This window comes from Populus nigra, chromosome 4, assembly GCF_951802175.1.
Source record: "Populus nigra chromosome 4, ddPopNigr1.1, whole genome shotgun sequence".
In the NCBI taxonomy this organism is placed as follows: Eukaryota; Viridiplantae; Streptophyta; class Magnoliopsida; order Malpighiales; family Salicaceae; genus Populus; species Populus nigra.
In genome coordinates, this window is record NC_084855.1 from 6,815,808 (window position 1) to 6,916,829 (window position 101,022).

General features: G+C 33.4%; 6 protein-coding genes and 1 pseudogene across 19 annotated transcripts; 4 read left to right on the forward strand and 3 right to left on the reverse strand.

The window, feature by feature from the left end:
- The first annotated feature begins 10,982 nt into the window (after positions 1 to 10,982).
- LOC133691463 (uncharacterized) lies at positions 10,983 to 18,925 on the forward strand. Of its 3 annotated transcripts, none has more exons than XM_062111978.1 (5): positions 10,983 to 11,424; positions 11,525 to 12,114; positions 12,500 to 12,583; positions 12,807 to 12,951; positions 18,798 to 18,925. In XM_062111978.1, exons 1-5 carry the CDS (start codon positions 11,158 to 11,160, stop codon positions 18,819 to 18,821), a joined length of 1,110 nt encoding a protein of 369 aa, XP_061967962.1. In that variant the 5' UTR covers positions 10,983 to 11,157; the 3' UTR covers positions 18,822 to 18,925. The 3 variants fall into 3 exon arrangements, with proteins under 3 accessions (XP_061967962.1, XP_061967961.1, XP_061967960.1); XM_062111977.1 differs by lacking the exon at positions 18,798 to 18,925 and adding an exon at positions 13,885 to 14,325; XM_062111976.1 differs by lacking the exon at positions 18,798 to 18,925 and having other exon boundaries at positions 12,807 to 13,220.
- On the reverse strand, positions 15,323 to 20,647 carry LOC133691462 (probable beta-D-xylosidase 7; annotated as a pseudogene).
- A 1,557-nt stretch (positions 20,648 to 22,204) lies between these two features.
- LOC133692547 (probable beta-D-xylosidase 7) lies at positions 22,205 to 26,894 on the reverse strand. Its single transcript, XM_062113587.1, has 6 exons — positions 26,331 to 26,894; positions 25,914 to 26,213; positions 25,229 to 25,398; positions 25,007 to 25,104; positions 23,259 to 24,023; positions 22,205 to 23,019 (listed from the first exon to the last, which is right to left on the reverse strand). Exons 1-6 carry the CDS (start codon positions 26,823 to 26,825, stop codon positions 22,430 to 22,432), a joined length of 2,418 nt encoding a protein of 805 aa, XP_061969571.1. The 5' UTR covers positions 26,826 to 26,894; the 3' UTR covers positions 22,205 to 22,429.
- Positions 26,895 to 38,179: 11,285 nt separating this feature from the next.
- On the forward strand, positions 38,180 to 42,825 carry LOC133692201 (uncharacterized WD repeat-containing protein C2A9.03-like). 9 transcript variants are annotated; one of them, XM_062112961.1, is made up of 10 exons: positions 38,180 to 38,515; positions 38,614 to 38,705; positions 38,805 to 38,949; positions 39,024 to 39,191; positions 39,394 to 39,480; positions 41,356 to 41,490; positions 41,582 to 41,692; positions 41,794 to 41,885; positions 41,972 to 42,077; positions 42,180 to 42,825. In XM_062112961.1, the coding sequence occupies exons 2-10, from the start codon at positions 38,632 to 38,634 to the stop codon at positions 42,678 to 42,680; spliced, it is 1,419 nt and encodes a 472-aa protein (XP_061968945.1). In that variant the 5' UTR covers positions 38,180 to 38,515; positions 38,614 to 38,631; the 3' UTR covers positions 42,681 to 42,825. The 9 variants fall into 9 exon arrangements, with proteins under 9 accessions (XP_061968945.1, XP_061968946.1, XP_061968947.1 ...); XM_062112962.1 differs by having other exon boundaries at positions 38,180 to 38,388; XM_062112963.1 differs by lacking the exon at positions 38,614 to 38,705 and having other exon boundaries at positions 38,181 to 38,515.
- A 9,581-nt stretch (positions 42,826 to 52,406) lies between these two features.
- LOC133692081 (ethylene-responsive transcription factor RAP2-13-like) lies at positions 52,407 to 54,348 on the forward strand. The gene has a single exon (XM_062112763.1). It carries the CDS (start codon positions 53,006 to 53,008, stop codon positions 54,038 to 54,040), a length of 1,035 nt encoding a protein of 344 aa, XP_061968747.1. The 5' UTR covers positions 52,407 to 53,005; the 3' UTR covers positions 54,041 to 54,348.
- A 4,435-nt stretch (positions 54,349 to 58,783) lies between these two features.
- Positions 58,784 to 63,741, reverse strand: LOC133691632 (uncharacterized). 3 transcript variants are annotated; one of them, XM_062112221.1, is made up of 13 exons: positions 63,114 to 63,741; positions 62,839 to 62,912; positions 62,648 to 62,731; positions 62,460 to 62,540; positions 61,653 to 61,733; positions 61,105 to 61,197; positions 60,295 to 60,474; positions 60,070 to 60,137; positions 59,902 to 59,938; positions 59,711 to 59,782; positions 59,535 to 59,627; positions 59,340 to 59,406; positions 58,784 to 59,052 (listed from the first exon to the last, which is right to left on the reverse strand). In XM_062112221.1, the coding sequence occupies exons 1-13, from the start codon at positions 63,253 to 63,255 to the stop codon at positions 58,961 to 58,963; spliced, it is 1,164 nt and encodes a 387-aa protein (XP_061968205.1). In that variant the 5' UTR covers positions 63,256 to 63,741; the 3' UTR covers positions 58,784 to 58,960. The 3 variants fall into 3 exon arrangements, with proteins under 3 accessions (XP_061968205.1, XP_061968203.1, XP_061968204.1); XM_062112219.1 differs by lacking the exon at positions 59,535 to 59,627 and having other exon boundaries at positions 59,711 to 59,764; positions 59,889 to 59,938; XM_062112220.1 differs by lacking the exons at positions 59,535 to 59,627; positions 62,648 to 62,731 and having other exon boundaries at positions 59,711 to 59,764; positions 59,889 to 59,938.
- A 30,714-nt stretch (positions 63,742 to 94,455) lies between these two features.
- Positions 94,456 to 97,064, forward strand: LOC133692689 (probable trehalose-phosphate phosphatase J). 2 transcript variants are annotated; one of them, XM_062113794.1, is made up of 12 exons: positions 94,456 to 94,580; positions 94,696 to 94,993; positions 95,122 to 95,262; positions 95,378 to 95,449; positions 95,568 to 95,663; positions 95,761 to 95,811; positions 95,908 to 96,009; positions 96,110 to 96,187; positions 96,307 to 96,376; positions 96,469 to 96,539; positions 96,658 to 96,750; positions 96,862 to 97,064. In XM_062113794.1, exons 2-12 carry the CDS (start codon positions 94,718 to 94,720, stop codon positions 96,928 to 96,930), a joined length of 1,119 nt encoding a protein of 372 aa, XP_061969778.1. In that variant the 5' UTR covers positions 94,456 to 94,580; positions 94,696 to 94,717; the 3' UTR covers positions 96,931 to 97,064. The 2 variants fall into 2 exon arrangements, with proteins under 2 accessions (XP_061969778.1, XP_061969779.1); XM_062113795.1 differs by having other exon boundaries at positions 94,458 to 94,580; positions 94,757 to 94,993.
- Positions 97,065 to 101,022: the final 3,958 nt, after the last annotated feature.

Here is a 101,022-nt window from a genome sequence, read left to right on the forward strand (position 1 = left end):
GCGTTCTGCTACTCCATTCTGTTGTGGTGTTTTGCGAACAGTAAAATGTCGTTTGATCCCTTCATTCTGACAAACTTCAAAGAAAGGATCTGAAGTGTACTCACCACCATTATCTGATCGAAGAGTCTTAACTCTCCTTCCAGTTTGAGTCTCCACCATTTTCTTCCATTTCAGAAAGATATCAAGGACCTCATCCTTGTGTTTCATCATGTACACCCATACTCGTCTTGAGAAATCATCAATAAAATTAACAAACCAACGATTACCTCTAATAGATTCATTCTTTGAAGGTCCCCATACGTCTGTGTGAACATAATCTAGGATCCCTTTTGTGTTGTGTACCGCAGTGCCAAACTTGACCCTTGTCTGTTTTCCAAGAACACAATGCTCGCAGAACCCATGCTTCCCAGTCTTTGCGCCTTTTAATAGACCTTGCTTGACTAATCCTTGCAAAGCCTTTTCACCAGCATGCCCTAAACGCATGTGCCAAAGTCTGGAATTATCTGCTTCATCAGCTTCTATGCTTTTGGAGACAGCTGCTGTACCAGTAACTGTAGATCCATCCAGGAAATATAAGTTTCCTTTCCTCGTGCCTCTTAAGACAACTAATGCACCACGGATTGCTCTCAGAACTCCACCATGCATGATAATCTTATAACCACTGGATTCTAGGACTCCAAGTGAGAAGAGATTTTTCTTCAAACCAGGTACATACCGTACATCTGTTAGTGTCTTGACTACCCCATTATGCATCTTCAGATGGATAGTCCCAATCCCTTTGATCTCACTAACATCATCATTACCCATCAACACAACTCCTCCATCGAACTCCTCGAGTCTCGAGAATAAGTGCTTGTTAGGGCACATGTGATAGGAACATGCAGAATCAAGAATCCATTCACCACAATGGTTTTCTGGTGATGAGACCATGAATGCAGAGTCTCGTTCATCCTCATCTCGTGCAACGTTCACAGTTGGTTCATCTTTTTCCTTGTTGCCCTTAATTGGACAATCTTTCTTCCAGTGCCCTTTTTTATGACAAAAGGCACACTCATCTTTTGCAAGATATCGTCTGTTTGATGATTCTCCTCTGGATTTTGAGCGAGATCTCCCTCGCCCTCGAAATCTTCTGGGGTTTGTTCTGCCTCTAACTGTCAATGCTTCTGACGTTGACTCCTTGTGAACAATCTGGTCCTTCTTCCGGTACTCATTGTTCACCAAAGCATTGGACACATCAATGAATTTAATCTTTTCTTTACCATACAGTAAAGTGGTGACAAGATGTTCATATGTGTCAGGCAGTGAATTTAATAACAATAGAGCTTTATCTTCATCATCAATTTCCACATCTAAATTCTTCAAATCAGCTATCATTTTATTGAAATCATTCAGATGCTCATTCATAGAAGTACCTTTCTTGTGCTGAAAACGGAAGATCCTTTTCTTCAAGTAGAGACGATTCTCTATACTCTTCTTCATAAACTTGTCCTCCAGTGCTTGCCATAATTCCTTTGCAGAGTTTTGTTCTGAAAAGGCGTACTTCTGATCCTTTACAAGACAAAGTCGGATGGAACTGCAAGCCAACCGATTTATCCTTTCCCAGCTTTTATCATCCAGATCCTCTGGTTTATCTTCTAGAGTGAAATCTAAATTCATTTGGACAAGCATATCCATGACTTCACATTTCCACATGCCAAAATTACCTTTCCCATCAAACTTCTCCACCTCAAATTTGGTATTCGATACCGGGATGTATTGTGGAGGTATACTAGCATTCCCCACTGATTTTTCTTCTGGAATATCAGCCATTATGACGTCTTTGGATTACAAATGGAATCCCGAACTTGTTAAAACACACACTTTTATGCTCAAAAGTGCCAAAACAGTAACTTCGGTATGCTGTTTAACAAAACGGACACCACGGTTGCGTCCGGAATGGTTGAAAATGCTAGGAACCAACTTGACTCGGCCAAAAACGGGTCAAAAAATCACTGAGTTGGCCAAAAAACCAATCTGACCGAGTTGACTCAGGAAAGGAATATTTTGTCTCTGATAAAGAATATTCTGTCACAGGAATATTCTCTTACTGTTAACGGAATATTCTTATTCTGTCAAGAGAATATTCTGTCACTGTTGGATGACGTGGCCGATGACGTGGCCGATGACGTGGCGATGTGGACCTCTGTTGATGACGTGGATGCTGACTCAGCGCCTACGTGTCAGATGACGTGGCTGTCTTCTCAGGCGAGAATTCCGGCACTGACTGGTTTTTCCGGCAGTTTTCCGGCGAAACTTCGGCGAGCTCTACAGGGCTCGTTTCAACTCCGATTTCGACGATCTTTATATCGCCGGACTCGTGTCGACGAGAGGAATCTCCGCAGCTGGTCAAAAGCAAGATCCGAGAACTTTGAAAATTCTGCAACTTTGAACAGAGAGCTGAAAAACGTGTTTTTTCAGTGTTTAAGCTTCCCTAATGCTCTGATACCAATTTGTTGTGCATACTGGACCGAAAGCAAACACAAATAAAACACAAACAAGCAAATTTACGTGGTTCCCCAAAACCGGGTACGTCCACGGAGGCAGCAGATTGTATATTAATGGAGGAATGATACAAACACTCAACTCAACCCAGTACAATCCCACAAAACCCAGTGTTTCACTCTTCACTCGGTGTTTCTCTCAAATCTACACTTGCACTCTCTCTCAAAGTTGCACTGTCTTCTTCTCTCTGCACTTCACTACACACACTGCACTCTCTTGCACTCTCTTTATAGGTGAATGGAGAAGCATTGGCAGCAACCCATGTGCAGAACCAACTACTACAATGACAAAAGTCATGGTGGTTGGAGAAAGGTTGACAAAAAATGTTGACAATTGCTACACTATTGTGATAGTCAAGTCTCTTATGCAGATTAATTTGCTAATATACTAACTAAAGATCTGTTCACTTTTTTATTTCAGTGTCACTGTTCCAATCTTATGCTTGGCTCCTCAAAGCCTGCGATTGAGGATGTATGTTAAGATATTAAATGCTCTAGTCTTGTTATATGTCAAGAGATTAGAGAATAAAATAGTTAGAATGTTGTTAATATTGTTAGACATTTAAGAAAGTCCTGTAAATGGTTAGATTAGTTTTGAAAAAAAAGTTGATGTTTTTATTATCTAAATAATATATCTGGTAGGCATCTTACAATTCAATACATGCTGGTCCAGGTAAAGCTGGATTGACCGGGGAGTATTTGGAAAATATAATAACAATTATTTTGTAAAATAATTTTTATAAAACACTGTTTATTTACACAGCGTTTCCAAGAGGTCTCTTACGATGAAAAAAGTCTCAACCACAAAGAAGGGCTGGTGAGCACTAGATAAAATTTAAGCTGTTGGCATGACTAAATACCATAATATTGTTTGGTGATGGCGCGGCATGGTTGGTGGGCATTTATAAAAAGATTTTTTAAACACAATAATAAAACATGCAACGAGAGAAAACGAATAAACAACTAGTAAAAGGGTCTTGGCGGGGATTGGAGGCCCCAGTTTAGCAGGCCCTGAACCTTCTCAACCTAACTCGGAAGAGTTGACTCGGTCAGTAATTGCAGTTTGAAAAGTCAATACCCATAATTCCTTCGCCTCTATGTGGTGTGCTCCGATAGGTCAAGCTAACCCAAAGACTTTCCGATTGTCTTAAAGGTCAATGTGACGTGGAGAATGATCGTCCGTTAAACTTCGAATAACAAGTATCCAAAAGGGAGAGCAAATTTATATTCAATTCAACTCGACAGCGGTCATTTCTTATTTATTTATTTTTATTTAGTCAAACTGCATTGTTAGGTGAAATAGTGTTTTTCTTTTTCTTTTTCTTATTTGTTATTTCTTGCTTTCCTCCCTTCCTTTCATCACCGTGTGTCGTTGTTTCTAGCTGGAATGTCTCATTGAGAATCCATGAGGGTATAATTCTGGTTTTTAAGTTCCAATCGTGGATGTTGTACCTATAACTCTTAGAAACTTCTACTCCAAATTATTTTGTAATCAAAATAAGTGAAGCGTCCTGATATATTTATTTAATCCATGTCGCATTGTAATACATGTTTTTAATAGATTTATAACAATTAATAATAATTGTTTCATGAAAACTTAATTGAAATTAGTGTTGTATTATTAAAAATTTTAAACGGATATGAACATAATTAAATCATATTTATGATTTTTTTTAGTTTTCAATCTCAAAAAATATAAATATATTATTTTTTATATTTTTTAACTTGCTTTAACAATCGTAAATATTTTTTTTAAAAAAACAATTCCAATTACAAACACAGTGAAATAAATAAAAAATTATTAATAAAAAAATTATTTTCATGAATAAAATCTCAAAACATTAATTATATTTTTTAGGTTTAAAGACAATACCAATAAATTTTCCTATACCTATATATATCTTTCTATAAACATGCTGCAACTTAACCTCCCCAGTCCTAGCTAACAATTCTGGAGCTCTTAAAATCAAAAAAAAGTTAGCATCAACCTTGACAGTTTATTAGCATCAACCAATAAAGAGTGTGATTTCAAGATAAGCCGACGGAATCCAAGTGATGTAACTGAATCTTTAAAAATATTCGGTAATATAATAGTGTTGTTTTTTTAAAAGTATTTTTTATTAAAATAATATATTAAAAAATATTTTTTATATTATCATATTAAAAAAATACCTTTAAATTTTGTTAAAACTACTGTATCTAAAAAGCCCACACGGGTCGCAATGTAATGTATTCCGAGTGCACGTGTGTCCTTGTGGATTAAGGTAACGTTTGGGAATGCGGTTCAGTCCGCGTTCCTAAAAAATTAAATTTTTTTTTTAAAAAAATTTAATATAATTTATATGTTTTGGATCGTTTTGATATACTGATATCAAAAATAATTTTTAAAAAATAAAAAAATATTATTAACATGTATTTTAACACTAAAAATTATTTAAAAATTACCCGCAACCACACTGCGAAACAATCTCTAAATCTGTGAAAAGAGTTCTTTATCCAAATACGACACTCCAGAGAGGAGAGAAAACCCGCTCTCTTTGTTTTTTTTTTTTTTTGCCTACATGCATAAGGGAGTCCCTGGAGGATAGGTTGGGGTTGAACATCCTAGGGTAGCCCAGTCAATCCTTCATAAACTACAAGGATTAACTGCGCATATATTAAATACATGCATGGTCCAGAGACACGTGGCACCCACCAAACGACGTTAAGGTTTAGCGTCACCTTGATCCACCAATCCTTGGAGCTAATATCTTTTAATGACGATTTACCATCGTAATTGACAGGAAGACTGCCATTTTACCCTCGACTCCGTTAAATTATCAAAACTCATGGCTACATTAACAGTTGTGAGTTTTAAGATCAAAGTTTTTGAACTTCATCTTCTTTATCTCTTGTATTCATTCTTAATTAGTGCATTCCAGCTATACCACTCCGACCACAAATATCTTTTTAAATTTTAATGGCGATAGAGAATGAGTTTCAATCTATTTTTTTAATTAAAATTTAATTATTTTTTTACTTTAAATTAATTTATTAATGTTTTCGAATTGTTTTAAAATACTCGTGTCAAAAAAAAATTTTAAAAAATAAAAAATATATTATTTTAATTATTTTTTAAGAAAAAATACTTTAAAATACAATTATTATTACATTTCTAAATACCCTATTATTTTTTATAATTCCATTTATCAGCCAGAAAATTAAATTTCACAGCCCAGGCTTTTATTAATTTTCAATCCCAATGCACCACGTTTTATTTTACATATTTGAGAAATAAATATATGGGTTTTTCTTATGTTTAAGTACACTATCACTAGCTAGGGTCTATCAAATGTTGACATGGCCACTATTTAATGACACGTGACAAGAGCGGGGCTTTATTTAAAAATATTTTTTAAAATAAAAACCAACTATAAAAATTGAAATAGAAATAGTCCACCGACCCATAATTAATAATAATTGTAACCGGGAGAGAGAAGGAAGAACAATCCATTATAAACCCTGAGCTTTTCTTCAGGAGCAATTGAGAGAGAGAGAGCGAGAGTAAAAATATGGCGAGGCAAAAAGGGATAATCCGAATGTCTAGTTAGAAGAGCAAAAAATGAGGCGTTTTGGACAAAACATGTTAGCGTCTTTAAAATGAATCCTGTACCATTTGTATAAATTTGTTGTTTGATCTTCTTCTTTTCACGATAAAGTGCAGTAATTTTATGTTATTTATTCAAGTTCGGTTTATCTTTATTTTTTGTTCAAAGTAGTGTACGTACAACGTTTCATACTTTCATGTATGAAAAATACATTAAAAATAATGTAAACATTACAATAATAGATTTAATTATAAGAAAAAGGTGGGAACTCTTTTTAGGTTATCTTACTAATAGTTAAATATGAATTTTGTTTTAGATGAGAATATATTTACACGAGCCCAGATATTTTTATCATATAAAATCTTAATTTAATTTGATTTAATGAAAATAAATATTATTCATATCTGAAAGTTTTAACCATGTGATATCTTAACTTGATTTGATTTGATAAAGAACTTGATTTGATTTAATGAAGGCTATTCACATAAATTTAAAAGCTTTAACCGTATAAGTTCTTAATTTAATTTAATTTAATATATAACTTGACTTAATAAAAATAAAGATTATTCACACAAGCATGATATAATTTCATTTTACTTGATAAAAAAAAATGATTTTGATCTTCTATTTTCTATATTTGATTTGATGATCATTTGCTTTTTATAGAATTTTTAAATATTTGTGTTTGATACGCATGGTGTCCTTCTTTTATTTTTATTATTATTGATTTAATGATTTTGTTGTTTATTATAGATATACTAAGTGCAATTTACCTTTATCTAAATAATATTTTAGAAAAATTAATATAAAAATTACTTAAAATACTCTTAGTTAGAAGGATATTAAAATAAGAACCGTGGAATGTATTATTTGAGTTGAATTCTTAATTTAACTATGATCTAAATCCAATAAAATTAATTTATTCAATCATAAATATCTTTGGATTATGGAGTCAGACTTGTTGAGATCTTATCGTCAACAAAGGCCTCCTCAATATTAATACACTTTTATAATTTTGTTGCAATAAATAAATTTATCTTGAAATTATGGCTTCTAGCTTAGAATTGAGATGCTATCCAAAGAGAAGTTTGTTATTTCCAAATAGAAGTTTGCATCCCGGTATAACAATACTTTTATTTATACCCATCAATGGCCATAAATAGTGTAGAAAATTTGGAGAGATCATGCCATAGCTAGCTTTAAAAATAATGAGGTATAAATCCCACCATTTTTTTTACCCATAGCTCCACCATTTTTCTTTCTTCTCTTTCTTAGCGATTAATTCACGGGACCAACTCTTTTCTGTTACAGGTTGGAAAGGGGATTTTTTTAGGCTAGGACAATCAACTCAATTCCGATAACAAACCAAAGACCTTGGATTTCTTATACATGTGAATTTCAGCCTCATTTACTTACTGAAAAGTAGGTTTTTTTTTAAAGTGAATTCCAAGAAAAGTAAATTTTAGAAAAATATTTTCTGATGTTTGATAGTGTAATAAAAAATAAGTTGGAAAATACTTTACAGTGTTTGGTTATGTTATGGAAAATGAACTGAAAAATAACTTATTAAAAATAAATTTTATAAATTTATTAAAATAATGAGAAAATTTTTTTATAAATTAAAAAGTTGAATGAGAATGAAATTGAAAAAAAAATATAATTTCATAAATTATCTCATATAAAATAAATAATAATCAAAATAATAGAGATCAAATAAAAAATAAAAAAATTAAAAGATCAAGAAATTGAAATAATAATAATTAACATTTCATAAATTATTTCAAATAAAATAAGTAACAATCAAAAAAATAAGGACCAAATTTGATAGATAAAAAATTTCAATAAAAAAATGACAAGGAAAAAGCAAATAGCAATTATAAAAATAAGGACCAAAGTTAATATAAAAATTAAATTTTAAGAGATGAAATTAAAAAATAAATATTCAAAATAAAATATATATAGCAATCAAAAGTTTGATGATCAAATTTGATATAATAAGCAAATAATAATATTTCTAAATTTTTCACAACTTTCGAAAAGTGTTTTCCGCCCAAATTTTCTAGGAAAACATTTTCTTGAAAACCAAGCCAAATTTTTCTTTGATTGGAAAGTGTTTTTCATTGACCAACTTTCCTAATGACAAACAAACACATGAAAGTTTGGAAAGTGTTTTTCCAGAAACCACTTTCCGGAAAATAAATACAGCTAAAAGGAAAACACTTTCCTGAAAACCAAGTTAAATTTTTCTTTAACGGGAAAGTATTTTCTGTTGACCGGAAAGTGTTTTTTGTTGACCACTTTTTTTAATGATAAACAAATACAAAAAAATTTAAAAAATAATTTTTTAAAAATTACTTTTCAAAAAACAAACATGTTATTCAGGTAAGTTTACTTTCATGGTTACCATAATTTATAGATGAAAAAACTCTTTCAGTCACCAAAGTAACAGCAATGGGTAGACTTTCAGCTAGTGGTTTTGCGACTGTCATAATATCTATGAAGACCTCACAAGCTCCATGGGCTCAGAGATATCAAGTTCTGCCTAAACCACATTGCACCTCATCAAACACGTAGAGTGCCCAGAGAATGTCCAATGGCCATTGCATCCTCATTGACGTTGATCTTTTGTGGAACAATCTCCAACTTCTTGCGGCAATATATCAACCAGGAAGAAAATGACTTGTTTATTTCAAAAAGTTCAACGTCCTCAAGTTCTAAACCAGCAGCCTTCGCTGCAGCTGGCATTACAACAACCAGGCTTCCACCCATGATGGCAGGATCCGCACCAACAATAGCATACGTCCTGAATACACCAAAAATGGGTGATCCCTTGCGCACAACAACACTTCATTTCATGAGCAACACAACCCCAGCGTCATCACTGATTTGGCTAGAATTCCCAGCAGTGCTGATCCCATCTTTCTTAAACACGAGCTTTAATTTTCCCAGACCTGCTATTGGCGGCGGTGGATGGGGGAGATGGTGATGTCATGACTGCTTCAGTTGGAAGATTTGGGCTTGCGTTGTTTTTTCTAGATTGTCAGTGGGTATTGTTTTTTCGTTGAAGATGGGGACAACGGTCTTGGCGTAGCTGTGGGTATGGTGGAGCTGGTTTGTCTGGTTTTGCTGGTAGTGGCTGGGTTATTTGTGGGTAAAAGGATGTTTGGGTTTGTTTCGGGAAAGATTCAACTTGGTTTTGATCGAGATTGCAAGCTGAAATTTGAGCTAGGATAAGCTATTATTGTGTCTGGTTAATTGGGACTGTCATGGCTTGATTTTGAGCAGATTTGGAGCAGTATTGTTTGGTATTGTGTTTTTGAGTTTTTTTTTTTTTTTTAGTTTAAAATTAATTTTTTAAATATTTTTGTATTATTTTAATGTAAAAAATAAAATTTAAAAAATAATTTTTTTTAATATGTCTCAAAATAAAACATAACTTGGAAATTAATATCTAACACACATATTCTAAACAAGCCCTAAGTCAAAGGACAGGCTGTGATTGATGTGAGGAGCGGTAGTTAGATGCTTGGTGAATTCTGGTAGTAAATGGAAAAGGATTGTATGTGGGGAATTTTTATTTCACTCTCTTGTTCTCTTGTCCTACTTTCTCTTTAAACAATTTTTTTTTTTTTGTCTCCAAACTCTCTCAATTTTATTTTTTTTGCATGAATCTTACTTTTAGATTTATGTATTTTATAAGACTTAAGAATTTGGCAATATCCTGAGACACTTCATGACCATTGAGAACTTGGGGATTTAAGTGAACATTTCCGATGGGACACTTGAAGACTTGAAAATTACATGGTGATCATCCTTGGTGACATAAGATTTAGTTAACTTAAAATTTTCAAGGAAATCTCTCATAAACTTAAAATTTTGATGAATCATTTTGGAGGATCCTTATAGAGTTGAATTTGGTGAATACTTTTAGATTATTCTTGAAAATTTGAAACTTCAATGAATTATTTTGAAAGATTTTTAAAATCTTGAAGATTTGAGTATATTTAAATAGATATATAATTTTTCAGTATTGCCCTGAACGTTTTTTTTTTATTTTAAGAAAAGGCTTCTACTCCTAAAGAAAAGTTTAAAATTGTCATTAAACATTCATGTCTGTTTAATGGATGAATTAATGGTATTAATGATTTTAGTAAAAAAAAATATATTTATTTTCAAGGAATTGATGTGATATACTATCATAGTGGCCAGACAGGATCGCTTATACTTGTAGTATATAAGCGCATGACATTTTATTATGGTGATAAAAAAATAACTTTACTTTTAAAATTAGATACGAAGATCATCAGTGAGTATATAATTATAAAACCAATTAAATTTTAAAATTTTTGTAAGCCATGTATGTTTTAATATTATTAATTTATTTAAAAACTAAATGATAAATTTACTGTTTCAATCTTGCTATTAATTTTTGGAAGTCTCAATGGCATGCTGAGTGTGAGATTGGAGAGCCAACTCATTTGTTGTACCAAAATGTCAAGAAAAAGTATGAAAATGAGACGTCCAACATGCTTACCAGCAAGGCCACAATAATTTGACATGCCCGCGTAAAATGGATATTGAGTATATTTAAGAGAATAATTTGTAAATTCTTTTTCCCCCCTCAAATTTTATATTTGTTTCTTCGCCTCTCGTCATATTCCCTGCACAGAAACGACCTGATCTGATAATCATTACTCGTAATAAGGATAGCGTAATTATCCCCGCCAAAGTTTAGTAGATTGGATATTAACATTGCAGGCCCGGGCCCAAAATCAAATGTCTAGGGCTGTGAATCCGTCCGCAGATAATAAAACCCGCGCATAGCCCATTTTAAAAGAGAAGGCTGAAACCTGACGAAGTTGACGGTAACGGAGAGCACTGAATGTGAAATCCACAGAAGTCAAAAGTCTAATCCCAATCTCTAACAATTGCAGTGGCTATGAAATAAAACAGTAAAAAATCAACAGCAATGGCTTCGAACGGAAACCCTAAATTTCAGCTCCCCGTGTTACTCTCCCAACAAAACAACAATGGTCCTATTATTTCCATGGAAACCACTCCTATCTCTCCTACTATTCCTCTCCCTATTCTTTTACGAACACTGGATTTCAATCCCTTCTTGCAACATCGTACCCAACACAGATCTCAACCAACAGGAACACGACGTCGTTGAAGAGGAAAACGACAACGATGAGGTTTTGAAAGTCATGTTGGTCGCGAATTTATTGCTCTTAGGATCTGACACTAGCTTTTTTAACCTCTATTTTAGAGATTATTACATGTCCAAGGTTTTCAAGGTAACAACAATTCATCTCTCTCTCTCTCTCTCTTTTAAACTTTAATCTCGATGTTTAATTAGAAGAATAAATCGACTCTAATCTTTTCTATGGGTAGCAGAAATCTTTTTATTCTTTAAAGCCTGACATGCTGCTGGTAATGGGGGATGTTTCGGCGAGGGGGTCGACATTGACGAGGGGTAAATGGGTATCAGTGTTGCATCAGTTTCATGGAATGTTAGGGCCATTTATTGAACTTCCATTTCATGTTGTTCTTGGTGATATGGATGTTGGAGGGTGTAGTGGGCTCGACTCAAATTCAGTTTATTGGATAGCTAGGAGTTTTCCGGGGCTAGATTCATCTGGCTGTGGTGCGTTTGATATTGACAATGTTAGTTTTGTTTCCCTTAACGCGGTTGCATTGCTTTGTGGTAATAATAAGTTGAGGTTTAGTGTTGAGAAGGCTGTAGAGATGGAAAGAATAGGTTCATGGATGGATTCGGAGAAAGAAATGGGTGATTGTGGAGAATTTACGAAAACGTCTGATAGTTTCGGGCGGAGAAAGGATTTAGTGTCATCTGGATTAGGTCCTGTCCTCTTACTTCATTTTCCATTGCATCGAGCGGAAAATGGTGGTTGTAAGGAAGGGAATATTGTTAGAAAAGCTCCTATGCCCTTACGTCAGGGCTTGAATGCATTAGAGAGTAGCAGGTGGGTGCAATTCTTGCATATGCTGATATCAATGGATTTTTATTCTTCGCATGTTTTCACTGCTGATAGTGATAGGATCCTGTCATGTAAACAGTGATGTTTTGCACACTTTTTTCATGTCATATAATCATTATTAGTTTATGCACTCATCACTTTAAGTTAAACGTGGAGGTACAAGTGTGATGTTGAACTCCCTGTGTTATTGTTGAGCGATAGCCAAGATATGGAGTCATATGTTTTCTAAAGTTTTGCAATGCTTAGTTGTCTTCCGATGGGAGTTTATAGTCCTTTCTACGTGCCTTTTATTTTGTCTTATGAATTTGCTTGCTTGAACTTACGTGATTGGGAGTTCTGTTTCTTAAAGTTTCCTTAACGTTTCCTTTAGGGGATATACTGGTGCTCCCTATGAGTTATGGCATACAATCCCTCCAAATGCTACGCAATACATATTTCAGGCTCTTAAACCAAGGTATTTTTACAAATCTTTATGCCGATCATATACTAGTTGCATTTATTGTGGAAAAGAGAATATTGGCTGATAATGTGTTTCACATACTCATCTCGAGTTTAAAGGACAGATGAAGCAGATATACTAGTATTGTTGATGCTCAATGCATTCTGGTATTTTCCCAGAGTGCATCAAACAGTGACTTCTTAAGATGATTACCTGTGGCCTTTGCCCTTGTTTGCAGGATTGTTTTCAGTGCGCATACACATGAATTTTGTGATCACACACACTCAGATGGGACACGCGAGATAACTGTCCCTTCAATGACATGGAAAGCAAGGGATGACCCCGGGTTTGTTTTTGCCACATTCAGAAGTGGTGGGAATACTGTAAGTGTCAGCTACTGTTCCCTTGCTAGGGAATCTCATGTACTAATAGCATACACTTTGATTTTGTTTCTGCTAATCACATTATGGCTTGTGGCAAATAAACCTTACAACATGTCTTAGATAGTGATGGGGAAATCCCTCTTCTATACATTTTTGTTGCATTCTTCAAAATTATGACCTTTCTCTTTTCACACTGCTAATCATGAAACAATCATTTCTTTAGAATCAGTGAAAACAGAGATACAGGGGCAGGCCAATTGTCTGGGAAATTCTCATCTAGCATCACTATTTTCCATTTCAGTTATTATTTTTTTTGCAATGCCACTATTCATCACTAGGTATTTTGGACAAATATACCTAAATTTTGATGGCAATAAATTCTCCACTGTTAAAAAAAACCCGTATCCCCTTGCAGCTTTTCCTTCAGTCCTAGTTGTCAATTTATTTGTGTGCTCCTACGTCTCTTTAAAGGCAGCAAATAAAAGTTGTGATATAATGATATTGTTCAAATAGTGATATACATATACATGATGTGTGCCTCCCAATCCTCATAGGATAAGGAAGCTTGAGCAATTCTAATATTCTAAGAATCGTGTACCATGTCGGCATGCTAAACTTCTAGAGAGAAAGGATCGACTGCATTTCTTTATGCTCCAATAAATTCTCCTTAATTCTTTTTTTTTTTTAAAAATAATTCAATTAGTCATGTGCACCAATCACATAAAATTTAATATGTACATGATAAAATTCAACTTAAAGCAATTCGGTTTTGGTTTTCACGTAAGTTTTAACACTCGAAAACTTATTCTGCTGTCTATATATAATGATACATGATGTTAGTCTAGAGACAAGTTATTCTGCTCTTTGGCTTATAGGCAGTGTAGTTTTGCAAAAAGCGTTCGTTTTTTTTGTGATGGGTCAGATGAATCACAGAGAGTATGGAGGCTGTGGTTCAGATGACGAAGGACACGAGTAAGGATGCTGTAGATGACTATGAGATGAATCTGTCGACGCAACATTATGAGACGCAACTTTTGTTTTTTCATTCTGTGAGTTTGTTGATAAGAAATGAATAGATGGCATAAGTTGTATATTCTTTTTAAAGCGAGTTTTATAGGAATAAGGTCCAGTGACGATGCTGGTATTCAGTCCGAGAACAACTTCCCCAGGACGTGTGATGCTGGAAAAGTAAGATTTGAGGAGAAGTAGAGAGGGGAAAGGAGGAAGAAAAGAAGTAGCTTGGAAGTATGAGCTGAAAAGGAGGAGAAAGGGAGAGGAAGAAAAGTATAACTTTGCAACTTTTATTAATTCTTCAAAACTATAGTAATGTAAAAAATTACATATAAATAATAAAATTCTAATCATAACCAACAATTGAGTGTATAGCCCACTACATAAAAAAGTTCAACAAAATAATATAAGTTGAAATCCAATAATAAAATCAAATAAAATTCAATAATATATGCTTAGATCACCTTAATCTCTGAACTAAAAAGTGATAAGGGGTAGGGGTGTGCAAAAACTTGAACTAATTGAACTGGTAAAAAAGAAAATTAACTGAACCGAGAAAAAATTAAATTAACTAATTAGAAAATCTAAAAAAATTTTCTGATTAAGTTTTGATTTCAAATGTCTTAAAAAAAAAGAGGTATAAGCATTCCATTTTCTTTAAACCAACCCCCCTTTCTCTTTGCCTCTCACCTCTTCCAAGTCCCAACCCTAAATTAAACCCAAAAGTAGCCATCCACAAGCTTTCTCTCGTCTCTCGTCTCTCGTCTCTCGTCTCCTCCATCTCTCTCTCTCTCTCTCTCTCTCAAATATGTTTTGTTTGGTTGCTGAGAAAACGAATTAAAGTGAGATGATTATGCCAGAGTACAAAGAAGTGTACTAGATAGGTTATCAAAGAAGTGTCCTCCTGAAAGCTTTGAGATTCATGAAGGCAAATTTTGGTTATGGCAGAAATTTTACTGCAGAACTAAATGTTTATATTGAGGATCTGTGACGTTTGATAATTTTTAGGAAAAATAGGAATATCTGCGCTATGCATTACTTTCTGAGCTGTTATGGTGCCTGAATAAAAAGATGAATCCTTTAAATCCACGCACGGTCGCCAGGTTTCCTTCATGCAGTGATTCCTTGTTCAATGACGGCCTAAATATCTCCCATGCACCTTCGACTCAGCCAGCTTTAAAGCATATGAATAAACAGAAATAACCAAAAATCAGTCTTTTTTTTTTCTTTCTACCTGGACAACAAAATTTGGGAAAATATGGAAGTGAAGAAACCTATTCTGAGATCTTCTATTTGTGCATTAACGCCTCTGTATCCCAATTACCAAACACGTTCCATGGCAGTCATACCATAAAGTGTGTTTTATGAAAAGATCGTTCCAATGTGATATTATTCATTCCAGGCATTTAAAAGGGGATATCCATTGTTGGGAGCCAACATGCGCTAACAAAAATCTAGCACATAACTGCAATCCCTTGTGTTTGAAGAATCATTACCGAGTACTAAAATATTATAGTGATCGGGTATTCCTTATCTCCAATAAGCAAGAACTGAGATCCTTCTTCCATCACCATCATACCACGATCGTCAGGACTGCTAAGGTGCTCGCAAGGGCTCAGCTCATATTGAATTTCAGCATTCTCCCCTGCATTTAAATTCACAGTTTGGAATCCAACCAACTTTTTGACTGGCCTTTCATTTCCAGGATTTGCTTGCCTCGCAAAAAGCAATACTGGATGCTTACCTGCCATCTCTCCATGGTTTTTAACTCTGACAGTAACTGTAAACTTAGTTTTTTCGCAGAGTTCTTTACCAATATCTGAAATTAGCTTGTGTCTTATAGTATTTGAGTTCTTAGTTGTTTGATTACTTGAAGCTCTCAAGTAGAGCTTGTTTTGTGTATCAGAAGCAAGCTCATAAGAATAGTTTGAGTAGCTGAGACCATAGCGAATTCAAAAACCTTTTTCCCGTTGTAGAACCTATAAGTACGGCCAGGATAGCCTGAAGATAGTTGAGGACGCATTCTCATGTCTGTCATTGGTACTTTGGTGAAATCTTGTGGATACCAAGTCATTGGCAATCTCCCTCCTGCATGGCAACAAGATGAACACCATTCAATTGAAAATAGTTCAGCAGTCAAGTATTCATCCCTTCTTTCCTGTGCCATTACCGGATCAAATTAATCTGCGCACACACTTAATAATTCACCTGGGTTATGGTCGCCAAATATAATTTGTGCCAGTGCAGTTCCTCCAGCTTCACCTGGATAGCCAGCCCATATAATGCTTCCAATGTTCTGATCATATTTGGCGAAAGATACATCTACTGGACCTCCACAAAAAAGCACCAGAACAACTGGTTTTTTTGCAGCTTTTGCTACAGCAGTTATAAGCTCCCGCTGCTTCCCTGGGAGCACCAGGTCCACACGATCTTGTTCCTCCTTCTCTTGAGTTTGATCTAGTCCCATAACCAATATCACTTGATCTGCCCCCTTCGCGATTTTTACTGCTTGATTTATTGAAGCTGAAGAGCATGCAACCCTACTGCAACCTGGGTGATACCTAGTGTACTTGATATAGTTCTGCAATCCTTGCAGTGGTGTAACAGTTTTACAGGGTGGACCAAAATAGTTTCCAAGGAGTTTCGTTGAATTATTAGCATTGGGGCCTATAACTGCAAGGGACTTGGTTTCCAATTTTGAAAGCGGGAGAAGCTTATCAGGATTCTTTAGCAGGACTATGCCATCTTGAGCTGCTTTTAGGGCTAGGGCCTGATGCTCTTGGGAACAGACTTGTTCTGGAGCAATGTTGCCATAAGGCTGTTTAGTGGGATTGCCATTGAATAGTCCTAATCTCATCCTTATAGAGAAAAGGTTGTGAAGGGCTCTGTCTATTTCAGATTCCGGCAATTTTTTCTTTTTGACAGCTGATTTGGTGTAGTTCTTCAAGTAATCACCACAGTTAACATCCATCCCTGAAATATTTTTTTGTTTGTCTAAGAAATTAGAAGACAGGCAAGTAAAAACCACAACTTTTTATGGACTCCATATGTTTTTTCTCTTGAAATTAGAAAGTTGAAACTGGTTCCTTAACTAGCTGCTGTGGCTGTTTGGTAGTGACACATGCAAGCCTATATCATTGCTACTGTGCATTGAGACCTGTTCCTTGATGTCTTGATCATTTCACTGTTTCAGGAAAAATGCAAAACCTTTGCACTTTATTTATAGCTTTGCCTAAAGGGAACGCTATTTAGTGGTACAATTGTCCAAGGGATTCTTTCCTTGGGACTTTTTTTTTTATTATTATTTTTACTGTTATATCTAAAATCAAACACACTGGACCAGATATGCACATAAGGTGGATCTTTCCACTTGTGGGCCACACGATTCTTTTGTTCATTGAATATCTACACTATTTTTGCTTATTTGATATGTTCATTTAACTTGCAAACAAGTACAGGCTCTAGTATGGCCATGGAAAAGGAGAGAATCACAATACCGGCTTTAAGCACATCTGCAACGGCATCTTCTGGTGATTTAGCGTATCCCTGATCATCGTGAATTATGGCGACTGCATCACAATCTGATGTGATGTACCTGATTATTTTTCCAAGAACAAAACACCAATGATCATTTTTCTTAAAAGAGAGAAAAAAATCCATCTTTTCAACATTTATCTCCTTACCCGTAGAAGCCCCACTGTCCTCTGGCCTTTTTAGACAATAGATTGTAATCTGCACAATTTGGGACCCCATTAACACGATTATAAGCACACATTATCCCACTAGCTTTTCCTTCTTGTATGCAGCTCTGGAATGGAGGCTGGTACGTATCCGCTAAATCCTGCAACGTGACCTAAACCCAGAAAAAGGTGCTGGCATGTAAATGAAACGGCAGAGAATTTCATTTTAACATGAATATCTTAAATATAGATTTGATTAATTTTAAGAAAGGAAAATAAACCACTGTACAAAAGTAGAAACAACTTCCTTAACTTAAGCAATATATAATTCCGTGCTTCTTTAACTTCTATATTCTCTCCTTGACTGGTCAAAGATTTTTTGATAAGCCTATATTTTTGAATGGTCAAAGATTTTCTGTCGCTTAATGATCACTTTAGCCAGATATCCTTGAATTATTCATCTAGTTGTCAGTTGAAGTTAAAACACATGACATAGCCACAGATTAAAGATCATATATATATATATATATATATATATATATATATATATATATATATATATATATATATATATATAATGCAGTATCCAACAGCTTGATTCGTCACCAATCTGTGTTTTTTTTCCTGATTAAAAACTATTTAAACACATCAGGCAGCTGGACCAATTTGGGATCTTCCAATTTCTTTTTAAACATCGCACAGTGAAAGGAAAGAAGACAATCATGACCATTGTGTATCACTTACTTGAGCATCAAAGACGAACCTATTCATGCCTTTCCATTTATCCAAGTCATAAGCAGTAAAATGCTTGCAACAAGCTGAAGCTTGAAGTTGCTCACCAAGGGTTCCTCCTCCAAAAGAGTCCCCTTGAACTCCTCTCACATATGACACGGCATACTTTCCAGCGACCAAAGGATCTTCTCCAGGTGTCTCTTGCCCTCTTCCCCATCTTGGGTCTCTAAATATGTTGATGTTTGGTGCCCAAAATGTCATGCCTGTAGCTTGTCCAGCGTTGTATATCCCTCTTGCTTCTTTTCCAATCACCTTCAAGAATCCATTCACAAATCAATAACGATTACTTTTGGATGTAGAGCTTCGTTTTCTTTTCTTTTCTACATATCCAAGTGACAAGGAGCTATATATCTTTTGCTACAGGAACTGAATCGGAAAAAATGTTAATGTAGAAACACAGGTATTGAGAGTCTAGCAGATGAAGCTACTTACTTGACCAATGCGATACCAAAGATGAGCATCAAATGAAGCAGCAGTCAGAATAACCTGAGGGAAGCTTGTGGCAAACCGAATGGTCCCGTTGAAACGGATGCCTTGGCGCACCGTGGTTTGAAGGGCGACACCATGTAATGCTTCAGACCATAGTTTTGAAACCCGACCCGGTCATTGACCCGGTCAAGTGATCGGGTCACGGGCAAAAAAAAAAACCTATAAAAAAAACACATAACTAGTTACAATGCAACACTTACATAAACCAAATTTAAATTATAAACCAACAACATAAATTTAATTCAATATCCAAAACACAAACAAAATATAAATTCTAAAATATTTAAAACAAAACATCCAACCACATAAATTCTAAATAAACAACACATTTACTTTTGTTGAATGAACACATTAAGTTCTTCTGTGTCCATAGAAGCAAAATATTTTAAACAGAAGTGCAGCTATGACAAACCCAACAGACTTAGGTGTGATGGTCATGTCTAATTAATTTTTTTATAAATATTTTTAATTTTTTATTAAAAAAACATTTAAACTATTTTTGAAATATTCTAAACAGAAATTCTAATTAATGTTTTTTATTTTTTTAAAAAAAATTAAATTATCTTTAAAGTATTCTAAAAAGAAATTTTAATTAATTTTTTATAAGAAAAACATTTAAAATTTCCTTGAAGTATCCTAAACATAAATTATAATTATTTTAAAAAACTATGGGTATGTGCCTCTGTATTTGCTAAATTTGAAAGTGGTCCAACTGAAATGCCTGCCTATGTTTACTTTTGGAGGTGGAGCTTATGATAGGATGTTTTCACACAGTGAAAGTGGCTGATTTCACTGTCTTGTTTTAAAAGAAAGGAAATCATGACGACCTCAGCTCCTCGGTGGTCGAAGGAAGAGAAGAGGCAGAGGCAGAGGCAGAGGCAGAAAGAAAAACGCTGCATTTCAGAAGGAGATTCAAAGACGACCTCAGCTTCTCAGCAATCAATAGGCAGAATCCGCAGGGACGTCCTCTGCTCGTCAGCTGGGCAGCTGGGTTTCACACTGTCTTCAGCGTTTTAGCATTTTAGAATGGGTAAATTAGGTTTGTCAATTGTAAATGATTTTGCTTCGTTCTTCATCACACTGTCTTCAGCGTTTTAGCATTTTAGAATGATAAAAACGACGTCGTTTAATGACTTGCAATAAAAAAAAAATTGACCGGGTCTCACCCGGGTTTGACCGGGTCGACCGGGTCGACCCTCCGGGTCGACCGGGTTTCGTTGGGTCAATTCCCAAGCGGGTTTTTGCCTTCACCCGGACCGGTCCCAGACCCGGGTCGGCCGGGTCCCGGGTCGACCCGCCGGGCCGGTCCGGGTCTTAAAACACTGCTTCAGACCACCATTCATAGGCAGGGATGCCAAGCCTCGGGATTGCTGGGGCTGTGTCAACAAGTTGGGATATTTTTTCATCTAATGTTAGTCTAGAGACAAGGTCTTCAACTCTTTGGCTTATGGGTAGTCTAGTTTGGCAAAAAGGGTACAACTTTGTTGATGGGTCAGATGAGTCACATGAGTACGGTGGTTGTGTTGACTCAACATATAAGTGGAGTGAAGTAGTGTGGATGGCGATGAGGATGAGGATTCTGAGACACAAGTTTTGGAGTCTCATTCTGTGAGTCTGTTGAGGAGAGCTGAACAGAGGGAATGGAGATATTTATTTTTGAACAGAGGGAATGGGAACAAGGGCAGTGATAAGGCCAGTTTTTTTTTTGTTTTTTCCAAGAGAGCACATTGAGGGGTCAAATGAAGAAAATGGGTAGCAAAACGACAGAAAAACTCAATTGTAAAGATTTTACCTTGAGATGCACTAACTGTGTTAGTTCGAGAATTATTTTTTTGCTGTACTGTTTTGCGAAAAATACTCGTGATAACGCTGATACTGAGCACGCTGATACTGAGCATCTGTGAGGTATGACAATTTCTATGAAAAATAAAAAATTATATCTGCTCTAATGAGTTGTTTGGGTCCCTGGATAGTGGCTGGAGACAAATCCTTCACGTGCCCCTCTGCATAGTGGGCACTCGGCAGGTTTGCCTTGAAGGCTTCACTAGACAATGAGGGCCTAAACCTTTCCCACCTTCAACCAGGCCAACTAGATATCAGTAGCAGAAACAAAACGATGCAGGTGCAAATAAGCACGTAGAAATAGCCATGAACTAGATAGGGCCCGCGCTAAGCTGCGCCAACCCAATATTTTTTTTTTTATCGTGAAAAAAAATGTTGAGGGACATAAGTATTTCTAAAAAAAAAACAGTTTATTAAATTAATTGTATTTGATAAGCATGACTAATTTAAATAATACAAACAAAAAATATATATAATAATGGTACATAAACTGATAAAAAAAAATTAACAACATAAAAAATGCTAAAAAATCTCAACTTGAGGTTATCTAGGTTAACATGTTAAATTATTGACATTGTTATTATAACAGTAACCTCTTTAAAAATAAACTAAACAAAACTATGAAACTTAAGTTAACCCTGCGAGGATGTGATTATTAATATATGATTGAGATAACCCCGTAGAAAAGAGAGAGAAAATAAAAAAATTAATTTTCAAAAAATCAAATATTGAATGAAGAAATTAAAAAAAAATCAATTTAAAAAAAAAACTAAAATTAACCCTTGTTAAATTTCAAAACTCATGTCCTTGGTCATGAGCCCAAGACTATCTTAATAGAAGGCAAAAAAAATAACAAAACAAATTTCAAATCATTAAAATGCTAAGGAGTGAAATTGAAAAAAAAAAAACAATCCAAAAAATGATCCAAAACAAAAGAAATATCAATTAAAAAAATAAATATTAAATTTGATATAAAAATAATTTAAAATAGAATGACGAGGGATGAAATTAAAAATAAAATTCAACTACAAAAATAATTAAAAATAAACAAACAACAATTAAAAAATAATAATCAATTTTGATATAAAAAATTAAATAAAACTAAATAATAAGAGGTGAAATTGAAGAAAAAAAACAATTAAAAAAATACAAAATAAAAAAAAATTCAATTAAAAAAATAAAAAAAATAAAAAGAAAATTAAATAACACCTTTATATTTTAGCAAGAAAAAAAAAAGAGGTAAAAAAAATCATTTTATCGTGCACACATGCAACATCTTTTTTAAATGAAAAAATAATATGTTTCTATATATGAATTCTTCATGCATTTTAAGTTTTTTTTTTTAAATTCGTGGAAGTTTTGGCCTAGACTTGGAAAATTTGAGAAAATATTCGAACAAAGGAACCCAAGGTCTTCAATTTGGTCGTGAGAGCTTCGACTTTACCAATTCAGTCATACCATAAAGTAGAAACAAGAAAAGAGAGTGAAAATTCACATACAATTGATGACTATGAAATAGGTAGTAACATTTATCGATATACACCTGAAATATATTATTTTTCTGGGTGCGTGCCTTACCCCTTTCTCTGGGTTCACTGACATGGTACCGCCACCATCAAACTAGTAAATACTGGCTTTTCAGTTTTGAGAACCCATTCTCCATATCAAATTACAACGGAAATTGGGTACTCGTCACCATCTACAACCAAGAAATGTCTTCCTTCTTCCATCACCATCAGGCCATCTTCATTAGCTCTACTAAGGTGTTCACAAGGGCTCACTTCAAATTCAATTTCAGCTTTTTCCCCTGCACCTAATACCACACTTTGGAATCCAATCAGCTGTTTCCTTGGCCTACCATTTCCATGTTTTTCCTGCCTCGCAAATAGTAAAACTGGATGCTTGCCTGCCATCTCTCCATGGTTCTTCACTCCAATTCTTGCACGGCATTTGTTTTGCTCACAGAACTCCGTGCCCAACTCAGAAATCAATGTGGAACGAACTGAGTCGAAGTCGTTGATTATATGCATTGTTGACGACTGATTTAAGTAGAGTGTGTTTTGGGAGACAGCTGTTAGTTCATAAGAATATTTTGAGTAGCTGATGCCATAACCAAACTCAAAAACACTTCGGCCTTTGTAGAACCTGTATGTACGGCCAGGATAGCCTGAAGAAGCTTCAGGTCGCATCCCCATGTCTGTCATTGGAACTTTCACAAATTCTTGTGGATACCAAGTCATTGGTAATCTCCCTCCTACATAGCATCATGCATTCACTGTTAGTACCATAAGATGTCGAAAAATAAAGTAAAACTTTCCACCAGCGTGTTTCTCGGAAAAAACCTACCGACCCAAAAAGAAACCGCCTCTTTCTAGGTCTAGTGCCAAAGTACCATAAGATGTCGAGAATAAAATAAAACTTTCCATCACTCATTATTTGCTGACAAATAAAGAAGCACAGCCTTTCCTTTTGAAACATAGATCATAACTTTACCTGGATTATGATCACCAAACATGATTTCTGCAAGGGCAATGGCACCACCTTCACCAGGATAACCAGCCCACAAAATGCTTCCAATGTTTTTATCATTCTTGGCAAAAGAAATGTCAACAGGACCTCCAGAAAAAAGCACTAGAACAACTGGATTTTTGGCTGCTTTTGCAACAGCGATGATGAGTTCCTGTTGCTTCCCTGGAAGCAACAAATCAGTGCGATCAAGCTCTTCCCTCTCCTGAGTTTGGTCCAGACCCATCATCAATACTACATGATCTGCTCCTTTTGCTACATCCACTGCCCTGTCGACTAAAGCTGAAGAGCATTGAACTGTATCACAAGCCGGGTGATAAACAGTTTGTTTAATGTAGCTCTGCAATGCTTGCAGCGGGGTCACAAATCTGCATGGAGGGCCTGCATAGTTTCCAATAAGCATTTGCCCAGAATTGGCATTAGGGCCAATAACAGCCAGAGACTTGGTTTTGGATTTCGAAAGAGGGAGGAGTCTTGCAGAGTTCTTTAAAAGGACAATGCCATTACGGGCAGCTTCAAGAGCTAGTATCTGGTGTTCTTGGGAGCAAACTTGGTCAGGACCAATGTTTCCAAAAAGCTGGCCTTCAGGATGTCCATTGAAAAGGCCTAGCCTCATCCTTACAGAAAAGAGGTTATGAAGGGCCCTGTCGATATCGGATTCAGACAGTTTTTTCTGTTCCACTGCCACTTTGGCGTGTTTCAGCAAGTATGATCCACAGTTGACATCCATGCCTGTACATGCATGTTAGACAAAGTTTAAACACAAAACACAAAATAAAAGGCTACTTTGGTTTACCTGCTAAAGTCCATCTGATTGAAATTAAACTAAAATTCTTATTGAATGCTAAAAAAGTTAACTATGATCAACATTATTAAACTGATCAAACAGCATCTCTGTTCTACTAAGGATCAAGGATGTAATATAAAGAAAATGTTACTGAAAACTATATAAACCCAGTTGCTGGGGCTTCTCCTAGCCTAATAGCTAAAGCTTTTAGGCTGAGTGGTTCTTTGACACTAGGAATATCCTGGTCCATTATTCCACAGATATGTAGAATCCACTCATTGGTCTGTAACATATATGTAAGTGGGAACTTTACTAATTTGAGAATGTCGAATCGCTTTTCCAACTCATCCTATTGACCCATTTTTATAGAACAACTATATTGTTAAAGTAGACACTGTGATAAAGGAGTATCATGAGTCTAGGAGTCATTTTAAGCTTTTACTATTTAGAAGCTCTCAGTCATACAAGTAACATTGTGTTTGGAAAAATAAGTGTCACCTAATCAAAGGGATTGCAATACAATACATGAAGTAATTGCTTTCTTGTTCTCTAAAACTTAATTTGCAGTGATTGTAGTCAATTATCTAATTGCAGATTGAAGACTACATGCCGCATGTGAATTCTATCTTTTTCACATACAGCCAGAAGAGAGAAAAGAAGCGAGAGAATAGTTAGCATCCAAAACACCTAAGAAAAGTTAACAAGGGCACAATGACAAGAGTGATGGGCGAATGTCGATAAACATTGACTTCGGTGCGCACCTATGGGCTCCCTTTTACTGGTGGACCCATAAGATTTAACGGGTCGAGAATCGAATAATTCTTTCCTAGCATGAGTTAATGCAACCAATATCACAAACCTAAGCCGAAAACACAAGCACATGCTACTTTGTGACATAGGCAAGGAGATCAAGAAGTAGGTCCTATACCAGCTTTAAGCACATCAACCACAGCATCTTCGGGTGATTTAGCATATCCTTGATCATCATGGATGATGGAAACAGCATCACAGTCTGATGTGATATACCTGATTATTAAAACATTTTGGTAATGAACAAAACAATAATTGACACCAATGAACACTTCAAATGGAGTAGCGTACCATTCACAAGGATATGCACTGCAAATGTATGAAATGCTTTAATACATACCCACGAAAACCCCATTGCGCTCTAGCAGTTTTGGACAGGAGATTGGAGTCGGCACAGCTAGGGACTCCGTTAACTTTATTGTAAGCACACATTATCCCACTGGCTCTCCCCTGTTCAACACAACTTTTGAATGGTGGTTGATACGTGTCTGCTAAATCTTGCATGGTCACCTGATTTAAAAACAAACAAAAAATAATCACGATTCACCAACTAGTACACTACAGTGATAGCCAGAAAGTCTTAAGGTGACTTCACTAAGAAAAGAATCAAAGAATGATTTTTTTTTTTTTTCCTTCAGACATTTTCGCTCAAAACTGATGCAAACCTAGAACCAAGAAATAACCTACAGCGGTAAAAAAAAAAAAAAAATTGGCTCAGATTATATATTGGAGAAAGGGCTTAGAATAAATTACAACAGATTGAAATTGTAATTTTATGTTCTGGCATTTGCTAATTTCCAAAACCTGAAGTATGTCGGCAAAGCAAATGACCAGATTAACATAATTGCAAAACCCAATAAAGGATATCATCCGCCAATCTAATCTTTTGAATCAAACAAAAGTTATTATAGAGCACTTGAAACAAGGAAGTATCTTTTATTTCAGTTCCAAAAGGGCACAAAATAAAAAAGGAAAGCCAGAACATAAAAAATTGGGTGAAGGCCATTTGAGCAAGACATACTTACGCGAGCATCAAACACGAAGCGATTCATGCCTTTCCAATTATCCAAATCATAAGCAGTGAAATGCTTGCAACAAGCTGAGGCTTGAAGATGCCCTTTAATCTTTCCTCCTTCAAAGGAATCCCCTTGAACCCCTTTCACATATGATGCTGCATATAACCCTGTCACCAATGGATCCTCCCCGGGTGTCTCTTGTCCTCTCCCCCATCTCGGGTCCCTAAAAATGTTAATATTTGGTGCCCAGAATGTCATACCTGTAGCTTGCCCTGCGTTGTACAGTGCTCTAGCCTCTTTTCCAATCGCCTTCGCACATTCAAAGAAAAAATAACACAATCAAAGTCAAAATATATAGAACTTGTGTACTAATATTTTCGCAAGTAGTCATTAAGAAAGATTAAGGTTTTGTTAGAGTGGTCTTACCTGACCAATGCGATACCATTGGTAGGCATCAAAAGAAGCAGCAGTGAGGATGACTTGAGGGAAACTAGTGGCGCCTTTAATATTATCGTTGAAATGAATGCCAGGCCCTGCATTGGAAACGCCATGTAATGCCTCGGACCACCACTCATAACCCGGGATACCGAGTCTTGGAATTGGTGGAGCTGAGTTGACGAGTTGAGAAATCTTTTCATCCAGCGTAAGCCTAGAGACCAGGTCCCTGGCTCTTTGGCTGATGGGCAATGTGGTTTCACAAAAAGGGAAGGCCTTTGTTGATGGGTTTGACGAGTCGCACGAGAATGGTGGCTGAGTTGAATCAACTCGGAGGACAGATAAAGTGAAGAAGGTAAAGGTGAAGAAACAGAGTTTTTTCGGTCTCATGGTGGGAATATGTAGACGAAACTGTGAAGCGGAAGTGAGAATACAAAGTAAAGCTGAAGTTGCAAAAGCCACTGAACTGCTGTCTGCTGTGACCATTTATGTTTTCTTTCTTTCTTTTTATCTAATGGCCATGGTCATGTCTCAAGTGTGATAACAATGGTTCTGGACCAGGTAAAGAAAGTTAACAGAGTCTTGATGGGTAAAATTTATTCAGATTTAATGAGCTGGAGCCCACCATTAGCCCTTTTCGACTCCTGATTCCTGAATTGCCCAAATACTGTATAATTGTGGTTGATTAAAATTTGAAAGAGAGACAATGAATAACCATCTATCCTATAAAGGTCACAGGTGGCTCGCTAGACGTTACGAGTCATGATAGTATTTTAAAAAAAAATCAATAAAAATCTAGGATTGATATCACTAATTTAATAATATAATATAATTATAAAAAAATCAATGAATAATTAAAAAGAAAATTGCTTGTGAGTATAATAAAAAATATCCTCTGAATATTTTTAAAATATTTTAATAATTTTATTGATGATAAAATAAAAATTAAATAAAAACATAATAAATTTATTTAAAAAGAATTAAAGTTCAATTACCAACAAATCAAACTCTAAAGGATAAATTCAAAAGATAAATAAATTTTAAAATGGACAAAAAAAGTCAACTCGATTCAACATGTAAAATTTATAACTTGATGATGAAAGCGAGATAACCTTATACAAGAGAAATTGAATAAAACAATAGAGATCGACTCTCAAGCAAATTAAATAACAAAAAAATCAATTAAAAATATATAAATAAAAACTTAAGTCAAATAGGGTTAATTCTACTAACTCGCGACTCAAACATTAGATCGGGATAACTCAATGGAAAGAAAAGTGAAAAAAAACCACAAAGCTCGTGATTTAATAAGTTAATGTCGAATAATAAAAATAAAAAAAACATATTTAGAAAAAAAAAACCTATAAAACAAACCAAAGTCATATCGAGCTTGTCTTTAAAACTTATAACTCAGGTTATGAGATTGAGATTACCCCATGTAAAAAAACACAAAAAAAAAATCACGAAATAAAATTCTTCATCATTTAAGTATCAATGGATGAAATAGGGAAAAAAATCAATAAAATGAATTAAAAAATAAAATGAATAGCAACCAAAAGAATAAGTGTCAAGTATGGTATATAAATAAATAAAATAAAATAATGAGGGGTGGAATTGAAAAATAAAATAAACTATGAAAATAAAAAAATAAGAATCAAGTTGGATACACAAGTTAAATGAAATCAAATGATGAGGCAAACTTGAAAAACAAATTCAATTTCAAAAAACATTAAAAACAAAACAAATAACAATAAAAAAAATAAAAAACAAAATTGATATAAATATAAACTGACATAAAACATTCAATTTTTTAAAGGGTATGCACGAAACACAAGGCAATGATAGAGAAAAAATGCAGGAAAAGAAAAATAGTTTGTTGCAGCCACATCGTTGATCTTCCGTCAACACGCGCCCTACCACCTGGAAAAGCTCAATACATCACTCCCGATGCTATTGCAAAAGTCATCGATTGGTCGTTGGGCAACACCACACATGTCAACCGCTTTTGGTTTTTAAATAATAGCTAGTGTTTATGAAAATATCAAATTGCCTCTTAGTCAGCTTGATTATAAATAGAAAAACAGGATGAAGACATGAAAAAACCCTTGGATGCCAGTTCAAAATATTTTACTTTTAAAGGTACTTTAGTCGTCTTATTATGATCTAGAATGTGAAAATTTAAAAAGGCTTTATACGCTAGTTTAATTTTTTTTGATGTTAATGGTAATTTAGCTATTGCATTATCCTTAAAAAATGTTAAAAGATCAATTTATCCATAATCATTTCAATAATGATTAACGAACCTTGTGAAAATAATGTACTAGCCCGATAACAAATTAAATGATTTTATTATAAAGGTTGGATTGGTAATTATAATGTTTTAGTACTGGTGTGCCAAGCCTACGCCTATTAGGGTGTTCATGAGAATTGTGTTTTGTATTGTCCTTTTCAATTTGTTTTTTGTTAGGATATTTATTGGTCTCATTTTTTTCTTTTGATTTTAACAATCAATACTAGATCTGTTGAAAGTGAAGATTTTTATATATATATATTTTTAATTTGATTTCTATGAATTTATCTTAATTTTATAACCCATGTCACAGGTTTAACAAGTTAATCCAGATCGACTTTTGTTGTTTTTCTAGGCTATTTTTTCTAATTGAATATTTTTTATTTTATCCTTAGATATTGAGTAAGATGAAAATTGAGTTTTATATTTTTTTTTAATTGCTTTAGTGAAATCATCTCAATATCATAACCTGGACAATAGATTTTATAGGTTGACCTGAGTTAATTATGTTTATTTTTAGGAGTTTTTTGTATTAAATATTTTTTAAACTAAGCACGCCCTTCAAATTTTAATATTAATTTACACATATTAAAATACTAAATTACTCCATATGAGAATTATAAAAAAAAACCATAACAAAAAATCTAAAATGACCTTGCATTCATAGTAAATAGACTACGAACATTTAAGTAATTGACATAAAAAAAAAAAAAAAGCCCCAGAACAAAGTGGAACTTTTTTGAAGTTTATAACTATACTATATTTAAAAAAAATATGAAATTATTGATTGACGCCTTTCTTGAACTCCCACACCTCTAAATCCAAGCTTGCTCATCAGAGGTAAAATAATAATTTATAATTTTACTGTGGAATGCAATGTGATCAATCTACATTAAAACATTTATCTATATATTTTTTTTGTAATTAGAATAGGTGGAAATAAAAGTAAATAACGAGAATAATATTCTAGAGAAAAGATATGTTGATATTGTTCAAGAAATATTAGTTCACGTATGGAGTTATTAATAAAAGGTATTTCACGATTTGATTTACAGTCTCAACAAGACAGGTATTCGAACGATAAACTATGATGGGCTGGGCTCAAGGATTTTGATTCGTGATGGACTTGGCCCATGTAAAGAAATGCATTGTATTTCGATCCGTCTTCTTTTAAGTTTTGAAAATGGGAAAGAAAGATGGATAAGCCCAAGCTTGCACGAGTTGTTAACAGCAGCAAGCAAACCAGAAATTACAGTCGCTGAGCGTTTATTAGGAGTTAAATCCCTCTCTCCATAACTCAACAATTCCAAAGTTTAAATCCTTCTCTATTTGCACATTGCATCAGCTTCAATAACAGGAAGAATCAAGCTGCTGCAACATCAAATTAAACGACTGAAGAGGCAGTATATAGTTTATAGATATTACATCGTTAGGATCCCACGTAACTATCCATGTTTTTAGTTTTTATAAATTCAACCCATGCTGAGCCCTTCTCAAATAACGCCAGTTTCTCCAAGAACAAGAAAAAAGAAAAGGAAATTTTTTTTTTGATTAAATTATATGTTTAGTTAAAATTATGGTTGCAGTTATTATTCAACAAAAAATATGTCCAAAATATTTGGTTAAAATAATTGGTAAGAATTATATATATAAAATTTACGGATATAAAAACTTGGATCTTGGCAAATTGTTAACTCATAAAAAAAACTACCCAGCATTAATTTTTTGTTATTTTGGTTTGGGTAGCAATTTTAACAATAATAAAACACAGTTTAATGAAAAGCAGAGGAGAAATGTAGCAAAAACATATAGAAATAGCTTCTTAGAAAATGAGTTCAAAACTTATTTAATGGTGGGGCTCATGCATGAAAATTACGTTTTGTTTGGTAACTAAACAAGATAAAATCACAATTAAATAAAAAAGTTGCCGCAAACACATAGCTAAACAGACTTTTACTCATAAACCGGCGCCATGTTTTAGGCCCAATCCTGGTTCATTAAATTCGCCCGAGTACACTTAGCTTTGCTCACCGGACCCCTGCTCTGCCATGGTCATGCTCGTGAACTGCTGTTTAATCGATTGTTCATGTCAATTATCTAGCGTGAGTTATATTTGAATCAAATGACCTAAAAGATGTATTTATGTCTGCTAAAGCTGTCAGGTAAATAACATCAAAAACTTGTTTTTTTAAGAACAAAACACAGAGAGAGAGACTCAGAGAGAGATCATTGGAGGCAGTTTTCATTAAAATACAATTTGAAAAGTTAGATGTGGTGTCTTCTAACTAGTGTAGTTTACCAAACCATCTTATCCACAATCTCTTTGAAATAAATTTTTTCATCGATTCCATGCCAATCGGTATCTTATCTTGTTTCCCAGTTCCTTGCAATAAATTATCTTATCTTGATTTACCTATATCGCACTTGTGTCCTTCAACACCATGGGATGTTGGTGATTACTATGGGAAAAATTAAATAAAACAAAGTGCTTAGAGCAAGTAATCTCTTGTTTGTATCAGATAAAATAGGCTGTCTCTCTCTTTGAATCTGTAAAAAATAATAGCTTATTGGAAATTCAATGGACACGTACAGTTAATTGGTTGAAAGCAACTCCTTTGATGTTTGAATATCGAATCCCTGGCAGCTCTCAACTTGCGCGCATCGAATTAAATCCATATGCTCCGAACAAGGCCGGCGAGAAAATCAAGCTTTTTCTTTTAAAATATCATTAATAATTATTTATTTATTTATTCACATGCATAGTTTTTAATTTATTTGATTATGCATATATATAAAAAAATTATTTAAATTTAAATTATTTAAATTACAAAAATACATTAAAAAAACTTCCATATATAATTTTTTCATAGGAAATAAAATCATCTGACCACACTAGTAAAATCTATAGTAACGTATTTTATAACGATTGTAATTTATGCTCTTTAAAGAAATGTTATCCAAAGTAGAATCCAAATCACTGAATAAAATTGTTATATTTTTTTGGGGAGGGATACCATTGAGAGTGCCATGAATTTGCGAAGATGGAGAATTTCTGAGTCCATAGTCTTCATTGTCGCTGCATGACTTCGTCGTCTTTGAGTTCATAAAATATTTTCTTCGTTAACCGATACTTTTCTTTTTTCAAGTTTCTGTCCCTTTTTATCTATCTTCCTAGAAAATACTTTATAGGCTACAGAAAATGATATATTGTCCATGGTCTCTCGTTAAAAAAAATGAACACGTGTTGCGTCGAGAGAATGGCTGCATTAAACAAAATATTTAGACAGCCTCGAGGAGGATAAGAATAGCTATCCGGTTGCTTTTTGTTAAAATATCGCATTTTTTTTTAATTTTAAGTTGAAAGTGACATATATATATATATATATATATATATATATATATGTAGAGAGAGAGAGAGAGAGAGAGAGAGAGCGAGAGATAATTGAATTTTCCCATGAAAAAGAAGATCTTAGGTACTTAATCACTACTATGCTGAATCTTGTCCGGTACGGGTATGTAAATTGATTGGGGGTTCGTTCGTATATGTGAGGACACCTTAATATTAGCTGGGCAGCTCATTAAATTAGAGAAGACAGCTTGCATGACAAAAGAATTAGAAGAATACATACTTTTGTTACCGTCCGTGCTTCTCTTTCTCACTTGAAAAAAAAGAAGAAAAGAAAAGAGGGCGTAATCGAAGAATATTTGATTGTGCTGGAGACTTGGAGTGATTTTTTTTTTTGATATTTTAGTTAAAAATATATTAAAATAATATTTTTTCATTTTAAAAAAATTATTTTTAATATTAAGATATCTAAATAATTTAAAAATATAAAAATATGATGATTAATTAAAGTAAAACCATCCATGTTCTACTAAACCATTTATGAAAAGTTATTTTCTTAAATGATGGATCTAGGGATGACACGGAGAGGGAGGAATTCTTATACTAGTTTACTAGAATGTGTTATGTTATTGGTTGGATAAATGTTTTAAAATATATAAAAATATTAAAAGTAAGAAGAATTCTTTAATTTTTTTATTTAGCCCAAGAGTCGATTTTTAAATCTCACAACTTAACTATTTATCTAACTCAAGTTTCAAACTAAATCGCGCAGGAATTAACCTAAATTAAATTGATTAATTTCATTGATCCAAATGCAATTATGATAATTGGTAAAAACATAATCTAACTTTTAACAAATTTTCAAGATAACTTTTTCAACAAAAATTATTAAAACAATGACATATTGGATCAATCTCGATCCCTCAGCGAACCGTGCTATGAATTCCATTGAGTTTGCTAATTTATTTTTTATAAAATATTTTTTAATTATATGATAAAAATATATAGTAACAAAATTGACCACCGACCTAAAAATAAAAACTTATTTAAGACAATGATAGACCTGTAAAAAGCAAAAAAATAAATCATGCAGTTTATTCTCCAATCAATTCAATATTGAAGGATAAAATTAAGAAAAAATAATTAAACAATTAACGAATAAAAAACCAACCTAATATCATAGTTATTAGACCCAGCCCGTTAACCCGATAAACCCGAGAAATGTTTTTAAAAAAATTAGGGTTTTAATTTTTCACATTAAAAATTTAAGAAATAATTTATGTGGATGTAGGTTATACATGTTGTAAATAAATGAACTTTAAAAGATGTCAACTCAAAACATTTTTCAATTACCCTAATAACCTTTTTAAACCAATCCTTAACCTCAAAAAACACAAAAAACATCTCAAAAACCCAAAATCAACTTAGAAACGAATTTCATCCTGACCTCATATATGACATTTTCAAGGTAAAAAAACATCCAAGTCAAACTTCCATCGTCATATGAAACCATATGGAACAAATATCTAACATTTTAGTGGCTGGAATCGAAAAAATGATATTTTTCTCTTTCCAGTCCAGATTTTGGCTATCCCCTCTCTCTCTCTCTTCTCACCTACTAAGAATTGAAAGATGATGATGAAAATGAAGTCTAGTTTCGAAATGCAATTGTTAAAAATAAAAAGGACTAGTCACCTTATAACAAAAAGAAATAATGGGGAACAAAAATGTACTTTATAAATAAATTTAAATGTATCACCCATGTCATTTTTATTTTGCATTTTAGTCCCTTAACTTTCAATTCAATCCTCATCCACAAAACAAAACAAAGTTCGAGGATCAAATTAAAAATGTTCGAAAATATCATAATCACAATCAACATTTTGAAATGTGAGAGGGGAAAAATAAAAATATACATAGTAAAACAGCCACGTGTTTGATATTATAGGTAATGTTATTCCCTTCGTGAGACCAGCTCTCAAATAATCAATTGATAGATCTCTCGCTTTTTGAGGATGATTGAGGTATGAAATTAGAGTTGTGATAGGAACATGTAGTAGTCTAAAGATTGGTTTAGGTTAAAACAAAAGAGGCGGCCGTCCGTCCGTCTAGGCCTCTTTCACGGAATATGCTGTCATCCAATCGGTCGCATATAGGCAATGAGGTTGATCATCAAAACAGACGGAGACTGGGAATATAGGGATCAATAGATTTTTTTTTTCTCACGGAGGACCAATAGAATTCAACCAAAGTTGGCCGCGACCCAAAAAAACAAAAGCATCAATCAAATGGAGTACACATTCATCGGTGGGATTCCAGTCCCACAATGTTCTTTGGCATCTAGTCGCTGTACCTCGTGTATTATTTGAGCATAGATATTAACTTAATTATGGTTGGTGGACTATCTTACTTCCAGAGGACCAATAAAAAATAATTTTATTTTAAATCAATTTTTTTATATTTTCAGATTATTTTGATATATTAATATCAAAAATAAATTTTTTAAAATAAAAAAATATTATTTTAAATAACATAATTTTGAGCAAAACGAAAAGGAGAACCCACCAGGCATTGTCCATGTCAAAACAAAGTAAAATCACGACCCTGGTGCGAAAGCTTGGCAGCAAGAGCATCCGAGTAGCATGTAGCCGTTTCTAGAAAAAAATAATTGTTGATGAAAAAGCTAAAAGAAAAGTAAGAAGAATTATTGCAGCATGTCAAGCATTTCAGACTCTCTAGCTCTCTGTCCTCCTTTTTTTTTTTTTGCGCCATGCGTTTGTTAAAAAATTATTTATTTATAATATTTTTATGTGTTAATATGAAAAATAAATTAAAAAAAATAAAATATTATTATTTTAATATATTTTTAAATAAAAAAATATTCTGAACAAAACAAAAACTGAACATGTGCTTTCGTGTGGCACTTTGCTTCTGGGTCGTCATGAAATTGGACGTGGAAAGTTAGAGGATGTAACTGCCTCCACGTCAGTAGAAAGGGTCGTGGGTTCACAATATTTAAAATATTTTTAAAAATATTTATTAATTAAAAAAATATTAAAAAAATATTTTTTTATTTTATAAAATTTATATTTAATATCGGTATATTAAAACCATCTAAAAATATTAAAACAAAAAAAATCATTTTTTTTTAAATCACGATATCACCACATAATCAAATACGGCCTTAAACTCATTTGATAAGAGTCGATGGCTTGGGGGAGAGAACATTGCCTTTTCTATATCCTATGGAGTAAATTTATCGCGCATGGGAGAATCACAGTGAAAGCGTTTTAAGATTCTGATATCTGTGATAGAAGGATGTTCGCTGGCTGAATCTCATTTGTACATAACAAATACACCCAAGAAAACGATAGGTACAGTGGACGAGTTTGCTGTCGTTTTTATCTGATAAACCTAATTCACGAAAAGGAAATTCCAAAGCAAGAAAGAGATATAGATGCTCTCGTGCTCGTCTTCTTTCCTCTGTTTTTGTGGATTCGGTCTCGGATGGAAAATGTATGCTGGTAAGATTCGCTGACCATGTTTTGTGTTCAAGCTTCGAATATTACTATGCCGTGGAATGGTTCAAGGTTGCCAGGCTTTACCCCTACTCGAGGCCTGCGGCAAGGAGATCCTACGTATCCCTACCCTTTTGTTCTCTATATGGAAAAACTTGCTTGTTTAATTGGTAGGAAAAAAGTGCAAGATAAATCTTGGAAGCCTTCTTTATTTATTCGCACACAGTTTTTGATTTATTTAATTACTTGTATGCATAAGTTTTTTATTTAAAGTTAGATTTTTTAAATTACAGAAATGCGTTGAAAAACTTGATTGCTATTCATGTTTCGAAAGGGGGGGCAGGGATTTCTCACTCGTTTCTTGCCGATGGCGTTTTACTTTTCGTCAAGGCAAAGAATTTTCAAGTGAGGTCAATGCAGTCTGTTCTGAATGTGTTCTATAAAGATTCGAGGCTTCAAGTTAATTATGATAAGTCCTGCATAATGTGCTTGAAGCGGGTTAGTAGACGGAAGAAAGATAAAATGCCTCCTCTCCGAGGTTGGCCATTTTTTTAAGTTTTATAAGACGTCGACCCTAAGCCTAGGTCACGTATGTGGGAGTTGATTTGCGTCAGCTCAACATTTTACCTTTTTTTTTTTTTAATAAAAAAGCTTGATATTGTATTAATAAACCTGCTTCTTCTTCTTCTTCTTTTTTCACTTACCTCATCTTAAATGGATTACCAGAATTGTTTTTTCACTAACCTGATTTTAATAATAAAAAAAAGCTTGATAAACTGTTAGTTTTTTTGTTCTTTTAATTTTACAGAGAGAGCGTATGATCATGCATGATGTAGCGCCGGAATCTTTCATCTATTTACTCGGGCTATGTTTATGCAAAGACTTCAGGTTAGTTTTTTACATAAAAAAAATTCAGAGACATTGTATTATAGACTCCATGAAAAAATTTTATTAAAAATTAAAAATTAATGCATGTATTTAATAAAATAAAATAAAAGTTATCTGATCCTATGAATAGTAAAAAGAATTGCTAATATTAGCTAGGTATTTAAATGGAAAGCTGGAAGTATATGAAGACATTTGATTTTATAACGTGGGATGCTTTTTATCTATTTTTTTTATTTAATTGATTGATAATAAAAATGAATTTTTCATGAGAAGAATAATAATTTCAATTATATAGAAAAATATAATTGATAATATAAATTCTCTTTTTGTTATTGATGTATTTTTTAGCAGAATTGTTTTTCACTATATTGTTTATTGCATGGAAGCTATATACAGTTAAAATCAATATAAAAAGATTTAACGATTTGAAATGAGTATAGGTAAGATATCTTTTTAATTAAAACATCTTTCCCTTGTTAGTACGTTATTTTATTATTTTCACCGGATTTTCTTTAATCACAAGTATTTTTTTAAAAAAAAGTTATAATATTTTTTTTAAAAAAATCTTAATAAAAAATATTGAACTAATAATTTTTATGTGAATTTATTACAGGATATAAAAATTATAAACCTGATAAAAAAATACATGAAATCTAAAAAAATAAATATTTTATCTGTATTTATAAATTTATACACATCAAGTTCATATATAATTATTCAAAACATAATCGTTAATGTTACAATAAAAGATGCTATAATTATTTGAAAATAATGGCATGATAATTATCTAAATATCATTCAAATAATTTTATTTTTAAAAAATATAATTATAAAATACAATAAATAAATAAATAATGAGATAACAAATTGAAGGGTCAATCCAATACGGATTAAAAGAATGGTCTCACATGTCTAATCCACATAAAAACTCAGTGCGACCATTTCTTTTTTAAAGAGAGGACAATTTTTTCAATTCTATTTAAAAAATAAATAAATGACTAGAAAATTAAAGATCAAATTTTGGACCCTAAATACCCAGTTTCCAACAATTTTTTTATCCAACAACTTGAATAAAAAAATATAGAAACCTCCGTAACCTCGTTTTTAATAATAAAACACATTCCTAAAAATTTAAAATAAAATCGAATAAAGAAATTACAATCTTGTGAAACCACCTTTATTAAGTTTATTTCTCAGAGCAGAGTCCATGAACACCAACTTCCTTCCTACAAATCTTCCTGCAAACCATATCTATTAAGTTATTGGTGGCTTGAATCCAAGTCACTCAAGAGATTTCTTTCTCCCCCAAGTTTTATGGTAATATGATATTTCATTTTCAAGATTCAAGAACTGAAACATAAAATAAACGAAATTAAAGACCTAAACAAAAAATCCATAAAGAAAAGGGATCACATGTTAATTTCTGAAAACATCAACCTCTTTTTCCCTGTATGAGAAAAAATAGAGAAAAAAAAAATTATGAGAAATTAAATTAAAAGTTAAAAGTTAATTAAAGAAAGACGGTTTGAGTGCATCCTGCAACCGAGTACCTTTGTGGGCTTCCAAGTGACGGTTGGTAAGTTGCATTTTAAAAATATATTTATTTTTTAAAAAGTATTAAATTTATATATATATTTTTAATATTTTTAATAAATTAATATTATTTTAAAAAATATATTTCTAAATACACCGTGTACCAAACATGCACCACACACACCCCTTATTTTCAAACATATGAGGTCCGCCAGTGGGTCCGAGCTCACTCCCTCTCGCTCTGAAATCACCATTATAAGTACCATGTCAGGGTCCGCTGTTCTGGCAACTCTCGCTCTAGATGCTTCCTTCCTTCTTTCCTGCAACAGAAACCGTTTTTTTCCCCTCTGAAAACACTCGGCTCTCTCTCTCTTCTGGAATCCCAAATCCAACGCCTTCTTTTCCCCAAGATTCCTGTCTCCAAACCAGAAATCCCTTACCTCTGTTATTTTTCTGCTCGTTTCTCAGGAAACAGTTAAGATAATTTCTTTAATTTACGTTCTCATTTGCGTTTTATCTTGCGCTTCCTACCCTTTCCTTTCTTTTAAGATCTACCAAAATTCGGATTATCTTGCTGCTTGTGTTTGCGCGTTTGATTAATGTAACGATGAAAACCTCTTTCATTTACCATTATTTTTACTCTATTTTTTTGTTTCTTTAAATTATATATATATATAATTTTTTTTTCTGAACTCTTAGTTTAGTTAATCACGCTTGATGCAAACATCGTATAATCAGTTATATACCAAATTGCAAAGTTGCTGGAGACCGACCTTTGTATTTCTTAAAAGGTTCTGGAGAATCATTAAGTTTAGTTAGGTCCTTAATTTTTTTTAATTTCAAATTATTTATTTACTGACTGATTGAATTACGGTTTTCTGGTATTGTAGGATAATGGATCACTTCCACAACAACGATCTCGAGTACGTAGTTGATGATCCTTTTGGAGACGATTTATTCAGAGAAGATGAGCCTCAAAGAAACGACGATTTGGATGACGCTGTGGACTCCGAATTTGAAGATGACTTCGAATCGGTACGTTTGTTCTTGTTTTTATATAGTTTTTGGTGTATGAAAGAAGAGATTGATGGTGAGGGATGGTGTTGCAGAGTAAGCCACAGACTGATACATCTGCTTTAGAGGCAAGAAACGGCAAGGATATACAGGGAATACCCTGGGAGAGGCTTAATTTTACTAGAGATAAGTATCGTGAGACACGTTTAAAGCAGTATAAGAATTACGAGAACCTCTCGCTTCCTCGCTTCGAGCTTGATAAGGTCTGTTTGCTAGAATTCTTAGTATTGTTTACTCGGTATTGATCTAAACAGGGACTGTTCTCTGCTATTTTATGTTCTGGTTTTTTCGGTAAAAGAGGAAGTGATTAGATTATTAAAGTTGAATGGAAGATGAACATGTTATTTTATTTTCTCGAGCAAAAACTTAATAAGAGAATTGCTGATTAGTATATTGAATTGACAGGAATGCTTGGAAGTAGAGAAGGGACAGACTTTTTATGACTTTCAGTACAACACAAGGCTTGTCAAATCCACAATCGTTCATTTTCAGGTAGAGGCTGTTGTACTTTACACTCGCCTGTTTAATTAATTTCATGTTTCATCTTTTTTTGCGAATTCATCGCATTGTTTCAGTGTTGAGTTTCTCATTTCTTTGCTCTAAAAATTTATTTAAAATGGAGTGCTTTGTTTTTTTTTCTACTTCATGCAAGTGCATTTTTTCATAGTCAGAAGTCTTGATGCATAAGAACTTCACATTCTCATTGCCCAAGCCCTCCATATTTCATATATTGCAAGTTTATAAAACTGCTGCACATCATGAGATCCATGCTTAATGCATCTTCAGTAGAGTAACACAACTCACCACCCCATATTTAAACTGATCTGCTCTAACAGATGGTTCAAACATCGATTATTGCAAAATCATTATAGTTTTGCAGGTGTTGTGATTATATTATATCCTTTATGGATATCTTTATATGCGATTATAGCTCTGTGCCTGAATTTGTCAGAGGTATGGAGTTTAAAATTGATCAACTTTATGCTAGGTTTAGCATTTCTCTAATTATTTGGGATGCTATCAACTTATGAACAACTGACATTAGTTTTCCAGCATAAATTATCATCCAGTGAGGCCATCGACCAATTCCTCTGCAGGCCTACAGGATGGTGATTAAATCTTTCCTGGATTTGAAAGTATATTTTTTGGAAATTAATGTGAGAAAAATTTCCTCGCTCTTTAACATACCTTCAGCTTCCAGAAATATTTGAATGCCCCCCCCCCCCCCAACTAAATAGCACCAAGCTGGGGGTCATGTTTACTAATACTCTTTGCTGCAGATTTTTGAAGGATGCTTACTTTATACATCCACTGATGGATCCATCAACCCTCATATGCTCTTAAGAGTCATAAGCTAGTATCAATAATGATTCCTGTGCTAGATATTACAGGAGTAAAATGAATATAAATTACTGTTGCATGTTTGCTAACTCTACAAGAGCTCAAAACTTTTGTAGAGTATGAAACTATGGCAGTTAGCTCTAATTGTAGTGGAATAGTGTTTTTTATTTCCATTCATGATTCCTGTAGACCATCTATCTGCTGGATGTTCTTGCTTTATATTATTGGTTGAGCCTTTCATAGCACATGCTACTTGGTGCTTATCATGATATGCATGTCTGGCCTTCCATGGTCTGTTGACCTGTGATTTATGTGCACTCATTGCAATATCTCATAGATTGTATGTTCTTTGAGTTGTTGAATATATCGTATGGCTTAACCAATCTGTGACATTTAGGACGATTATCTCTCTTTATTTCAGCCGTTTAAGCAGGGTGGAAGTTATATCTGAGCAGCTGGCGCAGTTAAAGTACGTTTTTTATATGGTATGGTAGGAAAATATCTGAGCATTTAAGAGGCCTCCTCTGTACAAATTCCTGTAGTTTATCTACCTGTATCAAGCTCAAGGGACCAAATTATCGCAAAATTTGCATTTCTGCATGTGGCATTCTATTAATGCATTCCAAGCCTTTTGTAGCTTGTACACTTCTCTCATGTTTAATTAGCTCGATGCTCCTTTCCTGTTATTTACTGCTCATGCATCTATATTACAATTTCTTCTTGTGTTTGCTAAATTTTTGTTTCCACATGTACTTCACTACAAAAGCCTCATTTTAGAACTGCCTACAATTATTATACAATATAAACATCAGTCAATGGCCTAATTGTTTTTAATGGTGCAGATTGAGCAACTATATGTATGTAGCATAATATTTGCTTCAAATTTTCATGCTTGAAAGACCTGCTCTGATTTTAGCTCTTGATTTTGTTAAAAAAAAAATAATTCCAACAGGAACTTTGAATATTCTAATCGGAGGAATTTTGTTATTAATGTTCTGGTCTTCTGTTTGTCTTTGCATTGTGCAGCTGAGGAATCTGCTCTGGGCAACATCGAAACATGATGTGTATCTTATGCAAAATTACTCAGTTATGCATTGGTCATCACTACTGCGGCATGGCAAAGAAGTACTCAATGTGGCTAAACCAATTGCTCCGACCTGGGTATGACCGTGGGATCCAGGGTGAACATGACTACCATAATTTAGTCTTGCACTTAATTCTTGTCTGAAGCATTTCCTGTTCTTTTTTACAGCAACGCCCAGGATTGTTGTCTAAGTCACTCTCCAGAGTGCAGATAAGCACTATGGCTGTTAAAGAGAACTTGATGGTGGCAGGCGGCTTCCAAGGAGAACTTATTTGCATGGTATCGAAGTGGCTGGATGAATATATGTGCTTCTTTTGAACCTTTGACTTGACATTTTTGATTTCTCACGTGTCCTCTGATCTGTTCTTTCATTTGGTCAGTATTTGAATCAACCTGGAGTTGCATTCTGCACAAAAATAACAACAGGTGAAAATGCCATAACCAATGCAGTGGATGTATATCATAACCACAAGTGAGGAACTAGTCAATACAAAACGTTGGAAAGCCTTTTTCTTTCCCCAAGGAGACAGCTAATAACTTGACTCGTGTTTTTTGCAGTGGCTCAATGAGGATTATGGTTGCCAATAACGATGCTCAAGTCAGAGTATTTGATGCTGAAACGTTTGCTTCGCTGAATACTTTCTCCTTTAATTGGTCTGTAAATGTGAGTGCCTTCCACCAGAAACTGCCTGAGAGTTCTTAATTCTTTTCTGGTTGTAAATATTTATGACATGCTCACACTACTCCTTAAAATTGTTCATCTCAGAACACCTCTGTTAGCCCAGATGGTAAGCTGCTTGCAGTGCTTGGGGACAGTGCTGAATGCTTGATTGCCGATGCCACTTCAGGGAAAGTGACCGGCAGCCTCAAAGGGCATTTGGATTATTCCTTTGCATCTGCCTGGCACCCTAACGGACAGATTTTGGCCACTGGAAACCAAGACACTACGTGCAGGCTGTGGGATATAAGGAATCTGACCCAGTCCCTTGCAGTATTAAAAGGGAATATGGGGGCAATAAGAGGTCTAAAGTTCTCCTCAGATGGTCGCTTTTTGGCAATGGCTGAGCCTGCGGACTTCGTTCATGTTTTTGATACACAATCTGATTACGTCAAATGCCAGGAGATAGATATATTTGGGGAGATTGCTGGCATTTCTTTCAGCCCCGATACAGAAGCTCTTTTTGTTGGTATCGCTGACCGTACTTACGGTAGCTTGTTAGAGTTCAACAGGAGGCATTGCAATTTTTATTTGGACTCGATATTCTAGTGCGCACCTTTGTACATATTAAGGTTTTTTTTAGTGTGAGCTTGTTTGTCTTTGAAGTTCACGCCCTTGTTTATTTGGGGTTGCGGGATTTCCTGTCAAATCAGAGCATCGATTTTTTAAGAGTATCTTTATTCAGGGTTCAAAATCGTGGTATCTTTTATAAAATTGTACAAAAGTTAATATGTATCTAGAAAAATTGTGTAAAATTACTAAACTCGGGTTTATGATTTTGCACCTTTTTAATTACTATTTAAAAATATAATTGCGGTTATTTTTTAAAATATTTTTTATTTTAAAATATATTAAAATAATTTTTTTATTTTTTTAAATTATTTTTTAGATTATCGCATCAAAACGATTCAAAATATATAAAAAATTAATTTTTAATAAAAAAAATTAAATTTTTTAAAAATATAGTTGATCTGTTTTTCTAAACGCTTTCTTATTCTATTAGGAACTCTTCTCTCTTCTATGTTAGGTTTAAAAAAGAAGAAATGCTTTCTTATTTTTTTAGGAACTCTTCTCTCTTCTATATTAGGTTTAAAAAAGAAAAGATAGATGATTGAGAAGGAAAAAAAATATGGTTGACATGCTTCCACGTCCCCTCAAAACAGAAAAAGTATAAAAAAATCTTCATTATGGTTTTTATTTTTTTATTTTTTATTATTTGTTTGGAAAATAAACTTCATAATTATTATTTTTTTCAATTTATTTTCTGTAAAGTTATTTCAATCTCACGAATTTAATTTATTTTTTCTCAATTTTAACCTTCATTATAAGATATATTGGAAATGGAGCTTTTGTATTTTTTGTATTTGCTTTTTATAAAGTTATTTAAGTTTCATAATTCAAATCACCGGTTTAAAAAATTAGCCTAGGTTGAGTTGGATTTTTTTTTAATTTCTTTTTTTTTTCAATTTCTTCCTTAAACATTAAGGTTGGTTGAAAAATAAAATTTAAAATTTATTTATTTATTTTCTATGGGGTTATTCCAATGTTATGTCATGAGTTATGAGTTTGGTAGGTTAACCTGGGTTGACTCACATAATTTTTAATCCTTTATATATATATATATATATATATATTGTCCTTTAATTTTGAGTTAATTAGGAATTAGCTTTCATAATTTGTTTTGATTGTTTTTTATATAGTCATCACAGTCTCGTGACTCAGGTCGTAAATTTGACGGGTTAACCCGGTTTGATTCAATATGTCGTCGTCTTAATATTTAAAAACAAATTTAATCTAATATATCATTATATGAAATGTCATGTTTCATACCATAAACATTGTTGATTAAAGAATACCTTTAAGTTTGTTGAAAAAGATAGTATTGACAATTATCAACAAGATTTCTAAATACACTCCCCGTTCGGGCTTAAAAGAGAAGCAACATTATTTGTGACAAATACCCTATAAACTAGAAAATATCCCTACACCTTTTTAGCAGAGATTATTGAACCATTATAACCTTTTATTTGCCAATCATTTCTCCAATTGTATATTGACATTGATTTGCCTTGAAAAATATCATTCAATGGATTTCATGTCCTCCTCTTATAACAAAATATAAAACCATGCAACCCTTATTTTACCCGCAGGAGAGCTAGACAAACTAAAGCAAAACTTAAGCATATCAACAGTTATGACTTGACCCTTAAATCTCAAATACTCATCAAAAACTACTAGATTCATTCACCCATTTGAGTGTAATTGGCTCACACACAAGTTGTAATAAAAAAATATGTCTCTAACAAAACCAAACAAGGATAGAGAATACATTAACTTAAACTACACACAGGTGTTGTGATTTTAAAATTCTCAATTGTTACCTTAATGTCCTACTTATTTTTTCATGGGAAAATGGAATCCTAACCTTATATATTGCTTTTATGTTTGCGATTAGTTGAGTAATAACTCCAATGTTTATAGTATTTCTATAGGGTACAGGGGTTGAGGATAGGGTTGGCTAGTTTGGTGTCTAAAGAACAAATACCCTCATCACCTCGATGAGAAGACCCAACTCCTATACTTTTTACTTGCGAGATGGGAAGATTTAGGTCCACAACTTCAATTAGCAAAGGTATTAACTTTAGTCTCTTCTATATATAAAAAAAATCTTCAATCCAGCTAGGCATTTAAAACCAACCAAAAAATCAAGAAAAGAAAAGTAAGGTTCCTCACTTGTCTTCACACATAAAAGGTTCACCCGTAAATAATTTGAAAGAAAAAAGAACATGATGTTAAAGAAGAGAGGGGTACTAGCTACTTATAGTAATGATTATGCCGACAATTATTATCATGATGAAATGGTTCTAAAACAACCATATGAAATAGTGAAGGGGTGGACCAAGATTCTTAACACAACCATTATTATCATGGAGGACCAAGATTCTTTATCATAGCCTTGTGCACAATAATGTGAAAGACATCCCAAAGTTCTTGATATAGCCACATGCTTTTACTCTTATAGCTGTTCGGCATCAATACTATAATATAACCAGCATTCACATGTTAATAGTACATTCACACTTGCCATTAATATATTTAAATATGTCATGCTTTGTTTGATGTTTCTGCTCCCTGCATTTGAATTTATGATAAAGTAATTTTTAAAAAATATAGTTGTTGAAAATTTACTTGGAGGCAAATAATAATATAAATACTAAAAATAAGTTTTTATAGCTTAGTTAGGACAAAGCTCAATCTAACTTCGCCAAGCTCAGGTGGGTTAAGGCCTAACCAAGCCTTACAGGGCTTGGTTTTTGCTCGACCACTATTTTTTCTCTCTTCTTTTGTTTTTATCACTCATCTCTTATATTTATAAGTTACAACATCAAGTTGTACAAACTATAACTTTATTTATACTTCAACTAGAATTACTACCTTCTAAAGGTAACATAGCTATTCTATCACAAGGTAAGCTGTTATACAATAGAATTGTTACATTTACCATGTACATAGTTTCAAATTTTTTTCTAAGGTAAGCTATATATTTTCAAGTTTAGAGGGAAAAAAAGTGTTTTTTGTAATCCACACATGAAAAATATCTCTCTCCATCCACTTTTCTTACACAATATCCTCCTGAAAAACCCTAAACTAACTATGAGAATGACTAAAAAAAACACCTTATCAACATAGCAGAACTTGGACCGTCTGGCTCTCTCTGGATTGTAGATGGTCCCTTGAAGCGATGAACCACTGAATATTTGCGTCTCTTTAAACAGTGCAGGCCTACCTATACTTACCGTGCTTGAAACCAGCATCTAATGGACACAACTATCTGGGCCCATGTAGATTTTAGACCTATGATTCCGGAGGCCCACAGCAAAGCAAATGGAGGCCTACGCCTTTACATTTGTATGAATCACAACGGTGGCATGTTTTATTCACTTTTTCCTTGCAGGGGTAGCCCAAAAGGATGGAAAACGGACATCATTTTGCTCGAGATTGCTTTGAAAAGGGTCAGATATCATACATATGAAAAAGCTAATGCGAAGTGGTCGAACCGAGTTGAGTTGATGAAGAAACTCTTAAATAGGCGCAGAGTTGGTTGCTGATTGACTGCTAAAAATCTCATGTTAGAGCATCATAAGGGAGATGTTAAATGGAAGGTCAAACATAAATAATAATAAAAAAAAAAAAACTTATTTTTCATGATTCAAGAGAAGCGCCGAACAAAATGCTACTTTACAATTCCTCTTGCAGATATGTTATCCCTACATATCTTGTAGAAATATTAAAATATTATTTATTATAATAATATTTTATTATTAATTTTTTTAAATCTATGATTTTTGTTTTTTATAAAATTATTTTGATTTTATAACCGTGTCACGGATTTAACGAGTTAACTTAAGTTAATTCAGGTTGTTTTTTTATTTTTTTAATTGAGTTTTTTAAATTTATAAAATTAACCTAATTATATTAAATTGTTAAAATAATTATATATTAAGATATAATTAATTTTTCTAAATAGTTTTTTTTTATCGATCGCATTTTTTTCATATTAAATGGTTGAGCTTCGTAAGTACCCTCGTGCATTTCATGTGTACATGTCGAGTTTTTTTTTTTTTTTTTCGTGTTTTTTGGTGTTAAGAATCAACCCCTTTTATTCTTTTAATTTATTTCCACCGTCTCTTGCGGCTTGTTTTTTGGGGTGTTAAATCGAACTCGAAGTAGAGAGCACGTGAAAGGAGAAACGTACTTTATTTTGGCACCACTATAGAGCTGGTGGTTGTTGAAAAGTTCTCTGCGGCTACTCTTTCTACACCACAAGGCCCACACAGCCCAGAAACTAGCATGATTGTAGCAGCTTCCAACCCCGCGTCAAGGGCAACGTACACGTGGCAGAAAAATAACGCTTGCTTGATTAGAAAAAAAACTGCCGCCAGAAATCAAAACAGTGGTCCGACTGAAACCGCGTCAAAGCTGTCAGCTCCCCTTCTCGAGATACCTCACTTTTATTTATTTATTTATTTTAATTAAAGATATCTGGACCAGACATACTTCTATTTATTCCATGAAATCTTGAAATTAATTACCAGTTAAATAATTCTAAAATTTATGATTTTTAAATTAGTAACATCTAAAAAACAAATTTAAAATCTAATTAGTTGATTATACCCCTAAATATTTTTTTTTTAAATTTTTTAATTAACGTGGATGTCTGGAATAACTTGTGCACATATCGACTAATCTCATAAATCCTGAAGTTAACAATTATATAATCCTCAAATGACTTTAGAGTTTGTATAGCTTCTAAATAACAAACTCATAATTTGATTAGTTCAGCCATACACTCTATATTTCCGCTTTCTTCTCCATGTTAGGTCACCCTCACCTGTTAAACAATATTATATAATGTATTTCAAAAATAATATATTAACTTTATATCATACATACATGATGAACACCAGCATGTTGATTTTGCATTTCTCGATTATCGGTGAAAAGGATAGAAGATGATTAAAATAGGAGTGACAGAGAGGGAGAAGTAAGAAAATATTCTGAGTTCTTTTTTAGGTTTGACTCAATAGAGAGGAACAGTTTAGACTTTAGAGGCTGAAAAGATCCTTCAATTTTAGAGGCTACCCTCCAAAAACACTGGGTTCGAGATTGTTATTATCCCTTTAATAATCCTATACCAAAGCATATAATATTATAATTAACCGTAAAATACTCCACGAACGCGCGCATACGCGCGCAAAGATGAAGTAGATTTTAAGTATATCCAAAATATCGTGATGAATGTGTAAGTTGGGTAATAAATGGCAAGACTCATAAAATCATAAATGCTTTTTTATTTTTCAAAAATAACATTGGATGATGATGTCAAAAAAAAAAAAAAAATTAAAGAAATGTTGTGCTAGGTAACTTTTCAAACCCATAACCCTGGTTATTATACATATAAAAATAATAAAACTCAATTTTCAACAAATCTAACAGCCAATGATGATTTATCACTATTAATATTATTGTTATTGTTATTATCATTATTATTATAATCATTGTTGTTGTTATTATTATTATTATTGATAATATTACTAGTAAATAATATCATCAAGGCAATTATTGTTACTATTCTTGTTATTCTACACTATTAAAATTTAAACACGTATTCACTGGCTCTTTTCCGATCATATTTAAACCATGCTGTATTGTCCACTGATTATATACTATTTATCAATTATTAAGTCTCCCTTTCAACATTACACTCGTTATACCATGTTCTTAATTTCCTACATCCTTTTCATTGCAAGTGATAGACTTCTCCTTACTCCATGGATGAACTAACATCCCATCACTGTGTATTCATTTATCCATTTCAATAATCATACTTCCGTGCCGTGATTCAATTATAGATTCACTAATCCGCTTCAATAGATATAACTCCTGTTTTGATTCATTAATTAGTACACGTGGACATGATTTAACACCCATTAGCGGTGCTTTAATTTCTTTTTTTCTTGCTTTTGGAGTCATTATTTCACTTTAGTAACCGTGGATGGTGCTTTAAGATGACTATATTCATTAAATCAATTTAATACTTATTACTTATGCTTTAATGTCCTGTTTTACCCATGTCTTGCCTCTCATTTTCTCCCCATCAACATGACCCAGCCACCAGCAACGACCCGATCCAGCTGCCACCATCCACGGTTCTCTCCCACTTCCAGCAGTGGAACCCTTCTCTCTTACAGCCACCATGCACGGATGCAATTGTTTTTACGAGAAAAAATAATCGAATGGAACCCAAACACCCGGAGCAAGTGTGTCCGGGTCTGGATCCTGGCGACATAACCCGAGATTCACTACTGGACTCTCATCTCCCACTCACTAACCCTAATTGGTCGACTAACTTAACCAACACCTTCGGCGATTCTATCATGGGAAAATGTAATCTCCAGCTTACAAGATCACGCATTCCTTCAGAGCGTGGAAACCACAGCTGCCCGTAAGCAAACAGATTAATAATTCTTGAAAGAATGCACTTGGAAATCTGGATCCAAAAACTGATAGCCGTTCCGCTAAACATCGGTGCAGTGTCCTGTAAGAAATGGATACGTGTATTTCTTGACCTGTTGCATTTACACAATCCACAAATCAATTATGAGTTTTTTTCCGACTTGGAAGATTTAGTATTGATTTTTTTTACTTCCTTCTCAAAAGTCAAGATATAAAACGTGTTTGGAAAATTTCAAAAGTCTTTTTTAATTTCAGTTACAAGTCAAAAATTGTAAATTATAAAATGAAGATTTATTTTTCATGTATTGTAATAATTTAGATCATTACACACTTGATATCCAATCACAAAACATCAAAAGCCACTATTAATATTGTGATTTTAAAAGGAGAAATCTCATTAGAAATAACTTGGACCGAGAGGGATTTTATGAATTTTGTCATGCACATGCTAATGATAAAATATAAATTAAAATAATGTTTGTTTGTTGAAAATTATTTATTTTTGGAAAGTGATTTTTACAGGAATTGAATTACTATGAAATAAATTATTTTTTAATATTTGATAACATCATAAAAAATAAATTTAAAAAAATATTTTTTAGTGTTTAGCTATGCTAATAATATGTTAGAGAAATGAAAAATGAATTAGTTTGACTATTAAACTGATTTTAAAAACTATAAGGACATGATTTTTAGGGGTGTAGCTTAATTGATCAGATTCTGGATTTGTTTTATAGAGGTTACCAGTTCGAGTCCCACAAATCTCAAGGTCACCGGAGGCAGGGGCGGAGCCAAAAGATAAAATTAGATGGGGCAAGATTTCAATTGTGTTATTATTTTAGCTAAAATCATATAAATTATCAAGGGAGAGCTGTAAAAATAATTTTCTTGCAGGGGCCCTAGCACCTGCTTGCCACCCCCTGTCTCCGCCCCTGATCGGAGGGTTACATGGTCGTTAACTTCAGGGTCCGTGAGATTAATTGAGATACGTGTAAACTGGTCTCAACACCCACATTAATAAAATAAAATAAAAACCAAAACAAGATGTATTAAATTTACTTTTCAGTCCACGCACATACAACTATATATGTTTTATCTATTCATTTAATTTTTTTTAATCTTAGTCAATGACTCAAAACTCTCTTCTTTCCTTGTATTTTTTAAATATTTATGCTAACAACTTATATTTATTCTACTAAATGGTTATAAAATCTATCTTTGATACTAAATTAAGGTCTATCCAAACTATAAATTATTAATTTTTATTTTAAAATGATTTTGTTTGCATAAAAAATCTAAAAATTAAAATAATACTAAATAAAAATAAATATTCAAAATAAAACTCAGCTTGATTCACTGCAATCAACAGGAGGTAACTAAATTAATCCACCGGATCTCCAGACTTTCAGGTCCTATCTATTCAAAGCCAACAAATCGATGAAAGTTCTCATCCATTAAAAGCGTAGGGAACAATATTCCCAATGCAGGGAGTTCTACTGCGCGTGGGTCAAAGATCTTAAAATGGCTCCCGTAAAGTCCACGACGCTCCCTGCAGCTACTGGCGCCGCAAAGGAAGAGTAGGGTCCACTGGCATTACTCCGGCACGTGATTTGCTGACTATTTTCTTCTTTCTTATTATGCGCCGTGTTGTCCGTGGTAACTTAACCATTGTCACTACAAATTAACCACGGTAAGGTTAACGCTGGGGACTAGTTGGCTTCGCACGTTGCCAACTGCTATTTGTGACGTCGGATTAGCCGTTAGATATGTAGTTGTGATGTCACTACTTTTAATAGGAGACTGGCTTTTTCACATTTGCAAGGAGAAAACATAAGGGCTTTGATTTACATTTACATCGTATCTATGAGCCAGCTCGGACATTTGTTCGAAAATTACACGCGAAAAAGTAACCTTTTTTCCCTTGCAAACCTCTCTCGAATAAAATATATAAAAACCTAAGTATGGCCTCAAATGTAGATTGTTTTGCACACATAAATTCGAGCAGAAACTTTACTTTAAGCAACATATTCGTTACGAATTGATAGATAAATTAAAGTAAAAATTGCCATATACCCAACAAATTTCCAACCCCCCAAAGGACGGTATTTAATAAATACATGTACACTAGTCCATGTATAGCTGGGAGCCTGGGATACCTCCGCCCATCATTAATGAGTCCGTAATAAAGGGTAACATAGAAGGAAAATTCCCAAATTGGTCAAAATCCAATAAAGATTTCGGAGGAGGTTGGCGACCGATTCAATGAAGCATCACAACTGTTTATCGACTGACCCTCACTCTTTGCACAACCTTTATCTCGCCGAATTAAGTTTTATATTATATGTTTTTATATTTTAAAAGTATTTTTTTAAATAAATTTTTTTATTTAAATAAATATTTTTTAGTATTTTTAAATTTAATATACTGTAGTTAAAATAATTTTTAAAAAATAAAAAATATTATTTTAATATATTTTTGAGTAAAAAATATTTTGAAAAACAATTATAAGTATATTCTTAAATATCTTAATAGTTTATAATAAAAATTGGATAAATTTTATTTTTTATTTAAAATTATTTTTTTAATTGTTTTAATATCATAATGTCAAAAATATTTTTTTTTAAATATTTCAAAACACTACTATGAAACCCCCCCCTAAATATCATAGTTGTTTATTAACACCATCATCTCTACATCGTCAGAAAATAAATTAAAGCAACATACGCCGATTGTCAAAATACATGGTAGGGCGTAGCTTCAGGAGTGTTTGGGATTTTGATAATAATTGAATTTTAAAATGTTTTTTATTTAAAAATATATTAAAATAATATATATTTTATTTTTTAAAATTAACACAATCCAAAAATATATTAAAAAAATTCAAAATCTTTAAAAATATGCTTTTAACACACAAACAATCACGCGTGAACGCATAATACAAAGCCAAGAAGGTTAGAGATAATGTAAGCAAATGGGCAACCTACAAAAGGCCACTGATCCCTGAGGTCAGTGATGGACAGGTGTCGGTGGAGGAGAGGACAATAGACACGTGTCATTGATAGAATGGCTCCATGAGCATTGATTGAACAAGTCTAGCGTCACGAGTGGAAGCTAGCTGGATAGGAGAATGACCTAAAAACGCTGCAATTATTAATTAAGCAAGATGGAGTGAGGTAAGAGAGAGGCTAATTGAAATTAACGATGTAAATCACTGTGGAAAATTAAGTACTTCGTGTCCTATATTAAGGGGCAGGAGAGCTCGCGGGATAAATCAAGGAAGAACAAGAGTGGTTCACGCCAAAGGACAGCGAGAGAAAAGTAAAGGCAAGAGTGTTGAGTGAGCGTTTTTTGGTTGCTGGTTTTTTAAAATTTAATCAACCCCCCCCTCTCTGTATCACCCCGCTTCTCTGAATCCCTTTCTGTTAATCATCTGTCTTTCAAGTTGTGGTTTTTGGTTTGTTTTTTGGAAGAAAGCAATGCTTAGAAAGCAAACTTAACAAAGATTTTATCGAAAGCCAGGTGTTTTCAGAATCGAGATCCAGTTTTTTTTGTGTTTTTGTAATCTCTAGAAAGTTTTAATCTTTCATTTTCTGTTGATTTTAAGCTTTTTAATTTTTCTTTTGTTTAGTCGAATCAGCTTGAAGGGTTGTTTTTTTGGTCCCTCAAGGTTGGTTTTTTAGGTTCTTGAATCTAAAGGGGTCGTCTATTTCCAAAACCTCTTTGATCTTTCTTTAATTTTTATTTCTGAAACCCAAACCTGTTCTTTGATTTTAAACGAGAACCAGGTTCGTTTTCTCATAGTGATAAAATTTAGCTTCTTGTCTATAAATTTTGATTCTTTTCTTGAAGGCTCTACAATGGATTTCCACAGTAGTAGTCCGCTTCAATCAGACCTCCTCGGGGGTGGTGAGTTAATGGAAGCACTTGAACCTTTTATGAGAAGTGCTTCCCCTTCAACTACCCTATCTCCTTCTCAAACCTCTAACTATCCTTCTTCTCCTTCTCCCCCCTCTACATCATCCAATCGGTTTTCTTTCTCCCCACAACCACCACAGCAACATCAACAGTCCCTTTTCAACCCAGAAGGTAGCTGCTCTACGTCGACAACCTATCCATTTTCAACTGAGTTGTCGTTCAACGACCCAATGGGTCTCCAGCAACCATCCAGTTCAATTGGGCTTAACCACCTTACACCAACCCAGATCCACCAGATCCAAACCCAGATGCACTATAATAACCTCTCATATCTTCAAGCTTACCAACAACCCCAAACCCTCAAATTCTTATCCCCAAAGCCGATCCCCATGAAACAAATCGGTACACCACCAAAAGCCACAAAACTTTATAGAGGAGTAAGGCAAAGGCACTGGGGCAAATGGGTCGCTGAGATCCGTTTGCCCAAGAACCGAACCCGACTCTGGCTTGGCACATTCGACACAGCAGAGGAGGCAGCTTTGGCTTATGACAGAGCAGCTTATAAACTAAGAGGCGACTTTGCAAGACTGAACTTCCCAAACTTACTCCACCAAGGGTCCTACATCGGCGAATACAAGCCTCTCCATTCCTCAGTGGATGCGAAACTTCAAGCTATTTGTAAAAGCTTGGAGAACACTTCGCAGCAGAAACAAGGAGGGAAAGCAAAGAGGCAAAGTAACTCGACGAAGAAGAAAGCCAACTTGGCAGTGGTGACCCAGGAGGAGGAGCAAGTGGTTGTTAAGGCTGAGACAGAGTCCCCGGCATTGACGGAGAGTTCTGCGTCGGGTGGATCTTCGCCTTTGTCGGATCTTACGTTCCCGGATGTTGAGGAAACACCGTTGGATTTTGAATCGGGGAATTTTATGTTGCAGAAGTATCCCTCTTATGAGATTGATTGGGCTTCAATTTTATCTTAGATTCGTTTTGTTATTGTCTAGTCCTATTATTGTTATTTTTAGTTGCCTTTTAGATTTAGGGATTTGGTCGCTGCGATGAAGTTTTTGGCAGTTGCAGCCGAAGGGCCAAGATTAGTTTTCAAGTTTGTAGTTGGGAGATTTAGATTGTACCAGGTGTTATTAATGATAGGTAAATAATGTTTGTATCATGTAAATTTCCTTCCATGGTTAGCTGGTCATTTTATCTCCAGCTGAGCCATGGATACATTTGTATTTTTCTTGTATGTTGTCCATTGTCATTATATAAGAATTTGTTGTCTTTGCCTTGATTTTGCTAGTTCATCTAACCCAATTACATGAGATGAACAAAAGAAACTCAAGGTGCTTGTGGTCGAGAATGGTAGATCTGTGCTCAATTGATGAAAGATTGCAATTAAAGGGTTACCGAAGTTGGGAGTAAAGACCACGACATGATTTTAACGGATTGTTTTCTCGCTTGAAACACGCTCAGGCTCTCGTCGTGGCATGTGAAGTTGGATGTCTTTCTGCCTTCTGTGGAGCATATTCTTTAAGATACTGTTTGTTTGCAACACGGGTTTGCTGGCGATCGTCCCTTCTTCCCTGGTTGTCTCCCCTCCATTATTACTGAGATAGCCATCGCTAATCGTTTGTTTTGTGGTTAAGCACTGTTTTTGTTTTTTTCTATCTAAAGTGTTTTTTAAATTTTTTTAAATTTTAATTTAATAATTTTTAGTAGTTTTAGATAATTAATGTTAAAATTTTTTTATAAAAAAAAAAATATTTTAATAATTTTATAAATAAAAAACATTTTAAAAATCATAACCACACATTCATACATCATTTAAATCAACCAGGCATGGAATGTGTGGCTGCACCCCTCTACCAAGGGAACGAACCAGGTCGTGTCTAATTTGCAATTTGTAGATAACATTTGGAGATCAGCTATCCCTCTATTACCTGCCTCTTTGTATTTCTATCATTCAGTCCCCCGTTGCTAAGTCAAGTCTTTACTTCGGCAACTACTGCCAAGTTATCAGTTATGTGCCGTGAAATCTCGAAGAAACCTCGAAGTCTTTGCCATCCTCTCGAGCTTCCAAAACTTTGCCTTGGAGTTGGGGGCTTTGATGATAAAAGATGCACAGTGAGACATTTTCTTCGTTGCAATCCATGATGATATGACAGTACAAAAACTATGGCGCAAGCACGCTTGATCGAGACACTGATATTTACAGCCACACTTTGACGAGCTTTATGTGATAAAAATTATTATATGCACGATATGCTCGTGATTTAAAGCAAAAAGGCATAGATCGTTCCCTTGCAAAATTGAATTTGTCTTCTTTTCTTCGAACCTTTTCTAACAAGCAACTCTATCCACCGTCTGCTTTAAACTATCACCCACTCATTTCTCATAGAGTTTCAAAGCTCCGTTGAATTTGTGTTCGAAGAAAGGATATATCAACCACACATTGGAAATATCTTTTGTTTATTTTTTTATACTGGCTGTCATGTTTCAAAATTAAATCTCTTTCTATATGGATCTAAGATTCATTTCATAGCCAAATCGGTGTGGGTTTTTTATTTTTATTTTTGTTAAATGATAATGAGATTTCATTATTAATCATAAATAACATCACAAAACCGCTAAATATAGTATGTAGTAAAAATCAAATACATAAATCAAGCGTAATGATCTAGACAAAATAAGTTTCAATGAAAACAACCAATATATTGAAAAATTATCATATTCTTGAGACAAACTAATCGAAAGGTGTAAAATATTGGCGAGATTTGCATTGGAACTACCTTAGCTCGTATCCAAGCTTGCACATGTGAAGGCTAACACATAAGGTTGAACACCACTTTATTGTTATTATTATTATTATATGTCAAAGGGAATAATACACCTGTTATTACTCACATGTTTGCTAAAGGAATGCATATAGAGATGTGAAAATTAATGTTAAATGGAGAAATTAAAGATCATCGAGGAGATTCTTTGACACTCGGATGAAGTTTAAGGCATTGTCCTTTACGACTAGAAAATAAATAAGAAATATTACCAACATTATGATGAACTTAGAATTTCTTTCCTCGCTTTTATATACAAGCATATAAAAAAGCATCCGATTAAAGGTGTTGGCAGACAACCAGACTTCAATTTCCATTTCTTAGTTTAGATCCAACCTTTCAATCTCTCTTTATTCTTATTCTTTGTTTCCATGATGCAAAAGACGAGTTCACACCTCACATGAACAGCATAAGAAAACCAGAAAGGAACTTTTAAGAGTCCAAGGGCTACCGGAATCCAAATTCGGCGATGCCCAGGCAATCTATTAATTGGGATTCATCCTGCCCATTTAGATGCTCAGTTGTCGTCGACCATATCAACAATGACTTCCGATGAAAAATAAAAATAAAACATCATCTCACGTTCCAGAATACATGATAAATCAAGGATCTTTGTAGAATGCCTTAGAGCAAAATATAGAATGTTTTTAGAATGATTTAGGGAACTGGATTTATTTTACATGGACATTATCCTAATAATACCTTGATCATCAAACAACAAACGCGTACATGAACAAAAAAACACATGCATGAACAGATTTTTATAAAGTGCAGAATTCGAGCTGGATTTCACACACGTCCATACGCCGTGACCCCAACTTTAAGTTAATCCCCTGAGCTGCAATTGCACACCGCTGAAGGCATCGCCCAAATATTTGGGTTGCATCCTGAAGCCATTGCAGTGCAGACTGAGAAATTTGAGCGTGATTTGATTTAGCTTTATTTCGGCCCAGCAGAACGTGGGGTGTGGGGATCTACTGTCAAGTTTTCAGCTTTGGTGCTCAGATCCTCGGCAATTGAAAATAGCATGCCACTTCAGGTAACAGTCCAATTTCAGCTTCTCAAATAATAATAATAATAATAATAATAACTCTTTCCTTTTTTTGGTTGCGGGGAGGGGCCAACGATAGATCTCAATGTTGTAAGAGGCCTGTCGCGTATAATCAAATGGGTGAAGGCATATTACCCAATGAGAGGGTCCCATAATCCATATAATCTCACCTTGTCCAAGAGCTTTTCTTCCATATAAGCCCAGAGCTCCGTCCATGATTTGGGCTATGCTTCAGCTCATTACCGGACAGAATTCCGATGCTTGACCATGGTTAAGTTCTCAAGTTTACTTCGGCCCAGTGGAAAGTAACAATTCGGTTTAAATTGTTACTCTACTGCCTTCAGTAATTTTTTTTTTGTCTTATAGCGTCTAGCGATCGATCCTCCAATACTTTTTAATTACACGAGCCTTTATGAGTATTAAATTTAAACTATTAGATTGCTCACATTACGTATAATCAGTTTTTTTTCAAAGTATTACTTGATTCCATGGGGATGGGTGACCCATCCTCATATAAAATAGATACTTTCTTTTAAATCAGTAAGATTATCACTGCATAATATAAAAATACTTACTAAATGTATCAATAAAAAACAGGAGGAAAAGCTGCAATAACCAAGAAAATATGCCCTTTTTATTCATGTCAAATGCCTTTTTAAAGAGATCTTTGACTCTTGAGACTGATCTTGAATTTCATTCAGTGCTTATTACTTTACTTTTTCATAACATGCGGTAGTTTCAATCAAAATCTGATCTCCTTCCGAAACAAGAACAAAACCTTTAAATCAAGCTCAAATATTCTCGATGAAAAATCAAGCAATTAAAGAGGCGCCGCCATGTCAAGGAAAAATCTGGAGTCGGATAGATTTAATACAAAGAGAGCTTAGGTCAACAATAACGGAACTCCACAATTTAGATGTGTGTGTGTGTATCATAATCATGGTTAGAGAATCAAATTAACACTATAATAAGGAGGCTCTCATGTAAAATAATTTTAATATGCCAAACAAATTTTATATAGAAAGGGAAAGGAAAATATGGTTGTAGACGCACTTTCTAGAAGGAATAAAAATGAAGTAACTGATAAAAGAAGCTGGCAGTTTTGGATCCATAACTAAAATGAAACAAATGGAAGACAAGAGCAGGGAAGAGAGGGGATTCACATAAGGAGATTGAGTGTTTTTGAAGTTACAACCTTACAGACAAAGTAGCATGGCTCTAAGAACGAACTTCAAGCTTAATCCAAGATATTATGGTCCCTATCAGATCATTCAAAAGGTGGGAGCAGTGACTTATAAGTTGCAAGTGCCGAAAGAAAGCTCAATGCATCCAGTGCTTCATGTTTCTCTACTTAAGAAGAAAAGAGGAGGGTGTTTTAATCACTTCAGAATTATCAGTGATGCGTGAATTTGGTAGGTTGAAGTTTTATCCTATTGCAATCTTAGATAGGAAGCTTATGAACAAGGAGAATAGGGCAGTGGTGGTTAGATTAAGATTAAGATTACGGCAAGTAGTAAAAACAAGAAGAACAATCCAGTCTTTCTCTCTTTCTTATTCTCTTCTTCCTCTCTAAACTCTTCTTATTATAGTTGCAGATCACAGATAATTGGGACATCTCATAACACGATAGCCATACCTCTAGATTCCCCAGATTATATGGTGAAATTGAACCCAAAAAGTTCTCGACCCTTCTTAATCCCCACAGAGGTTCCCGTAAGTTCCAGGCCAGAAGAAAGCGCCGTGCCATCATATACACAAGATGGCAATAGCAGTAATTCTCACATCAGCAGTGTCGTCACTCCGGCAAGTGGGGTGAAAAAAAAGCAAAGAGACATTACCCATTTTGAATACCAATGAACTATGAAATAAATCTAATTCCTTAAAAGACATTATAAATTATGACACAAACATTAGTTTTGATTCTAACTGGCCAGTTCAAAATAGGCGTCCGAACCCAATTCCATTTGAGAAGCCAATTACTGGCAATACAGCAACGACCCAAGCCTGTCAGTATGTCATCAACTAAATTTACCGATTTCCATCTTCTTCTTGATTGCCTTTTGACCATGATATATAAATGAATCCAGTATGCCAGAAACAGTGAAAACACCTGATTACAAAAATAATCAACCACTTCTAACACCCAATCATCAAATAAATTAATATAAATGCACAAAAAACATAGAAGTTGAGATTTGGGAACTCTGTATCATGGTTTCCTGAATCCGTTCCATAACACAAATGAAAATTATTTTTTCTTTTTTTTACATTCCTATACATTTCATTAGATTCTATCAATCCTATAGTGCAAGTTACGAAAGAGACCAACACAAGAAAAAGGGAGCATCAATCAATTATCACTTTAGTTTGGATTTTTGGCAAGGGATAAAGTATTACCTCCAACTATGGCGCACACATTTGTGAGGAAGTGTAAGAAAGAAACGTGTTCCTCTGTGAAAGTCACCTGTAAAATGCAAATCAGATGCAAAGGCTAGACAAAAAAAAATCTCTGAAGTGGAAAGAATTCCACAGTGACTTAGCATTGTTGATGCATTAACTCTTGACCTTGCATAACAGGCATAAAAAACCTACCTTAATAGGAGAGAGGTCATAAAAGAAGAAAACTCCTGGAAGGGACTGAAGGCGACCTATGTCTGCCCCCCTAAAATGTTCAGTTACAGAAAACTGAAAAAAAATTCTACCATGTTATATCAATTCAGATGAAGAGAGACAATATAAAAAGTGAATTTTTTGGAGCATGTTCACACCTGATTTGACTGGATAGTGTGTCCACTCACATCTGTGTATACAGTAGGTACTACCTGAAAAATAAAGTGCCTGTTTGGGTAAAACGCTTGAGAACTTATTGAATTTCCTAAATTATTACCACCTAGAAAGAAGAAGTGACAAAAAGCAACAGCGGAGGCAGATGTACTGAAGAATAACCTTGATGAAATATGTACATCCCGCTTGGTGTTTCTTGTGTCCATTGCACACTGAATGTAAAGAGTGAGTTGATATTCCAGCATACACAATGTAATACACAGCAAAGGCCAAAGAGGCAAACAAGTCAATCTTCAAGCCCAACAAATTGGCAGATTAAACCAGGATGCAAGGAGAAAATTACCCATCAAGAGGATTAACAACACCAGGAAAATATTCTCCAAAAGCCAGCCTATTAATTTTGTGACTTGTCTGTACCACATTGTGTGCATTTATCAGATGGTTTGCTTACCATATCATGATGAGCATTTAAGAAGAAATTGATAGGTTCATTTTCTTTGGCAAACACAAGATCAGAAATTGATATTCCATATGTAGAGATAAGCCAAGAAGTAAAATCATGGCTTACATTAAAACTATCCTTCTGAAATGCCAGCAGATCATGTACATGAACACCAGATTGCTGAAAACTCTTCCCAGGTGCAAAATGAGAATTTCCAGCCACCTTATTAACTTCCAAGAACCCATAAATGTTGCATCCCTCACCTTCTTCATCTTTAATCCTTTGGAGAAATCCCTCTCTTTTGCACTGAATGTTATATGTAAAGCAGAGAACAAAACCAGGATTGAAACAAATGAAAACATGAATGTTGTAATTTGAAATTCAACCTACACAAGTCAACAGTGCACATATGGAACACAGAATCTTAAAAGACAGACAAATACAAGACAAAATTTAGCTATGCACCCACGCAATGCAAAAACGTAGCCAGTAGCCCAAGTATGGATGTATTCCCAAGCAATACCCAGCAGTAATCAAAATTCCTGGTTGAATATTATTGAATAATATCAGAGGAATGAGATAAATTTTCTACCATGATAGATGTGTCCCAGGTAATAGTTGTGGAGGAATTGCCACACTTTAACATGCTTCTAGTCGTTCTACAAGACTACATTCATTATCCCAATAGGCAGAAGAAAAGAGGAGAAAGAGAGGGAGATGGAAAACCAAACATCAAATTCAACATCGTGACAGGTCCAAAGTAAATGAAGGATGGCAAAAAATGAAGCATTAAAGATCCAACAAAATGCCAATTGAGATACAATCTTAGAGAATCAGAACAGTCAATAATGTGAGAGTCTTAATCACATTCATACAGTCTGTTCTTGCAAATTGAATCTCGAATTCTAAAAAACAAATTAAATGACACTATATTACCTGGTCCATTAAATCCGGATTTGTCACTGCCCAACCTTTCTTTTGATATGCTTCGCGAACTTCCTCACAAGAATTACAACAATCTTCATCTGACTGCAGTATAATAGAGAGTAAAACCACAGATGAGGTAAATAATAGAATAGACGTGTGACTGTTCCTAGTAGCAAGGACACAAATTCTGATTGGATAGAAAAAGAAGCCTCTAGAAAGACAAAATACAGGCCATAACAAAGAAATAACACAGTAGATAAATAATGGAGAAATGAGAGTCTGCCAATTGCACAATCAAATCAGAAGCAGCTCAATAATTATTACTAGAAGCTGTAAGTGGCACTTAGCCATTAAACATGATAAAGAAAAAACTCAAGCTAAAAGTATTACTTTTGGTTATCAATATAATACTGCGAAAAGCATTAAAAAGGCAAACATGCATCCAGGCGAACAAGAATATTATAGATTGCTCAGTGGGTTGTCTCACATGTATGCAGTTCAGTAACAACTATGAGACGAGATTGTTATTTCTTAGCATTGGTGCTAGACAAACTTACTGTTTCTGCACCATAACACAAACCACAGTATGTCTCATTGTGCTCAAGCCTGCCACCATGCCTCTGCAAGGGTTTTTCAATCTGTGCCAGGCAGGAAAAGGAGTCAGACAGATATCGGGGAGGGAGAGTGGGGTATCGGTTGTTACAAGTCCAGAAATGATAGCCTCAACAGCTGAGTAAAAAACGAATATCTGACAAATCGCACTTGTGAGAACAATGGGAATTATAAACATTGCTTGAGATCAAAGAGAAAAAAGCTCCTCTGAAAGAAAGCACAGTCTAAGCATTTCTATTTCTCTACCTCTGGCTTACAGAATGAATAGATCTGACAAAGCTCCATGCAGCCATGAGACTAATACAAGCTACTTGTAAACAGATATCTCTATCTCCAGACAAAGGACACCGATATCAGACAGACAAACTTACAGTGAGCCATCTGCAAAACAGAGGCTCCCTTGAATGATACCAAGTCTTAACTTCCATCCTGTTAAGCATGCTGTTCTGTGTGAAGCAAAACTTCTTTTCAACAGACAGATTTGATTCTTTCTGATAATCATTATTTTCATTCCCTCTAATGACTCCTCACATAATTCAGAATATCGAGATGGATTCTCTTCTTCAATTCATATCGATCATCGCACAAATTAATGAAACCCTGAAACTGAGTAGACATAATACTGCTGGCTCATAATGAATTTGCACAACTTTTAGCACTCAAAAAACCCTCAAAGTTTGTTGCACAAAGTTCAGAGATCACAAACAATGGCGTTTCTAACATAGAAAGTTTAAGCAAAACTATATACCAACCTTAGGGGCACCGATTCCATCTTGCCGTGATTCTATTACATTCCCGTGAGAATCTAGTCTTTTCTTGATTATATCATGTTTCTGCAAGGCATATAAGCCACCATCAAAAACAAAAATTTAAGCCTTGCCAATCACCAGGTCACTCACATGAATGCAAGTACAAAAAAGCGAGGTCTTATGGTACATACTAAATCAAGATGTTGCTCTCCACTAATATCCATTGCATCGAGGCTAAGTATAGAACACGGAAGAGCAGGGAAAGTGACATCAAACTGGAGTTTCAAGAATCACATAATTCAATCACTTGAGCAATTCATCCAGCGAAACAGACCCACTGATATACAGACAAAGAAAAACATAACATTGAAAGGAACATTACATTGATACGTAGAGTTTCTCCTCTTGAAGTATCCACTACTAGTTTCGTTTCGGTTACCGCATGAAGATATAATCCTGCCAAAAAAAAAAAACAAAAAACAAAAATCAGACACCCAAAAAACACTACTACTACAGAATTGGAAAAATAAAATAAAATCCTGTAAAAGCCTAAATGATTACAAAGCTACTTACTATATTCAAAACCAAACAATAGAGAGAAAACACAAAAAAATAGAGGAGAAACATAACGTAACAAAAGCAAAGTAGTTAACATACGGAGCTCGGAGAAGAAGAGGAGAAACATAACAATAGAGGAAGCGAGGGTGATGACGCCACCGGAAAGTGTACGGCTGTAGAAATCCTCGTTGATTTTTGGATATGCATCAAAATTCCTTAGCTTGCTCATCAACCCGTCCATTTTCTCAACAATCAGATCGATAATTTTCTTGTTTTTCTTTTTCCTGGTTCTTGTTCGTGGCCTAATCTATGGTTTTTACTATACAAAAGACCAATTTAATTTATCTAGGTATAAAGAGAAAGGGAAAATCTAACGCCACGTTTGGAACCAATTCCACGATGAAATTGAAATCATTTTTGACAGTAAAACTGAAATCTTTTGATTTGGAATTCACGTTCCCTGTTTGGAATGAGATTAATGCAATTGAATTCAATAAATCTTCCTTTTACTTTGTTTGATATATTAAACAATAAACAAATAACCTTTTGAATTCTTTAAATATTACCCTAAGTGTTGTCGTCTAAAACAAAAGGTTTAAAAACAAACGTTGGTGTCTTGTACAAGAGATTTTAGTTCTAAACTGGTCTCTTTATTCCAGAAAATGTCAAATCCCAGTGTTCCAAACAGCCTGCAAACGCCTCGCCAGTCGCCTCGTATTGTTTTACTGACGAGGCGTTTAAGATATTTTTGGACCCCTCTCCCCCTCTTGTTTCTTTTTGGACTTATTTTCCGCTTCGTTTCGTTTTCGCTTCGCTTAGGATTTCACCGAGACATGTCCCCCGGTAATTACGCGTGCTTCTCTGATCATGTTATTTTTAAAACATTTAGGTTCCTTTGAGGTCTAATGCGCTATTAATTATTATTATTTTGCTATTTTTATTTAGTCTTTCATGGTTTGAATGTAAGTTCTATTTTTTAAAAAAATATAAAAAAATTAATAGGTGTAAACAAACTTCTTAACATTATTATTAAATCATTTTGAAAATTTTTTATTGAGATAAATTTTTCTATAAATATATCTTTTATTTATTTTAATCATCGTAGTAATATTTTTAATTAAAATTATTATTTTTATTTAAAAATAAAAATATTTTATGATTATTAAAGTAAATTAATAAAAAAATCAAAATAATATATTTATATTTTATATCATTATAACAAAAGTTAAATGGTATGGAGTTTTTACTATTTACCTTTTTACTGTTCACTAAAACAAAAGTTATTGTGGATTGAAGTAATGTAATGATGTAGTTGTCCTTGTTAAAAAAACTTGTTAGGCATGCAGTTGAGGTGAAGTTGTTTTTTTTATGGGATATATTTAGCATTAAAAGAATAATTGAGGTTAGAATGGTCCGTTCAAGTTTTTTGAGGTCTGACATTAGAAAATAATATGGCTGCCGGATACCTGGCACTGGGGTTAGGCAAGGCAAGTTTTTCAAACTCCAGGAGACCTTCGCACCTGGGTCTGCAGACATTAAAATAGTTTATTTTTTATGTTTATGAATTTATTATTCATTCATTAGAAATTCTATTTTATGGTTGTTGCCGATATAATTTGATTTCAAAAGTATTTTTTATTTTAAAATATATTAAAATATATTTTTTATTTTTTAAAAATTTATTTTAAATATTAATAGATTAAAATAATTTGAAAATATATAAAAATAAAGAAAAGAAAAAAAATTCATTTTTTTTTCAAAAATATTTTTGAAATGCAATAAGAAGCATGTTTTTTTTTCTTATAAATCTAAAATTAAAAAATAATAATTTGTAAACTATCATAATTAACAAAATCAAGGAAATAAAACAACTTGATGCTGCAACCAAATTGTGATACTCCGATAGAAGCCTTTTAAATTTTTTAAAAGGTTGTGAGATCACATCTTTTAATATTTAATTATTTTTAATATAATTATTAATAAATTTATAAATAAATATTATTACTATTGAAAAAAAACATAGATTTGATTTGAAGGGAAAAATTATTATTACTATCATCATCATCATTGATAAATTTAAAAAGAAATATTATTACCATTGAAGAAAAACTATATATTTGATTTGAAGAAAATAAAAAATATATAAAAACTTGGGTTAAGCAAGTTTGATATCATTATTAATAGTATAAATATTATTATTTTGATTGTTATTAGGGGAGCAGATCCCAGAAATTTAAGTTTGACAGGAAAAATAAATCGATGTAAGTTGAGTCTGGCTTGACAACCATACCCAAAACTCTTGAATTTAGTATTAGATCTGGAAATGATCGCAAGACACTCAAGAGAGTTGGGGCTAGAAATCATCCTAACACTCACCTGTCTTGGGTTTATATGACCTCTAGGCTCAAAATGTTTTTTAATTTTTTTTAAAATATTTTTTTAAAATTTATTTATTAACCCGAGCGCAGCCAATACACTAGTCAGAAGAATCAGAAATATGTTTTAACATTATCAATTTATCATTATGCTTTGTGACGAAAAAGCCGAGGTCCAAAAGAGGTTTGCTACAGTACAAACCATTTATATGATTTAGATTAATAAATCAGACGAGGCCCATAGAAAGGTTTCATTTAAATCCACTGAACTTGTGAAAATGAAATGTGATCTGCATGCAAAAGGGTCATAGACATCAAGGATATTGGCATAATTACATAGCTCACGAGAGAAGGGCTTGGCCCATTTACAACCACTAACAAATGGGCCCATAAGCCATTTCCAGTTTCAACTTGCTAAAAATTTAAGTGCTTTCTAGTAGCTTTTTTGAATACACTTGAATTTTCGTGACTAATTCAAACATATTACAATATACTCTTAATTTTTCGTGTCATAAGAAGATAAGATAGGGACCATAACATCCTCTTCCCTTCTTTATTAAAGATTTGGATGCTTAATTATTGATTTCTTTGCCAAATGAAATAAAACGAATCATGATCTACTCGATAAGTATAAAGCTATTAATGTCAGCTGTTCTTGGATGCAAAGAAAATATATTGGTAAAGAACATTCATGCAACTACATGAGAATCTTTAATTGTTCTTTAATTCGCATGGAAATTGCATACGGAGTGACGGAAATCGGAATTATTCTTGACTACAAACAATTAAAGGAATAAAAAGTTGAAAAAACTGGATTGGAATTTGATGCTAAAAGTGACATCTTCGTATGATTCTTTAAGCTGTTTGATATCATTTTTATTTTTTATTTTTGTTATAAAAAAATCAAGAAATTATTTATTTGTTTTTATTTTTTACTTTTGATAAAATAAAAACTAGTTTCAAAACTTCTTTGTTTACAAAATGATTTCCAAAATCTCTTAAAATTAAGATCTCATCCTATTAACCTATGATTTAGAAATTACTTGACTAGATTAAGAATTAGTATAGAGCACCAAAGTCAGGTTGAGATCGGAAGGGTCAAGATTGGGCATGGGTATGGGTATTTGAGGGTCAAGTTGGGACAAGAACAGAGGATCCAAGGATTGGACAAGGATTGAATCCGAGCATTTGAGAGTTGGATCAAGTTTGGAGTGTTCGAGGATCTGGGTAGGATCGAGTTTAGATTAGGTTCGAGGCTACAAAGAATTCTCCCTTCTGTTATTTTTTCCAACAATGTCTTCTTTTAAAAAAAAACAAAACAGTTATTTGGTTGGACTTTTTATTTTTTCAAATGCACATAATTGTAACTGGATATTTGAACTAGTGAGATCACTGTTCATGTTATCCAAAGTTGTAGGGTATTGTCATATTCTTCAATTGGGCCACCACGCTTTTGTTTCGAAGGAAGAACTAACATCTTAAGTTCTTACATTATGCAATTTATGAACATTACCAACGTGGGGGGCCCTTGGGAATAAAAAAACATAATTCAATCTTTAGTGGTTATGCACATGTACTGCCTCGTCTTGGTTCATCATAGTAACATGAAATCTAATGGCCATTCAATCAATTCTGTTGCAAACTTAATGACAAATCTTGTCAACCTAAAATTGAAAAGAAAAATTGTAAATTCAACGTCAGCATAAGAAGGTATTTGAAACTGATTTCCTATAGCTAATTCTTTTGGAAAAAACATGAGTTTTTTGTTTTTTTATTAATATGGATGTTCAAGTCGGTTTGTATGTACTTCGACTAATCTTACAGGCACTGAAGTTAACGATTATGTAAGCCTCCAGTAATCCTGAAGTTTGTGAGACTCGAACTAGTGACCTCTAAAAAATAAACCTAAAACCTCATCAGTTAAACTACACCCCCTTCAGGTTGAATAAACCCTTCAGGTTGAATAAACAGGTTCCAGAGAACAAATAATGTAATTGCCTCTGTTGTTCGCTGCTGTAAAGATCACTCTGCCTCTTCCTTGCTTCTTTGTGAATGCTTTCTTGCTCTCTGTCTCTATCACTAGTGTATCATGCTCTCCTCCCTTCTCACGAGTTTTTTTTTTATCCTTTTTTTTCTCTCTTACTGGTGTCCCCCTTTTGTGTATCTTCTTCTTCATTCCTAGTTATTAATGTTGCCGTGATTTCCTCTCCGTTTTATTACGTGAGCTGCTGCAGGATTGCCGCTACTGTGATCTTTTTTCCTTTTTTTTTTTAAAGAATGTATCTTTCCTTTTTGTAGCTGAGGATTTCCTGCTTTCGATTTTAGGTCGTGATTCCAGTTTCCTTAGCCGTTACCTCTGCTAATGTTGTGACCTTCTCCACCTCTTTAAGCCATTGATTCTCTTTTCTACATCATGATTGTAGCTGGTACGTTGAAGAACCAAAATCATTGGATTTGGTTTGCTTGGGATCAATTACAATATGAAATTCAGGCATAATGTGATTAAACTAGCCAACCCTTGAAGATTGTTTTGATGAAACTAGCCTGGAAAGTGGCGGAAGTGCTGGCCACCAACCTCTTTTTGCTCAATTTGTGGGGAGAGAATCATGGCAGAAAATATGATCTCTTAACTCAGAGCTATAAGGAACACGCTCGTGATTACCAGGATATTTTTATTTATTTATTGAGAGAATCAATTAATAGCTGAGATTGAAGAGAAAATAAAGACAGAAAACATTGTGATATATGGTTTTTTTTATTGAAAATATATTAAAATGATACATGTTTTTATATTTTTTTGTTTTTGACAAACTAAAACCATAAAAAAAACATTTAAAATATTTTTTAAACAAAAACAATTTAAAAACACTTTAAAAAATAAATTACAATGCAAAAAAAACTCTTCGCCACGTGTAAATCAAGCCACTTATCAATGAAAACAATACCACGTGCGCAACGATGTGATAAGAGAGAAATTGTAACGAAAACTGGTGAAAACGGATTGGATCATAATTAAAGGTGAAGTTCTCAGCGGAAGGTTCCTTTTTGTTTTCACGTTTCCAGCAACCATTAAGCACGTGAAATAAAGCTTCACTGTTCGCATCAGCCTTTAGTCACTGGACGGAGCACAAAAATCTAATCAAATCATTCCGAAGTTCACAATCACATCACATCAAAATCAAAATAAATAATTTTGCTTTATCTCGCTCGCCGAATTTGCTTCAACTAGCTTTACTTTAATCAGAACCCGTGGAGTAATTGCCAAGTTTCAATTGAAAAATGATTGTCAAATTGTTCGTACCGAGGGTGTGCATCATTTTGACTTGGAATTTATGCAAAGGAGTCTAGCCACTAGTCATTTTTAAAAAATTAATTTTTTTATTTTTTTATTTGCTATTAGATAAATTAATCAATAAAAAATATTATAAAAAATATTTTCCAATCAAAGAAAAATTTAGCTTGATTTTCAGAAAAATATTTTCTTTTTATTTTTTTATGAAAAACACTTTCTGGAATTTATGAAAAATTTAGAAATGTCATATTATTTGCTGATTATATCAAATTTGATCCTCAAATTTTTGATTGCTATATATATATATATTGTTTTGAATATTTGTTTTCAATTTTATCCCTTAGAATTTAATTTTTAAATTAAGTTTGGTCCTTATTTTTATAATTGTTATTTGCTTTTCCCTTATCATTTTTTAATTGAAATTTTTTATCTATCAAATTTAATTCTCATTCTTTTGATTGTTACTTATTTTATTTGAAATAATTTATGAAATGTTAATTATTATTATTTTAATTTCTTCATCTTTTATTTTTTTTTATTTTTTAGATTTAATCTCTATTATTTTGATTATTATTTATTTTATTTGAGATAATTATGAAATTATATATTTTTTTTCAATTTCATTCTCATTTAACTTTTTAATTGGTAAGATTTGTTCTTCATTATTTTAATAAACTTGAAAAAAATAAAACATTAATAAATTATTTTCCAACTCATTTTCCATGATATAACCAAATACTGGAAAGTGTTTTCCAACTTATTTTTCATTACACTACCAAATATTAAAAAATAATTTATTTTCCTAAAATTTATTTTTATAAAATTTATTATAAAAAAAATACTTTTCACCAAACAATTATAACTCAAAATATTTGCAATTGACTATTTCTGTCGAAAAGAATTGAAGGAGAACAAAAGTCCAAAAACGTTATGGTGTGGGATAAGGGGAAAAAGAATTCACATAGGCGCTACCGACGAGGAGCCTTTTGCATCGAGGTTAGATAATTTTGTTAAATTCTCGAAAAGAAAAGAAAAGATGGTGGCCGAACATTATTTTGACGCGAATGTTAAAGAAAGCTACGTATCTGGTGTGATATCTTTATTTTTTTTTTTCTTTTTAGAATTCATGAAAAATAAATTTGAAGATGTGGCTTATTTTCATTAATTAGCAATTATAAAGAAATAATTGCATTGAAAACTGTGTATTTAACTCGTCAAAGCGTACAATAGGAGTTTTTTTTTTTCCATTTGTTTACACAGAGAGATTTATTTATGTTCCATTTGGAGCCATGGTTGGAGCATAGTTCTTGGACCAAGTTTGGGGTCTAATTTGAATTGGATTGGAATTTGGATTACTGGATTGTTGGTTTGAGTATTGGATTATTGTGTCAATTTGAGTTTGTTATTTTTGTTTAAAATGATATTGTTTTAGTTTTTTTAATTCTTTGGTTTTAAAATAAAACATCTAGTACTGTCGGCCTCCAAATTGCTAAGTCATTTGCTAAATTTAATAATTATGGTTTTGAAATGCTACAAACCCACCAAATACTACAACATAGAATTTGGTAATGAATATATATATATATATATATATATATATATATATATATATATATATATATATAAAATAAGAAATGTTTTTTTTTTCTTTTTTGAATATGTATGGACTTGATGGCGGGGAGCAATATCATTTAGAGATACTATTCCAGCTATTAAGTCAATTATTTTTATAAAATGGAGTCATCTATGATGGCATTATTATTTTTAAATTTATAAATATAAATATTTGTAAAAATCTTAATGTTGAATTTTAATTGTAAATATTATTTGTTATTTAAATTTGAATTTTTTATGTTCACGTTGATGTATATGTGAATTTATTATAATATTCATGCTTTTTTGAGATATCTTTTTCTGACGATTCAAGTGAATTTAGGTTGGATCGTTATGATATCATATAAATCCATTAAATACGGGTTGTGATATTTAAGCCAATTTCAATCAATATAATCTTAAATAGACTTATGCTAATTATTTGTTTATAATCCTTACAAGTCCAATGCCTGCATTTCAAAAGTAAGGATTGAGCATTATTATCAGACTCATGTCTCAAATCATTTTCCCATATTATACTTGTCTTTTATCTTTAATAATATACAAATATCAATTTTGGCAAACTCTTTACATGTAAGTACATTAGACACCTTTATTATTAAAAATAAACACAAAACACCTTATCGTATATAAGATTTATAAGGTGATTATTATTTTTTCTATTACATAACCAACCCCTTATCTAAAACCTCTTATGAAGACCAATTAGAAATTTCTAGTTACCATAAAATTAGATGACGACTCATTTTTCTATCTTTACCTTTTTTAATTGTAGTTCGCCTTGATATTCCTACTACACATAGAATTCATTTGTACATCCTAATTGTTCCAGTACGCCTAAGAGAAACATGCAATATGTATCTAAAAACTAAATAAATTTCACTGGGTTGAGAATCGTAGTTTGAAGCATGTGAATAAAATTAAAAAACTTCATCTTAGGGAACACAAAGAAGCAAAAAATGAGCCATTCTAAGAATGAAAAAAAATTCATCGGATACTTATTGAACCATGTATATCAGTTTCATTTCTATAGCTAAAAATTTGACAACAACAACAATTTTATCATAAGGGACATCTCGATGATCTGATTTAGTTTTTAGGATTGATAGGGGTAAAATTAAAAAAAGAAGTCGCCACTTAGTTTATGGTAACTAAGAAATACTAACTGTTTTTCAAAGTTTTAGGTAAGAAGCTGATTATGTAATAAGAAAGATGACTATCACCCTATACATCTTACCTAAAATAAGTTGTATTGCACTTGTGTTTAATAATAAAGGTGTCTACTGTGCGTTTGCTAAGAAATTGCCTAAACTTGAAACTTGTATGTGTTTTCTCATAAAAAAGATCACTAAATCTAAAATAATGATTTGGGACCTGAGCCTAGAAATAAGACCTAATCCTCACTTCTAGAATACAAGTTTTGAACCTGAGAGGATGATAAATAACAAATTAGGATTTGAGCCTGTCTTCTAGATTATGTTAAAAATAGGTCCAGAGGCTTACAATCATACTTAATGGCCTTGATAGGGCCATGTTAACCCATCCCAAGTCTGTTTATAATGGTAAAGAGACACATATTGCAAGACTTAAAAAATAACTAAGTAATATTTATAAAAAAATGTTCATATTCTTCTTCTTCTTTTTTCAAAAATATTTTTTCAAAAATAGCAAGGTTTAAAATTTAAAAGGACAAAACCTTTTAATGGATTTCACCATCCTTGGGTCGATTATTCGATAGAATAAAAAACTTTATATTTTCTTAAAAAACACAAAGTTTCAACTTCTCATAAACAAAACCCTTTTAAGGATTATATCATTCATAGGTTGATTTTTTTATATAAAGAACAAAAATTTTTATTTTTATTTAAAAAAAAAAACGCAAAAGGTTCTACTTCTTGTTAATATAACCCCTTTAATACTAATACCATTGATTATTTAATAATTTTTCTTTTATTTTGATTCACATTAAAAATTATCTCATTATTATTTGAAAAATTCATCAAGCACAAATCTTCTTATCAAATCAAAATCATGTCCACATATAGAAACAATGAGTCATAAAAACCGATTATATCCATGCATCAATAAACAAATTCTAATAACATAAATGTAAAAATTACATCCAAGAAAACCAATAATAAACAAGCAAGTACATTTATGCATAAAAAAATCAACATGTCATAAATTACTCAAAACAAATAAATTGATGTGTTAGGGTTCAAAATTAACCTTAAGAAGGTGTTGAAGCATTTATACATGAAATTGGATTGGTTCTCGGTGGCATGTGAATGATGCATTATTTTATATTCTCTCTTTCCACATCAGCAATGAGTTTCATCGCCATATATGGAAAGGGATTGGGCCACCTAAAATTTAGTTTTCTCCATCCCTCCTTCTTTATCTTCTCTTCTAGCAAGTTTGACTACTGGTTGATGCTGCTATAATGGTTCGATCTAGGTTATGGTGGCTGTTCGCGTGTGTTTCAGCCAAGATAGAGATGGTGGTTGTTGCTGTGAGGTGTTGTTTGGGTGGTCTTGGGCTGTAAGGGAAAGATATGTGGTATTGGCGAGATGAAGATTGTGGGTTTGTGGTTGGTGATGTTAAGTAGCTGTTGTGCTACAAAGAGATAGGAGGTTGTATATCGGTTGCAAGTGCGCTGTTACTATTTATGTGAGGAAGAGGTGGCGACTATAAGGAGGTGGAAAAGGATAGGGAGATGTAACTAGTGTTGGAGAATAATATAAATCATATATTGAGACCTTGCTTGACAGTTTAAGCTATTGGGTTGAGATGGTTCTTTGACATGGTATCAGAGTCTTATGACCAAGCGGTCACGATTTCGAATCTCACAATCCCTATTTATTTGATAAAAAATCAAGCACGAGGTAATATAAGTCTGTGGAAGTTTCAAACCCAAGGAGCTTTCACTTGAGGGGGGGTATGTTAGCATAGTTTTCAGACCCGGCCCAGTGGTCGGTTCGGTTCAAGGCCCGAGTTCTAGGTTTTGACTGGGTCACCGGGTCGCCCGGGTCAATTCGTTTTTTTTTAAATCAAAACGATGTCGTTTTAGTAAAAAAAATAAAAGTCAACGGGTTGCAACCGGGTCACACTGGGTTTTTCCTTCCTCTATTTTTTCTTTAACTCGGCCCGGTTCCATCCTCGGGTCGACCCGCCGGGCCGGGTTTCAAAACTATGTATGTTAGAGAATAACATAAACATATATTAGGACCTTACCTAACAGTTTAAGTTATTAAGTTGAGATGATTATTTGATAACTAAGAAGCGAGGAGACGAAAATAAGTGGCTACTTGTTTTTTCTTTTGTTTTTGATGGTGTCGTTGGCTTTTTTTAGGTAGTCTCTCTCTCTCTCTCTCTCTCTCTCTCTAAATGTATTCTTCCTTTGTAATTTTTCTATTGGATTTATGTGTTTTTAATCTCTTTATTTTCTTTTCTTCTCTGGGTTCTCTCAAGCTATTCTCTCCTCTATGGGTTTGCTGATGTTTTTTGTTTTGGTTTCTTTTCTCCGACTCCTCCCTTTTTTTCATATGTGTTTGGTCTATTTATAGCTTAGATTTTGCTTGCTTTTCCAACTCTTCTTATCCTTTATCTCATCATTTAGTTATCCCATAGTTATGTTGGAGAGGTACTCAAACTCTTATATTTATTTTGGCTCTGTTTTCTTCATCTGCCTGTCATTTCACTCTCAATTTTTTAAATTATTTTTCTTATTATTCTTATTTTTTTGGTTTTTATATACATATTGGAAAATAGAGGGTAAAAAACCAAACAAATTAATTTTATAATTATACCATGTTTACTGATTGCACATGAAGAATAATACATTTATTGAAAAGGCAGTATAATTTGAGATAACTTTTCCTAATTTATACCAAGCAGTAATCTTGAAGTCATGATAACTCCTCAGCTCCATGCTGGACCATAATGGTAAAACACATCAAATAACAACACGGTTTCTATTTTTTTTATATAAATTTTAATTCATAGTCCATAGTCCATACACATTATTAATTTACAATGAATGAAAGAAAAAAAAACCCAAGTGAGCAGCTACCTTCCTCGGCAGTAAAGGGAAATACGGAAGTACAAAATCTTCAAGCGTTCAAGTACTTGATGCAACCATATGCAAAACTCATAAATTAATGGAAAAAATTGAACTGAGACGAAAGATAAAGAAAGAAGAAAGGGGCATGCAGCAACACTATTGTGAACTGATGAGAAGAGGTAGATGGGCAAAATTAGGTTCCTGGCCTTAAAATGACATCGTTTTGAGTTGCTAGTTTTGGAAAGTCGAGAAAGAGAGTAAACCTCTTTAACCACCAATTCAACTCATTAGAATCTAATACTATTAAATATAATAATGTGGGATATTAATGTGAGTTTTTCCCTCGGTTTTTCTAATTTAATGAAACATTTGTATGACACATCATTTATTCAACCCTTCTATTAACTTTTTTGAACGAATATACTGATGGAAGGATGACATTAAAGGTATTAGATAGTGTTAGTTGTGAAATAGACTGTTGAAATTGACGAGGGGTGATATTATGAATGAGGTAATATTTCAAGGATATTTTGGTAGTTTATCCATAAAAAAATCCCATTAATTTTCATTGTATTTTATTGAGATAAAAAGAAAGAAGAGGGCTGCAACAAATATTTCTTTCAAACGAGTCATGAACTAATAAGTGGAAAAAAAAAAAACATGAGATCATGACATAATACGGATCAAAATATTTATGTCATGATCTCTACTCTAAGAGGTCTAATCGAGTTGTTAAGTGCGTCTTATTCATACACTATAATAAGAATTGAGATTTAAAGAAGGTAGTAGAAAAATAATTTCTTATGAGTACATCAATTTAAATATTAATAGCTTGATTGAAATGTAATTAAAGAAGAAAAAAGGTTTTATTTAAAGTAAAAACTGATCAGGGAATATGTCTATTGTTAAAATAGAAAAAGAACAAGAGAGCGTCCATGCCAGTGCCACCGATGACGCTGCCGAAGATATAAACCTGCGATCACCATGTTTATGTTGCGATATTTTACTTGCCTTGACAGGACTGCAGACAATCAATTCAACTTTGGACCAGCTATTCTAGTTGGTGCTAGAGGCACTACAAGCTTTTTCTTAAGAAATACAAATAAAGATAAACCTTTTTTAAGATCCTGTTTTGCCAAACTTAATTAGTCAGATAAGATGGATTTATTGTAGAATAATTATGTTCGATGGATGTCCAAGTACAATTAAAATGATTTTTTTTTTCAAATTTAAAAGTACGCGAAAGAACTATAGGAAACATTTTCTTAACATGAAGAGAGGTATTAATTAGAGCTATTACTAAAGCCCAGATGCTTAATCCGGAAGGCCATAATCCACTTTTCATCCGATCTGTGATTCTCCTATATATTAGCATCTAGGCACTTAATTAATCTAGGCCTCCGTTTGAGGATAGATCACTTCAAGTCGCTAATATATATCAATAAAGTTGTGTTTCAGGGTATGAAATTGCGAAGATCGCATGAATCTTGTTATTTCACTTTTCTTAATCCCTTCGCACTAGTTTAACCAAATAATTACCCAATCACTTGTATATTAAACCTTAATATATATTAAGTGGCCTTAGTTTAGAGTGTCAAGATTCTAGATGCTCAATCGGCCCGACGGTTGTAGATGTAGTTTCGCATAAAAACAAATCACTCCATTTCTTTTCTGCGTTTTTAATTTCCAAGTGGAGCGAAGAAGTAAAAACCAAAATATATTATGACGTACCATCATATAGCAACGCGGTGGCTGCCGGCTTGCCGCCCGACTGATTAAGTTGTTGCTTTTAATTTTATATACCATGGGGAAATTTGAACATAAAAACTCGGAGAGGAGGAAAATTTAGAGAAAGGAGACACGAGTCAATAATGTCATACTGAACGATTATGTAACAAATGAAATTATTTGGTAGTGTGGTTGCGGGTGATTTTCAAATAACTTTTTGTGTCAAAATATATGTTAATAATATTTTTTTATTTTTTAAAAATTATTTTTATATCAGTACATTAAAACGATCCAAAATGTACAAACTATATTAAATTTTAATAAAAAAAAATTTCAAATTTTTTAGAAACATGGATTGAATCGCATTCTCAAACATTACCAAAGTTAGACGGGACAGGACTCGGCTAAAATTGTATGCCATGGAATATACAATAACGCCATTCGACTTTTATAAGAACGGGGAAAACTACCTTTTAATCTAAGCCAAAGCCCCACTTACCAAAATATTAGTCCGTGCAAATCTTGAAAAGAAACGAGAGGGGATATCCAGATTACAGGAAGGTGCTGGTGGGGGCAGAGAAACTGGAGATTAGAGTTTCAGTGGGGTGGTGGGCATGAGTGGGTTAAGCACTAATGTGGCACGATTTGTGGACCCTCGTTGAATCATTGCCAAGGCAACATGGCATGTCCCATCACACAAAGAGAGAGAAAAAAACACCACGAAAATGCTCTACCTTCTGCAGCGTCTGGTTTTTCCTTCCTCCGAAGGGCCCATTTTGCTGCGGCAGTTTTTTCGGTTGGTTTTGCTTACCCATTTTGTTTAGTCTGTGGACACGGTTTCTATTTTGGGACATGTTTTCTCGACGAGTCAAACCTTTTCAATTGGAGGGCTAAGATCACATCCACTCGTCTTTAATTTAAAAATCTCATTGATTTAGTTAAAATCAAAAATAAAAAAAATTTGAGAGAAAAAAAATTACGAGTATCAAGTTTGATTTTTGAATCTCATTATTACTTTTACAATGAATATTCATTTCTATATTAAATTAATCTTATTTATAAAGATGCGATGAAATTTGAAATATAAATGCAATACGATAATTTATATTTATATAGGTGTGGTATCAATGGACAAACACTCGTTTCTTAAAAAAATAAAAACAAATCAAGAGGCTTGCGGTAGGCAGTAGAGCAGGACAACAAGTTAATGGTAAATGAGAAATGTTGTTTTTAGTTTATTTTATCTTGTTCATTAAACTTTATTTTTTTTTAATTTCATCTTTGTATATTGTATTGGTAATATTTTATGTATTGAAATCTTATTTTCTCCTTTTTGTTTATATATATAATCTTGTGGATTCAAAGTGTTTGATACATTTTTATATTTGAATTAGGGATCAATTTAATGACATAGGATTTTAATATATAGAATAAAAAGTAATTAAAGAAGAAAAACGAATTAAGAAACAAACAAATAAGTCCTTTTCTTTTTCACATAAAAAATTCATTTTGGTCAATAAAGATTAATCTTATTTATAAAGATGTGATGAAATTTGAAATATAGATGCAGTACGATAATTTACATTTATATAGGTGTGGTATCAATGGACAAACACTCGTTTCTTGAAAGAATAAAAACAAATCAAGAGGCTTGCGGTAGGATAGCAAGTTAATGGTAAATGAGAAATGTTGTTTTTAGTTCATTTTATCTTGTTCATTAAACTTTTTTTTTTTAATTTCATCTTTGTATATTGTATTGGTAATATTTTATGTATTGAAATCTTATTTTCTCCTTTTTTATATATATATATAATCTTGTGGATTCAAAGTGTTTGATACATTTTTATATTTGAATTAGGGATCAATTTCATGACATAGGATTTTAATATATAGAATAAAAAGTAATTAAAGAAGAAGAACCGAATTAAGAAACAAACAAATAAGTCCTTTTCTTTTTTGCACAAAAAATTCATTTTGGTCAATAAAGATTAATCTTATTTATAAAGATGTGATGAAATTTGGAATATAGATGCAGTACGATAATTTACATTTATATAGGTGTGGTATCTGTAGGAAATTCCGACCGGTGATGTACTGATATTTGCTCATAGGAGGTAAAGCACACTGACACAATATTTAACGTGGTTCGGCAAACCGCCTACATCCACGGGAGAAGCCATTGCATTATATAGGGAGAGTACAAGATTTACAACAATAGAGGAGGAGGAATTATCCCCTCTTTAGCAACTCTCAACCTCACTCTATTTCTCTCTTCTCAGTGCTGCAATGACAGCTACTGCTGGCTGTCTTGGCAGCCCACTCTCTCCTACATCTCTCACATCTTTGGCTCTACTTTCCTTCTCTTAACTCTCTCATTTTGCTCTCTAATGTATGCCTCTATTTATAGGCATCCATGGCAGCCCCTCTTGCTCTTTTGTCAACAATGGTGGTTACCAAACTTACCAAACTTTGACATTAGACAATGGTTGTTGGCTGCCACCAACAACCCACCATTGCAGCCATCTTCTTTGACAATCGCAGCCACATAATTGGCAATATTCCAACAATCACCCCCTTTGCCATTTATGTGGGCAATTGTTCTCTTGCTTCTTCAGCACACGCTTGCATCCTGCAGCTCTTCCAAGCTTACCATTCCGAGAGCGTCTTTGGCCAAGTTTCCAGGTACTTGCCAAACCTTTCAATCACCAGAGTCATCCAAGCACCCCTTTGCTCACTCCAAAGGATCACTTCAACCAGATGGTTTGTCATATCTCATCTGAAGAGTGTTTAACGTTTGTCTCTGAAACAACATCCCCCTTCAAGCATATCAACCATGCTTGGCCCGGAATGATTTATCAAGCCTTACACAAAGGCTTACAACACCCCCTCAAACGGATATTTCCAAGTGCGACAGTCATTGAGTATTTTAATGTGATCTCGAGCTCACCACTCTTCCAAGAGTCTACTCATCCCGGAGTTACGTCTGCCCTCTGTTCCTCCCTAGGAACCACGCCTTACTTCTCCGTGAGTCTCCAGCTCTTAGTCTCAAGAGTCCAGGTAGCTCTTCACCTTTAACCATGGGGACATCCCATTAAAGGTTGATCCATCTCTATCTTCATACTCTGAGTATTACAATGTCATTACTGAGCTCACCACCTTGACAAGAGTCAACTTGTTCCCGGAACCTGCGCATGCCCTCTGCTTCTTCATAGCAGCCGCGTCTTAATGCTCCACAAGTCACCCACTTATTGTCCAAGGCAAATGTCTTCTAGCTCATTGATCTTTAGCATGGGGGCAATATCCATGAAAGTCAATCCTGCATTTGTCTCCATACTCATCATAGCCTCTTCATTGGCTATACATTTGTCCACTTATACCAGCCATCATATTGGCTCTGAGGCATTCTGTAATTGGGCTCCTATCATGGCCCTCACACCTTCTCCTGAGGTGTCTCTGCCTGTCGTCATGAGACGATCTAAACTTGGACTCATATCATGGTCCTCACACCTTCCATCCGAGGTGTCTCCGCCTGTCGTCATGAGACGGTCTGAACTTGGACTCATATCATGGTCCGCACACCTTCTCCTGAGGTGTCTCTGCCTGTCATCATGAGACGGTCTGAACTTGGGCTAGTTTCATGGCCCACACACCTTCTGTCTGAGGTGTCTCCGCTCATCGTCATGTGACGGTCTGTATTTGGGCTCGTTTCATGGCCCACACACCTTCTGTCTGAGGTGTCTCCATCTGTTGTCATGAGACAGTCTGAATTTGGGCTCGTTTCATGACCCACACACCTTCTCTCTGAGGTGTCTCCGCTTGTTGTCATACGACGGTTTGTACTTGGGCTCGTTTCATGGCCCACACACCTTCTTGCCTGAGGTTTCTCCGCCCGTCATGAAGCGGTCACATCTTCCTTCATCGGGGATGTCTCTAGTGATTCTAAGATTCTCTACCACCATGTGGACTTGGGAGAGATCACTGCACTGTTCACATAGAAAGAGAGAGTTGTGGTGCACTCTTCACAATCCTCCATCTCATTTTCTATGTTTGGATCTTCTATGCCTCTCTGTTTGATAGCTCCACCTACACCAACTCTCTTTGGTGTCTTCGCCTTTCATCATAGGCAGTCGCACCCCCTTCATTTGGTGCTTTTGCAATAGCTCATCTTTCCATCCTTGCATGCATTGGAAAGGTCATCGCTTGTTGCCTTTATCAAGAGCATAAAAGACTTCCTGTTGTACAACTTTTTCACACAGTCTCTGCTCTAAGCTTCATCTGGGAACTCTTCTTCTTCTTGCATCTGTTGTCTCATTATAGTACCTCGTTGGATCCTTCGGGTACTTCTGCACAATCTGCGTGTGCTCTCGTGCAATTTCTGTTCTCCAGATTTCTCCCTATTCTTTGCTTTTTATGTTTTACAGCAGCTCATCCTGTCACAACATTTATCCAAGTCAAAATAAGGTGCCAATCTTTATCTCCTTGCTGTATTTCTCTTCCATTATCAGGGTCTTCATCAATTCTCCCTTCGAGAAATTACAGTCACCAAATCTAACTTCTTTGGAGAAATCACCACTCCATCAGATCCTTGAACATACGGAACCCAACTATTCCTTTATGCCGTTATCTTGCTAGTCTTCAATAGTTTCATTACAAACTGTTACATATACAAAAATAGTACTGTGTGGATGATCCTTCAACTAAGCAAGTTCCCAGGAAAGATTTGGAGGGGTCACACTGGTCCCACTTAAAACCCAATCTCCTAGACAGAACTTCTTAGAACGTATCTATCCACCGTACTGCCTTTTTGTATATACAACCATTTGCTAGCTTTGTTGCAGCTTTCCTTTACAAGTGATCTGGGGTATCTTGGATTTATACCTAATTTCTCAACATCTAGCGAGACTACTAGTTCTTAGATTCGTTAAGATTGATCTTCATTAATTTCCACTCTCCACCTCAAATCGTCCACATGATCGGGTGTTCAGAGTATCCTAATTTTGCCTTGCTCAAGGCAATTAAAATTTCTCCACTTAGCAGTTTAACACATGTAATTGGGTAAACATGTGCACCTTCTTCTTCTTCATCTCCATCGACCACCATGATGCCCTTTAGATGCCTCCTAATCGGGCAATCTCTTTTGTTAATTCACCACCACCCTTTTGGTCTCAAATCTCAATGATTGAACCGTACCATTGCATTCGGAACGATCAAATTAGCTAGAAACAAGTCTAAAATCATCCAAATCGCATTTCAGACGGCTAAGATTTGATCAAAACAATTCTGGCCTGATGAACGGCCCAAATTCAATCTCAGATCCGGTTGCATGTAGACTCTGCTACACAGAATCTTATCCCTCGGCTCGGCTCCATAAACGGCTCGGCTAATCTCGGCTCGGCTCGCGGCTGATGACGTGGCAGGTGGGTCCCGCTGTGATGACATGGCAGATGGCTGGTCGCTGACATGGCATGCCAACTGTGCATACTGACATTACAATTACATCATGCTGATGTCATCCCTGGCATGCCTGCTGTGCATGCTGACATCACAATTATGTCATGTTGACGTCATCCTTTGTATGCTTACTGTAGACTGCCACCTCGTCGGCACGTGGGGGCGCGTGCGGGCATGTCTGATGTCCGTTTTTGACGCCGTTTTCACCAGTGGCTTCGTCTCGGCCTCCTTTACACAGTGGTATGGTCAAAACATCATTTTGAGAACTTTCATTTTTTTAGCAAAAATCAAACACCCCTTTAAACCATGTGCTCTGATACCAATTGTAGGAAATTCCGACCGGTGATGTACTGATATTTGCTCATAGGAGGTAAAGCACACTGACACAATATTTAACGTGGTTTGGCAAACCGCCTACATCCACAGGAGAAGCCATTGCATTATATAGGGAGAGTACAAGATTTATAACAATAGAGGAGGAGGAATTATCCCCTCTTTAGCAACTCTCAACCTCACTCTATTTCTCTCTTCTCAGTGCTGCACTGGCAGCTACTGCTGGCTGCCTTGGCAGCCCACTCTCTCCTACATCTCTCACATCTTTGGCTCTACTTTCCTTCTCTTAACTCTCTCATTTTGCTCTCTAATGTATGCCTCTATTTATAGGCATCCATGGCAGCCCCTCTTGCTCTTTTGTCAACAATGGTGGCTACCAAACTTACCAAACTTTGACATTAGACAATGGTTGTTGGCTTCCACCAACAACCCACCATTGCAGCCATCTTCTTTGACAATGGCAGCCACATAATTGGCAATATTCCAACAGTATCAATGGACAAACACTCATTTCTTGAAAAAATAAAAAACAAATCAAGAGGCTTGCGGTAGGCAGTAGAGCAAGACAACAAGTTAATGGTAAATGAGAAATGTTGTTTTTAGTTTATTTTATCTTGTTTATTAAACTTTATTTTTTTTAATTTCATTTTTGTATATTGTATTGGTAATATTTTATGTATTGAAATCTTATTTTCTCCTTTTTGTTTTTATATATAATCTCGTGGATTCAAAGTGTTTGATACATTTTTATATTTGAATTAGGGATCAATTTAATGACATCGATTTTAATATATAGAATAAAAAGTGATTAAAGAAGAAGAACCGAATTAAGAAACAAACAAATAAGTCCTTTCCTTTTTCGCATAAAAAATTCATTTTGGTCAATAAAGATTTAGTTTATGAATTTTTGATCCCTTTGGTTTCATTATATATATATATATATATATATATATATATATATATATATTAGCACTAAACTTTATTTGTTCAACATTTCGGTTTTTGAGTTTGAAAGAAAAGAAGAAAAGAGGTTGATTTGCTACAACTCTACAACAAAAAAACTTGATTTTGATTTTAATAAATTTATCTTATCGAAAGAAGTGTTGTTAAGGTGATTTGAAATTTTAATCTTGTTGCAAAAATAAAAAATCAGGGTTAAAGAAGATTTTGTTTTATTTGATTTAATTAAGGAAATTTTGACCGATTAAATAATATTTTGAGGTTAAAAATAAGTTTATTGTAGTTCTTAAAATGTTTATTAGGTAATTCTGAACACGTTATAGATTTTGTTTTTAAAGGATGTCCGATTACTTGTTACAGCCGCGTTAATTTCAGAATTAACCTGGAACATTTCAATGCAACTAGCTTAACTTTCAAGCTTTCTTCTTCTTAATTGTATATTATCCCATTTAGCTATGAATGATAGAATGAGCAAGTGGCAGTCATCGGCCTTCCACATTCGCTTGTTCGTAATTCTATCTCTGATTACCCGGTGCGTATCACATGCCAAGTGATTTTTGTATGCTAGTGAACTCCCGTGAAACTTAATAATTCAGAATAGCAATGCCCTGGCCAAGTTTTGTTCGCTTCGACGAGAACAGTATCAGCGAAAGGGTTTTGAATGCTGCTATATTATCTTCTTCGAATTTAAGAAGAATATATATAAACTCAGGATGTGATGAAATGAAGAATGATCAGAAAATATTAGATACAAGATTTTCTTTTCCTTATTCCGTATCTTGGCTGAAAATAGAAGATCTGCCCGTGTTGCACATTTGTTTTTCCATGGATATGTGGACCATGTACCTAGGGGAGATAAGCAAGATTAGAAACCCTAGCGACACTTGTAGAGTCACTTGATTGATGATTCTCAGATTTTCCCCTACCGACATTCGCTTTCATGATCGTTGGAATATCATGCATTCCCCGAATCATTCGAGCGATTTTTTGTGTGCCTCTTGTAAGAATAAATTATAGCAACCATTTGATGCCCCGTGGGTCAAGATTAATATTCCACAAGTTAATTGCTAGATGCGGGAGACGGCATGGGACACTTTATTTGTTGTTCTTTATATAATTATTTTTATTGTATTATTTTTTTTAATTGTTAAGATTTTTTAGATATGGATGAATTCTTACAACGGGGAGATGAAAATTAATATAACTATAGATTCAATTATTGGATTAAACTAAAAATTTATCATTTCATCTAACTTGCTAGTTGCTTCAGTTTTTAAATTCAAATTAGGCTTGAAAGGTAATATTTCAGATTTTTTTCTTGTTTTTTGTATTTTTTTCCAATTTAGATTAGGATGTATTTTACTAATTAGGAAGCTTTATAACATTGTAGGCTATTTTTCAAAAAGAATTTATAAAATAAAGACGTTTTAGAAACTATCAAAACTCTATGTGGATAAGGGTTGTAACTTTATGTTTAATAACTCTAATTCCTTTCTCAATAATTTAAACCGTAAAACAATAATGACATATTGAAGAATTGTTTCATTATACAATGACACAAGACATTTACCCTTTTTTTTACTTATATTATTTAAAATTCTTCTTTTTATCAAAAACATAATTCATGTTTTTCGAGTTCTTAGATTTAAATCATATCATTAATGATAGTTTCAATTAAAACAACAAATTAATAGATTTTTAATTAAATGGTTAAGTGTTTTATCACAATTCAATATAACAATTCATCATCAAATTAATATTTTAATATTTTAATATGTTTAATTTTGTTGTTTTAAAGCCTACATTAATAAATTATTTTAAAGCCTACATTAATAAATATCCCTAATATTTTTAACGAGGGAGTGAACATACACAATATTTTTTTATCTTATTTGTTCTAATTTTTTCAAAACCAGGATGATTTTGAAACTCTTACTGTCCTTGTTAAAATCGCTGAAGATTAGAAAACTTGTAATATTGATAACAGGCAACGTGTTATTTTCAAACCAAAAGGTCACCTAAACTAATTTAATTCTTCAAAAACATTTCCTCTTATTTTTTCATTATTTAAAATTATCATAGAATTGAGATAAAACCATTCCAAGAACCACATTTATTGCTTGGAACTTTTGAATGGAAACAATTTTTTTTATAAATATAATATCAAGATTTTAGTGACAAAATAATAAGGAGTTTGAATTTAAACATTTCATTTTCTCCAGTTAAATAAAAATTAAACGTAAAGTAGTAATTTAAACCCCCTTTATAATTTATTATCAATATTTTTCCTTTTACCTTCCACCAATCAAAGATGAAATTAAATTGATTTTATTTAAGTGTGTGTTTAATATTATGATAGCTTTTTCGGTTATGATTTTAAAAAAATAAATTTAAAAAAACACTTTTAGTTATGATTTTAAAAAATATATTTATTTAAAATTGTTGTGAGATAGATTTTTACATGTAAAATAAATGAAAAACGTGTCTTCATAAATAAATAAAATATATTATTTTAATTTTTACAAAACTAATATTTAAAATATAATTATACGTGAGATCAGTGTAAAAAATAAAAACTATTTGACTGGCTATACAATTTCTTTTATGTGGTTAAAAAAGATATAAGTTAGCAAGCCGTCTCTTTTCATTAATTTTGTTATGTAAAACTCAAAGTTATGGTAATTAACGCAGGAACATGTAACAGAAGATTCACAACACAGTTTATGAGATAAATTGAGACAGAGTCATTGTATGGTTCCTTTCTCTTATCCTACATAAATATTACCCAGCTTCTACTTCAACAAAGATTTTTCATGATATCTATGTATTTGGTAATGTATTGTAAAATATTTTTTAAAAATATTTTTTAATTGGAAATATATTAAAACAATATATTTTTATATCAACACATTAAAATTATTAAAAAACACTTAAAATACATCAATTTAATATATTTTCAGATAAAAAATAATTCAAAAAATACTTTAAAAAACAGAAACCACCATAATGACAAACAAATTATATAGGCGCAATTCTAGAAAATTAATCGATGTACAACCAAAACTAATTAGAAAAAGGTTTCTCAGTTTTCAAATTAGAATAATAATTTTTTCCCTTTTCCAACAAAGATTTTATTAAGTTATTATATAAGTGCATTTTGAATTCCAAACAAGTGACTTGTTATCTATTAAAACAAATAATTTCAAGCGTGAAAGTTCTTTTTCCCGTGTGTTTGGTATTACGGTAGTTATTGTGGTTGTAGTTTGAAAAAAATTGTTTTATAAAAAGTACTTTTAGTTGAGGTTGGGTTGGAAAAATATATGTTTGGTTAAAACTGTGGTTAAAATTGAGGTTAAACAAAAAGTAGTTTAATGTATTTGGTTAAGAATGCTTTTGAAATTGAGGTTATAAAATAATTTTACAAAAATATATATTAATATTTATGGTTTTTAATTTAAATATTGTAGATTTAACTATTGCTATTACATCATGAAATAAATCATACTTTATATAATTTTTTTTATTGTTCCATTAAACTATCTATAATTTCATTACGTACAAAATTCATCCGACAAGAACTATAAAATTAGGTAAAATATTATCAGGAATAAAATTGAGATTACAGTACGAGTAAATTTAATTCACCTTAAACTAATTTTTTTAAAAAAACAAAAAAAATTGTTGTTCACGTTTACGTGAACAGTGCGAGTGAAATCAATTAATTACACTGGTTTTTTTTTAAACTGTTTACGTGAACAGTATGACAGTGAAGCATGACTCCACTGTTCACTGAACATTGGAGCCATGCTTCACTATTCATTAGAAATCCCCAAAAGAAGCAGCAAAATGCTGTTTTTTCAAAACCTGCGGCACGACTGCAAAGTTGGTGGGTCCTACAAAGCAAAATCATTTTTTTTTCTTTACCAAACACTGATATGTGTGGCTGCGGGTGAACGTCACCCGCAACCACATTAACAAACAACCTCTTAAATATGTTAGAGTTTAAACTTGTAAATTGAGATGATTTTTTTGGTAAGGTATCAAGATCAGTTATGAATTCAAGTCTTATTATTTTTATTTATTTAATAAAAATTATATTAAATATAAAGTAGTATATATATAAATTTAAAACTGAATGACCTTTTACTCAAAAGATATATTAAAAATAATATAAATTATACCAAATATCTTCCATTACCTACCTAAATTTCTAGGGGAGATGATTGTTTCACAAAAGACAACAAAAGGCGGAAAAAGAAAACCGAAAGCGCATCTCTACCAAACACAACGTCAAAATGAGTCACAATCTTTGAGATTTTGACCTTCTGCGAAGCCATGCTTACAGCTTCAATTCAACTTCAGATTCCAAGTAAAAGAAATATAATTGATTTGTACTCTAAAAGGTTCACGCGAGAAAACTGCCATTGGTGAGAGTTCTGAGCAAGAAAGGAATACTAATAAAGTCGTCCCCTGCTCTTAGTTGTTTTATTGTTTAGGGTAGAAAGTTCGGCTAATTCCTCCCCTCGACAACGCCATAGAGAATAAGGAATCGCCAGAGTAAAATCTTGTGGTTTTTAAGACCAGGGTACGTGGCCCCTTTCCCTTGTATGAACAGAACTTCTTGGAAGCCCCACCTCGTGTCACGGTGTCCCCGTAAAAGCCTCAAAAATCTCCACTTTCCCTTCTCTGCATCAAGTAGTTTCCAAGAAAATCAATACGCACACGCTAAAACTAACAAGAAGCCAAAAATCAAAAGCCATGCCCCAAATTTCTTCTACTCTGCTGCCAGAGTGCTTATTTGCCTGCTATGGATTATTGCAACACGCTTACGTGGTGGTGTCATATAAGATTCCCCTGCCATAACTACTGCATGGACTTGATCGGAAAAAAATCAACTCTAGAAGGTTCACTGTTGCTTACATTTACAAAACTATCAATACCCTGTGTTCTATCATATGAGGAAAGTAGTTTTCATCACATCATATTTATATTTTAATCAATAATTTATATTTTGATCATTTTATAATTTATTTATAAATCTTAAATTTATATAAAATATTTACATTTAGAAATAAAGCATTTTATAAATCTTCAGGACTTCAATTTATAAATAATTAAAAAAACTGCACATTAAAAATAATTAAAATATTACAGAAACTAAAAATAATTAAAATATAATGCACGTCTAAAGCATAAGCCGAAGGAATAACAACCAGAATATTATGCCAGCATGAATAAGATGGGAATATCTCGTCTCCTCATTCTTGAGCAACTTAATATGCATATAAAGCTGAAATTCTTAGAGTAGCAATCCCAAACCTAATATAGAACAATTCAAAGATTCCAATTGTGTCTATATTAGGGGCTTATGGCATTATGCCAATTTTATTTAATTTCTTAACAAGGTTCTTATATAATTTCCACGTAGAGACTAGGCTAGTGGGTCCATATATGAACATCTTTTTTACTAGAATTTATACCTTTATGACCAACAAAAAAATAAAAAACAGAAAGAAAGAAAGAAAAGAGGGGGGGAGGGGGGGGGGCATAGAATTTATACAATGCAAATCTAAATTGTTGGACTAGAACATAAACCATTGAATGCTTACTGATATTATACTTGTTTTTAATTATTTTAATTATTTTTTTTAAATTTATTGTATATCTCCCTGTTATTATCTGAATAACTGTTTTATTAATAAATCAATTAATTATTATATATAAAAAAATTAGAGCCGATTGTTTCTTGAGATACCAGGAAACTGGTTTTATAATGCGGACAAAGAAGGGTTTTATGTAAAAAATGAGAAAGGAGGGAAGTTTCTTCATCGGAAAGTTATTCCATCTTGTTTTTCCAAGGCCTGAAATAAAGAAAAGATTTCGTCCCGTTCGGTCTACCTTTTGTTTTGCCTAACTCTTCCCTTTTGAATACATCTAACAACCTGAATTTTGAAACTGAACCTCTGTGCACATGGGTATAGCTTCGAAGCATCTCCCCATGGTCTCCGGTTTTGACCATTCATAGCATCTGTACAAGAGTTAGTAGAAAGAAATGAACTGAACTGGAATCCTTTTTTATGCCATTAGAATTAAACAAGTTCAAGCATGCATTTGTTTTGATTTTATATTAGGGTTGAAATGGACAACCGACGTATCTCGTGCTTATTCTTTCTTAAAGGCGGCAAAATATGTTCAGTCAAGGCACATAATTAAACGTAGATTCCAGAAAATCTCCCATGTATTCTCAGTCGGTGCTTAAATTCTTTGGTTTTCTCAACCACTCTTCTCTTTCCCCTCTAAATCTTGTCATAATTACAAGGTCAACAAGGACAAGTGTCAAAGTGACCATCTCTTTCTATTGTTGGAGTTCACAGATGAAGCGCTTATACGGTTTTACAAAAAATCAACATTGGTGATGGCAAGTATATTTTGGGAAATACGTTCCTTAATCTGTGTAGGTCGCAGAAAAAGTCTATTATTATTTATTTGTTAAGAGTCTACACCCACTATACTATGCAGACCGACTAAAAACGATTTTTTAAATTGACCGCCAGTGAAAAGCAAAGCAATTCGCACTGATATAGCTGCGAAACTTCGACCATGTTTCTTTGTTCCCAGAATATTGCCAGCGGCAGATAGAGTATACTTTAAAAGAGAGTGTAGACAAACATAAGTCGTGATTATGAACTTTTCAAATAGGAAAGCCCTCTCAAACTTTTCAGAAGCTTAATTATAAATTCAACAATGTCGACCCTTTAACAATCATTCGGGCAATTTCTCCTCTCAACTTTTTGCATTTCTGACAGCACCCCGTAAATTTATTATTAATTAAATGGACTAATTCATAATCAACTGATTTTATTGCCGACCCGTGTGTGGAAACGGCAAAGCTACACTCTCATGCATGCGCATTAGGCTGATTTATTAACTTGCACAATACAGAGTACACCTAGAATCAAATGCTCATAACATCAAAAATAAGAGACAAACCAAGAACATTTAATGCTGCTGGTTTTCATGCAAACTACGCATTTTAGCATCCAGTTTCACCTTCCATTACAAGGGGCGCGCCGTGTGAAGCTTGTACTATTCGATGACTAGAATAATACGATTTAAGTTTGAAAATAATTGTACTGCATTTCCGCCACAAGAAATTAGTACTACAAGCTTATATTGGGAAAAAGAGTTGTTGATTTGAATCTTATTTGGTGTCAATGATAGCCTCACAGTCTTTTTTGACTCTCTCCACCAATCTTTACCGAATGCCATATTACTAATATTACCAATATTCGTTCTGCTACCAGTCATACTTGAATCTTTAGCTAGTGTTGTTAAGTAGATTTCCATCTCACATTTTACCTACCCTATTGCATAATGATATATATCATCCATCATTAATGTGTCATAAGAAGAAAAAATAATTAAAATGTAATGTACAATCATAATTGATTTGGGTGACTGAAGATTTTAATTGTTTTGCACATGACACAGTTCTGTGGAGAGTTGATGTGTCCGTTACTTATAGATAGCTAACATTTAGCACCTGCGGATCAAAACCAAAGTCTAACAAAACGTTAATTTCAATGATTCAAAACAAACTATTCTTACAAGTTATAGCAATAGGGTTTTACGTATTTCACTTTCTTGCCTTGCTACGAAATGACTTGACATCATAAATTAATAATGACATAATGAACCGGTAAACAGACTATTTTTTCCCGTAAAATTAAAATTAAAATTATTATTAATAATTTAGGACCACATGCATTTTTAATTAAAGCTCTTTTTTTTGGAATTGTTCAAAATATTTGTGGCATTTTCTGAAATAGTTACTCAATTGATAGATCAAAACTAGAGTGATTCTAAAAACTATTATCGATTGAATAAACAATTGACTAAATTACGATTCTTCTAGCTAGCTCCGGATTTCGGTAGGAATTATAAGCAAACAGTAATGTTAGGGTTAGGGTTTTTTCAAAGACACTGTAATTCATTTGTCCTATTTGCTTTTTTCTCTGATACGACCTGTAACTGTTGGAGGGGAAACCCACAAATTGGAGCAAAAGATACCGTGCCGATTCTCAGTATTTCGTTTTTTTTTCTCTTGATTTCCATAAACCTCAAAAGAATTTAGAGGCCGGGGATGATGCATGTGAGTTAAGGTGGTCCTTCGACATGCCACATTTTAGTGCTTCGGGACATTGCTCATGCGGGTCCTTTTCTTATCAATTCAAATGTTCCAGGAATTGACCGCATATATAGTTTTAGTGCATGATGATTATTTTTTTTTATTTTGGACCCCATATAAACAAAAAAATATATAAAAAATTAAAAAAATATATCAATGAAAAAAAATACCAGAACATCTAGGAAATTGTCGGAGACTGGTTGAGGAAGATCAAAATATTAAATGTTAGAGAATAATATAAATCATATCCTGGGACCTCACCTAACAGCTTAAGTTATTGGATTGAGATGGTTCTTTGACATGGTATCAGAGCCTTGATGACCAAGCGGTCACGAGTTCGAATCTCACCATCCCTATTTATTTGATAAAAATTAAGCACAAGGTACTGTGGGCCTGTGCAAGTTTGAAGCCCAAAAGGCTTTCACTTGAGGGGGTGTGTTAGAGAATAATATAAATCATATCCTGGGACCTCACCTAACAGCTTAAGTTATTGGGTTGAGATGGTTCTTTGACATTAAAGATTAAAAAAAATTAACATTATATTTTTTACTGATGAAAGCTCTAATAACAAAGAAAAATTCAATTTGAGGAAGCAAATTTAAAATTAGATGTTCAAGAACTCAATTGAAATTTTTCAAGGTCTAACTGAATTTATTCGAGGGCTTAATTTCAAGAAAAAATAATTTTCAAAGTCAATTTAGGTTTTAATCGGAAAAAATTAAAGTCTAGGGGTTGAATTGTAATTTTTAAAAGTTAATTTGGTCAAATTAGAAGCTTAATTGCATAAATATTGAAGTTTGACAAGCAATTAGGTCGTATTTAATTGAATAAATCCAAAACCAAGGATCAAAATGAAAAAAAAACGCGTGAATGAAGGGGCTGAAATATGTTTTAGAAACCAAAAAAAGACCATTTCTGGGCTTGGCAGTGGCTACCTTGGCTGAGCATTTTTTTTGGGTTTTTAGACAATGTTCTTCGTGTTTTTTGGAAGAACATTGCTTTAGCCTTTATGTTTAAACTAATTTCGATTCATTTCTTTGCACATAACCCTTTCTTATGCATGATTAACCAATAATCTAGTGTTTGTTCACATCAATAATATGTTTAGATGGTTTTTAATCCTAGGGTTTTGGTTTTGAACCGAAACTCATCTTGACAAATCATGATGTTTAAGTGATAATCGAAGTGAATTGATATTAGATTATTTATCCTTCTATGATTTCCAACATGTAATTGCTTTTGTTTTGATTAAATCTGGTCTATTTTAGGTTCCGTGTTGCTTGGTTTATTTTGGTGTTCTTTAATGTTCTCAGTGCTCTTTATTGTTTTGACGTTTGATCCATTTTGTTCAAGTTTTTTTGAGTGTTTAATCTATTTTTTGACTTTAGCATTGTTTTTAGATTGTTTTCGGGTCAAACCAGAATTTTTAGTTCATTTTATATCCCCAACCAATCAAAAGACCTTCCAAACATCGTTTGGAAAGGGTCACCATGACACCGCACACATACAACATTGTAATTTTGTATAAAAAACCCTCTCACTTCTAATTCACAAAATCAGCATCCACAAAGTTTAAGTGCTACCTCCTTTCATTAATTAACCTTTACAAGTAGTTTTCAACATTATCTCCAATATATAATTAAAGTGATTAATAATTGTGTTTAAGAAGAGAATGTTCTACGAATAAGACTTAAGATTTTTACCATGTCCTATCAAATGATTTTTACGAAAAGGTTTCAATTTCAAATTATGAAAAAATTGAAAAATTAGAGATGGGAAAAAGAGTTGTGTCCATTGCATAATCCGAAGTCTAACTTTCATTCGAAGAACGAAAAAATTTGTGATAATTAAATTATCAACAAAGCCCGTAGTTATACAGGGATAAATAAAAATAAACAAAAAGAGACATCAATAATATTTATTTATTATCCCATTCAACCAAACAAAAAACATCTAACATTGTTCTCGAAATTCTTTTGGCATTAGCAAAATGTGAGAAATACAAAGCATGCTTAGTTTACAAAATTTGGCCTAAATTCCATCGTAAAAAGTAAGAAATGCAATTTGACACTAATTACGTGTTTTGTAATGAAATGCATGATACTTTTACATAAATACTTTTCGATAAAAAATATATATTAAAATGATATTTATTTTAAATTTTATTTATTTATTTTTGACATTAGCATAAAAAAATCATTTTAAAAAAATATCAATTTAATTCATTTTCAAGTGAAAATAATTTGAAAAGTGAGTTGAATCGCATCACCAAACAAAGTATAAAATCTAAATCAAACATGATCATCCTCATTCAACATTAACTATCCCATCCATTTTGTGATGCAAGTGGAAGCTAAAAACAACTAAAAATAGAATATAGAATTTTTTGATAAAGGAAAGGGTTGTAAATGTGAACTCCAAATTCACAAGTTTAATTTATCTAAAATGATAATAATGATGTCTCCTTCTTAGAAGGTTTGCAAAGCTTTAATAGATTAGAAACCTTATCGAAACAAAAACTTGAAATTACAAAGCATAGAAGCATAAAATCCAAAATAAATAGGAAATCCGAAAATAATAAAAAAAATCACAAAAAACTACCAAAATTAGGGGGTCTCAATGAGATTTTTGATATGTAAAGATTCGATAGTTTGTGTAGCGACACACTAGCTACTATATGGCAAATGACCTCTGGAAACTTTCCTTAAAAATTTGAATACTATCAAACAGTCGAAACTCAAAACAAAAGCTATGACTTTTTTGAGCTGTTATTCTGGTCTAACACGACCAAACCTCATCTTGAACTTAAACCTGTTTTTCTTATCCATAAATACCTCTGCTAGTCCATTCACATATTATGTTTGATAGACCCATACTTGAATGCTCAAAATAACGTGTTATTGCTGCAATGATCTTGTTAACTATAGAAACACCAAATAATATTCCTCCATTTAACCTTTGCTTCTAAATTCTTTTGTAAAAGGAAGGTTCTTCTTTAAATTGGAAAAAACAGAAAAAACCAAACCAGTTAGAATCATGGAATTCCTAAACAAAAAATTAATATATGTAGTAGAGATATTGAGAATATAAGTCACATAAAATGGCAATTTTGATTTAACATATTGTGTTGCATATATATATATATATATATATATATATATATATATCGTTTTCAATAGGAGTAAGAAATTGATTAATAATGTGTAAAGTAGGATCTCAGTGGTCCTGAAGAGTCCATTCAAGGTTTTAGTATATTTGTGGCCAAAAAGTGCACAGAGGGAAGAAAGGGGTTAAAGAGGGAGTGTGGGTTTTGTTTGTTTAGTCAGCTAGTGCCGTGAAAACCAAGTTTATAATTTGTGTTTGTGTCTGCGTTTGTTTGCGAGTGAGCGTAGTGCGCGTATAATTTTCACCTTTTTGAGGCCTTTATTAACCTCTTCTTCTGTATCCCTTTCCATTGAATCCTAAGACCAAAACAACTTTCATTCATTACTTGTCTTCGTTTACTCGCCCGTTTATTTTCTCTTCACTTCCCCTGTTCCTTCCACTCTTCTCAAACCTTCAGGTGCTCTTCACATCCATCAACTTCCTTTTAGATTCTTTCTATGTTTCTTGCCTCTTCTTTTCTTTCTAAATTCATTTTCGTTTCTCTTTATGTTAATGTATATATGCATATGCAGAGTTTAGTTTATACAAGCAGAGATGACAAACCAGAATGTGGTTGTGCCTGATGCCAAACAGGGTATTGATATCACCATCGCAATGGCGCTGCCCAAGTCTCTGTTTTCACCTGTTGTGCCAAAGCCATTGCCTGCCTCTCCTGGTGGGTATTTCACAATAAACCGAAAGAGGTTCTCGAAGAAGACAGAAACTGGAGGCAAAATCAGTTCCTGGGTTGATTCTATGAGGGATTCTTCACCTACCCGTGTCAAATCCACCACTTCTTTATCAGAAACTGAAGAGAAAAATTCTTGGATTGTAAGTGTTCAAAGACCAAGTTACTACCTGTATTCTTATATCGTTCTTTCAAATCGGTCTTTAATTTTCTCCCTTTTAACTTTACTAACAGTTCTATTTCTTTGTGAATTTAATTAAATATCAAACAGGTAAACCATCCTTCTGCTCTGAACATGTTTGAGCAAATAGTGAAAGGCTCAAAGGGAAAGCAGATTGTGATGTTCCTTGATTATGATGGTACACTGTCACCCATTGTTGAAGATCCTGACAGAGCATTCATGACCAATGAGGTTAGCACTGCTTTTATATATGTAGAATATAATTTTTTATTTTCATGAACCCCCCCCCCCCCTCCCCCATCTATACTAAATGTTGTTTTCCTTTTATTTTCCTCCAAATCTGTAGATGAGAGAAGCTGTCAGGGACGTTGCTAGATACTTTCCCACGGCTATAGTGACGGGAAGGTGTAGAAATAAGGTATCTCTTGCTGCTGTTGTTATTTTGAAAGTAATAAAATTTGTAGTTGGTGTTCATGGAGTTTTTCTTGCAGTACTGAAACGAATAATATTGTTGTCTTCTTGTATAAATCTTGCAGGTGTATAGCTTTGTAAGATTGGCAGGGCTTTATTATGCTGGTAGCCATGGCATGGACATCAAGGGACCATCCAAAAATAATTGCAAATACAAAAAAGTGAGCACCAATATTACTTCTCTACCCATTGCTGTTAGTTTTAAATGTATTTATTCATTAAACAGTTTTATATTTAATTAATTCATGGATGTTTCAGGGTGGTGTACTCTTTCAACCTGCCAGTGAATTTTTACCCATGATTGATGAGGTTTGTTTCCTTTTACCTTCTGTGAAAAAACAAGCAAGAAAGAATTTGATTCTGGAAAGAATGTTAATCGGTGAAGTTTTTTTATTTTATTTTCAGGTGTACACTGTCTTGTTGGAGAGAACAAAATCTATCCCAAGAGCAAAAGTAGAAAACAACAAATTTTGCGTATCCGTACACTTTCGATGTGTTGAGGAAAAGGTACATCTTCCTATTTTCTCTTCACCTTCGTTTACTTTGATGGGTACTGTGAATGATTATTAATATATAGCTGCCTTGATTTTTTCTTTCTCCCGGACAGATGTGGGCTATATTAGTAGAGCAAGTCCGATCAGTTCTCAATGATTATCCCAAGCTTAGATTAACTCAAGGGAGGAAGGTATATATTCACTCATTTTCTAAATTAGAAGAACCTGCTTATTTTATTGTCATAAGAACTAACTAATTAATTATACTATGTAATCAATGTGCCTGACCATCTTTTATTAATTAAAACAGGTTTTAGAGATCCGACCCACCATTAAATGGGACAAGGGCAAAGCTCTTGAATTCTTGTTAGAGTCATTAGGTGAATATATAATTTTCTCAATTCATTAATTACATTCCGGCTAATCTCTCATGCAACGTAGATTGGTAATGGTTTGATTGTTTCTTCCTCAGGATATGCCAATTCTACTGACGTTTTTCCGGTCTATATTGGAGATGATCGAACTGATGAGGACGCATTCAAGGTATATATAATCTTATATTCTTCAATTGTTTTCGTTTCTCTTACTAACAACTCTATATTATCTCCAAATCTCAATTATTCTGAACAATTTGGTACGTATGTGAATGCTAAATTAACAGGTTCTAAGAAACAGGGGGCAAGGGCTTGGGATTCTTGTTTCTAAAGTTCCCAAGGAAACAAATGCCTCTTATTCTCTACAGGAACCAAAAGAGGCAAGTTCTTTAATATAACAAGCAAGTTGTTATACTTTTATTTGTGGTAATAATTATTGTTAAATTTTCAGTTTTACAAGTTGGACTAATAAATCATAAATATCTTAACAGGTTAAAGACTTCTTACGGCGATTGGTGGAGTGGAAGCGATCTTCGTTACAAGGACAACGTAGAGCGTAAAAATATATTAGATCAAGACCCTTGCCTAAAAGTTGGTCGAGGGTGGCCTTGAATATTATGTAATCTTTGTTGTTTATCGAGACATTATAAATGGATGGGGAAAAATGGAGTCCAAGAGATTCCATAATGTAGGATCTCTCTCTCTCTCTCTCTCTCTCTCTCTCTTGTGCATGCCCACTGTTGTCTGGGAGTTGTCTAATGATGCTACATCAATTCAAGATATATACTAAGTAATTAATTAAAGGAAGAGGCGTGGCTGGCAATATTCGTTTGGTTTGCAACACAAGTAGCTCAGTATAACAGGGAGGGAAACCCAGCTCAAGGCATCAATTAACAGCCAGCTATTATTTTTTAGACAAAGCAACACATAGTCCTATGAAAAGCGATAGAACATGAAAGAGAGGCACAAGTGATCTTATTTCAGCTTCCTTTTTCCTTTCAAAAGCGACAAAACTATTTGAAGTGAGAAAATTACTCTGAATATACGAAAATAATTATTAACCACAGACAACATTCTATCACCGACTTAGCAAAAAATTAACCATTCCTCACTGGGTGCAATATTTCTTCAATTTGAAGCGTCTGAGAGAATAGTGATTGTCAGATATTGGGTGCGTTACAAATATTTGTTTAATGGAACACTTTCCTGAACTGGCTTAAACAGGCTAGCTTTCATGATTTGGCTATCAAAGGACTAGATCGAGCAACGCAAAACATGGAGTTAATTTCTTGATAACGGTACTGCATCGTTCGAGTCCATACTAATCAAGTCAAGTTATTTACCAGTACGTGATATCACCCTGAATGGCATGTGCCTCGTGCTCTAATAATTTAGCAATCCCTCATGTATAAGGTGAGATTTATAATACTATAGTATGAAAGTAACTGTTACCATGTTCTCTTGGAGATCTGTGGTCTCATGTTTTGTTTATTTCCTCGACACCAAGAAAATGGCAGATGGAATTATTGGTAGTCAAACGCAATATGATTCTAGTTCTTGAACTTAGTGTCTCGCCACCGTGGTGTCCACACCAACACACTTTGTGTTGAGAACTCAATAATGGAGAGCATCTATAAAAGTTGTAAAGATATCAAGCGAGTCAGAATCGTGGCACTCTTTAGACATTAAAGAGGCATAATTTTCTTGAACAAAGGTTTTAACAAGGTGCCAATTCTGTTTAGTTTTATCTTAGAACAGCCGGTATATCTTGTTTTAGTTTAAAAATAAAACAAATGGGAGATTTTATCTCATTTAGAATCTTGATTTGTTCTATTATGGTAAAATAATGTTTTTTTTTGTTTTTTTAAATAAATATTGTTCAGTTTCATGGTATAAATTATATATCTCAAATCGATGGTTGGATCAAACTTAATTTTTACAAGAATCTCCTAACATATTGTTATATTTTAAGTTAGATTTTAGAGCAATCAAAATTTAGAAAAGCCTTGTGAGGCAACCAATGACATTTTTATAATTTCATTCAAATTCATAATGTGTTGAAATGTCATTTTTTGACATTACCCATAATATTATTTTTTTAGATTGAATTTTTTCTAGTTTCATCATTCAACAATAGATTTATTGAAAATTAAGTTTTATGATTTGTTTTATTAGGAGTTATTATGGTCTCATGACTTGGATTACAGATTTGAAAAGTTAATTCAGGTTGACCCGGATCGATTCAACATGTTATTATCTCAATATTTTTTTAAAAAAAATATATTATCTTGATTTTTTTAGTTAAGTTATATTTTTACTAGTCGTCCAAGTTGTTTTTGAATTTATTGAGTCGATCAGGTGATATTGATTCAACTCTCATTTTTTTATTTGTGTTTGAAATTTGAATTGTATAATTTCAAGTTAATTTAATTATATATATATATATATATATATATATATATATATATATATATATATATATATATATATATATATATGACAACACCTTTAAATGCTCATAAACCGAAACATGGCTTCCAATTGAAGGTTTTGTTATATATATATTTTATAAAAGCAAACACTTTATTTCTATCCAAGTGGATACGTAATTTCTAAAAAAAGAGAGAACCTTCCTCGTATACATGGCAAGATTGCATCAATTATGAGTGTAAAAACTCAGCGTACGTCTTTATAGCAAATTCATATTCACATGTAACCAACTTTTAGCGAGATTGTATCGTGCATATAAACCAGCCATATGTTGCAAATTGTACATCTTTGAGCTGCCTAATAATTCTTACTTAGAAATGGAAAAAAAAACCCAAATTATGCATGGCCCTCCCATCGAAGACGATGGCAACTGTAAAAGAGTTACAAATAATTAAAAACATGATGTGACTCATTGAAACTGAAAGAAAGTAATCCCATTTCCTTTGATTAATTTTCATTTTCGACTACTAGTTGTGTTCGCTCATTCGATCCATTATTGAACTAGGAGTAGCGCTTCCGAATATTGTCACCTAACTATCGCACAAGAAAGACCATCCTTATCTCCCTTTAATTATTCAGTAATGACAATTTCCAAAGAACCTTGATATATATATCATGGTCGATAATGATCTATTCTTCAATGCACGCTAACTTGTCATCCTGTATTGTCCTTACCGAAGATCAGTATCTGGAGCCGCATTTTCCTTAGATATATCGAGTAAGTATTGTAATTAAACATCTTATCCACACATGTCCATTATTTACCACCATCCCTTTATAGCACAATGATAACATTTTAAACTGTTTGATGTCTTTCCAGTCAATATTCTCATCCTAATTAAAGTCGTAACTCATAATCCTATCCTGCAACAGCTGCCTATTTCAAGCACAAAATATGCGTTCAACATGGTTTCAAGGCAACAAAAGTATTACTAGGTGACAAAAACAGCTAAATTTAATAAGCTGAGGAAGCTGGAGAAGGAAAGAGTTGTCATCGCGTAGAGGCCACGAGGGACACAATAATTAATAGAACTTAAATCATGCATCTTGAGCAGATATTTAACAAAGACAGTTAATTAATTAAAAGCATAGAGATGGTTTTTGTATTCTTCATTATTTGTTATTATTCATGTTTTTTTAACTGAAAGGTTATTTTAACATATGTTCCTCTTAACCCTTGATACGAAAAGACAACAAAACTATGCAGGTTTCAAGATGTAGACCTGAATCAGTAGAAACAAGGTGATTGCTCACAAAGATAAATGTCAAACTAAACCATTGGGCGCTTAGATTTGCGAGAGCCCACATTCAGTTTAGATTAAAGAAATCTGAAAGTAGATATTTTTTGATAGATCGAATTGCTAGTTTAATGGTTATTTTCAAGGGTTAGGTAGTGAAAGGGAAAACCACTAATAACGTGAGAGGGGAATCCATTGTTGAAGAGGAGGTGGAATCCACTTAAAGATCTTGATTTGAAGAGGACATAAATTTTATATGGGGACATGGAACATGCTTCCAAACAATGGAAAATACCTCTCTGCCTCGATATCAAACCTGTAAAGAAAAGGTTTCCACTAGATTCAATCCATCATTGGATGCCTTAAACTTAACTAAACTAAAGTACTAGAAAGCTCTAATTATTGGTGCAAAAGAGGCACTTGCTGTTGAGATAATAAATAATATGTGTTCGAGATTCTTGTTTAACTAATTAATTAGAATTTTTATTTTTTAAATGGATAACATGATATTAATAATATTATCGATTATCATTAAAAACATTAACTAGAATATTTATTAGATTATGATGGTTTCTGCTTGTAATCTTTCTAAGAATATAGGGGTCTTGTATGCAGAGTTTAAATGTGTGTGTTGAATATCATTGAATAAAAGCTTGAATGATTTAAATGTTTGAGTGTTTAATATTTTCAACCATTAGTATAGTAGCTTGGAATTAGTATTTTTTATAATTGGTACCGGAGCATAGGTTCATTGGGAGATCAAAAAACATTAGCCTTTCTCCATTTTGATATTAGTAAACGCAACAACGTTCTCGGTAGCAACCAGATGTAACGACGACCTATAATAGCAACAAAAACTTCTTCGCACTAGCTAGCATCACGCAATAGAAACACAATTGGAACAATAGAAATGAGCAGCTATAA

Coding starts and splice junctions, on each gene's coding strand:
- LOC133692081 (XM_062112763.1), top strand. CDS start 53,006: ATGGATTTCCACAGTAGTAGTCCGCTTCAATCAGACCTCCTCGGGGGT.
- LOC133692689 (XM_062113794.1), top strand. CDS start 94,718: ATGACAAACCAGAATGTGGTTGTGCCTGATGCCAAACAGGGTATTGAT. Junction 94,994..95,121: donor AAGAGAAAAATTCTTGGATT/GTAAGTGTTCAA, acceptor AATATCAAACAG/GTAAACCATCCTTCTGCTCT. Junction 96,010..96,109: donor TTCGATGTGTTGAGGAAAAG/GTACATCTTCCT, acceptor TCTCCCGGACAG/ATGTGGGCTATATTAGTAGA.
- LOC133691463 (XM_062111976.1), top strand. CDS start 11,158: ATGGTCCTATTATTTCCATGGAAACCACTCCTATCTCTCCTACTATTC. Junction 11,425..11,524: donor ACATGTCCAAGGTTTTCAAG/GTAACAACAATT, acceptor TATGGGTAGCAG/AAATCTTTTTATTCTTTAAA. Junction 12,584..12,806: donor TTTCAGGCTCTTAAACCAAG/GTATTTTTACAA, acceptor CCTTGTTTGCAG/GATTGTTTTCAGTGCGCATA.
- LOC133692201 (XM_062112960.1), top strand. CDS start 38,216: ATGCTTCCTTCCTTCTTTCCTGCAACAGAAACCGTTTTTTTCCCCTCT. Junction 41,491..41,581: donor AACCAATTGCTCCGACCTGG/GTATGACCGTGG, acceptor TCTTTTTTACAG/CAACGCCCAGGATTGTTGTC. Junction 41,886..41,971: donor GATGTATATCATAACCACAA/GTGAGGAACTAG, acceptor TGTTTTTTGCAG/TGGCTCAATGAGGATTATGG.
- LOC133691632 (XM_062112221.1), bottom strand. CDS start 63,255: ATGGACGGGTTGATGAGCAAGCTAAGGAATTTTGATGCATATCCAAAA. Junction 60,138..60,294: donor TTCAGAAGGATAGTTTTAAT/GTAAGCCATGAT, acceptor AATGTGGTACAG/ACAAGTCACAAAATTAATAG. Junction 59,053..59,339: donor TGTGTGCGCCATAGTTGGAG/GTAATACTTTAT, acceptor TTTTGTAATCAG/GTGTTTTCACTGTTTCTGGC.
- LOC133692547 (XM_062113587.1), bottom strand. CDS start 26,825: ATGGTCACAGCAGACAGCAGTTCAGTGGCTTTTGCAACTTCAGCTTTA. Junction 25,105..25,228: donor GCGCAATGGGGTTTTCGTGG/GTATGTATTAAA, acceptor TTTAATAATCAG/GTATATCACATCAGACTGTG. Junction 23,020..23,258: donor GTTTGGTGATCATAATCCAG/GTAAAGTTATGA, acceptor GATGCTATGTAG/GAGGGAGATTACCAATGACT.